The sequence below is a fragment of the Urocitellus parryii genome, chromosome 2 (genome assembly GCF_045843805.1).
Source record: "Urocitellus parryii isolate mUroPar1 chromosome 2, mUroPar1.hap1, whole genome shotgun sequence".
NCBI lineage: Eukaryota > Metazoa > Chordata > Mammalia > Rodentia > Sciuridae > Urocitellus > Urocitellus parryii.
In genome coordinates, this window is record NC_135532.1 from 69931974 (window position 1) to 70066915 (window position 134942).

General features: G+C 36.5%; 1 pseudogene; it reads right to left on the minus strand.

The window, feature by feature from the left end:
* Positions 1 to 45521: 45521 nt before the first annotated feature.
* On the minus strand, positions 45522 to 110880 carry LOC113201509 (bifunctional 3'-phosphoadenosine 5'-phosphosulfate synthase 1 pseudogene; annotated as a pseudogene).
* Positions 110881 to 134942: the final 24062 nt, after the last annotated feature.

Consider the following 134942-nt stretch of genomic DNA (forward strand, 5'->3'; position numbering starts at 1 on the left):
ACAATCTTCCACAGGTAGCTGGGATTACTGAGGTCATGGAGGGTTCAAAAAGAGTGTGCATAATGAAACTCCTATTCTTGGTGTCATTCTAATTAGGATCCCAGTGAGGGAGAAAGATGAGCATTTGATGTGACAGTACAGTTTGTGTCATTCTTTTCTGTCATCCTTCATCCCAGTTGGAAGTCATACAGATTGTGCCTGGTGTTTTCCTAAATTTTGGTTCCTGGACTTGTTCTCATGAGTAGTAGAAGATAAAGGACTAAAATCAGACAGAAAAAAATAAGCACGAGAGAATTTAGAACTTGATGAGAAATAATCAAGTGCCACTACTTCTGATTAAATAATTCATAACCTTCTCTTGCCTTGTCTTAGACTTCTCTGAGAATTCAGTGAGTGCTATTGGCCTTTCCTCAGAGAAACACACAAGTCTACATATACAAAAAAGGTTTGCATACCATTTTTTTTTTAACAGATCTTCTGGAGTCATCACTTGACAAGTCAGTATTACACAAACAGAAATAACTGGCTATGTCTTCCCAATGTCACTCTGCTATAGCTGTAGCTGTGTGAAGTGTCAAGAGTCAAGAATATTTCTATTTTTAATTTTTGTGAAATGTCAGCATGATAGATAAGTATGAATATTAGTTTAAAAATACACTTTTTTGGGGGGTATTCATTTAAATAAATCATTTCTTGAGGCAATTAGAGATGCCCAAGAATCCTGCCATTTTGGTATAGACAGAGTGATCAGAATTGAGAACAGGAGGAGAAAACAGTGAAATGTGAGAAGAAAGAGATGGGAATCATTAAAGAATGGTTGTAACGAAGGGAAGCAAGGATTGGGCAGGAATAGGAAAGACAGTGGATTGAATCTGACTTTACTTTCCTATGTACATATACAAATATACCACAGTGACTCTCCACATCATTTACAACCACAAGGGTGGGATCCTAATTAGAATAAGATGTACTCCATGTTTGTATAAAGATGTCAAAATATTCTGTCATGTATAACTAAAAACAACAACTAAAAAATGAAAATAAATAAATAAAGAAAGAACGGGTTATAGGCTTAGTAAGTGTAATTCTGTTATTGTCTGGAACTCTCGAGATTCTCTGATCATTTTTGTTCACGTTGGAGGTTCTGGCAATCTAAGTTACATTAGTAGGGCAAATCTGAATTAAAATTTCCCTTCTTAAGCATCTTCTGTCCCTTTAGATCCTTCTGTGAAAAGTAAGAACAATAAAGAATAGTCAATTTTTTTCTTTTAGTTCAATATTTATGTTTTTGAAAATAATGTGGCTGGAATTAGTACACATGTAAGAAAAACATGAGGGGGGAAATAGGAGTATTTAAATACTGAAAATATAACAAAAAAGAAAAGAAAGAAAGAAAGTAAGAAAGAAAAAGCCCCAACATCTATGGTCAAGCAAGTAATGGTATTTTTTGATTATTATGATTTTTCTACAGATCAGTAATAATCTACCCTTCAGGATATGGGATCATCCACTTTCCCCCAAGAGTCATTACAGTGTATGTTCCCCTGTTCCCAGCAACACATTTATTACACAAACTGTACTGTCACATCAAATGCTCATCTTTCTCCCTCACTACGTGTGAGCTTCTCTGTGCTTCTCCCAGTGCTCAGTAAATGCGTCTATTGAAGGAAATTGAATTTATCTGAACTAGATTTTAGAGGCAAATATGACGAGTTCTAAGAAGCATTTCTCAGAATGTTATTATTCATAATGTACGTAATGACTAAACTCGAGCAACAGAATGCTAATTTTAAATAAAAACGTGGGAGAAATGTCCCATGGATGTCCTTTTGAATACTTTTTCTCATAGTCTCCTAAAAATAAAACTCGGAACTTCTTTGACGCAATTGGTCTTTCTAGATAACCATGGATCTATCTGGGGTTGTTGTCAGAGTGAAATAATTTTTTTTCTCTCTCATATTTGTGTGTTCTCTAAGAACGTCTAAATGAAATGGTGACATTTGTGCAGTTTACTAGTTAGTAGTCGGCTACATATGTGTTGGAATAGTATTATGTAACCCTAAATAGTTTGAATTCCCAAAAGGACAGCAAGTATTTTTTTGGATGACATATCTTATTATTTAGGACTCTGAGGAAATCTTCTAAATAGTCTATTCACAAACAACTGTGACTTAAAAATCTTAGTTTATATTTTATTTTATTTTTCCTTTCCAACAAAGTAATAATTTAAAATTTTAACATCCAAAATACAAAACCACCTAAGTGGAAATCACTCATGACAACATTTGCTGAAGTCCCTGTTACTTTAGATAAGGGTCAATTGATGGATAAAAGAAACTAAATCTCTCTGTATAATCTCTTTTAGTGTCATTTTGGAGTCAGATACAATAAAAATACATGCAATCATGATGAAAAAAATGTGGTAGATACTATAGATTGATTTATCCAACTTCCTCTCCTCAACCCATTTAAAAAAAAATTTTTTTTTTATATCTCCTCTACAGAAGCTAAGTAAGTTTTCTTGTCTCTTGGGGCTAGAAGTGCGTGTGTTGGCCTATGAGCTGTAAGTAGAATCCTATGGCAGGTGGTGAACTTTCATTAGCATTATCCCTCTTCTTTCTTTAAACTTTGAATTCTCAAAAGAGGTGACACTTGTCTTATAAAACGCCAAGAGAAACAGCGATTGCCACCTGGGCATTTCCAGCCACTACATTTTTGCCTGCCATCAACTGCCAGTAGATTTCTTTCCACAAATATGTTTCCTTACCATTAAAATCCTGCATATTCAATATCTCTGCTTGAATTTCAAATGGCTTCTGGTCCTTTTTTTTTGTTTTTTTCAGTGTACGTTTACAATTCTTTGCTAAAAGCTCAGATTTTCTAGTTTTATGGTTTCTCAACCTTGCTTTGCTGTCCTCATTCAGGACATTCTGCCTGGATATTTACTCCTTCTCTGGAGTAAATGCAGATGCCCACTTAATATGGCAGTCTGTAGCATGTCATCCTTTAAGTGAGCTGTTTCTGCCTAAAGGCACCCTCTCCTCTCTGTTTCACCTCTGATACTTCCCCTCAGCCTCACTTGGGTGGTTCTTTCGGACTTTCCAACAACAAAGACAACCAAATTCATTTGTCATAAAATTGTGTAACCAAAAGAGTATACCATCCACAGGTTAAGTTCATTCCCTGAACTAATGAAGAATTGTGTCTGTACTCAGATAAAAGGTTGCCTGGTACGTAGTATTATAGTAAATTAATTATTATCCAATGAAAATATAACAATATAGATTTTTCTTCCATGTATTTGCATATATAAATAAATTATTGTTTTTTAAATGTGAAGATTAAGTTCATATGTTAGAAGCCTATGTCTGACAACTCTGTAGGATAAGTTAACATTGAGATTATTTGTCGCTTTGTTAAGAGGAAGAATTGCTATTTTCTCTGGAATTGGAAGGCTTTTATGTTGAATAAATAATAAAAACTCACCTTAATTCTCTTCTGTACTTACTTCATAAAATACTTAAAATATATGGTCTCGTTTGGCATTTAAGAAAAAACTTGTGAAGCAGATAGGATTTCTTGCAACTCATAGTTGAGGGAAATGAGTTTAAACATTCATTCATTCATTCAATAGACACTTGCTGAATTTTTATTTTATGTAAGCAGGAGGTCCTGTGAGATAGAAAACAGACACATTTTCTGTCTTTATATAATTTGTGTTTCCATGTACGTTGAACAAATAAATAAGAAAGTTAAATAGGTTTTTTAAAGTTCTGTGCAATAAGTAAAGGGAATACATGCTAGAGGATGAAGGGCATTAGAAAGTTTAAAATAGGCAATCAAGTCACATGGTGAACTAGTCACTGGTAAGTCAGACCATACCCATGTCTTCTGCCTTTTGATCTCATGCAGTGACACATCTCACTGGCCCCTAAAGTAGGAGAGTTTTGTTTCAGCCCTGTGGCGCCAGGATCTCTATCAGTTGTATAACAGCAACCCAATTAGGTCTTCTATGTCAGCATCTCTCTTTTTAAAATAAATATATCATTAAGCATTTTTCATATAACAAGAATATTTTTGAAGTGAGAATAAAAAAAGTATTTATTTCAAAGGTTAATTCCGTAGCAAGGTCTATGGTGGAACTGTAAAGTTTAAAAGCTAAATTTGCATGCCCAGAATTGCTGTTTGCAAAGTCTACTTTTTTTTTTTCCCAACAGATTAGGGAAAGCAGCTGAGCAAAATGAAATTCCAGTATTTCTAGAGGGTTGTTATAACTGCAGGAGTTTGGTACAATAATGTCTATTTACTGGTCCCGACACTTGGTTACCTCCCTCGTGACCCTGTGGAGCCTGAGGAAATGCATTCTGCATGGTAGTTCGGGTCTGAGAAGGTTCTAAGAACTTGCTGACAATTATGCATTGTGTTTCATTATTTATCACACTGCGGGTAACGTGAATCTCTCTGATGTCCACTGCAGTCTGATCTGAGGCCCTGTTCACAAGGAAAGTCATGAGGAACCTTTATACTGCTTTCAAAGCCTTCCCCGCCCTCTCTTTTCATTTGATTCAGTAGGGCTAATGTGCTTATGATGGGAAAGTTCCATCCTGTTTTCTAGAGCTCGACTCTGTTTTAACCTAGTGCCTTTGCTGTATATAACATAACTCATGTTATCACAGATTTGGGATATTTGCTCCAGAAAACTAACATCTTCAAAGTGTAACTGAGCAGCCAGAAATGTTTCTACAAGGTCAGCTGCATTCCACCAACACCAGAAGCCTGCACATATCTGGTGGTGTAAATAAATGAGGCACATGACGTTTGAAAAAAATATGGTTTTTCTTGACCTGTGCAAAATTGATTGGAATGTTTTTCTAATATTCCAACTTGTCTTTCCAAACTGTAGATAAATGCGAAATTCCAGGACTTTTCAGAAACTCTCGTCTTGATTTCCTAAGTGGTTTGTGTAGCTTGTTAAGTTTACTTGATCAGGAGGCTTAAGAAAGAATATTTACTTTATTTATAACATTTCTAAGATCAACACTAGAACAAAATTATATTTATATGCATACTTACAGAGCTCAGGTTCTTTCAACTATAGAGTTTAAATTCTAGATCCACTGAAAAACAATGTTAAATGTAAGAAGTAAGGAAAGATTGGGCCCTGATAGCATTTTCTGGGTAAAAGCGGAGCTATAGAGTGTGTTCCTGTAGGTGGCAGCTGTGGATGTGTGGTTGCTCCCTACTAGCAGGAACTGGCTGAGCAGTCCCCTGTTGAGTAGAGGGAGAGGTGATAATAGTCTTTGTCTTCTTGTGATTGAATTTTAGGAGTTCCTTTTGTTTCTGTATATTAACCCTTTATCAGATCTGTGGTTTGCAAATATCTTCTCCCATTCTCTAGGTTTCCTTTTCACCCTGCTGATGGCTTGCTTGCTGTGCAGAAACTTTTTAGTTTGAAAAGTCCCACACTTTCCATTGTTCCTTTTGTTGCCCATGCTTTGGGTGTCATTTCAAAGAAATCATTGCCAAGATTAATGTCAAGAAGCTTTTCCCCTGTGTTTTCTTAGAGGAGTTCCCTGTTTTAGTTCTTCTGTTCACATCTTCATTCATTTTGAGTTAATTTCTGTGTATGGTGAAAGAGAAGATTCCAATTCAATTTTTCTGCATTACAGTATGCAGTTCCCAGCACCCCTGTTGTGTATTCTTGGAGCCCTTGGGGAAGATCAGTTGACTTCATACGTGTGGGTTTACTTCTGGGCTCTTTATTCTGTTCTGTTGGCTTGTCTATCTGTTTTTATGCTGGTTACATACAGTTTGATTACAGTAGTCTTGTAATATGGATTGAAATACGGAGTGACGATGCCTCCAGCTTTGTTCTTGTTCAAGATTGCTTTGTCTATTTGGGTTCTCTTATAGCTCCCTATGAATTTTAGAATTGTTTTTCTCTAAAACAATATCTTTGGTATTTTTACAGGAATTAAACTGAATTCTGTACATTGTGCTGGGTGTTAGCAACATTAATCCTTTAAATTTTAAATCCTTTAAAACACAGAATGTCATTCTATTTGTTTCTGCTTTGATTATTTCATCAGTATTTTATAGCTTTCACTATGCCAGTCTTTTACTGTTACCGCTGTTGACCGGTGACGAGTTCTTGCTCCCCGATGTTGAAGAATAACACCAAAGAAGCATGCCGAGGCAAGGCCAGAGTAGAAATTAGAAATTTATTAAAGGACAGAAGAAAAGACTTCTCCCGGAGGAAGAAGGGGACCCAAAAGGTGGAATCCAGTTAGCCGACAATGTGTTCCCCTTTTATAGGTTTGGTGAGGGAATGTAGGTGAGAAGGGTTTGGGACAAAGGAGTAATCTGGTCATTTCCGAGTCAAGTTTGCTGTTCATTAACATTTCTTTGGGATGGGCTATCTCCAAATCTGTTGGGGGCTGTATCCTGGGCTTCATTAACACTTCTTTGGGATGGGCTGTCTTCAAATCTGTTGGGGGATGTTCATTAACATTTCTTCCAGGTGGACTTTGGCTTAGGGCCTTTATTAACATTCCATGAGTTGTCCTGTTTTCCCTGAGTCATTCCCAGCATGGCCTCCATTTTAGATTTCACTCGGTATTAGACCCGATTTACCTAACTACACTGACTACCTAACTTTAAATCTGGCTTCATTACTTCCTTGGTTAGATTTATCCCTAAGTTATTTATTTATTCATTCATTCATTCATTTTGGGGGTGCATAAGTGGGATTTTCCACCCTGTAGTTTTCTTTTCAGGGAGTATATTATTGGTAGTTAAATCACTTTCTGAAATTGTGTTATGTTTGTATTAATGACACTCTTTCATAACTGTTTTCTTCAAATCTGTAGCCCTGGTTCCTAAAACAATACCTAGTACATGGTAGGCTCTTGATAAATGTTTGGTGATTCATTAAGGGAAGAACATCTGCTGAGATAAATGATAAAGGGAAGCAATATGGTAAATTCATTCAGGATGTTTGTAGCAAAGAGAATCAAAAGAAATTAGATAAGCAATGAGATGTAGAACAGGAAGAACGGTTCAAGAAGTTAAATTTTGGAACTAAATCAGAATTCATTTTAGACTGGGCTAGAAATAGGAGATCAACAACGAATTGTAGTCCTTGTTGGTCAAGAGTAAGGAGATCCTGTCTGAGACTTGAACAATGCCTGGTCCAGCTGAATTTAATTTTTTTTTTCTAAAGTCTTTGCAATTTATCTACTTTTCCCACATGAAAATTCATTTGTTCTGTGCATTCTGAGGCAAAAATAAAAGGTACCTTTTATTTATAATTGTGATAAAATTTGGAAAAGATCATATCTTTGGGTCTTTCTAATTTCTTGTGCAATTGCTTTTCTAAAAGGGGGTGGAGAGGGAAACGGGTTTCACTTTCTTCTAGTTAGTAAGGTAACTTTTAGAGACAGAAACAAGAAGCTGTGCGTGCAAGGCTGAGAGAGGATATATGGAAATAAATAAATATATGGAAATAAATAAGAATGTAGTAGAGACGTGAATGTGTCCATGACAACAGAGGATCAGGAAAGAGGTAACAAAGAAGCACACAAATTGGCAGCAAATTCTGAGGTCTGAAATGTTTCTTTTGAACAGAGGCCTGATAAAATGGAGTGACATAATAATAGATAAGGAAAAAAGTGACCAATAAGTAAACTTTTACTTACCAAGAATTTTAAAAAAAATTTTTTTATTTGTTCTTTTTAGTTACACATGATGGTAGAATGTATTTTGACATATCATACCTACATAGAGTATAACTTCCCATTTTTGTGGTTGTACATGATGTGGAGTTACACTGGTCGTTTATTCACATATGAACATAAGAAAGTTATGTCCAGTTCATTCTACTGTCTTTCCCATTCCCATTCGTACCCCCCACCAAACTGGTGAGCCTCCTTTCCCCTCCTCTACTATTGTGAGGCAGCATCCGCATTTCAGAGAGAATATTCAGCCTTTGGTTTTTGGGGATTGGCTTATTTCACTCAGCATCATAAGTCTCCAATTTATATACCAGAAAATGCCACAATTTCATTCTTCTTCATGACTGAGTAATAGTTCATTGTGTATATGTATCACATTTTCTTTATCCATTCATCTGTTGAAGGGCACCTAGGTCAGTTCCATAGTTTAGCTATTGTGAATTCAGCTGCTCTATAGTATGCTGATTTTAAGTCCTTTGGGTATATGCTGGGGAATGGGATAACTGGGTCAGATGGTGGTTCCATTCCAAGTTTTCTGAGGAATCTCCATACTGCTTTCCAGAGTGTTTGTACCAATTTATAATCCCACCCGAAATGTACCTTTTCCCCCACGTGCTCTCCAACATTTACTGTGACTTGTATTCACTTACAAAGAATTTTAAACTATATTTTTCTTTAATTACATTTTCCTCAAAATGCAATGAAGTTTTTTTTTTTATAAGGTAATGTACATATAGAAATTGGTGAAAATACCAATTGAAACTGTTGAATGAAATTATATTAGAGTCTTTGGAACACTTTGGGGATTTAATTAATTTTAAATGAGTAGAATAACTGTAGACATGAGGGTTCTTCCTTTAGTTTGTGCCACAGTTGGGAAACATGTCTCAGATGACTTTATCAAGGGAAAAATTAATTGGTTAGCTCAAAATGAAAAACAGTAGTTGAAAGGATAAACACTTTGGAGATTTAAATGGCAAGTTATAAGTTAAAAGTCAGAAGAGGAAAATCCCATGTATTCTAGGTACTGGCGTATTTTAGAAGCCGAGTGTGATTGAGGAACTGGTGTTTAAATAGCTTCTGTGAACTTTTAAAGCTATGAGCTTTGGTACATTCCCGGGATGACTCAGCATGGGAAACTGAAGTCAGTGTAAGCATGCAATGTGTTGTCTCTGAGAAGTTGGCCCACGACTGAGCTTCATGGAAGAAAACGGGGATCATGGAAGACACTTAGTGTCTGAACCGGAGGAAATAAGAAGGATATGGAAGAGAACTTCAGAGAAGAGAACCCTGTCACAGGGAGCTAGTTAGCTATAGGAAAAGTTTTAGATCATCAATGACATACATTGTTGATATCAATTACTGAAGTAGAATGTACACAGGTATCTAGGACTACCTAATATGATCAGAATAGAAAACCAATTGTAAAATCAAGAGATTTGGGGGCAGGAAGCGCGAGTTCGAATCCCAGATCTACTTGCTTGTTTTTATTGAGGTATCCCTGCAAAAAGCTACATAAGGGACAGTGCAGTTCAGTGACGTTTCACAAGAGAGGTATATACATGTAAGCAGCACTCACTGAAATGAAGAATCAGAATACTAGCACCATCTCAGAAAGTCCCCTTATAATCTTCCTGTTACTGGCCCTCATTCTCCAAATTTCCAACACTTCCAATTCATTTTGCCTGCCTTATTGTTATCTTATATAAGTAGAATCAATCAATATATATATACTCTTTGGTATGTGGTTTCTTTTCCTCAAAATTATGTTTGTGTGATTCATATAAGTTGTTGTGTCTAGCCACAATTTGATGGTTTTCTTTACCTAATTATGTCCATTGGATGAAATACCACAGTTTATATAATCTAAACTTGATGGGCATCTGGCTGTTTCCAAGTTTGGGTTAGTCTCAATAGTGTTACTAGGGAACATTCTTGTAGATTTTTTTTTTTTAAACATCTGAGTATGTCTGCTAGGGAAGCCATAAGAAAATAGCCATGACAGACATGAACTATCCCAGAGTTCTGGAGGATGGAGTGGAGTCCCAGCTTAAGGAGTCAGCAGGTTTCTCCAGAGACCTCTCTCCATGGAATGCAGATGGCTGCCTCCTCACGGGGTCCTCAGACAGCCTCTGCATTCTGGAGTCTCTTCCTCCTTGTAAAATGACAGCAGTCATATTGAATTAGAACTCCATCATTATTATTTCACTTAATCTTGATTACCTCTTTGAAAGCCCTTATCTTCAAATAAATACATCCTTATTGGGCATTAAGATTTCAACATGTGAACTTGGTAGGTACGAAATTCAGCCTGTAATAGCATTTCTGTGGATTCTGAATTTAGGAATAAATGCTAGGCTATTAGATTGGGTATATTCAGCTTTAGTAGACCCTGGCTGGTTTCCAAATTGATTAAACTGATTTGTAATTCCTAATAGCAGATGAGGTTTCTAGTTGCTTTGTGATCGGGTAAATATAGTATTGTCTTTTTCATTTTAGTCATTCTGGTAGCTACAGAAATGGTATATAATTATGTTTTAATTAGCATTTTCCTGATGATTATTGAAATTTAATACCTTTCATCTGTTATTAGTTACTTGGATATCCTCATTTATGAAATATCTGTTCAAGACTTTGGACCATTTTTAAATTTAATTATTTGCCATTTTCTTATTGATTTGTAGATGTTCTCATGTGTCCTAGAAGTCAAATATTGTTTTGTTTTTTTAAAGTATTTTTGGAGGGCACTAGGGATTGAATCCAGGAGTGCTTAACCACTGAACGACATCCCCAGCCCTTTCTAAGTTTTTTTTTTTTTTTTTTTGAGACAATGTTTAGGGGCCTCACTAAATTGCTGAGGCTGGCTTTGAATTTGCCATCCTCCTGCCCCAGCCTCCAGAGCTGCTGAGATTACAGGCATGGGTCAACATACCTGGCTCAAATATTGTTTGTTGAATAGTGCATGTATTGCCTTTTTAGTCCTTAATTATGTCTGATTAATATATATTCTTCATTTTAACAGAGAAGGTTAATTTATAAACTTTTTTTTAGATGGATAGTGCATTTTGTACCATCTTCGTTAAAGTCACTTTTGCTTGTCTTAAGATCATGAGGAATTTTTTGTTTTTTAAAAGGTTTTGTTGTTTTACTTTCATATTTAGGTCTCTTAAATGTGATCAAGTAGTGCCTTCATTCATTCCTTATGTATTTTTTCATGAGTATTTATTGCATGCTTCTTGTTTGTCCATCAGGGCTAACTTCATGCTCACAAAAACTAGGCAGAGTTTACTCTAGAGCAGCTGACAGTGCTGGGTAAACAAGCAGGGTGACAAGCTGCAATAGAGGGAGTTGGGAAGTTCTACAGAAGCACTAAAGAAGTACATCTGCCCTGATTCCAAGAACCATGCTGAAGGATTATCAGGAGAAGTGCAGAAACCATACTGGGAAGTGGTAGCAGAAATAGGACAATCATTTCATGAGAGGCCATAAAAACAAATTGGGACAGGATAGTGTGAGAGAGAATTTGTTAAAAATATCTTTGAACTTTCAGTTGTAGCAAATAAAAACCCAAAAGCTCCTCACAGAATCCCATCACCCCAAGTTTGTGTTACTTTAAACTCAAGAAGATAGAGACTGGGAATACTGTGTGCTCTCCTTGGCCATGATTTAAGGAGTTTACAAGGACTAGGAGCCATAAACATGAGTAAACCATTGCTCTCCTGCAGGCTGGGGCCACAGAGGGGCCTGTTTAGGTCACCAACAGGAATTTGTCTGGAAGCACTGGGATAAGACCTGAGACCTAACCAACTCCATTATTTATTTACAAAGCTGCTGTTGCAAGTATGGATTCTTTTGTTTTCCAGAACTATAAACAAACTTCTGCTCTGTCTGTTGGCATAAAAGATAACACTGAATTTTTTTGTTTGTTTTTAGTAGACTGTTAGGAGTAAAATACAGTTTGATTTAGGATTTGTGTTCATATCATGCATTTTCTAAGGGGGTTGATGGTGACCATTTACATTGGGATAGTCAGGACATTTAAGCAAATGTTAAAAACTAAAGTAAGAAATCAAAACTACACAGAATTGAACAGTGAAGATGTTTATGTCTAATCCAAATGAGAGACAAATGGATATAGTAGAAGAAGTTTTAAGCAATGAGTCAGAATTGGGCTCAGTTCTCAAAGGTATTAGCAGCATTATCTTTTAGGCTCTCAGGTTCTGATACAAAGTGTTCTTATATAAAGTATTTTTAATTTATCTAGCAAATCATGTAACCATTTCATTCTTAAAATATGATATAAGTGAATGAATTCATAGGAAATAGTAAGTTTTAGGGTCTCTCTCTTGATAATTTTCTCACTCTATTTATTTTCCTTAAATAAACTTCAACTCTTCTGTGGGATAAATTTTATTACTGCTATTGACTCCCAAATCATAAGTGCATTCCAGATCATGCCGTTGAACTCTAGATATGGATATCTGTATTTCCACTAGACATCACCAATTGTATATTTCCGCATTTAAATCCGACATGCCTAATCTAAACTGATTGAATTTCTCTCTCTCTTAACTGCTTCTCCTCCTGCCTTCCTACTTGACTTAATGATGTTCAATGACTAACCCACTTACTCAACATCAAGTGGATCCCAGGTTCCTGGAGATGCTGTCTCCTAAAAACCTCTGAGAAGCATTCATTTCTTTCTCTGTTCATATTCCCATAGTCCTTGATTAGGAAGCCTAAAATGGCCTGAACAGCTCTAACAGCCTTTCAAATAGATGTCCCTGACTTCAGAATATTCCCTTTGACTCAAATGCATTGTTTCAGAAAAAAAAGATCTTTATAAAATCTAACTGAAATCCCACCACTCTCTGCCTAAGATTTCACATTGTCCCAAGTATCACACACAAACCATTTAAGAAGGTTTAACATCTCCTTGAAGTTTTGTTCTCCTTTCTAGACTCCTTTCTCCCAGCAATTCTATCCCAAATTCTACCTCTAGCCGGACTGAGCTACTGTCCTTATGCTGCATGCCCTATTTGTCTGACCTTGAACCTGATGTTCTCCTTACCTAAATGATTCCTTTTTCCAAGTAGCACCGAGCTCTGTTGTTCACATCTTTGCCTCTTTGCCTGACAATATCCTAATCACCTACACAGGTTCAACTTAGAAATCATCTATTTGAAGACATCTTTTCTTTCTCCTCTAGGTCCTCTGTATGACTCAGCCACTCCCCATCCTTATTCTCTTGTAGTACATTTCTCCCCGTGCTGTGGTGCCCATTAATTGTGTGATTCCCCCACTAGATCAGAACACTTGGGGAGTACATGAATATCTACCTTCCTCATTCACATTCATTCTGTGTCTATTTGCCTCGTTCAGAACCAGATTATTTATTGATAAACACATATAAAATAAAATTATCATGTCATAATATTAAAATGCTACAATAGAACTTTAAATGAAAAGTCATAGAGGCTGAGATGCTGTAGAATTTAACTATGACTGTGGGGTGGAGACAAAGGGACCCATGGAGACACTGAAGGAGGGGAGTTCTTGTAAGACTTCAAAACAAAAAAGCTGTTTTACTTTTGTATGGGATTTCAGGAATGAACCATAGCTCAGCCCTTTCACTACTGCTATGATACATACTCTAGGGACAATGATGAAAGTTGGGACGTGAAAAAGGAGACTTTTGGGAAAAAGTCTTAAAATTTGGTGTATTACACAAGAGGATATGACGTATCTCTCCCAGTGAATAAAGTTCTACAAAAAAACATCCAAAAAGAGACTGTATCTGCTTTAGCAATTGAAGAGGTAAGTTTGACTTACCAATATTGGTGTGCATATTTCATTAGTGCTGGTGATAAAGACAGTATTATTTTGGTTTCTACAAGGAGAGGGTGTTCTTATCTTTTTTCTCTTCATTTTTTACTCCCTACAGTGGAAATGTTCCTATAATGCATTAATTCCTTCACTGCCTTTTAGATGATATAAATTTAAAAAATTGTCTTGAGGATCTGGTATTATTTGAAAAATGAGCATGCACTGCTGTAGTGTATGGTAGTGAACTTGTATTGCTCTACAGCTCTGGATCTTTCTGTTTCTGCTTCATGTTGCCTCACATGATTCTCAGTTTTGTGTCTCACCACCTACCTCCATCTGTCTCCTAACACCATTTTTCCAGTTTCCTAGCTAATCTACTTTGGGTAAATAGATTAGATAAAGTAAACACATTATGAGTGATAATATAAATAAGTATTAGCAAATATATCTGTGTGACGACAGGATTTACCAGATTTGGGCAAATTACTTGACCACTCTGCCCCTTATTTTTTTTTTTTTTTTTTTTTACCAATAAAATAGATCTCATAGGAAAGAGTACCATGTCCTGTTGTAAAGAGAATTAAATAAGCCAAAGTAAATAATCTCTCAGAATTGGCCTGGTATACAGTGAATGCTAGGTAAGTGTCAAATTATTACTAATTTGACTCTGAAGTAAGAATTAGCAAAACAAGTGAGAAGTGTTATTGTGATGGGTCTGCCAAAGTATTTGGGGTTCTCAGAGGGCTTCCAGAGTTGCTTTTGGGGCTGCATGAGAGGCTTGGGGTTGAGTTGCTGTAGTGTAGTTGCAAGAGAGATGGCTCCTCAGCCCATAGTACCTCTGGACCTTCCTGTCTTTTGTGATCTTCTATATGAGACTGAGCTCATTAAATCTGAAGTGCTGAGTGTGAAACATGTTACCACCGCCTCAGGCTGCAATGGGAATTCTGTGCTTTGAGTAGAGGGACTGAGATGACTGCCTTCCTAGGGGATTTAGCAGAGGGAAAAATGGAGACATCTTGCTATGGGCAGCCATTAGACCCTGGCTGCTGGCCACCACAGTTCTTCAGTGTGACCTTAATTTGTTGTCCAGTTTTTATCAGCCTTCAGTTTCTATGCCATTGTGGGCAAACTGGACCCACAGTGACACCTGGTGAGCCAGTGCACTCTGCAGGTCACTACCAAGGTTGTGCGCTTTATGAGATGCTGCAGGACACAATACCTGGTCCAGGGTGCTCATGGGAAGAGGCATGCTTGGATCTGATCTGCATAAATACCAGTCAGAAGGCAACCAATCCTCCCACCCCTAATGCTTGGAGCACACGTGCTCACCCCACTTTCATAAAGACATTTATGGCCTTTTTGGGGAGCTTCTAGGGCAAGAGCTAAGGTGGTGGCAATGGTGGAGGCAGTCAACAACCTGGGAGGGAGGGAGTGATCATCTAGCTCTGACATCTCAAGGTCTTGCCAGAGACCCACACAGTAAGAAGTAAGTGTGTTTGTTTGTGCTGGGAGCAGAATCCCCCTTCTCACCCAGAGAAGCCATGAAAAGGAGTAGTTCTCCCTAATGCACTTCAGAAAATGAGATTGCATTACTTCTGAAAGTTTGCAGCATTTTAACTTTAAGCAGGTAAGCTTGAATATTATAAAATGCACTTTGACATTTTAATTAATTTAATTTTATCACGAAAAAAAACCCTACATACCCATAAAGAATGCTTAATGGATTAAAAGACTGTATTTTTAGGGCTGTCTGAAATTAGAATACTATAACTCTGAAATATTATCTAGTTAGAAAATAAAAACTAATGCTTCTGCAGTTGGCCTTTGACTTTATTTTGGTTCTGGATTAACGGTACTATATTCTTTGCTGCATTTGAAAAATTGCCTAAAACATATCCCTTAGCCAGGTTCTGTGATGCACGCTCACAATCTCAGGCAGGAAGATAGCAAGTTCAAAGGAACTTAGAAAGACCCTGTCTCAAAATAAAAAATAAAAATGTCTGGGAATGTGGCTCAGTGGTTAAGCACTGTAGGTCAATCTCTGGTACCAAAACCAGAACAAAACAGAATGAACAAAGCACCACCCTGCCCCCCGCCAAAAAAAACATATCCCTTTTTTTTGTTGTTGGGGGGGGGGTGAAGGGGTAATGGGAATTGAACTCTGGGGCATTCAATCATATTAGAGACAGGGTCTCCCTGAGTTGCTTATTGTCTTCCCATTGCTGAGGCTGGATTTGAATTCACAATCCTCCTGCCTCAGCCTCCCAAGCCACTGGGATTACAGGCATGCAGCACCTTGCCCTGCCATATCCCTTGATGATTAAATTCACTTGTATGTTATCACCATAGCTCCTGAATAAGAAATTTAATTTTCTCTCCTTATTTCAGTTTGGTGTTTTGACATATCCCTAGGTGGTCCTCTCCAGAGGCAGGCATTATTTGTCTATCTTTCCTATCCAGTGCTTATCACATACTTTTGCTTAATACATGTTTCTTAGTATTTACATATAATCAGATGCCTGGGTAGCATTCTCAAATATTGTTTCTCAATGTTAGTTTGGAACACTGGGAAAAATAATAGCATTGGGAAAATAAATTTTAAAGTAAAAAATCTTTAAAATGCGTATAAACATCCCCAAATAAGGTTCTCAAGTACTCCTACAACAGGATCTTTTTCCATCTCTATGGTTTGACTTTAGAGTCCACAGAAGCTACCACAATTGTGCACCCACCCCACCCCCCAGTGCCACACTTTTATTATACTCCTGAGAAGTTAATGAAGAATCTCTTCCTTTTAGAAACAGAAATAAGCATGCTACACATTTGTACTTTTAAAAGCCAGCAAACTCCAATAATGTGCCATAGGTAGATGTACATGAGAGTAGAATTAGCAGACCTTCCCTCTGTGTCTACTGCAGCCATGCTCCATCTTTGCTCAGTTATCACTAGTGTACTACAGCTCCTGCCAAGACAGGACAGGGGGAGGTGTGGGCTGACTGGGTGCCAGTTCATCCCCTAGACATGAATGAGAATTCTTTCCCATCAGGAATTGATTGGGTGTGTTTAAGGCCACAGCGGACAGTGACCTTTTCTGTTGTTATGGCTACATGGTGCACACCCCCTCTCCAGTACTCTTAAGGAGACTCAGAACACGAGCAGAACAATTACAACAATGGATGCACACGACTGTGTCAAAACAGGTACATTTGAGGATTTCTCCATTTATTCTCTTTTAAGGTTATTTCATGTGACATGACGTCAAAACTGGCATCAATAGTTTAGAACAAGAGGCATGGAAGAGGGAATGGTGGAATTGAATGTTTTCAAATCTACTAAATGGGAGAAATGCCAGAACATTTGTTTTGCAGTTGCTAAATAAAATGACTGCGGATTAGCTTGAAGGAAAAGAAAAACCTCTGAGACACACCTATTTTGCCTGAAAGGCCATTATCTATTTATATACTTGCAAAAGCTATTGTCTGCTAAATTTAAATAGCAAGAATGCCAGGAAAACTAGGTAGCATTCTAGCTATTGAAAATGGGAAATATTCGCAACATGTTCTTATGTTCATAACATTAGAGCACAAACATAGTCTCCCACTTCCCTTGTCTTCCTTGACTTTGCAGCCACAGGAAACAATAATAACATATAATTTTTACTGGAGTATATGCTAACTTCAATGACATTATGCACAATTTAATGAGTAGAAAGTAACCAAAATACTACTAAAGTCATCTCTATAATCAAGAAATTAAGAAAAAATCCAGTTCTGTCCTGTACTCATCTTCCATGGTGGTCCAACTAGGTACTTGCCCATGGTGATTGTTGACGGAAAGTCCTTTCATTTTTGGGGAAACCACAGTCACTTGCTAATTTTAGCTGTAAGAACTGCTTTTCCACCCCTCATCAGAAAGCTTAGGCAGAGCTCCACAAACTGTATTTTTTCCTGCTTGTCACAGGTTTTTTAATCTACTTAGGGAATAGGAAAAATGCAGGAGTCTACTTTGAGGATCAATCAAAAATCCTTTTGAAACTCTGATTTGTACAGAATGAGTGCTGTCAGAAGAGAGAAACAAAATGGAAATTACAAGGATTGGGGGTTTTCCTCTCCTTCTTCAGCACAAAGCTTCTGGGCTTACAACCTTCAAAATTCCATTATGAAAGTAAGATGACCACATTATTAAAAAATGAAAATAATGCAAATATTAATTCATGTTCCCAATAGATCACTCCATGACTTTGCTTTCAGGTTGAAAAATAGCAATTTAAAAAAATCATGTCCAATTGAGAAAAAACATAGAGTCATAAAATAAGAGCAACACAGGATATGAACTTCACTGAAGCATTTTGAAAAAGAAAATTAACAACCACTGCTTTATAGCAAATATCAGATCTCATCAGCAAGGTAGAAAAGTAGGGAATTATCTTTGAAGAAGTCACAGGCAGACTGGCACAGTTAGTAAGAGCATGGATTTTCTAATCAAATTATCTGTTTTTGAAACCTGACTGTATCACAGAATTCTGATAAAACTGCATAAGATGGCTCTGTTTCCTTATCCATTAAATAGTAAGATTCAAGGTACCTATTCCATCCATTATTTTTAGACCTTGATGAGGTAATATTGGGAAGCACTTAGAAAAGATTACAATAGTATTCAATACAATTAATTATTATTACTCTTCTCCACTAATATTTTTAAAGAAATTCTAACCACAAAGAATAGTAATTGTATTTCTAGTCTTTGAAAGGCTCATTAAGTAATAATGAATAATACATTCCTTTTTGAAGTGGGAAACCAGATTTAGTAAATCAATTAGAATCATTGTGAAAAAATGTGTTTCGGAATTAAAACTCTTTCAAAAAAAAACCCTGTGCTTTTCTATGTTCTACACTATCACTTGAAAGGGGGTCACTGTTGTACCAGGAGTTGAAAACCACAATCACCAGTTGATTTACACTGACTGAAGATGTTATTGGTGAGAGGAAAATCCAAGTATATCTAATTTCACCACTAATAAATTTATGAGTGCTAATGGATCTGCTTTGGGTTTCAGTATAAGGAATGCTCTTTATGCAAAATGTTTTTGCTTAATTTTATAATTTCCAGCTTGAGGGCCATTCCTTATTCTTTGGAATTGATAAGGCAGCCAATTTCCTGCCCTAGAGATTTAGTCTTATTTTATCAAATACAACTCAAGACTCCTTTCAATTTAAGTCATGATGATAATTCTCCCTCTGCAAATCATCTGTGATTATCTGTGGTAAAAAGTACAACTTGTTTCTCTGGCAAAATATTCCATTTTAGAATTATTTCCTCTTTCTTCCAGAAGAATATAAATAAACACTTCCTATGTGACTATTGGTTTTCTTCAAAATATACTAGCATTCATTTGTTACGGCTACAGTCTCTCTTCAAGGAGAGAAGATGCTGTGTACCTCTTAATTTAGCAGCACTTTTTGTTCAGATTTACAGATAAGGCACAATACAGGTTTAAATATAAAGAGAGGAGGCTGTTTCTCACAGAGCATGCTAGTTTTCATAGGATGAGAAACTGGCCCCGTGGTGTTTGATAAAAAAGGAATTCCTAGCATGGAGATATTTTTAGCACATCTGGTGAAACATCAGTTCCATCCACATTTCCTCAGCATGTTGCGCGATGTTCTCCTTCCAACATTCCAGGATTGGTTTGTTACCCAAAGTGACAGGGACAAATCACTTAGGGTTTTTCTCTCATCACAACCTGAAAATGAAAAGCCATTATTATTATTACATTCACATGTGTTTTTCTGTTTTTATAGAAGTCACAACAGTATTTGACCTCTGCTACAAATTATTGCACGTACAAAGAGATGAATCCACCCTTCTTGATTTTTTTTTGAAATTTGTTTCATGACAGTAACATCTGTATGTTTAAATCACATTTATTTCTCTCTATTTCAGATACGGCTACTAGTTTCTAAAAATCAGAAGCTTGTGTTTGCTTTACTAATTCTATTTCTTTTCCTAACAATAAGTTTTGGAATTTTTTATTCACTGAGATCTTGGTTAAAAGACTATGAATGTTTTCTCTTGTTTGTTTGTTTTTAAATCTGTCAAACAAAATCTTAGTCAAAATATAAACTGCATGCCTACGTATACAAAGTTTTATTATATTATAATTTTTCTCACACATGATTTGTAACATCTCAAGTTCTCCCAAACATTCCATTTTTATTCCATGGCAGGTTGATAATCTCTAGGCCAAAATTAAAATTCTTCTTCATATATAGGGAGATATCAAATTTGTAGGTGAATAATGTAAATTGGATAAAATTATTTTAGGTAATTTTCTTTTGACTAGAACCCTTCTGTCACTGTTCAATTAAGTGCTTAATAAACTCTTGTCAGATTTTATTTCAAAGGCATTATTAATAATAAGACACTTTCAGAAAGAAAATCTGGGTTATAGATATGAGTAGTTGGAATATAAATGTGTATGTTTATACATATGTTTCATGCATGGTTATACATTATATAATAGAACTTGGAGATATGTTTGCCTGTGTGTATATGTATGTGTAATAGCATTTATGGTCACACTGTAAAATACCTTTCTAAACTAAAAGTTGAATATCATACAAGAATACATCCTTTGAGTTACAAAAGAGTCCTTGAAGTTTGTAGATTTGAGATTTTAAGCTAAAAAATTTCAGTGACATATTTAGAAAATTTTACAACAATTGCGCATCAGCTTTTAAAAAGGAGTATCATAATATTGCAAAAGTGAAATGACTCAAAACAAAACCTAGACAAAATAGAAATAAATGGAAAAAAATTAAATTTAGGTTTATTTCAAAAGCACATATCTTTTGCATTAAGGAGAAGGTGTAGCCCTAACAACCATCTTTGCCTCTCAAATATTCAGAGTACATTTTTAGGACATTGTGGCAAAACTTAAATGTCAGTGTCTCATTATTTTTGAAAGATCACCTCTTTTAAAGACATGACTGATACTAAAGAACAGATGCTGTTTTTTTCCTAGGGACTCAGACACGAAGTCTGTTTTAGGTTCATAGACAAGTAAGATGTATAATGTTCTTCCATTGCTAGGAAGAGTTCAAATGTTCTTTTTGGAATTCTGGGAGCATAGAAAATCAACTGCTATTTTTTTTCCTGCTTAAGAAAAGTTACCTAAGAGCAAAGCACTTCTTCTATTATGACTCCTTTAAATATTTTTCTTTCCTTTTTTTTTTAGTAATACACCAGCTCTTTCATTTATATGAGCATTACTAAGTACTTCTCTTTCTGATTCATGGATAAAGAATTCATTTTGATATTAAAATGAGAACCGTGTTTTGTTCTCAATGAGGGTGAGCCCATCCCAGGCATATATTAACACCTTGTCAGATATGTTAAGCCAAAATGAGACACAGGGAGATAGTGTCCCTCCTTCTGAACAGCACTTTTATATGTGGGTTATTGCTGAGGGTCAGGAAACTGCCTTGGCATGTACTTTTGTACCTTGTTGGTTTCCTGAGCTAAGTAAGGGATTAGGATGAGAGGTGTGGTTGGAATCTCTTCCTGAAGTTCATGATTCTGGGCCACAGAGGAATCAAGACTGACGGTTCCCACAGTGTAGCCAGAAAAAAAAATTAATTAGGCCTGCATCTCTGACATTTAGGCATTCCCTTGGGTATTATATGTTGGGCCTGCTATATTTTATCTTCCTAGTTTAGGCTGTAGCTGTTTAGAGCGTTGAACAAATATTTTGTTCTTACTAAATACATACATATTTTCTGAACTCTAATGATAGAGAATAGGAAAATAACCACATCATTTTGATCCATAGTCTACTGAGAATGTGCTTCCTCTCTCCTTGCTAGGTAATCTCCAAAGCCACACTTTCATAAAACTACTTTTAAAGAGTGATAGATTTGTAGATTTTTTTTTTTCAAAATGAGGGTTTGTGCTAATGCTTTATTTAACCAAACCATTTGGGGGAATTTATTTATCATCATGGAAAGGTCAGAAAGAGCTTAAAATCAGGCAGAAGTTTATGTGTTCAATTCCACAAGATAAAGTGGCATCCATGATAAACAAGTCTGGATAGCAGCTGTTAGAAGTTTTAGAAATTTATTCTAATCTCTCATTTCTTCCTATAACTTGAATTTCAATGCATTTCAAAGTTTAAAATGCCATACCCTTGAGGAAAATATAATGGGGGCTTTGGAAGCAGATGAATCTGACCTGACTCTACTACTAACAGTTGTACAACCTGAAACCAACATCCAGCCAGAGCATAGGCACCTGTAAAAGAGTGTGGTCACCAGTGGGGCCTGCAGTGGGGCTGTGGTGAGAGTTATGGCAACATGCACTGGGCCCAGGAACCCATGTTGCTCCTAGAAACATGCAGCAAGTGATAACTGACCTTATTTTCAAGCATTAAACAAGGCCAGACCAATATGTGCCCTTCACAGTAGAAGGATCTCAAATTCTCTGTATAGTTAGAATAGCTAAAGAAGTCATCCTTCCTTGAAAATATAGTTAATACTCTAAGCAGAGCTGAATGTTGACTAAAATAAACAAGCCTAGTAGTTATAATAGAAATTCTGATTATATCACTTGGTATTCATCATACTCAAGAGCAAGATCAATCCCAGACAGAAGTGAGAACTTACTTCAATCTCCTTTGCCAAGTTCTCATCTCCCATTCAGGTGTCTCCAGGACTCACCCTAACTTGCCAGAGCCTCTTTTTCTGCCTTGACATGAGGGGTCTAATTTGGTAGGAAGCAAAGATTCCCTGATATTGTTTAGATCCTTGTCAGCTCATCAGCTTCTCTGCCTTTGAATAAGGGTTTTAAACCCAGCGGTGGTCAAACCCAGAATCACACTGTCTCCTGAGGAAGATGCTCCTCTGTAGCTACCTTCTCCCCTAGAGAGCTCGTCCATTCTTGTGACATTACCTTCCATTTCTTTCCTTATGATTCTTAAAACTATGGATCAAGGCTATAAGTGCTCCTCTCTCCCAGGCTCTGGTTCTGCACCTTCTTAGTGGAATTTTCACTTACTCAGCAGGTGCTGGGAAGGTATCCCTTATGGGCCAGGCTAGGATCAATACCTGAAATGTATTTAAAATAGTGCATGTTTCCTGTGCCTTCGGAGAGGTCCTTTTACTCTTCTCCGTGATCATTTTGTGCTCTGATTTTTTTTTACTACTGTGATCTGGATGTAGTTTGTCCACCAAAGGTTCATGTGCTGGAAGCTTAGGGCCAGAGTGTTAAGGTGGCAGAACCGCTAAGAGGTTGGACCTAATGGAAGGTAATTAAGTCATGGCGACCTTACTCTCATGAATAGACTGATGCCGGCCACTGGGGTTGTGGCTCAGCGGTAGAGTTCTTGCCTCACGCGTGCAAGACTCTGGGTTCGATCCTCAGCACCACATAAAAATGAATAGACTGATGCCCTCTGGAGGGACTGGGTCAGTTCTCCTGGGAAATGGGTTGTTCCCAGGCGAATTCGACTATCTCCCCAAGGTCTCTTGTACACTTGCCAGGTATCTCATATGCTTCCCCTTTCTGCACACAGCGGGTTCCCTTTCTATGTCTCTGCCACCTTGTGATGCAGCTGGGGATCCCTCACCAGGACATTTGTGCCATGCTATTTGCACCTTCCAGCCACCAGAATTGTGAGCCAAATAAACCTTTGTTTTATGCATTACTCAGCATCAGATACTCTGTCTTAGCAATGTAAAATGGACTACGGTGGTCACTAAGTCCTATCATTTGTTCCTTTCAATAATGGTCATCATCTTGTATTTGGGAGACACTCTAACTGGCTAACCCAGAAACAAGACTCTTCCAGCTCCAATGTGTTGCAAGGAGCACACACCTGCTGATCACCTTCCTCTTCACCTCCTCCCTCGCCCATAGGGGCTCTGGGCTTGGCCACTTTACAGCTCTTTGACTTTGAACAACTCATTCACTTTCCTCTTGGTTTATTCACCAGCAAAACACACAATTAACATCTGTTCTACCTTGTGGAATGGTTGTAATAATCAGTTGAAATGGTACCTAGGAAATCATGTTAGATACCATATAATATTTACATTTCACTAGCATGAATAGTTTTGTTTTCTTCCTCATTTTGTCTGGAGTCAGATTTGAGTTCAAATCTCAAATACTCTCTTCTTAGTCACATGAACATTAGGCAACTGAACTTCTAAGAATCATCATTTTATCATTTATAAAATGGTAATATGAACCTCCCTACAGCTTAGTATAAGTTTAAATTGTCAAAATAGCTGGGAAAGTCTCAAAGAATGTGCTCAGAGTCAACTTTCATGCCTTAATGTCAGCTTTCTTCCTGTTCTTATTGGCTCCATTTTAATTTTTATAAGTCTTTTTTTTTGATTCTCACTAAACAATTTTATTTGTTTTTTGGACTAGCCTTCTATTCCGTAGGCAGATTGATGAATGTATTTGTTTTCTGTGGCTGCCACACAAATAACTAAAAGCTTAAAGACATAAAACCATGCAAATTTATTTTCTTACAGTTCTAGAGGGCAAAGTCTAAGTTCAGTCTCCTTAGCTCAAGTGAATGTGCCTGACCCTCCTAGAAGCTCAGGAATAATCTATTTCCTTGCCTTCTTTGGTTGTCTTTGCATTTACTTCCAGATGCCTTTCTATGCATATATAGATTAAACTTTTTCTTAACAATTAATATCATGTTTTATGAGCATTATTGTGCTTGTTGGTTTCACCTTCCCAATTAAAGTCTTTTTAAAAGTCCTCAGTTAGGCTAATAAAATTTTAATGACTAAATGGTAAACCAATTCATACTATTTGGCATATGAAATGTATTCATAGAAAAATACAGACTATCTCAAGTAGATTTTTAAAGATCATTTTTATTAAGAAGTAGTTTATATGGGATAAAATTTATGTATTTTAAGTGAAAATTTGAGGACTTTTAATTTTGTACCAGGGATTTAAATGTAATTGTTTACCGTTTTCTTATTGATTTGTAGAAGTTCTCATGTGTCCTGGAAATCAAATATTGGAATTTATTATTATTATTTTTATTTATATATGACAGCAGAATGCATTACAATTCCTATTTCATATATAGAGCACAGCATATCTCTGGTTGTATACAAAGTATATTCACACCAATTTGTGTTTTCATACATGTACTTTGGATAACTATGTCCTTCACATTCCACCATCATTTCTAACCCCATGTCCCATCCCTTCCCCTCACATTCCTCTGCCCTATCTAGAGTTCATCTATTCATCCCATGCTCCCCTCCCTACTCCATTATGAATCACCCTCCTTATATCAAAGAAAACATTGAGCATTTGGTTTTTCAGGATTGGCTAATTTCACTTAGCAATATCTTCTCTAAATCCATCCATTTACCTGCAAATGCCATGATTTTATTCTCTTTTATTGCTGAATAATATTCCATTGTGTATATATGCCATATTTTTTTAAATCCATTCATCTACTGAATTGTGCTGCTATAAACATGATGTGGCTGTGTCCCTGTAGTATGCTGTTTTAAGTCCTTTGGGTATAGACTGAGGAGAGGAATAGCTGGGTCAAATGGTGGTTCCATTCCCAGTTTTCCAAGGAATCTCCATATTGCTTTCCATATTGGCTGCACCAATTTGTAGTCTCACCAGCAGTGTATGAGTGTACCTTTTCCCCCACATCCTCACCAACACTTACTGTTGTTTGTCTTCATAATAGCTGCCATTCTGAGTGGAGTGAGATGCAATCTTAGAGTAGTTTTGATTTTCATTTCTCTAATTGTTAGTGATAATGAACATTTTTTCATATATTTGTTGATTGATTGTATATACTCTTCTTAGAATTGTCTGTTCAGGTCCTTGGCCCATTTATTGATTGGGTTATTTGTTGTTTTTTTTTTTTTTTTGGTGTTTAAATTTTTTAGTTATTTATATACCCTAGAAATTAGTGCTATATCTGATGTGTGAAGAGTAAAAATTTGCTCCCAAGATGTAGGCTCTCTATTCACCTCACAGATTGTTTCTTTTGCTGAGAAGAAACTTTTTAGTTTGAATCCATCCCATTTATTGATTCTTGATTTTAATTCTTGTGCTATAGGAGTCTTATTAAGGAAGTTGGTGCCTAATCCCACATGATAGAGATTAGGGCCTACTTTTTCTTCTATTAGATGCAGGGTCTCTGGCTTTATTCCTAAATCCTCTATCCATTTTGAGTTGAGTTTTGTGCATGGTGAGAGATAGGGTTTTAATTTCATTCTGTTGCATATGGATTTCCAGTTTTCCCAGCACCATTTGTTGAAGGGGCTATCTTTTCTCCAATGCATGTTTTTGGCTCCTTTGTCTAATATAAGATAATTGTAATTTTGTGGATTAGTTTCTGTGTCCTCTATTCTTTACCATTGGTCTACCAGTCTGTTTTGGTGCCAATATCATGATTTTTTTGTTACTATTTCTCTGTAGTATAGTTTAAGGTCTCCTATAGTGATGCCACCTGCTTTAATCTTCCTGCTATTGAGTGCTTTAGCTATTCCGAGTCTCTTATTTTTCCAGATGAATTTCATGACTGCTTTATCTGTTTCTGTGAGGAACGTCATTGGGATTTTGACCAGAATTGCATTAAATCTGTATAGTGCTTTTGAAAGTGTGGTCATTTTGATAATATTATTTCTGCCTATCCAAGAACAAGGTAGATCTTTCCATCTTCTAAGGTCGTCTTTGATTTCTTTCTTTAGGGTTCTGTAGTTTTCATGATATAGATTTTTCACCTTTCTCTTTAAGTTGATTCCCTCCCAAAATTTTTGGAGAATACTAGGGATTGAATCCAAGGGTGATTAACCATTGAGCCACATTCCTAGCCCTTGTTATTATTATTATTTTTTTTTTTATTTAGAGACAGGGTCTCACTGAGTTGCTTAGGGCCTCATTAAGTTGCTGAGGCTGGCTTTGAACTTGCAATCCTCCTGTGTTACCCCCCTGAGCCGCTGGCATTACAGGAATGTGCCATCATTCCTGGTTCTCCAAAACTTTGAGGATTTTTAACAAATGGGCAGTCCTAGTGAGCAGAGGAATTGGTTAGTGCAGTCATGGAAGCTGAGGAGGACTATGATCCACAAGGTGGAGAACCAGCAAAGTTGGTGGTGTGATTCAGTGGGCCTGTAGGCCTGAGACAGAGTGGCAGGAGGGGAAGGGATGGTGGCATGAGCTCAGACTGTCTGAGAAGGAAGAGTGCTGAGATTTGAGGGTAAGAGATGCATATTTCAACAAGAGAGAATGATTTTACCCTTTCTGTTTCTTGGTTTAGTTCAAGCCTTTAATGGAGTAGATAATACCCCCCTTCCTCACATTGTGGAAAGTCTTCAACTTTACTCAGTTCACCAATTCATATGCTAATATCTTCTGAAAACACACTTACAGATGCATCCAGAAATACTGTTACCAGCCATCTGGGAATCTCTTAGCCAAGTCAAGTTGGCCCATAAAATTAACCATCACAGTATATTTAGATTTACTGAAATTAAGAATTAAATTAAAATTTAAAAATTAAATACTGCTTTAATTTCTTATTGAAGTATTCTGTTATGCATTTTAATAAGCCTTCATTGAAGCTTAAACTACATGAAGAACGGGGTAAATAGGAAGTATGCATTTAAAAAATTACCATAGATAGAAAACAACAATGTAATCTCTATCTGGGTCAAGAAATTGCTGCCATGTTTTTTTTTTTTTTTTCTATACACTTGACTTGTGAGGCACTGAACAAGGCATGCAATTATTATCACCTGACCATTGTTCAAAGATGAAGATTCCACTGGGCATTGTGGTGCATTCCTGTAATTACAGCTGCTTGGGAGGCTGAGGCAGGAGGATCACAAGTTCAAAGTCAGCCTCAGCAACTTAGCATGGCCCTAAGCAACTTAGTGAGACCTTGTCTCAAAATAAAAATTAAAAAGGGTTGGGGATGTGGTTCAATGGTTAAGCAGCCCTGGATTCAATCCCTGTTACCAAAAAAAAAAAAAGAAAGAAAGAAAGAAAGAAAAAGAAAATTCCCAGGTCCCTCCCAGAAACTACTAATCAGAATCTCCATGGTAGACCCCAGCACCTGGGAAACATTGGAAACATTCTATCAAGTCACAGAATTTGGGACAGATGCTTCTCTCCAAGTTTTAACCATTCTGAGTTCTCTCTATCAAACCTATTTTAGTGAAGTTGTGTTTCTTCAAATAATTTTCATCATTGCTTTTGCTGTCCTGAAATAAGATGTGTTATATCTTGACCATATTAAAATGCAAACTCTTCCCATTGTCCCCAAAGTTGTGATCCAAAAGGAGAGTTAAATCTAATAAATCCTCTCCTTGAATATTTAATGCCAACTGGTGCCCATAGAATATAGCTTAAATCCCTCAACATGATACCCAAACAATGTAATTATTTGGGCCTATTCTGCTTCCACCGAATCCTTCTCTCACCCTTTTCTTACTTGTCATTTTGCAAATACAGCGTCCTCAAATTCTTCAAAATGGTACATGAGGTCTTTGTCTCTTTGGGCCCATGTACTTCTATTCATCATTACTTTGCCCCAACCACATAATAAAGCTTGTCATTCCTTAACAACTCACCCTTTCATTACTTGTGGTAGTCATTCCACCTGGAATGCTCTTCTCTTCTCTGCTAAACTTAGCTTCACTATATTTTTGTGGGTGAGATACCTGGGATTGAACTCAGGGGGACTCAACCACTGAGCCATACCCCTAGCCCTATTTTGTATTTTATTTAGAGACAAGGTCTCACTGAGTTGCTTAGCACCTTGCTTTTGCTGAGGCTGACTTTGAACTCGCAATCCTTCTGCTTCAGCCTCCCAAGCCTAAGGGATGACAGGTATGTGCCACCAGGCCCGACTAATTTCACTTTTTTTTGAGTACTTCTCATTAAACACCACCTTTCCCATTTACCAATAGGGATTATAATTATACTTTCATCTGAGTTTCTGCTGTCAGACCTTGTTCACTTTCTAACATTGTATCTGCCTCTTACCATAGTTGTAGCTATATAATTGTCACTAGAAGTTTTTTGTCACTGAAGTTTCTAAGAGTGATGATCTGAATCTTGTTGAGGAAGAATGTCAGATAGTCTGTGGATTCGAGAACTCTTGTAATCCATTACCACCCAGTACTGGAAACTGGGTTTCAATCTTATTCTTAAACTTAGTTTTTGTTTGTGGAAATTAGATTCCAGTTTTGTTTCTAATATTCAAGGTCTTACTACCTGTCTCTACCTATGGGATCACTCCTTGATGTTGCCAGGCTCACCTTTACCTAAGAGAGCCATGGAGGCTCATTCCTAAATTCCATACCTCAGGCTGGTTCTCTCACTTGAAATCACCTCTGTGTTGCTTATGATTTCCTTACCTAAGCAGGGAATATATTTGCTTTCTGGGAATTGGATCTCCCAACTGTGGTCAGCTTTTGTAGTCCTGCAAATGCACCCTGGGTTCTACTTTGACTGAAAGCAGTAACCTTCCAGAACTCATATTGAGCATTGTGAGGTATTTAAGAGCACTCCATTTATTTTGATATTTTATAAAATGTAATTAATGTGACACAAAGTGGAAATCATGTGAATGTTTTATTTTGCTCCTGAGTCAAAGCTGCATGCTATCTGAAGGCATGCCACACAGTTAATGCCAATTCTGATTTTGAGTGCTTTACATCTATAATCTCCAAGACTACTGTCCCCATTTTATGTGTAGAGAAACAGAAGGATTAGTTATTCTCCAAGAGTCACAGACCTGGAGTTTAAACACAGAATCACCATCAGGAACAACATTTATGCCACCTCTTTGTGACCATCTTGTGACCATGGAAAAAGGACTATTTGAGGATGATTTGTATTTTTTATGAAGTGAACAAAAATAGGCCCTTTAATTAACACTATAAGGAAAGGAGACAGGAAAGAAAAATAGATTGGATTATATATTCATTGATTTTATCAGCAGTGGGCCGAGAGGCACAATCGAGGCAGTTTTATAGATTCCTATGTAACCACTTAAAATATAACTACTTAAAAATGTAAAAGGCATTCTTGGCTTGTGGGCCATACATAAATGGGAAATGGGCCAGATGTGTCCTATACTCTGAGTTTACAGACTTGTATTAAATGAACAAATTAGCTTGATGCCCAACGTATAATGAGTAGTAGCTTATATGATTACCATTTTTACTTCAGGATCTTGACACTTAGGTAAAGCAAATCTTAAAAGTTAATTCAGGGCTGGGGTTGTGGCTCCAGCGGTAGCGCGCTCGCCTGGCACGTGTGCGGCCCGGGTTCGATCCTCAGCACCACATACCAACAAAGATGTTGTGTCCGCCGAGAACTAGAAAATAAATATTAAAAAAATTTCTCTCTGTCTCTCTCTCTCCTCTCTCACTCTCTCTTTAAAAAAAAAAAGTTAATTCAGAGGCTGGTTAAATTATGTATATAAAAATGATAAAGAAATTTTTTAAAAAAATTTTTTACCAATAGAACATCTTCCTCTTCCCCGATTCCCTAAATCCTATGAAGGAATTTTCTTTGTTTTGAAGGAAGACTTTGATGAGGTCTGAGTCAGAAACCCCCAAGAGGCAGTCTTAAGAAACAATAGATGACATGCCTTTTAAAGTGGAAAGGAACAGCTAACTTCTGATTTCCTTTCCTTTCTTTTCCTTTCCTTTTTTAAACTTGTTGGAGTTTGCAAGCTCAGAGTCAAAGTCGAATTGCTCAGGACCACTGAAGAAATTACAGAGGTTGTGTGTGTTAGACAGACACAGAGCTAAGAAGTAGAGGAATTTGGATTGGAAAGGGGCCTTGAGGAAAGAAATGTGGTTTTAAAGGAAATTTTAAAAATACTTTCGTGAAAAAATTGTCCTGCTTTATCATAAATATGTTACATGCTGATATTTTATTAAACTAATCTCTTTTAGGATGAATCTTTAGGAAATATGAGAGGAGAGCATGATGGACACAGGACAAAGCCAAGGTCAACCAGGAAGGACACCTGTCTGGGTTTCAAGCAGGTTAGTTCATTGTTTGAGAGCACAGGTTAGGAGTCAGACAGAAGTGATTCTAACATAAAACTCGTTTTTAAAAAAATTAGCAGTAGAAGTTGGGGAAACTACTTGACTACAGTTTGAATAGTTTTATTTGTAATATAAATAAATGTAAAATAAATTATAAACTAAATAAATGTAAACCAGTGGGTCTGATTGCTCCAGATATATTGCACTGGTCTGTTGACACTTGGGGCCAGATAATTATTTGGGTAGGACTGGTTTTGTACATTAGAGAGTGTTCAGTGGTTTCAAGGGCTTCTATTCAGGGGGTGCTACTAGCACCCCTTTTCCCTCAGTTCTGAAACTGTTGTAAACAACATTGTCAATATCCCCAGGAGGCGAAAGCAAGCCTAGTTTTGAACTGTTGTTCTATGAGAGCAATTTTAATTCCTTCTGATGGCTTTCAAACCTGGACAAGGTGGAAAGATTGGACTTTGTGAAAAATCAGGTGGACAAACAAGCTGGGAAATGAGTCATGCCCAGAAGGATGAAATGCCAAAGGACACACATGCACTGGCCAATTGTCTATGGGGTTCCTTAGGGTGTGTGATTCCTGTTCTGTCTTAGCATACAATTGAAGATTCTGAACTGCAGACTTTGGCCCTAGAGCCTTCATATTGGATGTTCTTTTGCTTGAAGACTCCCTCCTGTAGCCAGTAGCCCACAGTTACCCTCTCTCGCTCCCCGATCTCCTTCCCCTTTCCTTGACCAACTTCTTTACAATGTTCTTATCTCAGCCAAACATTATCTCTTGAGTATCTTCCTTAGCTGGATACTGCTTCTTGGGTCCTGAGCCACTTAGTCATCGATTCCTTCCTCTAAACAAAAATTTCTTAAGAAATCTCGTCTTGTTCCTGCTTGTATTCCCAGGACCTAGCATGGTATTTATCCCATAGTTAATAATCACAAGGTATCTATTGAATAAACAATTGCTTAGCAGAAATAACCAGACCTTGAGTAATCATATTTATATTTTGTTTAAAAATCTCTATACTTCAGCTACTACTTGGGATCAAATACCACATTATATAGAGAGCACTCTTGAAGTCATGGCTGTTTCCTTATAACCAAAGAAAGTGATAACGGATTTGGAAGTAACCTGATTAGTGCGAAAGAATTGAGGAATGAAGCTAAAATCCACTATACAACGTGAAAATTAACAAGGGTAAACCTCACTTTGAGTTGAACATTGTTCTGTTGTGCAGTTTTTCAAGTTTGTGCTTGGAAACAGTTTTCTCCATTTTAGTCCCTGATATTTATTGTTCTGCTCTGTGGACTTTTTTGTTTGTTTGTTTATTTTTTGTTGTTAGATCTATGTGTGCCCAGTTTGCCCTGAGGGAAAGCATGATACAGAATTCTCATCTGTCTCTGTTACTATGTATTACTACTCAGGATACATCAAGACAAATGCCATATAAATAAATAAAACACTCCAGAAGCTTCAACTCTCACTGTGTTAAGCAGCAGAAAAGAAAAAGCAAATGTTTGAGTTTTAAGAGAGAGACTTCATAAAATGCTGCCATTGTCCACAGTATGGAAGAAAAGGAGTATTCTTCCCAAGCATATGTGAGTTGGCATTGAGGATAAATAAAACGTTATTGGGTCTTGCTTTGTTGTATGTCTGTAACAATGCTTATTTAGTTTTATTGTAGCTTGGAAGTCTCAGTTCTGTTGGGCTGAGTGCACACATTCAGCCGTCAAGCAATAAAATTAATCTACTGAAAGGAGAATAATCTTTATTAGGTGGGGGTAGGCAAAGCTGATTCGTTTTCTATTGCCTCAAGGACTCGTTTTGGTTAATCTCTTTCTGGTTTCTCCAATCATATGTAGCATAAGTAAAATCCAGTCAAATTTACCTTCTAAACTCCACAAGAGGAAACCCAGTCACTCTTACACACTAGATTTTGAATTTTAGATAATAGTCCTTTTGCCCCTCAAACCTCCAGTCTAGCTCTTCACTTGCCCTGGCTGTATCCCTATCCCTAAGGTTTCAGAGATTGCACTGAATATTTATAATAGTTTTCCATTATTCCTAATTTACTAAGAGCAAGACTCTGACTCTTAAAACCAAAAAGGCCTTATCTTAGCGATATTCTTTTTTCTTTCTTTCTTTTTCTTTTTTCTTTTGGTAACAGGGAATGAATTAAGGGCACTTAAACACAGAGTCACATCCCCAGCCCTTTTTATTTTTCATTTGAGACAAGGTCTTGCTGAGTTGCTTAGGGCCTTGCTAAGTTGCTGAGGCTGGCCTCAAACTTGTGATCCTCCTGCCTTAGCCTCTGAGACTTTCTAATTTGTAGCAAAGTGTAGATGCCAATTTTACCAGTAGCATTCCATTGGAGACATGAAGCTCTGATTAGATGAACACATTGAAAGATAGGGCTCTTATCATACTCTGTATTCATAGCTCATAGAGCAATGCATAATATAAAGTAAATATTCCATAAAATGTGTTTTAATTAAATGAACATGGAGGACTAAATGAAAATTTGGTATAACTGTGACATTCATTTGTGATTCCCCCAATTATTTATGTTAGTGAATCACTTTTACTTGTTTACTTATTTATTTACATCTTTAGATACACAATACTTTATCTTGGTCTTGAGAAGAAGCATGCATTTTGGCAGATAAATGGTAGATAAAGATACTTAAGTGAAAATTACTAAATACTCTCTTGACCTTTGTTTAGGGCATGGCCAAACAGCTGCTGGACGATTTTTAATGTTTTAAGAAAGTCTGGTTATCAATTCTTCTTTTTGTGCTTCCTTTTTGCTTTTCATTTCTGCAATTTTTTTTTTTCAGGTGACTGGATTGGAGGAACTTCAGTGATGCACAACTGACTCATTCCAACTGGACTATAATGTGTTGTTATGTAAATTAGACAGAAGGAGAGCTAGTGTTCTCATTAAACTTCTAACTTAAAGACAAGTGTGATATGATATGTCAAGAGCTTTGTAATGTTTTGAACAACTAATAATAATAAAAAAAGAATGTAAAAAAAAAAAAGACAAGTGTGGAGATGTTAAGAGCCACAGCCAAGTAATATGATGCATGGCATTTTTGGTTGTAAGGTGATGCCAGCTAGCCATTGAGATGATATGATTATGTTAAGATCTGCATTCATATGGATATTGGACTCCTGCTGTCCACCTTGGCCTGCTACTGGACTCCTGGAGAGTTCCCATTGGTTGGGGAAATGTGGTAGGAGGGGATTCAGGAGGAGGGACTTCCTGTTGGGGTCCGGGAGAACGCTGCATGGGTCGGTAGGCAATCTTCCTGGGAGCCTATGGGGCATTGGCGGCAGTTTCAAAAATAAAGTTTGTTCCTGCTTGAGTGGCTCGTGATTTTGTGCCCAGCCAGACTGCAGCATGGAGTTCTAAAAAAGAACATTATAAGCTACTGTCAAGTTCATGGTCTTTGAGTGTTTTCAGTTTCCATACACAGCTCAGTTGAAGTTTGATGTAAAATAAGCTGAATAGACTAGCTTTTCTTTCACCCAGATGAGAGGTCATATCTTCCACAGAGAATAGTCAGTAACAACCAGAGCTCCCCATGTCTGCAACAAAATTACCCCTTCTTTTAGCTCAATTGTCATGGTCCAGAGAATTGGTCCAATTTTCCTTTGATACAGATCCTCATTGAATAGTGCTATACTCATATAAATACTGACTTTTCTTTAGCTAGTTGTGGAAAAAATACTCCTTCCATAGGGAAGGAGTAGAAGGTAGAAAAGGTCAGGGTGGAAAGACAGAATTTAACTTTATTTCCTGAAGTGTAAAATGTCATGAGACATTGATATTATCATCTACCTTGGTGCATTTGTTTGCTTTGACAAGTACTCAAGAAATGATGCATTAACATACTTTACATTATGTAAAATTGTGGATGCGTAACCGACATGATTCTGCAATCTGCATTTGGGGTAAAATTGGGAGTTCATAACCCACTTCAATCTAATGTATGAAATATGATAAGTCAAGAGCTTTGTAATGTTGTGAACAACCAATAAAAAAAAAATAAAATTAAAAAAAAAACATACTTTACCAATCTTGGAAAAGGTGAAAGATATCTTATGAGTTTTGAGTCATTTTGTCCAAGAAATTCACAAAGACAAAAAAAATTTAGAGCTAGAAGAAACTTTAGTAGTTTTCAATAATTATTAATCTGTCATTAATATTAATATTTACTTCAATTCCCTCTTACCCAAACATCTCACTTCATTTAATATGTGAGAAATAATGACTTCAAGATGAGTTAATATTAAAGTTAATTGAAAGTTAGTGGCTCTACTCAAACTTTCTGAGTATGTGACACTAATATTTCCTAGGTTTCTTTGAGGTTTGTTGACAGATGACAAGTATACAAAATATATTCATATATTTACTTGAATTTGTAACATCAAATGTTCTTGAATCTTAGCATTTGCACCTTTGGGGATTAGTTCATTGCTCTGAGATCAGTACATGAATTAATTTTGTAATTGGCATATTCATCTATGTTAGACTCTTACTCTGGTCTCTAGAGATTTCTGTTGAAAAATAACTATGAAGGAGATTGTGAAAAAATTTCACTGGAAATTGAATAATGGATAAATAGACCATTCAGAATATGCTCTCCCTTTTAATATTTAATGTCATTAAAAATAAGTTTTAAAGATTTTTGGCTGAAGAAGTATACAAGGGGATATTTAGAAAAAAACATTTGGACTAAAACATTTTATAAGGACATTAATTTCAAACACATGAACTGAACATTTATCTCAGACAAAATCTAGAATGGATATTTAGTTATTGAATACTTAAGGAATAATTACTAGAATATCACATGGATTCCCCAGGATAATCAATTCAGACTAAACTTGTCCATCTTTCATGGGCTTACCTGACTGAAGAACCAGGAATGTATAGCATTTAAATGGCAAATGTGTATAGGCATTAGCAAAACATTTGATTCTTTTAAAGAAGTTTTAATAAAAGAGACTAGCAAATTATGGACCAGATTTAAAACACTAAATATATTTGATAAGAGTTGAATAACTTTATTCAGAGTCTTCATGTATAATAATCTAATATCTATCATATATTAAGCACTTACTATGTACCACCATTGTCCTAAATACATGCATTATCTTACTTCATTTTTAATGTAACCTATAAGAAATATGTTGTCATTTTACATAGAAGGAAATTACAGATTAGAGATTAAATAAACTTATCCAAAACACTCAAAAAGCAAAAAGAGATGCCAATATGTGAATAGAAGTTGTTTGACTCCAAGTTGTTTGACTCTCTGCACTGAATTAATATAATGGAAACAGAAGATTGACTAATATTGCCCTTGACTTTGCTTTAGTTCAGATGACCTTCTTTCTAGATTGAAATATGGAGGGCATGCTTTAATGACATATAATTATATAATTTTTACTTAACCTATTGGTATGAAACTATGGATCATATATGTTACTGATAGTTTTGCGAATTCTATTAAGAATATTTTATTGGGCACTTAGCTTTAAATACCAGAACCATGCTGTAGAATAACATAAAATGGTATTATTAACTTGAAATGAACAAGATAAAATTTAAGGACAATAAATGTAAGAACTAGCCTATGGAGCCAAGAAAACAAAGTAAAAACATGTGATAGAAACAATATATATGTCACAAATATTGAAAAAAACTTGGAAGCTTTCGCTCACAGTAAACTCCGAGATATATAACCTTTTGAAATTGGTGCTTAGGGAACGTCTGTGATCACAGGTTCATTCACAAAACCACAGAACAACAAAGGGCATGGTGCCTGCCTGTGCATAGATCAGAGCACTTGAATACTGTTTTAAGTTCTAGTTACCTTAAAGCAATCATAGCAGCAGATGTCCACTTGAGATTGCTAAAAGTGTTGAAATCATGTTATAGAAAAAAAAAAGAATGTTTGGTGGGTAGTGTGGAAGGAACTTTATAAATGGTTCTAATCACTAAAAATATTTTCAAGTTGAATACTTTCAAAGATTAGTATACAAAGTATAAAATTGGTGTGTATGAATGATTATTATAAAGTAAAGCATTTTGTTTTAAAATGGGAAAGATGCTTTTAATAGCCATAGCTGTTTCAAGATGTCAGGTGCCATGGCCACCTCATTATGAAATGAATGTTTAGCCCTACAGATATTTAAGCAGATGAAGAACAAGCAAATGTCAAACATTTGGTTAAAAAAAAAACAGGTTATCTCATCCTTGAGAAAACCATTAATTTTATGGTAATCTACAACTTTGGATAGGGTGAATGGTGCTATATAATTTTGTAGACAATCTCAAAAGCAGCAAGAACAGACCAACTTCTATGTGTCATTCTAAGCTGTTCAGCCTATTCAGTTTCTGGTGCAAAATATTTTGCATATTTAAAAATAGGGCTTTAGAAATAGTTGCCCAGAATAATAGTGCCCTACCCTAATGAAAAATTCCTAGACTTTATATAAATAGAGAAAACAGGTAACTTTGGAAAACATTTTGAAAAACATGGCCATGTCATATATCACCTAGTATCTTCTGATTTCCTTCTTTTTTACTTTATCTTTTTCCAATTTCTGTCTGAAATGAATCTGAACAACAACAACAACAACAAAAATCTGAAAGCGAATGTTGGGAACCATAGTTGTTTTCTTTCCATTTATATGTCAGATAGCCTTTCGTATATCAAGTCTATGAATATCCATGAGAGTGATGTCTTTATGGTATTCTGAATGAGTGGGTGCTCTCCAGTGTGATCCAATTCTTTCTCCTCTTTGGGGAGCACACAGTACAAGCAAGCATTGGAGAAAAGTATCAAAAAGCGGTTTGTCTTTTGACTTTTTGACTTTTCCTTATTCCCTTGCAGCAACAATCATCTTCCTCCTACCAGACTCTAGGACTTGAATATGCAATTACAGCCTGTTGTCTGCAGAGTAATTATAGTCCAATTTGACTTGTTGCACAGCCCCATGACAAGAGTGCTGACTGTCAGGCAGGGTCAGAGATCAGCCATTACACCATGGATGACAGGCCATGGCCTCTCTGGGAGTCTGTGGAAGGTTCTTCTCAGCTGTGGGGCCAGGCTGCAGCTGTCTGTGCATCGCTTCATATGACTTTGGATGAAAACGTGGACTGTTTCATGACACAAGTTCCCAGCATGCAGTTTGACTTCTTATTTTCTTATCAAAACCATGAAAATCATTCTGAAGTGAATGGAGCTATTTCTTTTGTTTTCCATAAAGAGGAATATATATATAAGCCAACATAAAAATATTATATTAATTTTCTTTATAAAATTAAAATACAAAAATGCTACTTGAAAAACATTAATATTTTTCATTAGGATGGAAATTGATGTCTGTAAGATATGAGGATAATTTGGATACAAACAAATGAATTATATTCACAGACAGAAAATCCTTATATATACTATAAAGAAAGAATCATGAAACATTAAGTAAAAAAGCTCATTGTATGTCAGTTAACCAAATCCTAAAAACAGGAATATTTCTTATATAATTTTTCTTCTTTTTGACTAGTCTAGATTTAAATCTCTGATAAGATATCAATTCAGATATATTTCTAGAGAAAGTTTTGCTGTTATGGGAAGATTCTTCATTCCCATTTTCAAGTATTTGAAATATTTAACATAATTTATCTTCTACAAACTTTTGGGGGAGACTGCTGATGTAACCATTGGTAATTTGTTTGTTTTTTTTTCCTGGTAATTTAAATGAATGACACTAGGAGAAAGTATAATTGAGAAGCAGCTCTTCAAATTTGTAGATGTTACTAACTTAAGTAAGAGTGCCAATATTCTGGAAACCAGATGGTCCTGAGAAAGCTTGTTAATCTAAAAAGGATGACATTTAGTAAGGGCCAATATAAAGTAGAAGGGAATAAAAGAAGCTTAAAGGCAAATATAGTAGGGAATAATGACCTAAGAAATTTAGTAGTAGTTCACTTAATAGGTATTGTGATTAAAATGATTTTATTAAATATGCTAGTGCAATATCATGATCTACCCAAGAAGACAGACACCAAGAAGTGTTTCTAACTGCTGTATTCTACAAAAGGAGACTGTTGTGCTTCATTTCTACCACTGTTTTGTTATTTCATTCATGTCAGAGAGCTGGAGTGCACTCAAAATTTAGGCCAGGATTTTAAACTCTAGAAAGCCAGGTGGTAATCAGAGAAAAGACCTTTTCAGGTTACCAGGCTGAGGGAAAGACACTGAAACCAGGATGTAGCTTAATACTGAGCAAGCAAACAGGAAGTGGACAGTAAGAAGCATAGGCAGGCTGAGTTATGTTGCCATGGCAGAGTTGAGAAAGAGGAAATGAGACTCAAACCGTCAAACCAGAAAGGTCAGCACCTGGAGTGTGTCGGAAGCCCATAATCCAGTGCTTCGCCTGCAACAAGGGAATTTGAGACAGGAATATTTCAGAGTTCTGGTTGCATGCCCACCTCCACCTGATCCTGTATGTTAATGCTACACCATTTCCATCATTTTAAAAGCGTACCTTTAATGAAGGTTTGCTATGTGCCAAGTCATGTTATAGGGTTTCATTCATTAATTTCTCCATTCATTCCTTTTTTAAATTGATTTTATTTTTTTAAACACTCTACAGTGGGATGCATTACAATTCTTGTTACACATATTTCAATCATTCTTTTAATCTATAAATATATATTGAGTTTCAAATTTGCCAGTTACTGTGATAATTACTTGGACACAACAGTGAGTTAAAACAAACATGGTCTTAGCTTTGAAGATATTAATGGTACATTGGTACAACTGAAATAAATATACATATAATTTAAAATGTGGCAAGTGCTATTAATAGAAAGGGGTGCAAAAATCATTAAGAATCATTGGGTACACAAAGGCTCCAAAATACAAACTAAAGGGAGGCACAGCCTTTTCAATGAAATATTAGAAAATGTTTCACATCTAAGGAATGAGAAGTTCAAACACAAGAGGCATATAGAACTCCACATATCAGAATCTCGATAGACGCTCTTCAAGACACATTAAAATGAAAATGTCTAACATACAGAATAAGAGTAGAATTTTAAAAGCTGCAAGAGAAAGGTAGCTAGTCCCATTTAAATGTAAACCAACATTTAGATTTCAACTGATTTCTCAACCCATATCTGAAAAGCCAGGAAAGCTTAAGATTAATACATACCAAGCTCTGAAAGAAAATTAGTGCCAACAAAGTTTACTATACCTAGCAAAATTACCCTTCACAACTGAAGATGAAATGAACACCTTCCATGACAAACAGAAACCAGAATTAATAATCACAAAACCTATACTACAAAACATACTCAATAAAATATTTCATGAAGAAGAATTGAAAACCAGCACAGAGATGAATTACACTAGAAAGAATAGTCAATTAAAGGAGGTCCAAATGTGAACCAAACATGAGTAATAAAATGGCAGGAAATGAAAATTATCTCTCTGTAATAACATACTGGAAAGCAGCATGGAGATTCATCAAGAACTAGGAATGGAACCACCATATGACTTAACTATCCCACACCTTGGTATATATCCCAAAGATTTAAAATCAGCACACTACAGTGATGCAGCCACATCATGTTGACAGCAGCACAATTCACAACAGCCAAGCCTTGGAACCAACCTAAGTGTCCTCATCAGATGAATGGATAAAGAATATGTCGTCCATATACATAAAGGAGAGTTACTCTGCCATAAAGAAGAATGAAATTATGACATTTGCCAGTAAATGGATGGAAGTGGAGACTATCATGCTAATGAAATAAACCAGATACAAAACGTCAAAGTTTGAATGTTTTCTCTGATAGCTAGTACAAAATAAAAAGAGAAAAAAAAAGAGAGAGAGAAAGCAGGTAAGGAGGTGGCAATTTCATCAAAATAGAAAAAAAATTGGTGAACAAGATGAGGGAGATTAAGGTAGAGGGAGGAGGGACAGGATAAGGGATGAACAGTGGAGTGAATCTGATCTAACGTTCCTGTGTACATATATGCATATACCATGGTGAATCTCATCATCGTGTATATCCCCAAGGCACTAATTTAAAAAATACTCTAAATAAATGACAGATCAGTAGAGCAGAGGGAAGAGAACAGATGGAGGGAGAAAAGGCGAGAATGGAGAAATACTGGAGGCTTAATTAAAGCAATTATATTCCATGTTTTTATAATTATGCAAAAATGTGTCCTAATGTAATACATAACTAAAACGAACCAATAAAAAAAGGGATGCTAGACACATAGGTTCCCCAACTTGGTCTAAAAAGTTCTGCAACAAGAAGGGTGAACTGGAAAGAACTGAGAGAAGAGGAGAAAATGGTACTCTGGACAGCGAACAGCTCTTGAAGGACCTGAGAGCTAGGGAGGTTTTAGAAAGAATCACACAAAAGGGGATGGAGATATGGAAAGAAGTCAGATGGCACAGGGCCTGGCAGGGTATCTTGAGGAGCGAACAGGAAGCTGTTGAGGGTTTTCAAACACTGATATAACATCACCTAGTCTTTCTGAAGATCCCTTTGGCCATCTTCTGAAGAATGGATTGGAATGAATGTGTGAACTAATTGAGAGACCAATTGCTTGGACTGTTTAATAGGCAAGGGATGGAATTTCATTTAAGGTTCACAATCTGGTAGGATCTTCATTTTACAGAGGAGTAGACTTGCAGAGGTAAATCCCCGAAGTCACATGCCTGCCACATGAAAGATAAAACTCTTGTGTTACATCTTCCTAGTCACACACTCAGTGAAGTAAGTCTCCTACAAATGTACTCCTGGGACAGAAGGTTAGTTTCCATGTAGATCGACTTATTGATTTATGCAAATAATATTTGTTGAGTGGCAGTTCTAGGCATAGGAGATATAATATTGGAGACATAAGACAATGGATCTTTTCAAATAAAGTTTACATTTTGGTGGATGAAAATAGCAACAGATTAACAAGCTAGCTACATAAATATCAAGGATAAAATGAGAGCAAACAAAACAAAACAAAACACAAAAACCCCAAAACAAACAAAAAACACACCCAGGCGTGTGATAGGCAATGACTTAAAGGGTTTGGTGGTACCCAGAAAAGCCTTCCTGAAACCAGAATAACATGAAGAAGCTGCTCTCCCAGGAGGCTGAGGGAAGAGTCTCTCAGGAAGAGGGGATCACTGGGACAAAAGCTCTGAGGTGGGGACCACATGGCAGGTTTGAGGGACAGAAGAACCTCAGAGTGGTTAAGTATCAGGGACAGCAGCACTGGATGCATTTGGGGAAATCATTAGGACTAAATTATGAGGGACCTCGCAGGTCAGGGGTTTAGATTTTGTTCTGGTTGAATGAGAGTCCCTGGGAAAGTTATTAAGATCAACAAGGTGAAGAAGGCAGGCCAGGGTTTCAGTTTTAGATGATCACTCTGACTGCTAGGAGGAGGGTGGGAGGGAAGGAATAAAGGGACCCCAGCAGAAGGCTCTCTCATCTGCCATCCAGGTAAGAGACGAAGGTGGCACTGAGGAGGTGGCAACAATGGAATTGGCAAAAAGTGAACGTTTTAAACAAGTTAATGTTTCTTAGCTGGGGATGTGGCTGAAGCAGTAGCGCGCTCGCCTGGCATGCATGCGGCCCGGGTTCGATCCTCAGCACCAACATACCAACAAAGATGTTGTGTCTGCCGAGAACTAAAAAATAAATATTAAAAATTCTCTCTCTCTCTCTCTCAAAAAAAAAAGTTAATGTTTCTTAGATTGGTCAGCTTTTCATCACTGTGACCAAATTACTTGACAACAATTTAGAGGAGGGAAGATTTATTTTGGCTCACAGGTTTGGAGGGTTTAGTCCATGGATGGCCAACTCTGAGGTAGTAACATTGTAGCATAAAGACATGACAGAAGAAAGATGCCGCGAGTAATTCAACCGTAACTAGAACCATATTGAACAGAAAGGTCAACCTGGCTCAGAAGACTTTTCCATATCTACCAGTATAAACTGGAGAGAAGGATGCCCCATATGCACCACAGAAGGAAAACATTTTGCTTACTTGGGGACAAGGAAAGCTAATACTCAGAAGGCCAAACAGGCACTTTGATGACTTGGACATTAGGAGGAATTGCTTATTTTCAGCAAGGTGCTAATCTCCAGAAAGTTCTATAGTGGAAGGAATTAAAAACCCATTTTCCTGTCATATGTAGAATTCTAACATGGCTCCCATGACCTTTGTCACCCAGTGTTACTCCTAGAATTATGTTGTGTGACAAAGGGAACTTTGCAAATATAAGTAAAGTACTGGATCTGTGGAGCTTCCTTAGAATAAGGAGCTCATCATTTGAGCTCTTGAAAAGCAGAGAGTTTTCTCCTGGTGGCTGAAGAGGAAGTCAGAGATATTCTAAGAATGAGAAACATTTGATGCAGTGTTTCTGGCTTAAAGAAGGAGGGGACCACAGGGTGAAGAAGTGAAGAAGTCAGTCCTACAAGCATAGGGAACTGAAGCTGACCAGTACTATGAATCCGTGTGGAAGTGTGTTCTTCTGAGTCTTCAGATAACAGAATGCCCTTGGTTTTGATCTTGTGACTCTCTAAGCAGAGAATCTGAACATACCTACCTGGACTTCATACCTATAAAACCAAGAGGCAATGAATGGGTAGTGATATAAGCCAACAAGTTTGTGGGAATTCTATAACTCATTGTTAGAGAACTATACTCCTATGACATGCCAGGCACTGTAATAGCTGTTAGAAAGCATACAAGGAGAATTATTCATGGACCTTGCTTACAGGGTGAGGCCTTGAATGGTTCAATCATTCATCTATGTACAGAGAAGAGGTAGAACTGGGACCTGTCTTGAAGTTCAGCCAGAACTTTTCTTTTATGTAGCAACAGCCTCACTTCCTTCTTCCTCACTTCTGTAATGAAGCAATACATACCTGGAAGCTACATGACTGACAGACATGCAACCCTTAAATTCAATGTCTGTATCAATACAGAATCATTGATGACTTCAGCTGGAATGTTGTATGATGAAAAATGTCTAACATTTGCTCAAGTTCATTAAAAAAATCCAAACTTTGCACAAATAAGTACAATATTATACAGATATAATAGCTCAGTATTGTGTTCTTCCTCAGTATCAGCTGAGCAGATAGACCTGCTAGGGTCTTATTTAGTGTTTAATGGAGCATGGTACACCTGAGTTGTGGTAATGTTCTTGTGTGCACTTATTTTAAATCAGTGAATATGTCTACTTCGAAATTATTTTTTAAAAGTGCCAACACAGAGCAATGAACTTTCTTATTAACAATATAATTTTGATAAGAAATATGTGCATATGGGAGTTAGAGAAGCTTTTGTTGAAGGATGGATTCAAAATGAGCAAACTTGGCGGTGCACATTGACTAACTCTTGTCTCTGATGTGTTAGTATTGGGTCTAACACACTGAGTGAGGGGACTACTTGAAATACTTTCAAACTCTCTGTCTGGAGGAAACACTATCATATGACCATCAAGAAGTGACATAGACTTTTAACTGGTAGAATCAAGCCCCATTTAAGGGAATGCATATGTTCATGTTCTCCCTCTCCTTCCAGCAGACATAGCAACTATCTGCCAAATTTTTGTGCCTTTTCTAAACTTGTCACAAAGAGGCAGCTCTCTAGTCAAAGATTACATTTCTTAGCCTTCCTTATATCCAACTGTGTCCATGTGACTTGTTCTCATCTGCACACAATGTACCTCTGTTTTTTTTTCTTCATCTCCTAACCATAAGTAGAGGATTCATATGCTTTAAGTGGACAGTGGAGCACAAGATAGAGTCTGCATCCCCAGAGTTCCCTGTGGAAGATGACAGGCTGACCAGAGGTACCTATGTGGGGCTACTGGGAAGTGTCAAGTAAATTCATAGTGTTAAACTAAGAGGTGTGTGTGTGTGTGTGTGTGTGTGTGTGTGTGGCATAAACTGCTAATAATTCTGAATATTTGACTATAATGATCTTTATAATCAGAAAGTTTTATACATATAATCAAAATTCTTTTCTAGAAGCATCAAGATGTCACTAGTACTTCAAACCGATGCTACAAACAGGTAGTCTAATCAAAATTATATCCAATTTAGCATTTTTTAAAAAGCCAAAAAATATATTTTAAATTATATTTTTTAGTTGTAGATGAACACAATACCTTTATTTATTTATTTATTTATTTATTTTTATGTGGTGCTGAGGATTGAACCCAGTGCCTCACACATTCTAGCTAAGTACTCTACCACTGAACCACAACCCCAGCTCAAATTAACTTTATTGAATAAAGAAGTCTGTTCTGATTTGACAATGATCATAAGAATACTTTAGTTTATAACAGCTGAAATATCAATAGCTGATTGGAAGGAAGAGAGGAGGCAGTTTACATTTTCAGTGTAGAAAAAAATTCTAATTGCTACACATGTCTTGAAAAATTTCCAAAACAAAGTCAAGCCATATTTACTGTTCAGTGATTTTTTTTTGAAGGGATGAAAAGTGAGATTCAATATATATACTGGTTACAACTAATACAACAGCTTGAAAAAAATCATGAGACAGAGCATAAATATAAAAAGACATGATTTTCAAATCATAAAATCATATTATAGGAATCTAACTGTTACAAGTGGAAAAATACATTAAAGCCAGCAGTGCGTTACACCAGTTCAAAACAGAACTCATGAGGCGAACAACACTGATGCAAGTTGAGAAAAACTGATTTTAGGAAGCACATCCAGACAGATACAACCACAAAGAAATGCCAAGAGTGACTATGTGGTCCACTCTGGGAGTTGGCAATGCAACAAAGGTGGAGTGATGACTAGGTTAATGCTTAGGTTTTCTCCAGGGATTCCGTCAGCATGGTCTAGGCCTTGAGTGCCATGAACCCTTCAGGAGGCTTCTGGCCTTTTTGGGCAAATTTCCGCATTTGAGTTCTTGAAATCAATTCAAAGTCTTCATGGCATTCAGAGTGATAGTAGTCCACGCGCTGCTTCTTGTTGCAAACTGCAAGGAGGTTAGGCCAGGGGCCATTGTCAGCACTTTGGTGCCCTGGGTTGGACCATAAAGATCCTTCCCTGTTTCCAGATGAGGCATGCCAGCGGGGTCTCCTCCAACAATGTGCAACTTTGCTCCTGCAACAATCTGTGCTCTGCAATGCCACTGCACCTCAGTCAGCCCAGCATACATCTGGGAGATGGGAAGATGGCTCCCACTGTGCTTTCAGGATTCAGGACTCCTTCCTCCAGCACCGCAGCATACTGCTTTATGCACCACATCAAAGGAACATCGTTGTCCTTTGTCTAGCCACCAAAGGGGTGAAGGAGGAGGATGGGGTGAATTTGCTTATGAGTGTCTTGCATTGACAGAGCATGTCCATTGTGAACTGGGTGACTGCACTGGTACAAATGCAAAGACGGCATCAGGATTCATATCCCTAAACTTCTGCTTGAGCTCAGTAGGAGTAATATTGACCAAGACCATCATTCCAATAAATTCAGTCCAGGTTTTGAAGATCTTCCCCAATCAGCCAATCTCCTGGCTCCATAAAAATCTTAATGGAGGGGTGGCTTTTGGGTGTTGCTCCCCCCTTTTGGCACAGCACTCCTGTTTCCTGTGTTCAAAACACTCTGGATTGGGAAGAATTGCCACACCATGGTTCTCATACATCAGAGCAAATGCTGTCCAGCTGTCCAGCCTCTCCTTCTATTCTTGAGTAGCTGTCAGAACTATAGGCACTGACAAGTTAATGACATCCCCACCCAGAAGACAAAGTGAAGGCACTGTAAGTACTCTCTCATGAAGCTGTTCAGTGGGGTTGTGAAACCTTCAGCCAGAACTTGCACCCACTGCATATCCACTTTATTAGTTTTCAATGCTGGTAATATTTCTGCATCTGTTTTCGCCAGATGAAGTTTATTTTCTGGTACATATAGTTCTTTTACTCCACAAGAGGCATCCACAGGAACAATATCCTGTTCCTGTAGAAGTTCCACAACTTGGTGGACAGTCGTTTACATCACAGGAGTCTGTTTTCAACACCAATTCAGGGGCTTCTGGTTTTTCATATTCAAAATCGATCCCAGTAAAACCTTTAATTTCTCCTACCTGTGCTTTTTTTTTTTTTTTTTTTTTTTTTGTAGAGACCTTTGACATCCCTCTGTTCATAGACATGCAGGAGAGCATCAACAAATACTTCAAAAAAGGGAAAAATTGCACCCTCATGGATTAGCCTTGCATTGTTTTAATCCTGTGTATACAGTGATATAAAACTTGTGATGCACACTAAGCCCGCATCTGCAAACAGCTTAGCAACTTCTGTACTGAGCTGAACATTCTCTTCTCTGGCTTTGAGAGTAAAGCCAAGATTTTTAAGACCTTGACGAATATTGTCACCATCCCAAGTATAGCATGGAATGCCATGGCAAACCAAGTACTCCTCCAAAGCCAGGCTCACCGTGGTCTTCCCTGCTTCAGACAGCCTGTTAATTTCCCACTCCAACTCAGGAACCAGAACAGCAGCCTATGTTTGCATTTTAATAGATCTGTTTGTTACAGTGTATGATTGTGCCTCATTCTTGTTAAGTACCAGGAGTTTAAAAGTTACTTAAAAATTTGTGCTAGCAGATCTCTTATCTGACTGATGAAATGTTTTGTGTCAATGTTTTTTCCTGCTCCTTTTTGCCTCACTGTGCTCCCCAAGATTCTACATAACGCCAACTGCATTTTAAAGCAATGACAGCAATGAAAAACACAAAACCATCAGTCATTGTCAAATACTCTATAAATGGAGACAGAGGAGGGGTTCAGATCTCTGTGCAACAAGGACAGAGGAGAAAGGTCAGTGATATATCATGTGGTGTAGGACTTCCCCCTTGAGCGATTTGCTAAGACTTGCTCCTATTGTATAAGCTTTTGTCTGATTAGAGACTTTTAATTCTAAGACTGAGCCTAAAGTTAAGATTGCAAATATTCAAGTCTCTCTAGAGCCCTGGAGAGAGGGAGGAATGCATTGCAAGTGGATTTGGAGGAAAATTAATTTTTGCCATTCATGAAGACCAGGAACTAATATTAACAATTGTTTAACTTATGAAAAATTAATTAGATGACTTATAAATTATGTATGTGGGAAAAAGAAAATCTGTCAATGGGTGGTTTGAGGATTCAGAAGAGCACTTTAGTTGATAACAAAAGGTATTTTGTGCAGCAGGTCACGTTAGGGTGGGCTTTTGCTCTTCCTTTGTGCCCGACCATGGTGAATACAGAATTGTTCTTATGTAACTCCCTGGGGGTGGGAGAACCAGTCATGTCCATAGACTGTTTATCATTATGTGTTTGTCTGCTGTTTAGAAACATAAAAAGCAGTAGGCAAAAATTTAATGGAAAGAGAACTGAAAAGATGTTGAAAGAAAGATATCTGAATACTGAACCCATGTGCTTAGCAACACAGTACAATCTCATAATGAACCCTTCTTCCAGATCACTTGAGTAAACAATAAATAGCAACCCTGGATGTCTACGCCACACAGGTAAGGTAAAGCAAATAGCTTAAATCCCAAATCAAGGTTAGAATTATTATTATTTTTTAATCTTGAAACAAACGCATGTTCTTACTGAGTCTGACTTTTAAAGAAATATTTAATTAATGATGAAGAGAAAAATAAGCTATAATTCAGGAAATAGTTTCTCTGAGTTAATGATGTACTTATTTTTCATTCCCATATTTTAAAGTATGATTGATAATCTTAGTATAAATTAAATCATATTCTCTAATTAATATACATGATTAAGTATCATATGAAATAAATAAAATTCCTGGTACTAACTGATTGCTACAGCTTTTTTCCCTTTATTTCTTTCCTTAACATCTCTTGAGAAAAAGATATATTATTTTCTGTACTTAAAGAAGATAGCTTAATCAACACTAAACTGTTGTGTCTCGAGTTAAATTTTAAAAAATTAACAAGTTTGACTGTAAATTGCAGAGACTTTTAAAAGAAAGTACAAATGTACCTAAAGGATAGTCTAAAATCCAAAGAATAATTTCCTTTATATATTTCAGTAATCAGGTAGGCATTTGTAATCTCAGCTGAGGGTGTTTCTTTTATACTAGGGAAGACTGACCAGAGTTTTGCTGCAATAAGGGGTGTAGATAGTATGCCAGTAATTTTTACATTAATGCTACCCTTGAGGTTTTATCTTATACTTATGTTCACACAGAAGGAAAAAAAGGCATAAAAAATTAATTTTAGCTTTATTACAAAGACACCAAATATTAACTCAAAACTAAGTGACTGAAATGTGTCCCTTATATCCTAGGCATCTTCCCTGTCAAATCTATAGAGACAAGTGCACCCAGAATAACGATCAGACTACTATCAAACTGAAGTTTAATTATGTTCACTCACATTTTCAAATTATTCCCAACAAATTACCTTGGGTAGGTGACACATCCATCAAGGCAAGTCTAATTTCATATTCACAGTAATGTACTTCTGTAAACTGCTCTAATAAGGTTTTAACTAAGTTTTGCTCTTGACCTCACTAAGCTGAAATATTGCAGGCTGTGTGTTTTGCAGTCTCTCCAATTAATTTCTGACCTTGGTGCTGCCTGGGCACAATGAGGCAAGTGAAGGGTGGAGATCAGATTTAATTTTGAATTTCCTGACTGCTACTGGTTTGTATCTCAACTCCAACAGTACTTAGACATGTTATTTTTGGTCAATGACTTTTTATGCAGCACACTGGGCAAATGTAATTAAGTAGGCTAAGTTTTGTTCTCAGCTGTCCTCCAAGTTCTTGCATGGGAACTTGGAGTTTCAACAGGAAACACCTGTATGGTAGTTGTATACCAAGCCTTCCCAGAGAATTAATATATAACATTGTTCCTGGGCCTCACTGCTCTTCCCCAAATAGAAAGGCTCAGCTGTATTTGCAGACTGTATTTTTAATTACTAGTGAAAATCCAAACTCTTAAAAGGGAGCCTTGTTTTTTAAAGTTTTTTTTTTTTAGGCTTAGCAATATCAAGGGTCAGATACATTTTTCATATATTTCATCATTCAATATTAGACATATTTTTATTCAACTGACCTTCATTGAATGTCTACTCTGTGTAAGGATGGTGGAGGTACATAAAGAAATCAGACTTAGATCCAACTCCTAACAGATATTAGCAAGAAACACATTATAGTCTTGAATAAAACGCAATTAATTCCTACTTAGAGATGACCCACAGACATTTGGATAAGATGTTGGATTTGTGAAAATAAATTGAAAGTGTGCTGTTAAAATCCTCTATGACCTTATCATTTTGGCAAAATAGTGAGACATTAAACATTAAAAAAAAACTCAACAAAAAAATCTGGAAATGAAAAACAAATGTAACAAAACTACACTTTGAATTTCATAGCTGAGCTCCTGGTGAAGTAGGAGAAATCCTCAGAGACAAACATACTCACAGGTTTGCTGCAACAGAAGTGGCAAGTCAAGCTGAACATGAGGCTGCAATTGCTCTGGTTAAAATCTGAACATTTATTTTACTCAGAGATTTGGCTTCTAATAGCCTAGTGGCCTCAGGAAGTGAGCTAAAGTAAGACATGACATTGGAACCAGTGTACTGGAGGGATCTATTGTGCCCCACGGAGTATAGCAGAAGCAAATGCAATTCTTATCTATAGAGACATGTTCAACCTAAACCTCACAGTATCCCCATGGATAAAACATCAAGGTATAATAGAAGATTAGGACTTGCATTCAAAATATACAAAGAACTGTTAAAACTCGACAATAAGAAAACAAACAATTAAATTTAAAATTGAAAAAAGGCATCTAAATACACACCTCAACAAAGAAGCTAGCAAAGAAGCTATGAAAAGATGCTTAATATTATCTATCTTTAGGAACTTGCAAATTATAACAATAGCAAACTGTTCATTCAAAGAAAGGTGAATGGATTAAAAAATCTATGTATGATGAAATATTATTGATAAAAAGAAATAATCCATAACTATGAAATGATATGAGAGAATCTTACATGCATATTACTAAATGGAGAAACCAACCTGAATCTATGATTCAAAATAAATGAGGTTTTGGAAAAGGCAAAAATAAAGAGATGGTTGTCAGAAGCTGGCATAGGAAGGGAAGAATAAGGGTGGAGCACAGGGGAGTTTTAGAGCAATGGAACTATAAGATACCATTATTATTTAGATATTAGGTGTTCCCCAGAAGCTCATGTGTGAGACAATGCAAGATCGTTCAGAGGTGAAATGATTGAGTTATGAGAGTCTTAACCCAATCAGTGAATTAATCTCCTCATAGGGATTAACTGAGTAGTAACTAAAGGCAGGTGGATGCAGTTGGAAGACCTCAGTCTTTGGGGCCATGCCATTGGGGTATATACATTGTATCTGATGTATAAAGTCTCTCTCTGCTTCCTGATCTTTGTGTCTTGATCCACTTCCCTCCACCACATTCTTCCACATTGATGTACAGCATCACCTCCATCCCTGAGCAATGGGGCTGGCTGTCTATGGACTGAGACCTCTGAAACTATGAGCCCCAAAATGAAATTTTCCTCCTCTAAAATTGTGATTGTCAGGACTTTTGGTCACAGCAGCAAAACACTGACTAAAAGAGATAATGTAATGTTGGAATATGATATAACACATTTATCAAAATCCACATAACTGGCTAACACAGAGAGAACCTAAAAGTCAATTACGGACTTTAGTTAATAATAATAATAATGTGTCAGCATTGGTTTATGGAGTGTAACAAATGTGTCACATTAATGTTCAATGTTAATAAGGAAAACGTTCAGGAGTGGAGGGAGATGCTCAACTTTTCTGTAAGTCTAAACTTTGATAAAAAATAAGTATCGATTTTAAAAGTTTATAAAATACATAAAAAATCAATTAAAAAGGAGGCTCAATTAGAGTCATTAAAAAGAAAATCACAGGTTAGAAATGTTAAATAATTGGTATATTGCATATTAACTATAAAATTGGAACATTTGAAATACTTGAAGAGCCCACCATTTTAAAGTGAGCAAGAAATAAGAAAAATAAAAACAATAAAGAAAGAAAACCGCAGAAATATTTGAAAATTAACCAAATAAATATTCTAGAAAAAAATAATTGAAATTAAAAACTAAATAGGAACAGGATTTCTAGTGGCAGCCAAGATGGAGAAACAGGGACTACATTTACCTCTCTCCTGAAACACTTTAAAACACACACACACACACACACACACACACACACATACACACAAACACACACACACACAGAAATGGTTTTTAAGACTCTAGATATCAGGTATCAAGGGACAATAATATCTGTGAGATGAGAAACAAGTATGGTGAGTTCTGTGATTTCCTGAGATCACTGTCTTGAGAGAGTTTATAAGCCTTGATGTGGGGAGGGAAACCCAGACAGAACTTAGCAGACTTCCTGAGTTAAGGACACAGAGCAGATAGCTGTGGGGAAAACAGGTGAAGAGAGATCACAGGACAGAGAACCTGAAAGGAAAGAGCTGCCCAATGAGAAAATTCTGGAGATCTGCAGGAGGTCACTGTTGAGTACTCTAGGTCACCCTGTGCTTTGTGGAAAATCAGTAGAGCCTGGAGCTCTTGACACTCAGAAATATTAGAAGTAATAGTGCCTGAAGCTCATGGAGGCCTGAGAATGGAGTCTGCTCATACTAAAGAGATTGGAAAATTTCAAGATTCCTAAGGCCTTTGGTAAAGAGAAGGGTCTCTTGCCTTAGAGTAGAGTAAATAGCTTTAGACCAAGTGCTGCTCCAGTCCTGCTCAACAAATCCTTAAGGCAAAACCGAAGTACTGGGCTATTTTCTAGTAATCTAACTACAGCTGAAATAAAACTAACAAATATTTATAGTAGTAAGAAACCCTAACACAACAAGGTTAGATAAAAAGTGCCTCAAATCCAACAAAACATTACCAGGCACACAAAGAAATAAAAAAAAGTCCAATCATCAATTGAAGCTAACTCAGATTGGACATAGAGATTAGAATGAGAAGACAATAATTTAAAATCAAATATTATGGCTGTATTCCATATGTTCAAAAAGTTAAGAGGTACAAAAACAAACAAAAAAAGACCTAAATCAGCTTCTAGTGATGAATCTCAATTTGCTAAATTAAATATATGTACATTGGATGCTATTAACAGGTGATTGGATGTTGCAGAAGAAAATACCCATAAACTTAAACACAGAGCAATAAAAACTATTAATAATAGGACCCAGAAAGGAGATAATTAAAAAAATAAATAAACAGTCTTAGGAGCCTCTGGTCAACTTGAAGTGACCTAGTATATTCTAGTATATAACTAGAATTCTTAAAGAAGAAGATAAAGTGGAATATGGAAAAAATATACATCGAAAACTATAAAACATTGCTGAGAGAATTTAGAGACCTAATAAATAAATGTAGAGCTATATTGTGTTCTTAATTATAACTCGATGAGATGCAAATTGATCTCTAGATTGAACAGAATCCAAATACAATTTCTTACACACTCTTTTGAAGAAATGGACAAAGTGATTCTAAATTTACTATGGAAATGCAAAAGATTTATAGTAGCTTGAGTGACTTTGAAAAAGAACAAAGTTGGAGTACTAAGACTACCTGATTTTTAGACTCCTTATAAAGCTAAATAAATCAATACAATGTTGCATTAAGATACTGCTGACCGGGGTGGGGATGTGGCTCAAGTGGTAGCGTGCTCGCCTGCCATGCTTGCGGCCCGGGTTCGATCCTCAGCACCACATACAAAGATGTTGTGTCTGCCGAGAACTAAAATAAATAAATAAATAAATATTAAAAAAAAAAAAAAGATACTGCTGACCAATGGAAACTAACATAGAGTCCAGAAATAAAGCCACATGTATATGGACAATTGATTTTAGCATAGGTGATTCAATGGAGAAAGAATGTTTTTTTTTTTCCAACAAGTGTTATTACACCAACTGGATATCTATATGCAAAAAAAAAAAAAAAAGGAAAGGAAAAGAAACTGGCTTTGTTCCATATCTCACACCATAAACAATACTTAAAATGGGTCTCAGATTAAATGTAAATGTAATTATAAAACTATTAGAAGAACACATAAGAAAAAGCCTTTATGACCCTGGCTTAATAAAAAAAATTCTTAATTAAAACACCTAAAGCACACTCTATAAAAAAAAATAAATTGAACTTAATTAATATTGAAAATGTCTAATAATTGAAGGTACTATGAAGAAAATGAAAAAAATAAGCTATCACCTGAAAAAAAAACTTTTGCAAATCATACCTTACAATAAATTTGTAACCAAAATATATCAAGAACTTTGAAAATTTATTTAAAAAATTATCCATTTAAAAATTCTACAAAACATTTGAAGGCACATTTCACCAAAGAATATGTACAAATGACAGATAAGCATGTATAAAGATGCCCACCATTAGTTCTCAGGTAAATGTAACTTAAACCACAGTAACATACTACTACATGTCTATTAAAAAGGCCAATTTTGTTTTAAAAACTAATCATATCAAAAGTATATGCAAGGATATATAGAAAAGAGAATATAACAATATTGAAAACATTTTGAGTCTCTTAAATACAGATCATATTATCTGTGTTAGTCTGCTTTTCCTCACTGTGCAGAAGTACTGACAAGGATGAATTATAGGAGAAAAGTTTATTTGGGGCTCAAGGTTTCAGTTCCTGGTTGGCCTTATTGCTCTAGGTCCAAGGTGAGGCAAAGCATCACCATGGAAGAGTGTGGCAGAGGAAAGTAGCTCAGGAGAGGGTGGTCTGGAAGCATCTTGGGGAAAGGGGCTATAGGGAAGATGCATCCATCTAGAATGTGCTCCCAGTGACCCACCTCCACCAGCCATGCCCCATCTGCCTACACTTACCATCCAGGCAGTCCAAACTAGGATGAACGGACTGGATGACAGCTCCCATAATCCAATCATTTCACATTTGAATATTCCCACATTAACACAGGAGATTTGGGGTGACTTCTCATATCCAAACCATAACATCATCTACCCTTTGAAAGCTTATGTTCATATAAAACTTGCAGGTTAATTTGCATGACAGCTTTGCTTGCAATAGTTAAAAATTGGAAATAACCCATCCCACTTTGTGAATGGAAGAACAAACTGTTGGAATGGAATACTACTCAGAAATAAAAAGAAATAAACTATTGATATATGCTGCCACAGGGATTACCTTAAAAGTAATTATGGCAGGTGGGGGAAGCCAGACTATAAGAGTACATATATTAAGATTCTATGGATATAGAAAAATTGGTTAACATGAGGATAATCATAAGTCATCATAGGCAATCATAAGTAATTCTCTGTTTTATAAAACAATATCAAGAACAATAATCCAGGTGCAATGGCACATTCCTGTAATCCCAGTGGCTCAGGAGGCTAAGGCAGGAGGATGGAGAGTTCAAAGCCAGCCTCACCAACTTAGTGAGGCCCTAAGCAACTTGGCAAGACCCTGTATCCAAATAAAATATACAAAGGGGCTGGGGATGTGGCTTAGTTGTAAGCACCTCTGGGTTCAATCCCTGGTAGGAAAAAAAATCCAAAACAAAAAACAAATAATAATACTAAAATGTCTAAATTGAAGAGTAAGAAATAAAATAGAGTTAAAATACTGGAAACAAATAACATACAAGAATGAATATAAGTTAAGACCAATATGGTCGAGTTCTTTTCCCCAGTATATTTAAAACAAGAAGACAAAGAATTGGATTGAACTAAGTTTGAAGTTTTTCAAGGAAAGTATGTCCAGGAGTGAGAGGCACAAGTGAGTGGGGGTGTATAATGGGAAGTTATAATTAGAGATCAAGAAACATAAGTTGAAAACATGGAAATTAAGATTTAAGGAAAATAAGTCTCATTGATCTTGTAGAGCATCTCAATGTAGTCAAAGAATAATTAAAACTTGGTGGTAGAGATAGTGAGGTGGGAAGATGGACAGTATGAGTCAAGGAGTTAACAGTCACTCCTGAGACCATGGAAGATATACAGTTGTTGAAAAGGCAAGCTTTAGGATCGAACTTTGGAGGAGAGAAGACAAAGAACTGAGAGCTTAGGTGTTTGAAAAACCATTCATATTGATATTGAAATCACTAAGAATGAACACAATCATTTAGGACAGAATGACAGTGATCTGCTAAAATAAACTTTTAACAAATGTCAGGAAGATCTCAGAGGCTTGTGTATATATGAGTAACCTTATTGTATCAAGAGCTTAAAAAATGAAGCTTTTGAAAAAATTTAATTTCTTCTAATTAGTTACACGTGATAGCAGAATGTATTTTGATCATTGTACATAAATGGAGCACAGCTTTTCATTTCTCTGATTGTGCATGGTGTAGAGTCACACCACATGTGTACTCATACATGTACCTAGGTAATGATGTTTCATCTCATTCCACCATCTTTCCTACCCCTGGTCCCCTCCTATCCCTCCCTCCACTTTTCCTAATCAAAGTCCTTCCATTCTCCCCATGCCCCCACACTTGATTATGGGTCAGCATCCACTTACAAGAGAGAACATTTGGCTTTTTTTTTTTTTTTTTTGGAATGGGCTTATTTCACTTAGCATGATATTCTCAACAACATCCATTTACCTGCAAATGCCATAATTTTATTCTCTTTTAATGCTGAGTAATATTCCATTGTGTATATGTACCACAGATTTTTTCTCCATTCATCTATTGAAGGGCATCTAGTTTGCGTCCATAGTTTAGCAATTGTAAATTGTTCTGCTATAAACATTGAAATAGCTGCATTCATGTAGTATGCTGTTTTTAAGTCTTTAGGGTGTAGACTGAGGAGTGGGATAGCTGGGTCAAACGGTGGGTCCATTCCAAGTTTTCTAAGGAATCTCCATACTGCTTTCCATAGTGGTTGCACAAATTTGCAGTCCCACCAGCAATGTATGAGTGTACCTTTTTCTTCACATCCTTGCCAACACTTATTGTTGTTTGTATTCTTGATTACTGCCATTCTGTCTGGAGTGAGGTGAGATCTCAGTGTAGTTTTGATTTGTATTTCTCTAATTGCTAGAGATATTGAACTTTTTTTCATATAGTTGTTGATTGATTGTGTTTCTTCTTCTGAGAAGTGTCTGTTCAGCTCCTTAGCCCATTTATTGATTGGATTTCTAGTTATTTTGGTGTTAAGTTTTCTGAGACCTTTACAATGAAGACTACAGAACACTAAAGAAATAAATTGAAGAAGACCTTAGAAGATGGAAAGACCTCCCATGCTCTTGGATAGGCAGAATAAATATTATCAAAATTGCCATTCTAACCAAAGCACTATACAGATTTAATAAATTCCAATTAAAATACCGACATCATTCCTTACAGAAATAGAAAAGGCAATCATGAAATTCATTTGGAAAACTAAGAGACCCAGAATAGCCAAAGCAATCCTTAGCAAGAAGAGTGAAGCAGGAAGCGTCACAATATCAGACCTTAAACTATAGTACAAGTTATAGTAACAAAAACGGCATGGTATTGGCACTGAAATAGACTTGTAGAGCAATGGTACAGAATAAAAGACATAGAGACAAACCCAAATAAATACGGTTATCTCATACTAGACAAAGGCACCAAAAACATACATTGGAGAAAAGATAGCCTCTTCAGGGCTGGGGCTGTAACTCAGTGGTAGAGCACTTGTCTAGCCCATGTGAGGTACTGGGTTCGATCTTCAGCACCACATAAAAATAAACAATTACAATAAAAAGATAGCCTCTTTAACAAATGGTGCTGGGAAAACTGGAAATCAATACACAGCAAAATAAAACTAAACCTCTATCTCTCACCCTGCACAAAACCCAAAGTGGATCAAGGACCTAGGAATTAGAACAGAGACCCTGCACCTAATAGAAGAAAAAGCAGGCCCAAATCTTCACCATGTTGGATTAGGCTCCAACTTTCTTAACAAGACTCCTAAAGTGCAAGAAATAAAATCAAGAATCAATAAGTGGGATGGATTCAAACTAAAAAGTTTCTTCTCTGCAAAAGAGACAATCAATGAGGTGAAGAAAAAAAAAACCTATGTTTTGGAAGCAAATTTTTGCTACACGCACATCAGATAGAGCACTCATCTCCAGGCCATATAAAAAATAAAATAAAGTTTTTAAGTAGTAAGGAAGGGCAAGCATTTGAAAATGGCAATGACCAGGAAGAGGTAATTCTCACCACTGGATCCAAAGGCAAGAGAATGATAGGAAGGAACAAAATTCCACTTGAGTGGGCTTCCAGGGAGGAGGATCTTGGGGGACAACCAGGTTTCCCCCAGAAAAGAAGGTGAAAGGAACATTCTGAAGAGAGGTTGACCACGTAGAGAATTTCAGTGGTGTCAGACTCTGAGTTCCAAGAAATGTTGACAAAATGCTTTAGGAAGAAATCTTGTTTATCTGTGGACTATGAATAGATTTTGTTTTGTAAACTGTGTACTAAGGCAGATGTTTATATGTAGATGGTGTTTGTAGTTGACTTCCTATTCAATAAAGACATTTCTTTGTGGTAATATCACTGACAACATCACAGATCTCATTTTCTTCTTCTAGTATAATGTCTATGTGTATTAATAAATAGCTAGTATCTTTAGTCTGGCTAAGTCATAGGTCAAAAATATACCACTGGGTAGAAAACAGAAGTCTCACAACATAATTAGCACACGTCAGTGGGGAACAGGCCTTCACTATAACTGGCCAGAACACTCATTTCCCCAGTTTCCTGCTGGCCTGGTTAAATAAGGATCTCTATATTGATATTTCTCAATCCTTGGAGTAGCCTAAGTTCATTAGGATTGGCTGCAAGGTGTAATTCTCTTTTCAGCAAATGCTGGTTCCCCATTGCCTCACTTGACACCATGCAGGGTGCCCTGCAGGTGCAGAGGAAGTGAAGGGGTGGCGTTAGGATTGAGTCCACTCTGCCAGGTCACTGCTTCCTCCTCTTTTCCGGAGATTTGGAAGACAAAGGGACCTGCCAGTGCCAGGAGCTAGCTCTCCCATCAACAGCCCACCATTCATACAGGTGGCCTCCGCAACGGAAGGCCGACTGAGCTCCAGCTGCAGCCCTGGCTGGGTCGCTCCTTCTCAGGCAGGCCGTGGAGGCAAACGTCTTCTGTGTTGTCTTTCCATGCAAGAATATTCATATGGGATGATTTTTCTAGTTATGAAGATAAGGATCACACTATCTTGTGTATGTGTGATCAGTAAACTCCTAAAATCTCTGCATTAAATAACTTAAACACTAGAGCTTATGCCATGTTCGAACTCAATATTATTTAGCCTTTGTCCAAATAAAGGATTTAAAAATCCCAGTTATGATACACCCAAAATTTTGATGTGACTAGGTTAAGACAGTATATGAAAAAGTTTTAAGAATTCTTATTTCAATTATGTCCTTATGAAACTTTTAAATTTATAAGCAATACAGTTAAATTTTCACAGTGCTTCTTTTCTGTTTTTACTAGGCCTATGTAATCAGTGCCTATCACTATGACCAGCTGTGTTATTCAAATTGATAAAACATGCTCATATTTTTCTTTTTCTAAGTATAATATTCATTTGTTGTTGTTTGTCAGCTTTCACCTTATGTCACTATGTGCTTCTTTTGGGAGGAAAAAAAAATTGGTAAATTTTAGGAGGCTGATTTCCCTAAATCAAAGTTTTGTTCAAAAAGTATATAGTTACAAAATTTACGTTAGTGTTGCAGAAAGACTTTACCTAGTTTTCATAGTCAATGAATACAGTTGTTTACATCCAAAGTACTCAATAAATATGTTACCCAAGAGTGCTCAAATATCCGACGCTCTGGTTTCCTCCTGATAATCCACATAGCATGGTCTAAATAATTGTGTCTGGATCACCAGTAGGTTACCACCTACTCAGTGAAAGAGGCAATGTTCTCCACAGTGCTGTATCAGGCCTTCCATGAGGGACAACCCCTGCCAGTCCACTTGCTACTGGATCTCATCTTCTGGCTTTTCACCTGCTCGCCCTAGTCACAAGGACTGTCTTGCTTTTCCCAAACATGCTACACACTCAAATCCTTTGCCAGTGCTGTCCTTGTGATCAGGGGTGCTCTTTCTCAGATATCCCAGGCTTCTCACTTCCTTTAAGCCTTTGTTTAAAGTCTCTCTTACACAGGAAACCTTCTTAAACCACTTGGTGTATACTACTTCTCTTAAAACTCTCTTTCCTTCTTATTCTGCCTCGGTTTCCTTCATTCACTTGCCCCCACCAGATACACTGCACAAGTATTTGTGTATTTGTCTGTCTCATAACACCAAGATGCAATATCCATTATGTCAATACTGCAATATAATATTCACTGACTTCAAATGGAAAAGAACATCTATTAATACATGAACAGCAGGGAATCCTTTTCTAAGTACACTGCTCATCCAAATTTGTTTAAAGTGGTTCAATATTCTTTTTCAATTGCTGTATCCTGGCAACATGGAAAGGACATTTAGTGTTATGAATAATCTATGAAGGGATAATTGCAAATATTCAAGGTTCAGTCAGTAAGGCATGGACTTAATTTTATTTAGTTTTTAATATACCATTCGATTTTTTTAAAGCAAAATGATGTCTTTTTGAAAAATAAAAACCATGTTAAATCTACAATATCTAAATAAAACATAAAGATATTTTAGGCTGTCATCAGGAAACTTCTCAGATTGTTATATATATATATATTGCCAGTATAATTTAAATACTGAGTTTGTTTTTATGGAAGTTAATGCATGCATCCAAAAAACCAAATTACCAATTGGTGGAGTAGGAGTGAGAGACAGAGTTAATTAAAGTTTCATCTAATGGTATACAGCATTCATTAACTGAAGTCTAGATTGAAAATTCAAGTAAAGATTGCTGGAAATAAAGGGATAGTTTGTTAGTTTTGAGAGGCTTTTTTTTGTTGGTGGTGGTAGTTGTCCAATAAGAGACAATCAGAGTTAGAAGAATGTTCACTGTATACAATCTTAAAAGTATATTCTGGAAAAAAATTAGAACAATCAGAATATAATATAGTCATTGAAAATACATGTATAAAAGTTAGTGAGGGTGTGTAACTTAAGATAGGTAAACAACATTTTTATAAATTCTTAAACTCACTGAATTGTTTTAATTCCCTATGGCAATTTTTCTATCAGTGAAGCTAGATGTGTTTATTTTATTAATTTCATCAAGCAACTAACTTCTAATTTTCATTAACATCACATGCAATTTTTCTTCTATTTCTTTGGTTTCTACTCTTCTTCTTTCATTGTTTTTTCCTTTGGGTTAATGTTGTTCTTTTTTCTGGTTTTTTCAGTTGAATATTATAGAAAAAGAAAAGTGTGTTAGATTGCTGTTACTATAACAAATACCTGAGACAATCAACTTTTAAAGAGAAAAAATATTTATTTTGATGCATAGTTGTGGAATTTTCAGTCCATGACTGGTTGGTCCTGTTGCTGTTGGTCCTGCAGCATTGGCAATGCATCATGGCAGAAGGTCCATGGTGGAGCAAAGCCACTTACACACTCATGGCCAGGATGCAAAAGAGAGAAAGAGGGGTTCCCCAATGTTTTTTATCCTTGGTCATGTGACACCTAGAAACACTCCATTGCAAGTCGCAAGACTGAACCTAATGTCTCTGGGTTGGAACACATTCTTAAGTCAGTACAAGATCTCTTGTCACAGGACATGGGTGTAGGGAGAGAAGAAGAGCCCACTGATTATACAGCAATCAATCAAAACCTCAGTACAACAACATGCAGATTGGTTGGGGAAAATAAAAGCTTGATGATACCAAGAAAATAAATCTAATATATGCTTAAATGAAGGACATTTTGTATCCAATTTAAAAAATCACTGGACTTTATATATTGCTGTCATCCTAAGTGTCTTTGCTTCTTTCTGTTTTAGAAGTCCCCTTGAAACACACATCAAAAGTTTAATTTTACCTCTTGTAAAATTAGATGTTCATCCCAAAGCCACATGTGTGAATTTGGTGGTGAAGAAAACACCATTAAATCACTATCTGTAATTGGATGTAGGGAACTAGTGGTTATTCCATTGTTAGAAAGAAATATCTTAGATTCTGTCTGATATTAATATTGATTATTTGGCTTTTGTTTCTTGATGCTTACCAGGTGGTAGGTACTCCTTTCTTTCTCCTTTTTTCTAACTTTTAAGGCATTTCATTTTAGAAGTGTATTCATTTTTATAATCTGCTTCTTAATCATAAAATTTAATATACCAATTTTTATCGTACCTACTCATTTATTTAGAATTCTATCTACATAATCATTTTTTTTTCATTTTCTTTCCCTTCTTTGTCCTTGTATGTAGATTCATTTGGTTTTTTCCTTTCTTCTTTCTTGTTTTCTGTTAGATTGGTAATATTTTTCTTCTCTAGTCCTTCTACAATTTTGGAATTCATATTCATATTCTATTTTATTTTCACATGCATGTATTTCACCATAATGTTCTCCAATTGAGAATTTATAATACATATTCCTGTTTTTCCTTGAATAAAATAAAACATTGCATTGAACTTCTCTCCTGTTTTGTATCCTCATTACCATCTGATTGGTGTGCCTTTAGATGTAATCTGCCTCTACTACTTTGGGGGATTTTTTTTTCTTTGTTCTTGATAGCCTGCATCTCCACCCTGGTATATCTAAATTTAACCCATTCATGGGCTAAGGGTGCATATCTTTCTTCAAAATCAAAACCTTTAGTTACTTCCCTCTTGATATTGTTTTCAAGCTATTCCCCATATTTTCTTTTTTTGGAGTGCCAATTATTATGTGGTGAGTCCTCTCAATCTATTAACTGTTTAACTCTTTTCCATGTTTAATCTCTTTATCCCTCAGCAATGTTCTGGCAGAATGTCTCAGTATTTTCTCCTTCTTCACTAATTATCTCTATTCCTGGAAACAATCTGGAGAGTTTCTGCTTTTATTTTTTTTTAAATTTCAATTACTGTATTATTTGTCATATTTTTGCTTCATCATTTTTGTTTTTACTGTTCATTTTGTTGTTGTTTTATATTTTCTTCTTTTTTTTCCCATGGTCTTGTTCCTTCATATGTGTTCTTGAGGATCCTTAACACACGTACTTGAAATTGATTTTCATATTGCTCTATTATGTTTTTATTTTATCTGTGCTAGATTCTTCTCATGGCAGTTAAATTGGAATTCTTCATAAATTTTGGAATACGGGTTTCCATATTCATCTTGACTAGAAACATGTCATGCTGTTTCTAGATCTCTTGTCACAGGACATGAGAGAGGCCCCCAGTCACACACGCTGGGGGCCTCTCTCCTGCACTGATAATATAAATACTGCAATTCTAGCTGCCAATAATTAATGGCATAATCATTGCTTTCATTTTTGAGTCTTATCTATTTCCTCTTGTCTTAGTGATGCAGTTTTATAAAAGCTCTAATTATTGGTTCACATAAATGGTGAGTGCTACTGTACTGTCAGTCCATTCATGTCAGGGAAAGTCATACTGTAACTACTCTTTCAGGCTTTGACTTCTAGCTTAGTCCCGTCTCCTTTGGGGCACTTTTAGATTTTAATCCCTAAACTGTGAACAGTCTCAATCTGCTTCTAGAACCAGGAAACCTTATCTACTTCTGTGTATTTCTTTTCCATTTTTGATCAAGAACATGCATATCTTATCATTGAGAGTGATTTTAGCTAATTTCTTTAATTTTGCTTCATTTAAAATTCCTATATGAGATCGGTGTGAGCTTATAATACACAGACTAGACATTGTTCATTTTGGGTAAAATGCAAATGACAGATATTAAGCTAGTTTAATTAAGCTAGTTTATCCTTTGTATATTACAGTATTATAGTTGTTGGTTATTTTTTTTTTCCATATTGCTCTTATTTAGGCAAGTGACTCAAGGGCGCTTGGATAAAGAATGAAATAGAGTTTGATGATATTTCTGTATATATATTTCAGGATATCGTTTTTTAAAAAATATTGAATTTATTGTACATGCTCTGTTTAACACCAATATTTGTTTGCTGAATTTAATTACATTTTATTTAATTTTATTCATTGGCAACCTGGGCTTAAAGTCTCATTGTCGCCTAAAGATCAGATGTTCTTAATATAACATTCAGGGCGATGGACAAAAATAAGCTTTGAATGCTTTAAACCCTGGTTCTAAAAGATTAAGAATTTTTCATTCAAGGAGTACTTTTCTTTCTTCAAATGTTCATGTGACAGATAGCTTATCAATGTGTATTGTATGTTACAAATGAACTTGTCAGTAAAGGAATTATAGATATCTGGGCACCAGAGATAACTTAACCTCGGGGCCCATTTCCCATGCCCCACCCCTGGATAATGTGCAGTTTTCTTAGAAAAAAAATTTTTTTTCATTATTATTAGAAAATGATTATAATAGTAATTAGTTCCAAAATTATTAAGATTTTACATATCTAAAGGTTGATTATGCTTTTCGCTAGAGAGATACAAATTTAACATGTACAATATAAGAGATTGCTCTTGTGCTTCTGCTGTGAGAATAACATGTTTGAGGACAGGATTGTCATGGAAATCTAAGGAGCATGACTTGGAAAGCCTTCTGAACAGACCTGAAGGTAAAATGTCTGACAAATTCTTAACTGCATTGGGCAGAAGCAAACATCGACCCAGAGCAACTTCATATATACTATTTTAAAACATTGCTTGTTTTTCTGAAGTTGACAGTTAACATTTTGCATAGCATGTGAACCAACTTTTTCTTTAAACAAGATTTCAAACTGTTAAACAGTTGTCATTATTGTACAGAAAAAATTTCAACAAAATCCTGGGAAAAAGTAATGCATGGAGATAAGGTAGAAGAAAATAATTTACCATGACTGAAATTAAATCAAATTAGGAAACTTTTATTTCATTCAATGAGCCCACGAGAAGAATAAAAGAGGACAGTCTCAAAATGCCCAAAGTTCTGTGCATGTCATGCTCATCGGGGAAAAACTGTGGGAAGAAAAGATATGAGAACCAGAAAAGGGAGCTTAGGATTTCAGACCTCCTAATCATAATGGCTGCTCCATAATTTCTGAGTGAAAGTGGGGGGAGGGAAGCTCAAAGCTATTTTGTATTACATTTTTCATATAATATAGAAAAGCATCAATTACCCATAGCCAAGATTGTGGAGAGGGAGGCAGAGGTTACATGCAGATGAATCCCCTACTTCCTTCCCTTATCCAACGTGATCAGATATTATGAGGTCTAGACACAATGAACTTGGGACAACTAAAATAGGTTCTTAGAAGGTTAAAACAGAATAATAGGTCAAGCCACAGACAGTGTGGGCCAGTATCAGTGAAAATTGAGTTGAGGAGGTGGTTGCTTCAGTCCTAAGTGGCTATGATCAATGAGTTTGGCTTAGAAAGCAATGAGCCCATTTTATGAACACTAAAATCATGTACCAGTCACAACCAAATATATGAAAGGAAAAATGGCCAACAGACTTGTTTTCTTTTGGAGGGGTGGGGAGAGCGTGGTACCGAGAATTAAACTCAGGGGCACTCGCCCACTGAGCCACATCCCAAGCCCTTTTTGTATTTTATTTAGAGACAGGATCTCACCAAGTTACTTGGTGCTTTGCCATTGCTGAGGCTGACTTTGAACTTGTGATACTTTTGCCTCAGCCTCCAGAGCTGCTGGGATTGCAGGCATGCACCACCGCACCTGGTAACATGCTTGTTTTTGAGAGGCAAAGGGGTTATTGTTTAAATCCAAACTAGATGAAAATCGAAATGTTCTTTCCCAAAAGGGAAAGAATTTAAAATAAAATTGATGATAAAAAATAAAGATTTTTATATCAGACATGAAATAACTCTCAGATAAATGAAATAATTTTCTAACAAATATAGATTTTAAAAAATTCTTCTGGTGCAATGGTGCACTCCTGCAATTCCAGCCACTTGAGAGACTGAGGCAGGGTGATCTCAAGTTTGAGACCAAACTCAGAAACTTAGGAAGACCCTAAGAAACTTACAGAGACTCTGTCTCAAAATAAAAAAATAAAAAAAGGCTGGGGATGTAGTTCAGTGATTGAGTGCCCCTGACTTCAATCTGTAGTACCAAAACAAATAAAAATCATAAACAATTCACAACCAATTGCATGAAATCTTTGACTACCTGAACGGCATGTATATAAAACATCCATGAAAAATTTGTAGACACCTGCCACTCATAAGTAATTTTGAAAATAATTATGTGTTTTAGTTTGTCTTCTTTGTTATAACAAAATACCAGAGATCGGATAATGTATGAAGAATAGAATTTTATCTGGCTCCTGTTTCTGGAGGCCAGGACTTTAAGGATCATAACTCTGGCATGAGCCAACACCTGGTTAGGGCCTTCTTCCCCCATCATAACCTGGAGGACACCACATGCTGAGCAGGAAGCAGGTGTCTGCTCTGAGCTCTCTTCCTTTTCTTTTCATTTTTTAAAAATTATTTTTATTTTTTTAGTTGTAGGTAGACACAGTATCTTTATCTATTTATTTTTATGTGGTGCTAAGGATCCAACCCAGTGCCTCACACATGCAAGGCAGGCGCTCTACCACTGAGCTACAGCCCCAGCCCTCTTCCTTTTCTCATAAAACCATCAGTGCCACCATGCGCCAGGGGAGACATCCTCATGACTTTTTCTAATCCTAATCACCTTTCAAAGACTCCTTTTCCTACTCCTCCAAATACTACCAACATATGAATTTAGAGATTAAATTTCCAATACATGAAATATGGGAGACACAGTTATACCATATCACTATAAAATAACTTAGATTCTGTTAATTAGAAAGTCAGTGAGCTTGTTTTAATAGCTAAGGATGTGGGGTTTGTCAGCTCACAGTATTACAATTTTTTTCCGGTGGTAGGGACCAGTCCTAAGGCCTCACACATGCTAGGCTGGTGCTCTACCACTAAGTGACATCCCCAGCTCAAAAAATTTTAAATAAGTATCTTTTATTATATACAAAACTTTCTTTGTTTAAATATTGCCTCCTTCTCCCTTTGAGGGCCTATTCTTACCAAGGCACTAGAGGTAAGGGAATACAGTATCATGGCCCAAAATCACAGGCTCTACAGACTGACCACTGCTGGTGGGACATGCAGCAAGGCCCTTAGCTGCTCTGTGTCTACTCTGTAAAATGAGGATAATGATACCAGATTCAATTTGTAAATATTTAAAGTTTTAATAGACTTTTAAATATAGTTAAGGTGATGAGTACACTTTAAATAAATAAGAGCTGCAAACAGAATTGAATGTTACCTGACATGATTTTTTAGTTTTTAAAGAATATTTTTGAGTATACCACTGGTTGCAATATTGCTGTGAAGTAGACATTGTTGCTTCTAGTTTTCAAATATGGGATCTGAGCAAAAGAGGTGGCTCAAGGCCCCAGAGAGTCCAGGATACAACCCACTGTGCTTCACTCACCCTTGTCAATTGACTTGAGCGGTGCCCAGGAAGAAGGCAATTCATCAGAAGAGACCATCAGCTTGTTTCATATTATTTTTCATCACTGATGCTCCTCAACTTACCCTGGGTTACATCCTGATAAACCCATTGTGAACTGGAAACGTCATAAGTTGAAAATGTACTTATTTAGTCTATTGAGCACCATCATAGCTTAGCTACACAGCCCGCTGCAGAGGGCCAGCTGCTCCCCTTGTGATGACAGGGCTGTCTGGGAGCTGAAGCTCACTGCCTCTGCCCACTAGGGTAGGATGCACAGATCACTAGCCTGGAAAAAGATCAAACTTCAAAATTCAGAATGTGATTTCTACTGAATGCATGTGGGTTTCGCACCATCATAAAGTGGAAAAATAAAATAAAAAGTCAGACCATCCTAAGTCAGGGACCATCTGTACATTGAACACAGCGTTAGTCAGTGGCTAAGGAAGAGACTCAGTCTCTGAGCCTGTGCCAAGAGGATCAGGGTAGCCTGGCCATTGCTGTGGGTAAGTGGAGCCCCAGACCTGACACCCACAGGGACCAGCAAAGGAGTGACTGTTGATAATTAAATCCTCTGTAACACTTTCTCTTGTTTGGGTTCTTAGAAACAAATCACAGACACTATGAACAGAATGTAAATCGGCCTTTGTGGTTTTGCTCTCTACTATAATTAGATGCTCGATCTTAATGCAGAATTCTGTTTATATGAGATGTGCCAATCTATACTCTGGAAACTGCTTCTTCAATTCTCTGTGCTCCTTTTGTTGGAAAGACTTGGAAAGGAGACACTTTACAATGCTGATAACTCCTGTGTTGAATCCCTAAATCCTGGAGTCCTCAAATTACAACAAGGATAAAAGCACATTGTAAGAACATTAGCAAATGGAACAGAAATTCAGTCAGTGGGGTTTTGTTGTTGTTGTTTTCTTACTAGGGATTGAACCTAGGGATGCTGTAATACTAAACTATAGTTTTAATACAGAGTCTCTTTAAGTTGCTGAGGTTCTCACTAAGTTGCTGAGGCTGGCCTCAAACTTATGATCCTCCTGCCTCAGCCTCATGAGTTGCTAGTATTACAGGTGTGTGCTTGCTTAGTAAGTGCTGTAAAATTTCCTAAAGGATAAGAATCCTAAGGAAGCTTTGCTTTGATTTACAGTCATGAAACATTGACAGCACAAATGAAAAAAAAATGTAACTTTCTTATTTAATAAATACAGTATCTTTTGAGGAAACAAATTGTTTCAAAATTTGAGGTATATAGAGGAGGGAGATAAAAAGAGATACACATGAAATGCTGGGAATCTTTCTCTAGGAGATAGACAAAGGAGGTCAGAGGGGTAGCTTTCAGAGGGAAGTGATAAAGAGATGAAGGTCCAGGGAAACATAAAGAAGGAAACAGTGGGAGAATAAACTGATAGCATTGTCACAGAGACTTATCAAAGCCTGGAAAGCAATGTTTTCAATGTGACTTGGAATTAGAAGAGAGAGATGCTAAATTTTGCTTGGCTGCCCAAATCTATTCTGGTTTCCTATGCCAGAATCTACTTCCTTGAAAAAGATGGAATGCATTTCCAGCAGGTGTTCTGAAAGGTTTCTTTGCAATACAAAGGTGCAGAAGTAGAACACATGTCTATTGTAAGCAACCTGCTGAATTGTAGAAATTTATGTATGTATTCATGCACAAATAGTAAAATTTAGAGAGCAATAATTTTAAAATGATAGCTTTAAAGATAGTATCACAGCCCACATGGTACTGCTAAAATATCAAGAGTAATATTGGCCCTGTGTTTTATTGTTTTATGCTCTTTTTTTTTCAGGGGTGGGAGGGAGCACCAGGAATTGAACTCAGGGGCACTCACCCTCTGAGCCACATCCTCAGCCCTAGTTTGTATTTTATTTAGAGACAGGGTCTCACTGAGTTGCTTAGCACCTCATAATTGCTGAGGATGGCTTTGAACTTAAGATCCTCGTGCCTTGATCTCCTGAGCCACTGGGATTACAGACATGTGCCACTGTCCCTGGCTTATTTTATGTGTTTACAATAAGATTTGTTTAAAAAGAAAAAAGAAAAGAAAAGAAAAGAAAGAAAGAAAGAAAGAGAGAGAAAGAAGAAAATTCAAACTTCAGGAAGATTGATTTTTAAATGTAGATAAAATGGATAATTTTACAAAAAAATAGTCCTTATTCAAATTGACTGGATGGTTTCACAGACTTCTTGCTTTATCCTCCAAAGAACATTTTACAAATTATTTAATCGCAAAGCTCCTTAATTATTCCAGTTCAGAGAAAAGGATGCAAACTCTTTTGCCCCCACAATTTGACAGATTCTTTAAAAAAAAGGAAGAAATGAAAACTGACTTCCAATATAATTTACTAATAACTGTGTAAAAATCTTACTATCAAATAACACATTTTTAAAATATATACACATCATGACCAAGTAAAATTTATTCTAAGAATTCAAGAGTGGTTAAATATTAGAAGATCCATTAATAAAATCTAACACATTAATAAAGTTAGAATAAAAAAAGTCTTAGGGTCATATCTTCTCTTCATACATGTAGAAAAGACATTTGGCAAAATATAAGACCTATCATGTTTTAGGAAAACAAAGGGCCCAATAAAGTTTTAATGATGCATAAATACTTAATATAGCAATATATTTTATATATACCCCATACCAATAGCCATCATCTTATTTCATGGGGGAGCACTTTTTGCAAAATCCAGAACAAGAGCAGGTGCACACGCTGATCAGAGATAAAAAGTTAATATCTGGAATATATAAAAGCTTCTAAAATACCAAGGTAAAAGGCCAATAACTCTACAAAAATTGAGCTAGAATTATCTATAGTTCTATGATAATTTGAGGTTACAATGGTATTAAATTAAAAGAATTTTCTATAATTTTAAAATGAGCTACGAAGATGAGAATCGAGAGCTGGCAGAGTAACAAGTTGTGTTTCAAAAGTTGTGAATCATGTAAAAAGATGCTGTATCTCACTCACAATGAGAAAAATAGAGCTTCAGAGCAAGACTGCTATTCCATTTCTCATGTGTTAGTTTGAAATTTTTTCCAAATTTGATAAGTCCTCTGTTTAAGAAATTATAAGTAAACATGCAATCTCATTTATAACTGGTGAGATTGCAAAACTACAAAAGGGACTTTAGCAATATCTAGAATCATTGTATATTAATTCATCCTCTGACCAAGTAACACTAACTCCAAGACTCAATCAAAAATATAAAAAGGCTTGTGTTAAAGCAATTTTATTTAGTGCTAGAGAGAAAAGCATATATACCTAGGAGTCTGATGGAATAAAATATGGTGGACCCAAACAAAAGAAGTATTATACAACCATAAAACAGAATGAGAATATCTCTATATACTATAATGAAGTACACACACACACACACACACATCCATATTAGGTTTAGAGACTGGCCAGTTTGGATTGGAGTAGGAGGATGAACAGATATATGAGAAGGTCCACAGAAGAAAAAGCATTTGCTATGGCAGATGGAGAATTCCGAATTAGCTTTATTTGATTAGTTTATATGGCAAGAACAACAAACCGAGCTACAAAAGCGAATAAAATCATAGTAACTTGCTGGCAGTTTAATCCATGGTGTTTGTATTTACATAAACATATTAATGTAAGGTTCAATTATGTAATGAAATGTGATATAACTAAAATGGGAAGACACAATGTAATGTAAGGAGGGCAAGTTCTTAATATGCTAAGTCAAAAGCCAACTAATCAAGAAATAATGCTGGAAACCTTTACTATGGGCACAGGGAAGCCGCTATGGAAGACTTTTGCCTCCACTGAGTTGGGCTGAGTTATGTAAGCTTCTCAGCACTATGTGAATTTATCAAAAAAAAAAAAATCAAGCCAATGCATTGCATGGATTTAACAAATAGAAAATGATTTTTAACAAGATGTTGAGAAGCAAACCCTTGAGGTCTTTTAAAATTGAAGTGCACTGGTATCCACACGGCCCCTGACCAGGCAAGACCTGGAGAATGAGACAAATGCCAAAGGACTTTAAGTGGCATCAATGAAGCCTGGAGACTTACCAGAGCTCATTCTAAAAGGTACGTTTGGAATGAAAGGGAGGAAGTGCTCTTTGCCACTTTGTGAAGATTTTCTATTAGTTGATATTTTTCCCTCTGGCTTTAATTCAATGTCTCCACAGTGACTTGTTACTTTTTTTTTTTTTGCAAGAACCAACTTAAGAAATGCAATGTAATGCAAAGCACATACATTATCAATTTTATTACCCTGTCAATAAGATCCCAGTTTGCTTTCCCCACCCTACTTAAAAAAAATCATTTTCCCAATTCCTCTATGTGACTTATATATACACTCTTTACTCTGAAACCCTTTTCTTTTTGAAATTCTTTGAGAAATTATAGCCTCTTGCCAATAACTTTTAAATTACACAACTGTTGTTTGCAATTGAGGAACTATACCAGTATTTGGAGAACTTAAAATCAATATATAAGAAAAATGCTTTTATAACTTTATTTCAATTCCACAAGTAATTTAGAGTAAAAAGCAATAAGGATGTTGGTAGTTTAGTACCCAAGTGTATTCCAGTTGCTAGGATTATGTAAAGGCACATAATCTATCACTTCATTTCTCTAATCTCTTTTGGAGAAATGAAGATGAACTATCCTCTGAACGTAAAGACTCGGAATAGTCTTTTCCTTTCACTGAAGAACCTTTTTCCCTACTTCTTTCACTGCTTTCCAGAGTGATTGCCCCAATTTGCAGTCCCTCCAACAATGTATGAGTCAGCCTTTTCCCTTACATCCTTACCAATATTTCCTTGTATTCTTGATAGTTTCCATTCTGACTGGAGCGAGGTAGAATCTCAGTGTAGTTTTATTTTGCATTTTTTCTAATTGCTAGAGATGTTGAACATTTTTTTTTTCATATATGAGTTGACTGTGAGAGAAAAGAAAAGAAAACTGCATAGTCACCCAAACAGTAATTGGCACCAGAGATGTCTCATTGGGTTGGCAGTGAGTTGGCTTGAAGGCCACTCTACAGGCTGGGGCATTCTTCCATCTGGGTGTTGGACTTTCAGCAATTTCGTGGCCCTGCTGGGCTCAGAACATAATACACCAAAGTATGACACTTGGACATGCTGGATGCTTTGAGCTGAAGGAAATAAGGGCCTCAGAAATAAGCTACTTCCCCCAGTTCTCCCTGGAAATGGGTCATAGAAACTAGAACTTCTCTTCCTGAAAGCAAACCATAAAACCCAGAAGTGTTTCTCTCTGGTGCTCCCCTTTGTCTTCTGAAGCCCCTCTGTGTCCCCAGGGGAAGGAGTGCTATGGGGAGAGGCTGAGGAGAATCTGATCAAACAGGCCTTGCTGAGTTTCTCCTGTTTGTTACTGTCAGATCACATCCTTTCTGTCCAATCATATTTCCACACAGCCTGCCATTATTCATGGAACTTAAGCATTAAAAATACAGTTTTCCTTTGGGTTTCTTGCTCTTCATTTCCAAAAGTGCTCATGTTAGTCAGTTTTTCGTTGCTATGAACAAAATATCTGCCAAGAACAACTTAGAGGAGGAAAGACTTATTTTTTATTTTTAATTCTTTTTAGTTATTCATGACGGTAGAGTCTATTTTGACATACTGATACAAACGTGGAGTACATCTTATTCTAATTAGGATCCCAGTGTGGTGGCTGTACACGATGTAGAAATTCACTGTGGTGTATTCATATAAGTACACAGGAAAGTTATGTCAGAGTCATTCCACTTTTTTTCCTATTCCTAATGCCCTCCCTTCCCTTCATTCTCTTTGTCTAATCCACTAAACTTTTACTCTTCCTCTCTCTCCCTCTTGTTGTGTGTTAGCATTCACACATCAGAAAGACCATTTGAACTTTGTTTTGGGGGGTTGGACTTATTTCACTTAGCATAATAGTCTTCAAATCCTTCTATTTACTGGCAAATGTCATAAAGTCATTCTTCTTTATGGCTGAGTAACATTCCATTGTGTACATATACCACATTTTCTTTATCCTTTCATCTGTTGAAAGGCATCTAGATTGACTATATAGCTTAGCAATAGTAAATTGTGCTACTTTAAACATTGTTGTGGCTGTGTCACTGTGGTATGCTATTTTTAACTCCTTTGTATACTGAGAAATGGTGTAACTGAGTCAAATGGTGGTTCCTTTCCTAGTTTTTTGAGGTTATCTCCATACTGCTTTCCAGAGTTGTTGCACAAATTTGCAGTGCCAACAGCAATGTATGAGTGAAACTTTTCCCCCCACATCCTCACCAACTTTTATTGTTACTTGTATTCTTGATAGTTACCATTCTGACTGGAGTCAGGTGAAATTGCAGTGTAGTTTTATTTTGCATTTCTCTAATTCCTAGAGATGTTGAACATTTTTCATATATGTGTTGACTGTTCATATTACAAATACCTCATACTAGACAAAGGTGCCAAAAATATATATTGGAGAAAAGATAGCCTCTTCAACAAAGTGTACTGGGAAAACTGGAATTCCATATGTAATAGAATGAAATTTAACCATTATTTTTCAAGGTGGATCAGAAACTCAACTCAAAGTGGATCAAAGACATAGCTATTAGTCTATTCAAATAAAATGTAGCCCCAACACTCCAACATGTCTGCTTAGGGAACCCACTTTCTCAACAAGACTCCTAATATACAAGAAGTAAAATAAAAAAAATAAGTGGGATGGTATCAAACTAAAAATCTTCTTCACAGAAGGAAACAATCAAGAGAATGAAGGGAGAGCCTACAGAATGGGAAAAATATCTTTATCACCAGCATCTCAGATAAGGTACTAATTTCCAGAATATATAAGTAATTCAAATAGCTTAACACCTACACACACAAAAATGACCCAATCAATAATTGGGCAAAGGAACTAGACAGACACTTCTCAAAAGAAAGGTTTATTTGACTCATGGTTTCAGAGGTCTCAGTCCATGGTTGGCTGGCTCCAAGACAGAAACATCATGGCAGAAGGGCATAGTAGAGGAAAGCTCAGCTCTTGGAAGCTGGGAAGTGGAGATAGTATTACCTCTTTACCTCTACAGTTCTGAGACTAACACCTGTCACATGTTGAATTAATTATGTCAGATGATTGAATAGATGTCACCTCAGTATTTGCCAATATCTTGACTACTTAAGTATATAACCTGTTCTTCTAAATATTCCCCGCCTACCACCCTGAAAGTCACAGAGTAGCATCCTTTTGGAGAAACACCTGTCAAGGCTAAATAAATAACAGGGACTGATGGAAATGTTTCTTATTCATGTAAGAGTGAACTTCACCAAGTTCAATGAACTTTAGCCTCACCAAAGTTAAAGCCAGACAAGAGGTTTTATTCCAAAGAAGTCAATGGATGTTGAAGGAACATTTTAGTTAATAAACTCAAGTAATGCGGTCAAAAGCTGAGCATCAACTGAAAATTGTAAACTTTTTGAACAAATGGAAGGACGTGGAGATAAAGTGATGTTTCTAATTAAATTCAACTAACTAAAATCTTTCACTTTCCTTACTAGTCTGGTGCTCACAGTCACTGTGATATTTGTGATAAGATACCCATGAGTTCATAGCCACAGACTTGGGAAGATTTTACATGCCCAGGGCATGGCCCAGAGGCAGGGGTGTTTACTTCAGCCAGTAACAGACATGACAAATGATGTGTCATCCTGACATCGTCACTATTGGTCACTGGAAATGCTGGCTGAGTATCAGCTCCAAACCCAATTCCCACAGGTCCCTTGCCAAATTATTTAAATTATTTAAATAAACTTGGGCAAGTTTATAACCTTAGCTTTGGCTGAAAATTATCTTTCTATTGGCCTTCGAAATACGTTTCAGGGCATTTGAGGGTGAACTGTCCTCTTCTATGTTTAAAATGTACTTTTGAGTCTTTTTGAAATATCTTTGTTGAAATATAATTCACATATTATACAATACACCCAAGGTTTTTAGCACTATAACAGTTGTGAAATCATGATCATAATGATTTTTAAAACATTTCATCATTCCCGAAAGAAGCCCTATACCCCACAATAATCACCCTCAATCATCTCACCTCCTCCAAACTTCAGCCAACTAATCATTTTTTCTAGCACCTTCTCTGGGACCTGTTTTGTTGTTATTTGTTGGCTATTTCTGCTTAATGACATACTAGATCATTGTACTGGCACCTATTTCTCTTGTAGTGTGAAAACTTCGGCTGCTTTACTCTTCTGAAAGGGTGCAGCGTGGACATAATTAGCTAGAGTGACATGGGTGTCACAGGGCTATTTTTTTTTCTTGTGTACAGTTGGGGATGGAGCCCAGAGTCATGCACATTCCAGGCAAGCACTTTACCATTGAGCTCCTCGTCTATTCTTGGGACAGCTCTCTTCCAGTGCCTCCTATTCCTGATCTTTTGCTTTTGGTATCATATTTACCTGTGAGGCTCCATCAATTACCAGCTGATTTCTCTACTGTTTTTGGCACTGCCTTGGGGCATAGATTCCTCTGTATAACCCTCCCTTAGTATCTGTCTATGAGGGACTGGTTCTAGGATCCCTGGCAGACTTTCAAGTCCCTATGTAAAATGGCATAATGTTTGCATATAACTTACATCATTCTAATACTTTAAGTTAATCTCTAGGTGTTATAATACCTAATACAATGTAAACACTATGCATAGAATTGTTGTACTGTATTGTTTTGGAATACTGACATATGTGCAGTACAGACACAGTATTTTTTTTCTGAATGTTTTTGGTTATATCCATGGGTGTGAAACCGATGGTTACAGAGGGCAGATTGTACTCTGATCAGGTGAGTGTAGTTCCAGAGAATAGTCTTTGAAGTTTGCTCTGACCTAGAAGGGCATTTCATAGCCATCTTTTTCTCTGTTTCTGTCTGATGAACTCTCTGGCCTGTGGTTAACTTTTTGCTCTCTATAAAGAAATACTATTCACAAACTCCCTTGGGCTTGAACTTCACCATACTCTGTTCAAATAAAGTTAATTCCTTTAGAGAGCTCTTCATATGTCTCTTTCCTTGTGGACCTCATCTCTACTTGAGCAAGGTGGCAGGATGAGTTAGCCTCTGGCTCTCTGGTCTTTTGAGCCTGACTCTCCTGGTGTAGAACTTCTACCCTGTGACCCAGCTGATGTGAGGGTAATCAAAATCCCAGTATTCTTGCCTGCCATATATGGAGTGGACGGTCCAGACTGAGTAACAGGTGAGCAACATTCACCCAGAATCGAGCCTTCTGTACTTGGGGTGAGGGTGGGGAGGATGGAGCATGGTGAGCACCCCCCACAATAAAGTACAGTAATCTTTAATTGGACCTGAAGGTAAAGGGATTGGAGCTTCTATCAGGCTGAAGAGGGGAAGGGTGGGAAGGATGAGGAAGGGGACAGGGGTGGGGGTTGGGGTTTTAAATGTCAGACACTGTTCTTATTGTGTTTTAGTCGATTTTCTTGAATAAATGTTTCCTCCTTCACCATTTGGATAATTTCTGGACACTTCCCCCCCCTTTTTTTTTTAAATTAAACTGCTATTCACTGTGTTTACTTGTTTGGCTGAAGAGGGTCAGCAGGGGCTGGAGAAGGTCAGCAGGGTCCTCAGGATGTCATCCCAGCAGTGGAATGCTGATCCCTGTCAAGTCTTTCCTTCCAGTGTTCCTTCTTGTTGTTGATTAGACTCCACGTGTGACTGATGCTGGACCCAGGGGCAAAAGAATTTGCGGTTTCTTTAAAGTCATTCAAGTGGTGCAAATGATTCTTTCTTTATTATTTTTTTAGTAGATGAAGAGAAACTACTATTAAAGGAATTTTGTGGATAGTAAATAAGAAAATTGCAAAGAAATGAATATAAATAATAATTTTTAGTGTACTAATTCTAGAACCACTTGGAACATTTAAAATTATTTTTAAAATTCTAAGGTGTTTAACTCTTTATGTATAAAAACAATGTTTGATTTCTATAGTTTCAGCCTCAAAGTTGGAGGAAAAATATCATAGCTGTCTATTGTTTCTCCTTCCAGCACAGTCCAAAGTATAAAATCCTAGAAGGGTTAGGATATGATTAACATCTTAAAGAGCCATTAAAATATAACTTTCAAAGCTTTGCATGTAAAATAATTATATTAGTTAATTTTATATTTCAGGTATGGTGAAAATTAAAAGCTGAATGAATTTCACATATTAAATTTCAAAAACCTGGTGCCTTGTTCATAACAGATATTCAGTAATTATTGGTTTACTTACTTTCCAGTGCTTTCTATAGAAACTCTCTGAAACATGAGATATACTTCTCTGTTGCCCTGAGATTATTCTAAAGCCATTAAGCTGAGTTCACGATGGAAGGCAACCAATCTCCTTGCCATTTTATACTGTACCTGTGCTGAAGTTTGTCTTGCCTTGATGAAGATAAGACAGAAAATTTATAACTCTGTCCCTTTCTCTTGAATCTGAATAAAATTTTTAGGGCAATCTTGCTTTAAATTTCAAGATGCCTGATTGTCTCTCATCAATGATATTCAATATGAATTTACAGTGGCACTTCTTGTTGGAATACTTACATATGCACAGATTCAACCAGTCAAGTATATGTCAGGTGATGAATCTAATGTGAATAAGACACAGAGCTTACTCTGAGGATCTCCCAGCCTATGGGGGAAGCTAAGTACTGTGGCCTGTGCTGTGGAAGAGACATTTGTCAAGAAAGAAGAGGGCTTAGGCCATATAAGAGATTGAGAAGTTAAAAAAAAAAAATCCTCCTTTTCTTATTTTAAGGATCAATTCCTAATTTACTGTTTATTTAAAGGAGAATGTAAGTTACATTTTCAAGAGCCCTTATAATCTAGAAGATCATACTGTTCAAAATGGAGAAAAAACTTACAATATGCATATTCATCCAATCACCAAGACTTCTAATCTATTTCTAAAATTGACCTATTTCTGCTTACCTCTGTGGTCGTTATGTTAATTCAATTGACTGTTATCTCTTACCTTGGCTACTTTAATAGCTTCCCTACTGGTCTCTTGCCTCTCTTCTAGGACTCCTTCAATACATTGACTTCATTGTGGAGAAAATAATCTTAACAATGAAATCTTGTACATGTAATTACTCTGTTTAAAATACTTTCATGGCTTCCTTTTTTTTAAAATCAAGATAAAATCCTAACATTCAACCCTTGACTATGGACCTCAAGATCTTGTATGATATGATATCTTCTATCTCACCAATCAATCATATCTAGAGCCATTCAGCCCTTCATTTCCTCTATTTTGGTCACATTGGTTTCCTTTTAGTTCTTTGACTATACTTGTCTCCCTGTCTTAGTGCCTTTGTCAACACTCTGTCAGGAAACACCTCTTGCCCAGTGGCCAGCTAATTCCCATTAGTTCACAAATTGCTTGCGTATGTATCACTAGTTCATTTGCAAATCCTCCAAAATAGCTGAGCTCCCCCAGAAGATGTTCTGTTAGTTCCACCATAGTACTTATCACAACTGTAGTTAGTTAGTGGTTTATTATTTGAATTCCTCATTCAAAAATATTCAAACAATAGTTGTTGGGTGAACGAGTCCAGCATCTGTATCGCTAGCTTTATCTCTTCCTTAGGGCTTCAGAGCTTTCCCTGCCTCCTTTCCTGAATACATTCTCCAAATGTTCCTAGTCTTATAGGCCCAATTTCAACTAACAGTCTCATCATCTGCACTGTCATCCAAACCAGAATCAAGGGAGTCATCCTCCAATCCTCTTTCCTCTTCATTTCCATAGCATAATAATCTGCACATCCTGGTATTTTTCAGTTGACAGGGCATCTATTGCATCTCTATCCTCCCAACCATGTTTAAGTTCTGCTTAACTGGTCCTCCTTTCTGCATATCAGTTTTAAAGGACTTGTTTGTTTGTTTTTCAGTGACTTATTTGGTTGAAAAATGACCTATCAAACCACGTATCCTTTTATAATTCCATTTTGAAATTGGATCAACAAAAACAGATACTATTTGGACAGCTTTTGTTTCCAGCTCATAATCAAAGAATTTTCCTCAATGGAAAATTTTGAGGCTATTTTGATGAAATCCATTTCAAGATAATGATTTCTTTGGGGCCAGAAAACCAAGGTTTTTCCTTTCAAATGCAAATGATTCTAGAGTTTATTTCCAGACACAAGGTTCTAGTCAGTTTCTACTCCCAATTTTCCTGGATATTATTTCATTTTAGAATGGTTTAAAATGAACAACCACAAAAACCTCACGAGAGACTGAACATAACACACAGACAGTGGCCAGACTATATATTAACTGGAACTCGGATCCACAAACTCTATAACCAAGCAGCAGCCTCTGTGGCAATCAGCAGGAGTCAGGGACTTGCACAATAATTATCAGCTTCTCTAATTTTTGCCCCAGCTTCCAGTTCAAGATCAACCAGAGAAAGCCAAATGTATTCCCCAAGAGATTTACATAGGATGCTCTGTTTTTAGTTTACTTGCCTCCAAAACTTGCAATCAGAGCACATACCTGAGACCCTCTTTTTTTTTTTCTTAGTTTTCCCACTCCCCCTCTTGCCCTGAGTCTCTGCAAAATGCAAGTGATGGTGGCTGACTGATTACCAGAGCAAGTTCCCAAAAATAGCTTTTATTTTTTTTTTCTAATATGGGGAGTCTTCCTGTATTTCCATGCCTGAAGGATACAGTAATCTTAAGTCTACCTGATCTACCTACATATATCTTATTTCAGCTGTAAAAAAAAAATCTTGATTTCAACAAGAAGAGGGAGGATTTTACCTGAAACAGTATGCTATGTTTGGAGTCTGGCTGGACAGGCTGGGGCCAGAGGGGCTCGTATCCTGAAGGTCTGGCCACTTCCTAGGAGATTTGTGAGGCCCAGAGTCCCTTGTGTAAATTTCCTCTGCCCTGGCATTCTCTAATGAACTGAAGGGAACACCCATCCTCAGATAAGGCAAGTAAATAGTCCATTGTTTGCTCTAAATTTAAAGTATCTTAAGAGCTTTTATAGGTACTCTTATCTTCTTAATATTTCTAAGATGGATCCTAGCCTTCCAGGGTGGGAAATATAAACATGGACATTGTGCTTCCAGAAGGTCTTAAGGAGGAGGAGTTAGAAGCAGGGCAAGCTTTATTGGGAGGTAAAATGTCCCAAGGCTTAAGCATAGGCCAGAATGCTTTTAATGACAGTTGGAATTTTCCCAAACTTCTAGCCATAGTACTGCTTTGGGTAGAAGTGAACTGAAAGAGAGGATTCAATTTCTGAATGGAAACTACAGTATCATTTTAAAAGTGACTCAAAACATAAAGATTCTAACAGATGGCAAGTGTCAGTCTAATTGCCACATGGATATTGATTATATGAGGACCACTTGAAATCTGCAAGGCCTCCCACATGCTGATAGGGCCTGACAGCATTAGGATAGTTGAGATTGGCTGGGTTTCCTCAGGAAACCAGGGCGGAGTAGGTGGTAAAAGTCAGCCTCAGAGGCTGCAGGCAACTGAAGGGTCCTGACAAAAATGCATTGTTTTCCCTATACTCATTAGTTGGGTGGAAAATTTGCAATATGTTTTTTAACTTGCAGGGAGTGGTTCTCATTAACCTCTGTAATGCTGTTAATTTTTTTTTGTCTTATTAGATTCCTTTGTCTTCTTATTTGATCTTAACGTTAGCCTCTCTTTGTCACTACAGATAGTATTTTCATGCTTGCTTAATCATTTGAGTTGGATATCTATCTTTCTTAGACTATCAGCCTTTAAACATGCCTATTTGCATACTGAAAACAGACACTGAGAAATTTCTGTTCTACTTAAGGAGAAATAATATTTGACCAAAATCTTTTATAATGTTAAGATAGCCTCAGAATTTTAGTTCTAAATTGTAGTAAATTAAATTCACGCAAAACCATTTAGAGCCTGCTATGGGTGACATACTCAGGTGAGTGGTTGTAGAGATTGCCATCTATTATGTATGCTGAAAATCACAAAATTGTTCAGTGTTTATCAGTGATGTCAGAGTTGTGAAGACCAACTGCTATGGAAGCCAAAACCCATTCCCAAACCCTCTGGGAAAAAGGGTTAAATTGGGCCTTAATGCATGGTCAGATTTTGAAAGGTAGTGATGGGCAGTAGTACATCCACGATAGGAAGTTAGAGAAATGGCGGGGAAAGGAATTATAAATCAAGAGGAAGAATTTGAGTCAAAGTAGAGGGATGGAAAGGACCTGGGCAAGTTTGGAAAATAAACAGTTGTCCAAATTCTCTAGGATACGTGAATGCTGGGAAGGGGACTCTTAGGCCAGGGAGGTAGGTTGGGCTCAGATTCTCACTGGAATGCCATGTTAGGATTTAATGTCACATTCTAGACATGAAAAAAAGTCAAGAAGATTTTTGTGCAGAGAAGCACAATGGGATTTATCCAGCATAAAAATACCTTTTTATGTTTTAGGAAGACAGTGCTGTATTCAGACTAAATTTTTGATAGATACACAGGAGAGATTTTGGTAGATATGCAGTAATTTATGACTAGTGACTAGAATATAGTCAGGAGAAAATAAGGTAAATCAACATAGATGCAAAGAACTCATAGACTTGTGAATACTCTGATTTTCTTTATTTGCTAGTTCACATCACAAGATTATGTATAATGCCTGATACCTGTGCTTTAAAAAAAAAAATACAGGGATTTTGAACTAAACTTCACTGGATTGCTCCATGAATGGTTTTAAGAGAGAAAAACTTGAAGCATAACATTTTACTTTTAGCATTTGTTCATATTTCTGAAGAATTGGTGAATATTGACTATATGAACATATAAAATACATAAATATAAAAATCTGAGGGCTTTTGGCACTCAAATTTCCCAGTGCTCATGCCATTTCACATGCCCCAGAAACTGAGTAAGAAAAAGGGAGAAGTTTTCTCTCACTCAAGTAAAATGAAGAGAAAAATTGGACTTGGAATGAGCCCTAGGTTAAATAATTTTAAAATCAAGTGTAAGGAAATGCTTTGAGATAGAATAATGGAAATATTGAAGAAAAAAAGTAATACAGTGTGGTTCATATAAATAACTGTGGTGCCATCAAAATACTGAGTTTCTCTGAGTCACTAGGCAAGATGGCAGTGCTGTGGGCTGTCCTTCTTCACTTTCTTTGTCCGGCCTTCCTCACTGGTCAAACTGGATTCTGTTGAAGTGTAAAGGGAGCTTTGGATCCTGTGAGTTTTTGAGCATTACTGAATAATCTGTTCTCCTGTTGAGTAATTAAAGGCATAAGGCCTTTCACAGATACACTTCATTCAGGTGTCTGGGAAGTCCTCTACTTGAAAGGAGGTTGGAATATCAAAAACCACAGAACAGTTTATAAAAGATCTATTTAAAACGTCCCTGGCTAGAGTGATATGGAGATGTTATGATTCTGATGTTGGGTTCTCACAGTTGCTAAGGACCTCCCTTTATTCTCTCCACTGAGCTTAGTTGTCTTTTCACTCATTTTCTCCCAGCTCCCAGCTCCCTGAGCCATATGGCAAAGCATAGGCTAGGCACTTGGTATATTTGAACTTTGAAACAGGGTTACCTCTCTCACTTGCTGCCTCCATTATATCTGCCTTTACTCTTTTGTTCATCCTTGAATAAATCTACTAAATGCAATGCAATTAAGAAAGCCACCTTTTATTTACATTTTTAGTCCCAGCCTCAATGGGTATTAAAAAAAATGATTGATGGGAGAATCTCTATACCATCCATGGTATAATTTTGCTATGAATCTAAAACTGCTCTTAAAAAAAGTCTATTACAATTGTTAACAAACATTGTAGCATTTTATTTATCTATGATATAGAGTTTTCATTTTATGACTTCGATGGAAATCATCCAGTAAACTAATATTCATAGCTATATATATATATCACCATCTGTCAGAGGATGTTCTGGGAACCAAATTTCATGATGAGCATTTGTCTTATGTGGTACTTAAAAGGCAAATGGACTCTTTCAATGATCTGCCAACATCATTTAACAATGATAGCAATTTAGTGTTTTTCTTCCCAGTAATGTATAGAACAATAGGCTAGGAAATAAAATGTAATTTATAAAAAATATGAGGTAGGGATTTCTTAAACTACTTGAAAAATAATAACAAAATTCAGCTATTGGCAAGAAAGGTCCACCTGAATTGGTCAAATTCTGTTATTTTTCTAATTATGTCACTGTAGTTAAAATTATAAATATCTTTGAAGAGATAAAGTGCTAAGTAGAATTAAATCCTGATAATGATAAAACACTGCATTATTCATGTAACTAGCAGAGCAAGTACAACTGAAGTATTGAAAAGAGACATCAGATGATTTACTGGTTTAGAGCTGATTTTAAATTGCATGAAAAGTTGTGGCAAAAAAATAAACACGATTGAGAGAAGGAAGAGCATTATTTTTGTTTTGTGTTTTTATTGTCTACATGAGAAAAACTCAGATAATTACAAAATTCGAAGACCTCACCAATTTCAATTCTACCTTGTGATGAAAAGATGGCAAGTCATTGAAAGATGTTCATCCACTTTCTATTTTTAATGTTAAGCTTAATCAGAGGCTATATTGTGTTTCAAATGCAAAGGGGATAAAGAGTCATATCATATATTCATTTCTTCATATAAAAGACTATTATACTGTAAAAAGATTTCATCCTGTCAGATAGCATAGACGTTAGGAACTGAAAAGACTCATGAGGTCATCTGCTGGTCTCCGCACTGAGGATGGCATTGTTTGGCACAATATACTCTTCAGTGTTTTCTAATTTCAAAATATTCTGAAAGACATAAATTCAAGCAAAAATATCTTGTAACCCTGGAGTTGTGAAGTAAATCAAAGTGATGGGAGATTGAATGACTTCTCAAAGCTCCAACTCTGCTCTAGAACTCTATTAATGTATGAAGAAATCACTGGAAAAGCAATTGTTAAATCAAGGACCATAAAACTCTGCTGCAGCAGAAAACTGAACCGGAGAAGGCAATGTGGAAATCACCTGGAGTCAGGAGAGACTCAAGATGTAGAAGACATGTCCTAGGGATAAACATTGCAGTTCCTTGGAGGAAATTAAAATAAGAAAGGAACAGTGAAATATGAAAGGAATTCTATAGGTATTATTGGGAGGGAGCAGGAGAGCAAAAGATACCCTCAAAAGGTTGAGAAGACAGGCTTAAATTTCCTTTTTAATTCCTTCATCTGCTCATGGGTGGGTGTTTAATTTCCAGATTGTGTTAGTTAGCTTTGTATTACTGTGACTAAAATATCCAGCAAGAACAACTGAACAGAGGAAAGATTTATTTTGGCTCACAGTTTCAGGGGTTTAGTCCATGGTTCACTGAGTCCATTTCTCTGGGCCCAAGGTGAGGCGGAACAGCATCATGGAAGGGCATGGCAGCAGGAAGCTACTAATCTACTTATGGTGGCCAGGAAGTCGGGTGGGGGGTTAGGGTGTAGGGAAGTTGAACCCTTCCAGGGCACAACCCTCCAGACCTGCCCCACCTGTGTACAGTTACCATCCAGATAGTCCATTTAAACTAAGAGAGACTGATTGGGTTATAACTCTCTCAAGCTAATCATCTCATCTCTCAACATTCCTGAGGGGCTTTTGGGAGACACATCATATCCAAATTATAACATATGCATTTGTGGATTCTCCTAAATTCCTCCTGTTATTGTTTTTCAGGTTTTTACCATTGTGATTGGAAAGAATAGTTGATGTGATTTCAATCATCGTAAATATTTTAAGACTTTTTGTGGACTTACATATCATCTATCTTAGAGAATGTTCTATTGTGTGCTTGAGAAGAATGTGTATTCTGCTGCTTTTGGAGGAACTGTTCTATAAATGTCTATTAGGGCTGAAGTGCTATATTTTTATTCTTGGCATTTACCATAAACAGACATTATATTTCTTAAATGTCTTTCTTTTCTTTGTGTTTGTTAAGCTCCAAAGGAGCAGGAAATTTGTCTTTTTATTTCTCTTCTGTATAGCCTAGAACAGTGGTTAGAACATATGAAGCATTCAGTGAGCAAATTAATTAATAAACAAAGAACTAGAACTAAAAGACCAGCCTAAATTCGCAAAATTTAATCTCTAATACTTTAATTTAAACTCAGTGTTCTTTCTATCATGTCAAAGATGTCACAGTATTTATTTATGTACTTTATTTAAACCTTCCTTGGGGCATGGGAAAAACCCATAATCAGTAGTATTATTGAGAATTGAAACTCAAACCTGATATGGCCTCAAGTGACTGTGTTCCATTTGCAGTGCCTAGATCCTAAGCATCTACTAAAAAATGAGGTTGAAGGGGTCTATGGAATGTATTGTTTGCATCTGAGTAATTCTAGCACATATCATTTTGGAACTGAAGCTATGGGAGCAATATATATGGATGTCAAGGTAACCTAAAAAAGTTGTTAGATAGTAATATCATTAGCAGATGTCACCTGTAACCTAGTGATAGACTTAGTGCAAAGGTAGGGATTTTACCTTCAAACTCCAGTCCTAAATATAGTAGATTTTTTTTTTACTGATGATATACAATAAGTTATCTGGATTTATAATTCATCTACATTGTTTGAATTGTAATCAAACAATTCCCTTATATCTGGCTTTTCACCATGAAAATATGCTGTTAGGATTGAAACAGTTGATGCTTTGCTCACATAAAATATGAAATCAGGAGAATAAAAAACCAGCAACATTCAGCTAAATATCCCATTTCCTGAAAATGGTGATTAACTCTCTTGGGTGCAGAGTTGTGACTTAAGTACCTTTCCTGGTTCTCACAAGGCACTAAAATACATAGTCAACTAATGCATTGTGCACAAATCCAACTTTGCTCATCCCAAGGGTAACCTTTCTCCCTCCCTGAATAATTTTACTATGGTTGATTTTTCCCCTTTTTGGAAAATTCATTTCTCCCCTTTCCAAGCATTAATGTCAATGAGCTCATTTCTCGAATCCTGAAGTCCAGAGTCTAAGATTTGGCAGAAAAAAAGATGATCCTTTTTGAGTCATTAGGTTAAATACAAGGATTTTTGCACATTCTAATGGAATCAATATATAAGCTTACATACATGTATTTCAATCTTTCATTTTACCATTTAAAGAGAGAAGTTTTTGTCAGATGTAAGAGGCAGGGACGTTATATTACACGGGTTTATGACTAAGTCAAATCCATATCCTCCCTTTAAATAAAATATATCATCATTTGACAAGATGTGAAGACAGAAGGATATGTATCAAGTGAGTTTGTTAGCATATTATAGTAAAGTACACTGGCACATAAATAATTTATAAGAGAAAATTTACAGAACTCATACTGAGAAAACTCAACTGATCTTCTTTGGATACTATATGGAAAACAGAGTCAAAAGACAAAATGTAAATTGCAAAAGTTGTTAAGCTTCTGTATAATTCTACTACAGTTTATAGTTCTCTGCACACAAAGAGAAATACAAGCCATTTGGAATAGGCATATTAAAAATATATATACACAGACATATCCATATTTGCATATACATATAATATGCATACACAAATATATACATATATGTGTATATACAATTTGGCTTATGTATTTTATGTTCTACAATAAAATGCATATGATAATCACAAATAGTTGCATTTTATTGAGAAATTGCTAGGCTACATATACACAAAAATTTTAAACTTAGAGACTTAATTCATATAACTAGTAAATGGATCCCAGAGGACATCAAGTTTACTCCAAAGAGCAGAATAGCTAGTATTCCATTTATTGTTCACTAAGTATATAACAAGAAGCTCTTAGTCTTGAAAACAAGTCCATGAGGTAGGCACTATTAATGTTAGCAGCCTTGATTTACGTACGGATTAACAGACCAAGGCTTAATATGAGCAGTTGTGCCAAAGGTTGCACAACTGGCCTGTGGTTCATTTCAAATTTGAGTCCCATTCTGTCAGAATTCCAGCCCTTTTAGAACATTTTTGTGTAGAGATTCTTCTATTTCCTTCCAATGACCAGGATGGCGGCAAAGATTAAGAGATGAGGTTGCGGGTGTGAGGATGGGGATGGGGCATTGCAGCCCCAGGGAGACTTCTATGCTGGCCTTACTGTTCCATGCACTCCCGCTGCGGCACCTTCCTGAAATTACCGCTGATGCTGCCCAGGGAAGCAGCTTAGAAGCTGGGAATGAACATTTCTGTGAATCATCATTTCTTTTCCCAAAGGCCAGTGTCAAACAGGATTAAACAATTAATTAGAGAAAACAGAATGCATGAAATTACCCTTTTAATTCCACATGCATTGGCCACTGAAAGCTAACCGACTCACCTTCATTGTGCTTTTTTTTTTTTATATTTGCTTAAAGATTGTCTTACAAAAGTTATTGCTCCAATCACTTAGCCAAGTTTGTGGGAGTGCCAACCATCATATTCCATGAGGAAATTCTTATCTCTGATGCCATCTTTGGGAGAGTTTATATGAAAATCAGTGTCAGGCTCTGCAACTTTCCTTTTCTCCATGCTTAAAAAATAGAGCACTCTCTGCTTTGCATGAAGGTCTATTAGTATGTTTTTGCATAAGGAAGAAAAAATTTGCTATAGTGTTTTCTTTCCTCACTCTTTGACATTATTTTTAATGTGTTCTCATCAAAGTCATGACAGAGTGCCAACTGCCAATCTACTTACTCTTCACTCTTTCCTTACTAACTAAATGCTGGTTTTTAACTGATGGTGGGACTACTTGGAATAGAGCTGAAAACTTGGGTAACTTAGGGCTGCTGTGCCCATCTACTTAAGACTGCCAAGAGTAGATGTGTTGAGAAAGACTTCCAGGAAAAATCTTTAAAGAAACTGTACAGTTCAGCATCGCATTACTATAATGAATTTCCTGACATGCACTATGAAGAAGAGATTTATTTAGCTCACAGTTTGGGGGATGCAAGAGCAGGGTGCCTGCTGTTCTCAGCTACATCACATCATGATGGGATCACAAACAGGAGCAAGCAAGTAATTGCATCCTGAACTAGGAGCAGACAGAGAAGAGAAATTGGTGTCTCACAATCTCTTCTGAGGTCAAGCCTTCAATGACCTAAGGAACTCCCTCTAGGCTCCACCTCTTAAAGGTCCATACCACATCCCAATACCCACACTGGGGACCAAGTCTTTAATCACAATGAACCATTGAGGGCACAAACCATAGTCAAACCACATCAGGGACTGAGAAACAATTTCATTTTGCCTTCTTTTATTTTTCTTTCTGCTCTTTGAAATGTGGGTGAATGGATGGAGCTTCATTATCTGTCCGAGATCATGTGGCTACCTTGAGTATGGAAGGAATACACCAAAAATGGCAGAGCAGAAAAACAGGAGAGCCTGGGCATTCCATGACTTCATGGAGCTGCTATAATAAGCTAGGACATTCTAGCCATGGTTTTCTTGTGCATGAGAAAATAAATCCTTGAGTATTTGAACCACCGTTATTCCTAACTGCTTTAAGATCTTAAAAATAAAAATAACTATAACTTTTAGAGGGAGGACCCTAGTACACTATACTGGTTTTGTTTCAAATAACCAACTGCATAAGCCCCATAATAGCCTTATGCAATAGCTAATGTAATCTCCATTTCATAATTATAGACAAAAGCCCCAGGAAAATCATGGTGAGTATTTAGTTAAACTAAGGTTACACAGCAAGTAAAACAAACAAACAACAACAACAATGAAAAAACAGAGCCATAATTTAAACTCAAATCTGTACAATCAGATTCTATTTTCCATTCTTTTTTCCTCTTACTCTACTTACTACACAAGGTAATTTGTTCATATGTCTACTCTCCCATTCTTCATTTGAATCTGCCCTGACTTTTCTGAGGTTGGGTCATTTAACTCTAAGCCTCAGTGTGCCTGGCTATAAAACAGGACTATTCATAGTGCCTATGGTTAGGAGATGGAACACATTGATTTTTGAGAAACACTTATCAAAGTGACTTATGCATATAATGTTCTCAGTGAATATTTTTATTGTGTGACTTCATCACAGTAGCATTGTATTTATTTATATGCCTGTCTGTCTTACTTTACAGATGTAAGGGTCTTGGTAGCAGGAAATATACTTGTGTGATCTCTTTGTCCTCCAGAGATTAGAACAGTGCTTTGCAACTTTGTGAATGCTCTATAAATTTTAGTTAATTTACTTGAAACATGTTTTTTTTGGGGGGGAGAGGGGGAAGACACATACTTTACTTGATGGTTATTTAAACTTTATGGCTATTTAGGTATATTTATTATCATTTTCATGATCCAGATGAATAACTAAGCCTGAAGAATATAGTTTGCCTGAGTGAAAAAGAGGTTCATTGTCAGTCATTCTCTAATTTTAAATTATTCATTAATGGGATTTAGCCATAAAAGCAGTAACTTACAATATTTTTGAGATATAAAAACTGTTTCCTGGCTAATATTAACCATTTTGAAATATTTATTCCAAATTTTATTTTAATTTCATCATTTACTTATAAGAAATAAAGAAATATGCTGTTTTTTATATTTAACAATAAAATACAAGAAAATCTTTGTTTGTCCATGCAAAGCCATTTTAAAACTAACAAACTCATCCATTATATTCAAAGCTCAAAGTTGATGCCAAAGTGCGTCAAACTAGTTCTTTCTTCAAGAGCATGTTTCATAAGTGTATCTATCACAAAACATAAATAACTCAACAAAATTTGCAGAAATATTTATTTTTATTTTAGACATACTTCAATAGGACAATCTTAGAACCAAATGTGAAATATTTTTTTAAGAACTTAAAAGCAAAATGTAGTTCAATGTCCCTTGGGATCTCACATTTCAGGGAAGAATCCTCCAGAGTTATCTTCTGTTATTTGTAAAAGTAACATGTGAACTTTGAAAGAGGTGATATCTTTTAGCCACAGAAATTTCAACACTGAGAGAATGAACTTGAATTCAAACCAATTAAAACATAATTAAATTTATTTGGCAAGATAAATGTATTTTGGGGAAGTAAACAAACAAAATGTTATTTTATATCATTCTTTGTAACTATCAGAGATTGTGACAATTTGATCATCAACAACAGAATTTTTCCCAAAGACTCATTTTTTTTTAATAGTCAGAATAAAAGAGAGAATACTCTATAGTGCTCCATAGGAATTGGTGCTTTTATGTGTGATATTTACAAAATATTGTCTTGGTATGCCCCTCAATCAGACTTATTTATGGAGGCTTTTTGTAGTTAAATTATTCCATGATTGGCACAACATTTTGAAAATAATAATTTGATGTTTTGCATTCTTTTCTCCTTCAAATCATCTTCCTTGGAGTCTGTTATATTATATGTTAAGAAAAGCAAAGAAAAACTGCTTCCAACAGAAGGAGATGCCAGGATAATAAACAGTGACCATGAAAACCAGACACTACCGCTTCAGAGGCCATAGAACCCGTCTCAACCATGAGGGTCCCCAGTGCTCATCCACAGAGACCTCACACCTTCCTTTTGACAGATGAGGTTTAAAGGACTTCCAAAACAATTTCTTTTGGGAGGAGAGAGGGTAGTAGGAAAATGGTAGAACAAAAAGAATAAAATCGGTCTTTGCAAATACTTTGGCTCAACTATTTTAAGGACATCTTTTAAACCGATCAATCCTTTATGCATAAGGCCAAGAAATACCTAAGATGATTTCCCTATGTTTTCTCCCCTGACTTAGTTTCATTCTAGAATTTCAATTCAGATCTTTTTATATCTTTCCTATCTTCTTAAGTGTGCTATGTTTTCCTCTGCTTTCTTGAACATGTGAAATAAAGTTGTAATGACATATAGTAATTCTCATAATGCCTTTGTCTACAAAGTCTGTCATCTGTTTCTATCAATAATTTTTCTACTTACACTGGGACATGCTTTCCTGTGTTTGCATATTTGGTGATCTTCTATTAGGTTATAGACATTGTATATTTCATCTGACGTGGTACTGGATATTTACCTGTGTTTGCATGCACACCCACGTGAGTGTTAGCTGATATTGTCAACCTGTAATTGGGGGCACAGTTAAGTGACTTGGAAAGAATGATTGTTATAGTCTAAAATAAGCAATATAGTTTTATAAGAGATAAGTCATAGATTATTAATAAGTTATATTGATGAGTCATAGGCTATAGATTAATAGACATAAATCAATAAATAGAAAATAATATAAATAAAAGTTAATGTTCAGATACTTAAATATGTTTTAGACTTTAAGATAAAAATAACAACACAGTAGTAGAAACATATAGCCTTATATAATACATAGACATAAGACTTAAAGATGTTAGTGATAAGGTATAGATAATAAAAGTTATAAGTATGTGTGTGTGTGTATGGACCCATAGATTAACTATAGTCACCAGGCAAATGTTGAGATGATATAGGTTAAGTGACAAGATAGAAATAATTAAGACATAGTCCTATTAAGGCAAACATTGTTGTAGGCCAACATAAGTAAGCATGGCTAATGACTCCATCCTGTAGGTAAGAGCCATTTCTGGGAAATCAGTATCTGACCTGTCTTCCCCAAAAGAGTTGTGTTTCTGTACTTTGTACCCTGCAAATGTACTGAAACCCAAACTGTACACCCACCTTAGGGGGTTTTTAGTTGTGCTTAGGGGCTCTTAAGTTCCACTAACTGCTGCTGTTTTAGCATCTGTGATTGGCTAGCTTGCATGCTAGGGACTTCCCAAGACTTGTGGTTTTTGTCCTTAAATTTCCAAGACACAGGCCAGGAAATGGCTGTTCTCCCACAGAGATTCATTCTCGAGAGTGGGTGACAGTCCCTGGCCAGGTAAATAAAGCTCTCTTTGATTTGAATTAGGACATAGAGTGTTTTCTGAAGAAACTCCTCATAACATGATTCTTTGGAGGATGACTTTGAAGCATTGTATGGCAGGGCTGGAGGAGTGCCGATCCCTCACCTCTATTACTAAGGCAATACCTGAGCCTACATTCTGTCCTCTGTAAATAGTGAGCGTTTCCGCTCTAGCTGCTGAAAACACAATCTGTTCCTGGTCTGCGGGAGGACAGGTGGTTCCTCTTTCTTTTCTCTTGTTTTTTTTTGCCTGAAACGTGATCAGTCCTCTGGTGACAACTGGTGGAAACTTCTGTGGGTCTCCAGGGCTCTCCTTGAGCTCCAGTCGCCTTGGACTTCTAGTCTTTCCTGGACTTCCATTCTGTTTCCTACACTCAGGAAGACCAGAGAGCTCCAACTGCTTCTGCCTTCGCTGCCCCAAGTCCTGGAAACATTTTCAAGAAGGAGCTTGCTACAATCACCTTTGATTTTCCTTTTTTTTTTTTTTTTTTTTTTTGATGATCACTGTCTCACCTTGCATAATGTCGACCATTTGAAAATCCCTGCTTCATATTATTTTGCCTTTGTTTTTCTAGTTACCTAAAAAAGCAGAAAGGTAAATCTGGTTCTTTTGACTCCATCTTAGCCAGAAATGGAAATCTCTTTTTTATCAATATAAAAAGTATATAAATATTTTATCTGGGTAATTTTGAAAATTATCATATAAAACTACATATAATAGAATTACTCATAGTCTCCAATTATTTGTTAATACCCACCAATATTCATTTATCCAACATTTGTTAAATCCTTACTTACTGTCTGATATTATGCTGGGAACTGAATGTTATTGAGATAAAAAGGGAATTCTAACTGTATTCACTCTCTTATAAGATTCTAGTATTTTAACTACTATTTCTCAAAAATAAATTCTTACTTTATTTTTATATAATTAGAGATTTCATCATTAGTATGAATTAATCTACATAACATCATAGGTCAGAATTTATCTTGCTCAAAGTTATTTTCTCTTCAGTTATAGTTGGTCCTGCCTATGCTAATGAAACATTTAATTTTTCCAAATTTTTATCGGATAATCACTCATTATTGTTGAAAATGCAGGGATAAGGGAATAATATGTTTAAGTATTTGCAGAAAAATGTAAAAAATAAGAGAAAAACTAATAAGAATAAAACTTATATGTTAATTTTCAAAACTTGTTTAAAACATGGATCAGTTGGGAAGAGTGGAAAAATTGTACCTATTAAATTAAGTTTGGGCATTAATAGAGGGATCTCCATGTTGGAATGGGCTTTCCTACCAATACCAGGACCTCTACCTACTCAGTGTCTCTCAATTATTTTACCTCCTAAAATATTTTCTTTCTAAAGTTATCTGTCTTTTTGGTTTGGTTATATGGACAGCATATCTTTGTTTTGTTTTGTTTAAACAAATAAATTTAGAAGATCATATACATTTTTTAAAAAAATCATCCATAATCTCATACTCTGAAGTCATCACCATGACTTCTTTTTTAAATAATAGGATTTATATAGAACGGTTTTAGGTTAACACACAAATTGAACAGAGAGTATATAAAAGTTCTCACCCATCCCCTCTGTTTCCTTTTGAAAATGTTTTTATTTGTGCATTATAGTTATGCCTAATAGTTGGGTTCAGTTTCCTTTTTTAAACAACCACTTACTTGTCTATTTATTTGCAAGGATTGAACCAGGCTCCTCATGTCATGAAATTCCTTACACAAGCCAAAAATGATTCTGATATTTTTGCCTGTTTGATGGCATGGGAGGTTTTGCCATTAATCAGAGTGGTTTGGGGGGTACGTTGGGGAGGGTTTCCGAGAGAATGGATTTAATTTTGGATGTCCTGAATTTAAGTGCCTTTGAATAATCCAGAAAGGTGTGAAGGTGACAGGGGAGGTATGAATCTGGGCCCCAGAAGCAAGATGTGGGATATAAATATAAAGTAGCAAGGCACCTGTGTGCAATAATGTAAACTGTGGCTGAGAAAGAGATTATCTCAGGAGAACTGGAACAATGGTCCCTTCTTATGACATATTTGCATTAAAAAATAGCATGTAGAATGTCATGATCAAAGCTAGTTACAGTACTAAGTAATATAAACATTTGTAAGTACTCTATATTCTAGAATATATAAGTGCTGTATATTCCTGTAAGTACTTACTATATGTTTATGTAATGGTGATATGTAAGTACAGTATGTGTCTATGTCATACTATACTGTATACAAATACTATAATTACTACAAACATTACTTAATAGCTACCTTACCCCATTTTAACAGTTCCTGATTAATTTATTGACTATTACTTCATAGGCCAGTTTTTCATTGTTTTCAACATATTGATGTCATTCTAGTTTTGTAAAATAATGCAATAATATTACATTCCTTTTATAGTCTAAATATCCTGTAGATAATCCTTTCTTATGGATTTTTGAAAATTTGTAACTTGAGAGATTTACACTGAACTCAGTTACTGATATACTTTAAGAAAGGAATTCTTAATGTCCTTAACTTGCATTCTTTTGTATTGGTGTCTATAGTACAGAGTCTTTGCTGTGTTTTTGTTTTCCCTTTTTGACCAGCTTAAGGTGATTTATAATTTACTGTTTCTTTTCCTTTTGTCTTCTTGTATACATCTTGTATATTTCAGTTCATATATGAATATTCCTTCAAACATACAAATTTGTAGATCTAGTAGCATTGACTTTAATTCTTAAAATATTGTTATTTACCCTTTTTTTTTTTTTTGCAAAAATGGACTTTATTGGCTATGGACAACATCCAACAATGTTGTCTATAACTTTTCAGTTAAGTCAAAAGCAAAATGAGTAAAACAGATCCTATAAAGGAGGATCTCACATATCTGAATTGTGCAAATCAATTTATCATGACTTGCAAAAGTTTCTGATAAAACTATGGAGCAGGTTGGGTAATGTATATGTTGATGAATTAGTTGATTACATCAAACTCCCATAGTGCTTAAAGACACACTGGCCATTTTAAGAACTGTTATCTGGTAATTTAGTCTTTAGACACAGTGCCTAGCAGATAAAATATCAATAAATAAATGAATGAAGAGTATGTTTCTTGTGTGCAATGCCTGCTTTCTGGAATGATTTCTGACCCGCTTTTGAAATGGTTGCTAACACATGGACTTCTTTTGAATAGTCTCAAAGGTAAGAATAATACTTGACCCATCATGTTTCTTTTATGAAGTGCCTGTTCAGTTCCTTTGCCCATTTAGTAATTGGGTTGCTTGGCTTTTCTGGTGTTAGTTTTTTGAGTTCTTTATCCTTGAGACTAATGCTATATCTGAGGTACAGGTAGCAAAGATTTTCTCCCCTTCTGTAGGCTATCTCTTTATGTTCTTCGTGTTTCCTTTGCTGTGAAGAAGCTTTCTAGCCTGATTCCATCCCATTTGTTGATTCTTGATTTTCCTTCTGGTGTTTCAGGAGTCTTGTTGAAGAAGTCAGTTCCTCGGCTGACATGATGTATATCTGACCCTACTTATTCTTCTGTTAGGTACAGTGTCTATGGTCTAATGTCTAAGTCCTTCATCTACTTTGAGTTGAGTTTTGTGCAGGGTAAGAAGTAGGGGTTTAATTTCATTTTGCTACATATGGATTTCTAAGCAGTTAGAGAAATGCAATTTAAAATTACACTGAGATTTTATCTCCAATCAGAATGACAATTATGAATACAAGCAATGATAAATGTTGGCAAGGATGTTGGGACAAAGGTACACTCATATATTGCTGGTGGGATTGCAAATTTGTGCAACCACTCTGAAAAGCAGTATGGAGGTTCCTCAGAAAATCTGGAATAGAACCATCATTTGACCCAATTATCCCACTTCTTAGCATATACCCAGAGGACTTAAAAATCAACATATTACAGTGACATAGTCACATCAATGTTTATAGAAGATCAATTCAGAATTGTTAAACTATGGAACCAAACTAGGTATCCTTCAACAGATGAATGAATAAAGAAAATGTGGTATATATACAAAATGAAATATTACTCAGCCATAAAGAAGAATGAAATTATGGCATTTGCTGGGAAATGGATGGAACCGGAGAATATCATGCTAAGTAAAATAAACCAGTCCCCCAAATTAAAAGGCTGTATATTCTTTCTGATATGTGGATGCTAACTCACAATAAGGGTGAGCTGGTAGGGAAGAATAGAAATACTTTTGATTAGACAAAGTGGAATGAAGAAAAGGAAGGGGTGTGGGAATAGGAAAGACAGTAGAGTGAATTGGACATTACTTTCCTATATGCATATATGAATACATGACCAATGTAATTCCACAGTATGTACAACCAGAAGAATGGGAAGTTGTACTACATATATGTATGATATGTCAAAATACATTCTACTATCAAACATAACTAATAAGAAGAAATAAAAAAAGAAAAAAATAATGCTTGAAACTTCAAATATATTTCATAAATCCTCAGAGCATATTAATATAGTAGCATAGAATATAATTACTGGGTGCTAGGGGGAAAATTGTATTTAGATAGTAGAAAATATTCAGCCAAATTTCTAATTTAATTTTATTTTTCTTTTGAAAAGGTTGAGATACAGCCTTTCAGATAGGGCCATGATTTCCAAGTAAATAAACTTAATTCCCAAACATATGCTTCCAATTTTTTTTCATGAATATTACTAAGTGCAGGCATTATTTTGGAAGCTGTCCTCTATGACTTTTTTCTTAATTACTCTTTTTATTTTTTATTCTATCTTTCATTGTGTATTATCTTTAAAAATTAATGCAGTTTTTAAGTGGTTACGAATTTTCAATGACAGGATTCTAAACATTTTAATTATCTTTTTAATGTCTAAAAGAAGGTACTTCCTAACTTTAAATATAGTTTTAAATTAAGGCAGAGGAAACAAAGTTTGAACTAAATATCTTTTATTGTTAATTTTGGTTTGACAGCCTGCAGCTATTATCTAATTATAGAATGCTTCCTAAAAGAGAAACTCATTAGTATGTGACATATTAAGGTACATTCTTCATGTTCAGCAGCGCTCCTGTGAAAGGAATCTTTCCAGTAAAGATATACACAGTGTTTTGAACTCACAAGTGCTTTAAATACACTCAGCTTGCATGTTTGACTACAGAAGTGTTTCCTTCAAAGTAAACTGGCAAATCTACCTTTTCAATTTTTTCTTCCTTCCTTCCTTCTTTCCTTCCTTCCATATTTTTTTTAAACTTGGGATTGAACACAGAGGCATTTTGCCACTAATCTACATCCCCAGTCCTTTTTATTTATTACTTTGATACAGAATCTTGCTCAATTGCAGAGGGTCTGGTTAAATTGCTGTCCTGGTTTAAATATGAGGTTTCTCCCAAAAGCTCATGTGTAAGACAATGAAAGGAAGTTTAGAGGTTAAATGACTGGGTTATGAGAGCCTTAACCTAATCCCTAATTGTGGTATGTTAATCCACTTAGATGGATTAAGTAGGTGATGACTGTTGGCAGGTAGGATGGGGCTGGAGGAGGTGTGTCCCTGGGGGTATGGCTTTGGGGTTATATTTTATTCCTGGTGAGCAACTCTATCTGCTTTCTGATTGTTCTGTTCTGAGCTACTTGTCTCCTCCGCACCCTTCTGCCATGATATTCTTCTGCCTCACCTTGAGCCCCAAACAATGAAGTCAGCCATCTGTGGACTGAGACCTCTGAAACCATGAGACCCACATAAACTTTCCCTCCTTTAAAATTGTTCTTGTCAGGTGCCCTAAACATACATCAGAGAAAAGATGGCCTCTTCAACAAATGGTGCAGGGGAAACTGGAAATCCATATGTAGCAAAATGAAATTAAACCCCTCTCTCTCTCACCCTTGCACAAACCTTAACTCAAAGTGGATCAAGGACCTAGGCAGGAGATCAGAGACCCTACTCCTAATAGAAGAAAAAGCAGGCCTGACTTTTCACCATGTCAGCCTAGGAACTGTCTTCCTGAACAAGACTCCTAAAACACAAGAAGTAAAATCAAGAATCAACCAATGGGATGGAATCAGACTAAAAAGCTTCTTCACAGCAAAGGAAACAATCAAGAACATGAGGAGAGAACCTACAGAATTGGAGAACATCTTTGCTAACTGCACCTCAGATAGAGGATTAATGTCCAGATTATAAATATATAAAGAACTCAAAAAACACCAAAACCCAAACAATCTTGTTAATAAAGGGCAAAGGACCTCAACAGGCACTTCATAGAAGAAGAAATAGGATCAATCTACAAATATATAAAAAATATTCAACATCTCTAGCAATTAGAGAAATGCAAATTAAAATCACTTTTTATTCTCTTACCTTATCTTAATTTTAAATGACTTTTTAATTTTATAAATATCAAAATCAAGTGTATACTACCTTAAAATTCCTTTAAAAGGGAGTCAAATAGAAAAGCCAAAACAATCTAAAATAAATTCTATATAAATGCCATGGTCACCAAAAATAAAAAATAAGTAATAAATAAATTTTTAAAAAATTGTTTTTAGTTCCTTTGGTCACAGCAATGAAAAATCTGGCTAAAAAAGTTGCTGAGGCTAATCTCAAACTCCTGCCTCAGCCTCCCAAGTCACTGAGATTATAGTGATGCACCACAGCACCCAGTTCCAAAGCTTCACTTAAATATAAATTTTAAACTTCAAACAAATGTATCACCAATAGGTTAGTCATATAGTTGAGGCTTCCATGGGATTTAGAAATACATGAAATATCTTAAAAGTAAAAAGTATACATTATATTCACATATGTTTTAATAGGCTATGAAGCAGATTAAAATGATAATGTTTTAAGCCTCTATGATTTTATAGGAGATATTAATTTATGTTTAAAATTATGCCAAGCTGGGCATGGTGGCACATGCCTGTAATCCCAGAAACTTGGGAAGCTGAGGCACGAGGATTGAGAGTTCAAAGCCAGCCTCAACAATTTAGTGAGGCACTTAGTAACTCAGTGAGACCCTGTCTCTAAATAAAATACAAAAAAAGGATGAGGATGTGGCTCAGTGGTTAAGTGCCCCTGGATTCAATCCTCAGTATCAAAAAAAAAAAAAAAAGTATGCCAAGATACTTCTACTTCCAGGAAAATGAAGACTTATTTTTCTTATTCCTTCCATTAAGTATGATTGAAAATCTTGAACATGTATAAAACAAACACAAGAGAACTTTGAAAGGCAGAAAGGTCTATTTGGACTCCAGGACCTGAGGCCTGATACAGTCTTGTTTCTATGATGTTCTTTCTGCCTCCTGTTTTCCAGACTTGGAACTGAAACAGACAATTCCAAAAGGTTATGCACCGTGTGGTTCCACCTAAAACTTTCTTGAAGTGACAGAGGTACTCATTAGTGGTTGCCAGGATCTAAGGAGGGTTTGGAAGGGGACAGAGGAGCTAGTGTGGCTATGAGAGAGATTGTAGTTATTTTTTAATGAACCAGTTTGACTGGGTTAAGGGATGTTCAAGTGGTGAAGCCTTTTATCTTGGTGTGTCTGTGAGGATGCTTCTGAAATAGATTAGCGTTTGAATCAGTAGATAGTAACAACAATCCATCCTCCTCACTGTGGACAGACACCACCCAATTCATTGATAGCTCTGACTCTGATAGCACCCATAGAACAAAACGGTGGACAAAGGATGAATTCTTTCTGTTTTGGAGCTGCAACATTCTTCTTCATTTGCCCTTGATCATCTGAATTCTTGGTTCTCTGACCTTTGGCTTCCCACTAAATTAGTGATCTCCTGGTTTCCAGCTTCCAGATAGCATATTGTGGAACTTCTGGAGCTCTGGAATTTGGAATCTCATGATCAATTCCTATAATTTGTCTCCTCCCCCTCCCCTCCACATACACACACACACACACACACACACACACACACACATACACACACACATACACGCGCACACACACACTATTGGTTCTATTTCTCTGGAAATAATGGAAATGTTCTACAATTTGTTACTATTGGGAGAAACTAGGTAGTAAGTACAGGATACCTCACTGTGTTATTTCCTACAATTGCACATGAGTCTGTATTTAAATTAAAATTAAATAGTGTAATATGCCCAAAGTTAAAATATTTCTTGAATGGAATCAGATACCAAAATTTCTAGAACAAAGAAAAATTTCCCATTTCTACTGATTCCTTTACGTTTTTCTTTTATGAACTTTCAAACAAATACCTCCAAGGTTTTCCCTATATTTGAAATGCATGGGAGATAGGCAGAGATTTGGGGGTCTTAGAAACTAGGAAGACTATATTTTAAGATCCCTCATTCAATTTTATTTAAGATTTAGGACGCACTATCTGGCCAAATTCTTTAGGACATTTTTCAAATCCTAAGTCTCAGTTGTTCATCTTTCCTTCCAGAATTAGTTTGGAGCAGTCTGTGAAAGGCACACACAGAGTCAGCTATTACAATAAGGATGGAGGAGAAGGTAATGCAGTAAAAAAATCCAAGCTGTTTTATTTTTGTCTGTTTGTTTTTGAGCCAGAGCAGTGAGTAAAATTGAAGAAGAATTTACTCTCAGTTTTCTTGTATCTTGGGACACTACAAGGAATTACATAGCTTTTATTATGAAATAAAATTGATGATAAGTGAGTATGTTAGGTTATAGAGAGACAGAAACTTTATACTAGGAATGAATTTTGAGAGTCATTTATTAGGCAACTCTAATTTAGTGAACCTTAATCATAAAGTTGATCTTTTTTTAAAACCAAGAAACAAACAAAGAAACATAAACAAAATAAAATGCTGAAAATGTTCCTAGAGAGTGGATTTGAGGTGTTCTTCCCACAGACACATGAAAGGTCACTGTGAGGTCATGGAAATGTTAGTGCTCTTGACGATAGCAGCATTAAGTTTTATACCTTAAATGTATACAATAAAAATAAATTAACAAATGAACTAGGAAAAATGTTAAAAAAAACATAAATAAGTGACAAGGCTATAACATTAATTCTGGCCCATGGGATTCTTCTCATTGTGGATAGAGTAGAGAAGGTCCAGACTGAGTTCCAGATTCAGGGAATCAGTTTTCTGGTTGTAACCTGGACTCACATCTCAGATCATATGCTGGGCTCTGTAGTCAGGCCTCTGTCCCTCCTGTCACCTCCCACAGCACAGTGTTTCCCCTAAATATGAGGTCCTCTTCATAGATCTCCTTCTTTCATACATCCCTCATACCAGTTCTTTTTAACACTGGGTCCTTCTGGAATCATCATTGTCTGTACGAATTTCCAGATACCCAGGTTATGTCCACCTCCATAATTCCAACTCGTAGAGTTTCTATAGTACCAGTGCATGAGACTTAAAAATATATTGTATCATTTTTTCCATGCATATAAATTTTATATTCACAATTAAATCCTATATGTGTTGGGAGAAGGATATATACACTAGTATTAGTCCACTTTCTATTACTATAATGAAATACCTGAGATTGAATACTTTATAAGGAAAAGTAGCTTACCATTTTGGAGGCTATAAGTCCATACAGCATGGTGCTAGCTCTTAGAAAGGCTCCCTGTCATTGTGCACACACAGAGGGAGAAACTCCATTGTGAAACAGAAAGCCAGAGATAAAAGAGATTCACTATTTTATCACAATTTTTAAAACGGAACTAACCAGGATCCCATACAAGCATATCAATTCCTTCTGAGGGTAGTGCCCAATGATCCAATCACCTTGCACTAGGACCCGTGTCATAAAGATTGAACCTCCTAACTTTGCCACCCTGTGTACCAAGCCTCCAATAGAGGAAACCTTGGGGACAAACTCAACCCAAGTCAAGTCACAGGAACACTTGTCTACTGAACTACCTCTGCTTATAGATATAGACTCTGGAGTAAGTCTAAATGAATTCCTTGCTCTGCCATTTACTAATTATGCAAATGGAAAACTGTTCTTGGAAAAATTGCTAATTTTTCAATGTCTTTGTGCCTTATCTGTGTGGATGGATGTAGGAATAATTGTGTCCTATACCTCAATATTGAATCAACCTAAACATGCACAGTTCAGCACAGCACCTAGTCCATTGTGAAGTCTCAGTGAGGATTACCTATTATCATCTCTTCTCAGAATTAGTCAGCAGGATGTGGGAGAATCTTTATTAAGCTTTATGTAATTAAAGGTATATCATAGATATGGAGGCTGTTCACCCAAACATATGTTCTTTTTTTCTTTCTGGGTCTTCAGCTGAACCCTATTTTTCTATTTTTTTTCCTGGGATTGAGCATTTACCAATAGAATGTAGAGGGGGTGACTAGTGCCATTTCAGGCCTGACTCATTCAAAATTTCCCAATTGTCATTTATGCTTCAGAAATGACTGGAACTGAGATGATATGAGACATGCCTAGAAGCTACGTAGTACAGGTGGCAGAAACATTATCATCTTAGTTACCACAACAAAGTGATTATTTTAGTCAGTTTTTTCACTGCTGTGACTTAAAAGAACTGACAAAAACAATTTTAGGAGGAAAAGTGTATTCTGGGACTCATGGTTTCAGAAGTCTCAGTCCATAGATAGCCAGCTCCATACCTTGGGGCTTAAGATGAGTACATCAAGGTGGAAGGGTGTGACTGAGAGAAATGGCTCACATGATGGTCAGGAAGCAGAGAGACTAAGCCCAGATCATCAAATATAGACCCCAAAGGCATGCCCTTAATGACCCACTTTCTCCAACCACACCCTAACTGCCTTCATTTACCACCCAGTTAATCTCTATAAGGGGATTGGTTTACCAATTGGGTTAAGGCTCTCATAACCCAATAATTTCACCTATAAACATTCTTGCATGGTCTCACACATTAATTTTTAAGGGACACCTAATGTCTAAACCCTAAGAGTTACTGTTCACCTGGTTACCTATATCATGTTTAAAAAATAAACTGCCATGTAGTAAATCCATAATGCACATCTTGGGTCTGTTTGTTATAGCAGTTGAAGAAGCAGCTTGGCATAACTAGATGCCTCTCTCTTGGGATCTCCATCTATTTGTCCTCTTATTTGGGCCTTGTATTTAAACAACTGCTTGTACTCTCTATCCATGACATTTCTCTATGCAAGGCAGATCTCATGGTATTCTAGTTGTATTTGAGTTTAACTCTATTAAATATGATCACCTCATTTGTATTTTTTGTTGTACAACCTCTGTTTTAAGTCAAAGCAACTCAAAGCCCAAACACTACCTCCAAAATTTGTTTAGCATTTCTCAAATTACTTGATGGTAAGAGAAACGGATGTATATGTATATGTACTTGTATGTTTGTGATTTGGTCATGAGGTTTTTTTAATACAAAGTAGTAGAGAAGTGTGTGTGTGTGTGTGTGTGTGTGTGTATAATACAAAGTAGTAGAGAAGTGTGTGTGTGTGTGTGTGTATAATACAAAGTAGTAGAGAAGTGTGTGTGTGTGTGTGCTGGAGAGAAAGAGAGAGAGAGAGAGAGAGAGAGAGAGAGAGAGAGAGAGAGAGAGAAAATATAAGTCTCCTAGCACAGAGTTGGATGAATTCAATAAAATGTAAATTTGCAGATGAATTGAATAAAAACTATGCTCTCTTCCCTCATCTCCCCTAGCTGAAGTGTTCTCTGAGATAACAGAAGATTGTAGGTTGGACGACGCAGGTGCTCCCGAATGTTCTCTGTTCTTGAAAGCAAACTTACTTGCTTATTTATTTCTCTTGATACCCTACTTTGTTCCTTCAATAGGCTTGGGTTTATTTGAGGTGGTGGGAATATAAAGAAGCATCAGTGCATGTGATATTCTCAGGGAAGTTGTGGGTACATCTACTCATTTTGGGATTTCACTGAAGGAACTGCCTAAAGGTCAATTTATGGAGCATTTCTATCTGATTTTGAAATTTCGAAATAAGAAAGAAGCGAAGAAAAAGCCCTCGGAATCATGCACAGTGAACAAAAGTAAGTTCTTCTCAGAAAAAAGGAAACAAAATCTTGGGTTAGCACCAGAAGTGGATCTTTCCTTAAGAGAGAGAAATTTGGGATCCCATCCAGCCCCACTGTGGTTTGGGAACTGAACTCGCTGTCCCTTAGAAGTGGAGTTACATGAGTTGTTTCTGTGAGCACCTGGAGTATAATGAAGTGGCCCTAGGACTGCTGCCAATGACTCAGTCCTACCATGTTGGGGTAAACCATGCACTCTGTGGCTGCAGGTTCTGGGATGACTGCTGTGGTGTGAGCAGGACAGTATCTTGGTCCAAAGGTGTGTTCTGTTGCTTGTGCTTTTTGGAAGATGAACCATCAGCAGCCACCAAAGCAAAGGTTGAGCAACAGCTTCCCTATTTTTCCCAACTTCCCTTCAGAGCATCTCCACCCAAATTTTGCAGATGGTAGTATTTGTGGGATGACTTTGCAGATGGCCACATCAGGGCAAATTTGTGCATTTATGAGTTCCTGTTTGGTAGCTGACAGTGCTGAGGAGAAAGAGAAGTGTCCTGATAGTAAGGACAAATCTAGAAACAAAGCATGACTTTGCTAATTTTTTGAGGGTTGACCGCAGTTTCACAGTTTGTCCTTCATTTGGTTAGTATTCTCCATATGACACAGCAATTTTCAACCATCTAAACATTGTTTTAGAATTTCTAATGCCACTTAAAGTTGCTAAAATCATAAGACTAAAGCTTGATGTCTCCTGATCTGGAGACAAGTCAAGTACCAGCTGCAGAGGAACTTTTTAAAAAATTCAGCAACTTGGTCATGAGGTTTTTATAATACAAAGTAGTAGAGAAGTGTGTGTGTGTGTGTGTGTGTGTGTGTGTAGAGAGAGAGAGACAGAGAGAGAGAGAGAGAGAGAGAGAGAGAGAGAGAGAGAGAGAGAGAGAGAGAAAGAGTGGCAATCTTGTTTACAACCTAAGTTTGGATGTGCATTTCTTCTTTAATAATCCTTTCAATTTTCTCCTTGGTAATTGTCTGAAGGAAATAAAAACAATCCCACAAAATATGATGTATAAGCATGTGCATCTCAACACTTTTTATAAGAGTTCTCAAGGGGTAAAAATCTAAGATGCCTACAATACAATACTGGTTAAAATAATCATATTAGATTTATGAAATAGGTTTAGGATCAATGTAGCCTAATAGCTCTTTGCAAAAATCAATTTTTAGAAGCATTTTAAATGGAGAAAATGGTAGCAAACCAAAACTATATATGAAATGGTAAAATGTTATAAACACATAATAGAATGTTTATAAAAATATAATTGTATAAAGGTTCTTTATTTTATCAAAGAAAATGTTATCCCAGTGGTAGCAATGCTTAACACTTCATGGTAGGATTATAGATTTTCTTCCTTGTATACAGTGTGTGTGTTCATGAACATGGTACTTCTGCCATAATGATAAAGTTAAATTAAAATATTATAGATTTCAGGGTAAGGGGGAAGCCTTAAGCTATAGAACACAAGCTCTTCCACCCAGTAAGTAACAAAGTGAATCAAATATCAATGAACAAAAGCATAAAGTTTACCCAACAACCAAACAAGAAAAGGGGAACAACCACATGCCATCAAGTTTAGAGTATGGTAGTGGAGTCAAAATCACAGTCTTGCCTGGAGCTGAGTGCAGTGACTCCTCTCTTCACCCCAATCCAGAAGCATACAACAGTTGAATCAACAGAATGCTCAGCATTCTCATTGAATCTGTCTCTATGACCACCAGACTAGATAGAAACAAGTGAACTAAAGATTCTCGGATGAGAAAATTATTTTGGGAGGAGTCAAGGACAAATCCGATAGAGATTTGTCAGCAACAGAGCCAACGGAAATGAACCAAAAAAAAAAAAAACCTCTGGAGAGGCTTGAGATTTTCCAGGACTTCTCGATGAATTTTGGAAAAAATTTAAAGCCCCAATGGACTTCCTTTCAGTACTCAGATCTTTTTCCAATGATGTAAAATGATACATACACGACATTTAAGAAAATCCCCAAAGAGAGAGCCAGGCTGGTGACCTACCTCTTCATTTCCACTTTGCTCCTGCAATGCTTGCCAGTAACTTCAGGCTACAGAAAAGCAAAGTAATGATTCAGCTCAGACTTCAAGGTGGCCAGGTAGTTTAGAAGGAAAAACAAGGTTCTAAATTCAGGAGGGTGGGTATCAAGAAAGAAACTAACATAAAACCTAGATATAGATTTGGATAGAGTTACTCATATCAGCCAGAAAACAGATGCAGATTACACTACATTAAAAAAAAAGAAGAAGAATTATTAGAAGAAGGAAGAAGGAAGGAAGGAGGGCTGGGGATGTGGCTCAAGCGGTAGCGCTCCCCTGGCATGCGTACGGCCGGGGTTCGATCCTCAGCGCCACATACCAACAAAGATGTTGTATCCACCGAAAACTAAAAAAAAAAAAAAAAATTAAAAAAATTCTCTCTCTCTCTCTCTCTCTCTCTCTCTCTCTCTCTCTCTCTCTCTCTCTCTTTAAAAAAAAAAAAAAAAAGGAAGGAAGGAAGGAAGGAAATCCCATAGGACATATTCTGGAAAAATATGTACTCTGACGATCAAATACAATTTCCTTTCAAGAAAATTTTAGTAATAGTTTAAATAATTTAGTCATAGTTTAAGTTGAAAAATAAAAGGTATTTTTGGTGAACTGAGTATATAACAACAGTATTACAGAAATATTATATGAAAAACACCATGAAACAGAATAGTGGTTGAATACCAAATTGCTGTTCTAGAAAGACTTAAAATAAACAGAGAGATTGTTAAGGAAAAAGACAAAAGTTAGGAAGAGGATGATTTATTTAAAGTCAAAGATAATTCAAATTTTCAGTAAATGAAATATAAACAACATTCAAAGGAACTATAGAATAAGATTTTTTTTCTCCCTGAAATGCACAGAGAACTAAATCTGTAAGATTCAAATAAAGATAGTATATTTTAGGAAACTTACATAATCATTGTTATCATCATCAGGCAACTTACACTGAACAAAATTTTATTTAATTTGTTGAACTTCAAGGATAGAGCAACTTTCAGGCATTAGACAAATAAATCAAGTCATTTAAGAGTAAAAGTAAAAAATAGGCAGTGGTTTGGTTTCTTAATGATAACAATCAATTCCAGAAGACAATGGAAATTTCCATCCCACTTTCTCTGGCCAGGGACTTCTTAACAGTGAAATGAAGATATCTGACAGAGATTTTACTTTTGTGTAGCATTTAGAGAGTGTATGAACCAATGGTACCAACATGGATTGTTGAGTAGAGATAGACTTAAAGAAACAACTAAGTTTTTCTATGAAGCCATCACATACGTTTCATGTTCTTATATTAATTTGATTATTCTTTTCCCTCCATAATCTACGGCTGTATTCATAATAAGCTTGAGCAGAACTATTTAACACAGAAATCAGCAGATTGTTGGCAAGATCCAATTCTTCCTCAGGTCAACCATTTTCCATAAAATGTGAATGGTAATATAATATATAGGTTTTATGTTCTCAGGTGACTCTCACTCAGTTTTCCAGTACTGATATTTGATCATCAATATCAGTATTGTAATAAGACTTACTTACATGGAGTAGTTGAATCTTACCAACAATATCAGTATTCAACTATATAACAGTATGACCACTGTACAATTTAGTTACATTACAGGATAAAATCATTAAGAAAAAGAGGCATTTTCTCTGCCTTCTGAACAGAATCTACATAATAGAGGACAGCATATTATATAATAGGTAGTTATAAAATAGAGGCTATTTGTCTCATAAGCTTACACTGAGACTGATTTTCACTGTAAGCTGTACTATAGATGGGCCCATCTCTTTCCTAGGGAAAACACAAGCAGTATTTAGCAAACTATTCTAGAGATTCAGGCAGTGATAGTATATTGATGTAAATTACAAGTGCCTTCAGAAAATTTCCACAATCTCAGAGGGCTATAGGTTCCTATAGTTTCATATGCATATTGGCCATTTGTACATACTATTTTGAAAATGCCTATTCAAGTTTTTACTATTTTAAAATCATATTAGTTTGCTTTTGCTCTTGAGTTGTTTTGAGGTCCTTATATATTCTGGATGTTAATCCCTCATCAGATGCAGGTTGGTCATCTCTTCAACACTGTTGATTATTTTCTTTGCTGTGCGGAAGCCTTTTACCTGGATGTAATACCATTTGGATGTGACACCATTTGTCTTTTTTCATTTTGTTGCCGGTATATATGAAAAAATGTTCATAATCACTAATCATCAGAGAAATGTAAATCAAAACCACAGAAGTTACTACCTCACTTCAGTTAGAATCGTTACGATCAAAAAGACAAAAGATCACAATGCTTTCCACAAGCATGTGGAAAAAAAGGAAACCCTTGTCTACTAGTGTAAATTGCTATAACCATCATGGAAAGCAGTATGGAATTTCCTCCAAAATTAAAAATGGAATTACAGTGTGATACATCAATCTCTCCATTGAATATATAGCCACAGGAAATAAAATCAGAATATTAAAGAGACCTACACTCCCATGCAGCAATATTCACACTAGCCAAGATATGGAATCAGCCTAGGTACTCATCAATAGATGAATGGAAAAATAAAATGTGATATATTCAGGAATTAAAAAGAATAAACTCCTGTCATTTGTGACATCATTAATAAACCTGGAGGACATTATATAAGTGAAATAAGCCAGACACAAGAAGACAAATGCTTCCTAATCTCACTCACAGTGGAATTTGAGAGCTGATCCCATAGAAGTAGAGTTGGCCGAGGCAACGGGGAGAGGTTGGTCAACAGGTAAGGTGGTACAGTTAAACAGGAAGAATAAATTCTGGTTTTCTATCACAGAGAAAGATGATTATAGTTAACAACAGTGTATTATGAATTTCAAATACAAGATTTTGAATATTCTTACCACAAAGAAATAATGAATGTATAAGGCGATGGATACTGTAATTACCCTGATTCAGTCATTACACAATATTTACACCGTCCCTCACAAATATGTACAATTACTATGTGCAAATTAAAAATAAAATAAAACTTAAGAAAATTAAATATAGGGCTGAGGGTGTAGTTACGTGCTAGAATGCTAGATACTTAGCATGGGTGAGGCCTAAATTCAGTCTTCAAAACTCCAACTCCCACACAAATAGAAACTATAAATATAAACATAAACGAAGGTTACCATAGGAGTTGCACATTAGCCCACAGACAGGCAGAGGGCCATCGCCCCGTTGCCACTTCAGCCTCCATCTGTATTAACGTACTCAAGATTCAACTGGGTGAGAGCACAGGCCCTTTCTTAATGTTCAGTGTTAACCTTATCCAGCATTATTTGCTACATCTTCTTGACTCACTTTCCTAAAGCCTCCTTACTTTCCAGGCTGACTCCTGTTATTCTTCACCTTCCTCCTGGAAAAGTACTTTCTTTTTTTTTTTTTTTTTTTTTTATTGCTGGTAGTTCAAAACATTACACAGTTCTTAATGTATATTTCACAGTTTGATTCAAGTGGGTTATGAACTCCCATTTTTACCCCGTATACAGATTGCTGTATCACATCAGTTACCCTTCCATTGATTTACATATTGCCATTCTAGTGTCTGATGTATTCTGCTGTCTATCCTATTCTCTACTATCCCCCCTCCCCTCCCCTCCCCTCCCCTCCCCTCGAAAAGTACTTTCTTTAATCTACTTATTCTGCTTAAAATTTTTTCTTTGTGAATTCTACTACTCAATAAAAGCAAACCCAGCTTGTTCCAGGATACCCACATTGGTACTTACTTACCCCTCTTCTGGCCATTTTCTGCCTTATGGGCCAGTGTTGTGTATTTACCAAACACGTTGTTACCATTGTGTCTGAGTGCAGTTAGAATACATGCTTCACACCCACACTAGAGTGAGATGTGTGGTCATCACACCTTGATGTAATTGAGTTTGAGTTTGCCAGGAAGTCAATCACAAACCTTCCTTATCTCAGAGTGGGATATGCCTTAAGGGTTCCGCCACGTGAAGCTCACTGCTTTAATCCCAGGAGGAACCCTGGCTGGATGATGTATTAACCGGCCTCAGTTTGTCATGTGAATCATCTTAGCACTCAAGCAGTCATTCATTGTTTGCTTTTTGATTTCTGACATTTATCTGATACTATTGTCATAGACATAGTGTATGGTAGCACTCAAGACCTGCACCGAGTCCAAATCCCTTCTGACAAATTATGACAGTAAGCCAGGGAATTTAGATAACCTTGTAGCAGTACAGTAAATGTCAGTTGAGATCCTTCTCATTTGAAGGTAAACCATATTTGGCTCGTTTTTGAGATGATGGTAAAGAAGAAAGCATTTGCAAGATTAGTCACTGAGCACCAGTCTCCTTTATCCTGTTGTATTTCTTGTGTGATTGAAACCATGTCCAGAATTGCTGAGGCTACAAGAGGGATAACTTATCAAAGCCTTGATAAGCTACTGTTAGGTTCCCTGAGCCCTCTACCTCTTTCACAGGCTGTTCAGGACTATTGTTCCGAGAATTCCTTGGTTTCAGGGCTGTAGCTTGTAGCATGTCATTAATTAAAGTGGATATCTCTTTTTGCCTACCAGGTATCCTATATTGTTTTAAATTAATCACCTGTGTGGGCTCAGGGAGTTTTAGTGGTTCCCATTTAGCATGTCCAATTAAGACTCGCCCAAGGGCAGCCTGACATGCCTTCTGCTTCACCATATTAGGTAGGGGAAACAATTCCCAATTAGGCGTAATATCATCTCAGTAACATATTCAGGTAAAGGAGACCACCTCACATAAAGTTTGTTCAAAAATCCCAATTTTTAAACTTTCCCCTTAATCCTGTCAACTGGTGTATGATAAAGGACACAGGTGAATAGAGATGGAGAGGTACAATTTCAGACGGGGGGGGGTGGTTCAGTTCAGGGGCTTCTTTCCTGTGGAATTGGGGCATGGTATCCTCCTAGCCTGCCGCCCCACACTTTGGGAATTTTCATGGAGACTTCATTTCCTACAGATGATCAGTTATTAACTAAATTTCTAGATCCACTTTGCCTCTGAAGGATGGACAAAAGAGGATCAAAAATTCCATGTTTCTAACCAGAGTAGAGCCTGTTTGGTGACCAGCCCTGAACCAGGAGACCACCAAGAACCTCCTTCTTAGACCAAAATACTATCCTATTACCCAGGAAATTCCAAGGGATTTAGAAGCTCTAGGTCAGGAACTGGGGTCAAAGAACAAATATTAGCAGAAAGATGGTTCTAGCAACCCTACCACTCAGGAGATTATAAGGGTGTTTTAGTCAGCTTTTTTTTTTTTTTTTTTTTTTTTTTTTTGCTGCTGAGACTAAATGACCAACCAGAACAGTTTTAGAGGAGAAAAAAATTTATTTGAGGGCTCACATTTTCAGAGGTCCCAGTCCATAGACAGCTGTCTCTATTCCTCAGGGCGCGAGATGAGGCAGAACATAATGGCAGAAGAGTGTGGTAAAGGGAAGTGGCTCACATGATGATCAGAAGTAGAGACTCCACTCTCCAGATACAAAATATATACCCCAAAGGAACGTCCCCAATGACCCATCTCCTTTAGCCACACCTTACTATTCACCTTCAGTTACCACTCAGTTAATCCCATCAGGGGATTAATTCACCGATTGGGTTAAGACTCTCATAACCCAATCATTTCTCCTCTAAACCTTCTTGAATTGTCTCACACATGAGTTTTGGGGGGACACTTCAGATACAAACCACAACAGGATATTAGGAGTTCTATGTCAGAAATGGGGAGCAGAGACCAATATTTCACGTTTGATTTCTTAATGCTAACTATTAATTCTGGAAAACAATGGAAAATTTTCCACCAAATTTGGAGGAAGAATATGTGACTTCAAAATAGATGTTTGACATGAGGAAAGCAACTTACTTTATTGACACTTTACTTTCCAATGTAATTGATTAAGATTTCAAACCTTAAAGAATTGACAAAATAAGAGGCTGAATGAGATTATTTTTTTTTTTGTTGCCGTAGAATTAAGACAGGAATGCAAAATGAAAAACAAGAATTGCTAGAGATCCCACTGTCAAGAGAGAAAGCAATTCCTTGCTCCAGCCAGCAGTGACCAAGTGGCAGCAAAACCAACACAGTCTCTAGCAGACAACCTTTCTCGACTTCTCAAGAAGAGGAATCGGAAAAGAGAATGACCCTGGGACCATGGGCCTTGAGGGTAGTTTAGTATTAGAAATGAAAAATTTTATTCACCATCTTATGAAGCCCAAGAAGGGTTCTCCTATTGTGTGATAGGAAGTCGTCCTTCCAAATTGTAGAAATCAGGCTGTCTACAAAGAGGTTGAAACTGGTTTCTGCTCTCTAGCTGGAAGCTTGCTGAGCCATGAAATCTTCAAGGCCATCATGTCACCCTGGTCGAGTGGAATAGAGAAGGTGAAGAAGGTTAGCCTTATTTGGAGTTGCAGATGTTTGCATCAAAGTCCCGGTGACTGTTGTTTTGGCAGAGATTTTAGGAGATTCAGTGCTTATCCCCCATACTAGCATTGGCAGTACCCTTTCTTGGGTAGGAAAGGATTCCCACCCCTGCCACTCCATAACACTAATAAATACCAGTAGTTCTTATGGTGCCATAGAAAAGACAACCGACTGACTTCAGAGGAGAAAGCTGAACCTCAGAGTTAACGGAGAGGTCATCACACAGCAAAGACAATGCTTACTAAGAGAAAAGAACCAAAGCAAGATGGGTGGTGTTACAGACAGACAGGAAGCAGTGAACTTGGGGTCATCTCTGAAAAACCCAGTGGTTAAGCAACCCTCCATTCAATCTCTGGTATCGGAAGAGAAAAAAAAAAAGGAGAAGAAAAAAAGAAAAAAAGAAATGAAAACCACATCCATGATCTCTATTGAGACAGCACACCACCAGAGGCCACCAGCACCCACGGAACCACAGCACATCAGACAATACCAGAGATGCTGCCACAGCACTGAAGACTGTTGCCCCCTCTTTCTTCTTTCTTCTTCCCCCACCAGCCTCAGCTTCTCTGCTCACCTCCTCCTCCACCACTACCACTACCATTCAGGGTCCTCCTCCCCCTCCCTTTTCTTTTACTGCTCCTCTTCCTTCTTCTCTTTGATATGGGTATACTAGAAAGAAAGAACGTCAAAAAGGCTGTGTGAGATGTTGAACAGAGGTTTGCAAGTGGAGGGCATGGGGGAAGATGGTAAAAAGGCAGGACAGATCCTTGGGGTGCTGGGCGAGAGTCTTGTGGTGGAAGGCTGCCAAGCTAGGCTGAATGTTTAGACTCCAGCTGTATGAGCAGGTGTTCCCACATTGGATGCTGTTTACATCTAACGGAGGACCATTTAATCCTTAAAGAGATTCGGGCCTAAGATTCTCTTTTAAAAGTTAATATACCTATCATTAGTCTCCATTCCTTAGTAAAAGGATTTAAAGCAACCCTTTTTAAAGAAAAGAGGAAAATTGTGGGAAATTCCAATGAAAAATGCTAATTTCTGAGCAAACATGGTAGTACACAAATATTTTCCCTAAAATTATACATGACAGGATATAGCACTGTTTAGATGGCTTCATTTTTTAATTTGTTTTTTGAAAAATTCTGCATATTCTAGCATAATTTTTTTGTAATTAGACGAACAGAACAAGAGGAAAGGGTTTGAGCTCCCTAGTGCAACCTAGGTTCTTACAGGTTCAGATAAAGGCGATATGTGTATCTATATTCTTATCTCAGAAACATAGAAGAGATAGTCTGCCAATCATGTCTGTCTATAACCACAGATTTTATTTAGGAAAAATAAAGCAAAACCAGAAAAACCAAACCCCAAAATAAATATAAAAATAAGATAACTTAGAGGCATCCTGATACAACAAAGCCTTTTTTTTTAAGTTCTCTTTGTTACTCTAATTACATAATGTAGACAGCTCTCCCAGAGACTCGATAGCCCTCAGCCATAAACCCTGCTGGTTTTAGGGAAGTGATTAATTTAAATCTGTAACTTTCCTCATTCCCTTTTAAATGGCCTTTGAAGCACTTTCCTGAGGAAGCTTAAGAGCTCTTACAACTCCCCTTGCTGGCAGCAAATAGGAACTGCAGCTTTCATTTGGGAGACAGGTCTGTTTATCTTGAAGGTAGCAGCTGAACACAACATCAACTTCTTATTTTCAAAACGTGACACCTTCCTTTTCTGATTTCTAAAAAAGTTTGAACCACAGATTAAAAAACATGAAAAATAATAATAAAATCTCCTGGAAATACTATTCCCCACAAGTTAGACCAACAATGAATCTTGTGTTAATGTGTTTGATACATTAGTTAAAGCTTGGAAAATTTACATTTCTGAAATCTGACCCCAGAGATGACTGATGCTCTTTTAGACTTTTTTTTTTTCAGGCCGTATCTCTGCTTGCTGCTGTTCTCTCTACAGACCCTATCTTTGTGGCATAGACGGGAGGTTTGCCTTCAATTGGACTTCTCCCATGCACTTCCCAGCCTTCTCACTGTTCTTGCACATGGGCAGCTGTGATGTGTCACTTAAAGTCCACACACAGAGGAGCCTGCCCATGACCCCCAGCTGCCTCCTCTGCCACTGGAGGCATGCAGATGGTCCAGATGATAGTGTTCCTCAGCCTCACGAGACCTAAGCTGAGGAGAGTGTCTCAGTGTCTATTTTAGTATTGGGTGACAATTACTTTCATAACCTAAATGCTAGTTCTTCTACCACTATTTCTTAACTAAAATAATAATAATAATAATTCTAAAATCTTTCTTGCCTGTATCATTCAAAATCTGAATAAATGAAAATTCTATTTCATTTTATTCAATTTGAAGTTTTATAGTTCCTTTCGTTATTTTTAGAAACAAATATTTTTTCAACTTCACATAATCTTCTTAATATCCCTTTACTTTTTCATCAACTTCTGGCAATACTTCTTATCTATCTCCCACTTTAAAGATGAGGGAATGAGTACTTTGGTCTTTCTCTGCAAGGGATCTCTTCCTCCTCAAAGTCCAACTTGCAGTACACCTTTACAGATGATTAACACTGACAACCTTTCCAGTAATACTTGCCAAATCTTCCATACCCTGTCTGCTGAGAGCCATAGCCAAGTAGGAATGACGCATGGCAATTTCCTTGTCAGCCTACCCAATGTTGCTTAGAGGGAGGACTCTCCATTGTGGAAATGGGCTTGCCTTGGACCCAGGTCATTTGCAATGACATTGCATGAATGTTTGAGAGTTTTGATTTGAAAGGTGACCTTGCTCATGGATTAGGGTGGCTCCAGGTTTAGGGTGGATCCTGCTGGATTAGGGTGGCTCCAGGTTTAGGGTGGATCCTGCTGGGAATAGGGCATATCCTGCTGCCTCAGGCGCCTGCTCCTGGAGTTCCCATGGAGTTCTCATGGGGTTCTGAGAGTATTTGGTATGCAGAGCCCGTGGAGGGTGTGGATTTTCCCAGAAAGTTGCCTGTAGAGTGCCGGTGAGAGTTTGGGAATAAAGAGTTGCTGTTTGAATCTACAAGGCTGTGAGTGGCTCCTGATTTTGTGCCCAGCCAGACTGTGGCACCTGTCAATACCCAATGATAAGATTTTAGAATCAACAGTTAATATTTACACTGGTCTGCTCATACTCACATTATTAAGTGATGGGTCCAGTTGTTCATTCAAATCACTTTGTGCTCCCTAAGCCTGTTGTCTTCGATTCTTGGTCACTTTAAGAAAACTCTTTTAAAGTCAGCTCAGTTCTTTTTTAAAATCCTGCATCAATTATTAAGTTCATGTCACATTTAATTTGCTTTTTATCTAGACAATGAATTTCATGACCAAGATTTTCTATTTGTTTTCTTTAAGATTTTTAATTGCCTTTTTTTTCTTAAAACTTGTGCTGGCCCTATTCATTATATCCTGTTTCTCCCCCCTTGTTTTTCTTATGCATGTTCTAATCACACTATGAAAATATTAGAGTCCTTCTGAATATCTTTATTTTCTTCAGGGTCTGTGTTCTGGTTGTTATTTCTTTCTTGCCACTGGCTTGCCTCCCATGCTAGGTGATACTTGGCTATCCATTCCAGGCTCTTATAGAAGAAAGGTACCTGAAGTGAATATTCCCTGCTCTCGGGTTTTCAACTGAAGTTCCAGCCTTCCAAGGCAGTGATGTGTGGGGGCTGAGCCAACCTCAGTGGATGGCTGTGATCCCTGCTCAACTCTGTGCATATAAGTACAGTCCCACCCTTTCTGTGAGAGGAGGGAACAATGACCACAATTTATTTTTCCCACCTGAACAAGCCTGTTTTTCTAACTCTAGGGTTAAGAGGCTTCACTTCAGGGGAAGGGAGTAGAGAACCAGCTCTCTAAATTTCAGGATGAGAAATATTTTCAGTGGTTGGGGAAGTAACAACAACAACAACAGAAAAGCCATCCTTAGAGGGAGTGCTAATTCCCCAGGCTCATCTTGGGGTGTGCACACAGACTATCCATAAAAATCTATTGACTCCCTGTTTCAACTTCATTTCCCTTTCTTAACCTCAGTCATCTGCTAATTCTGAACTCAGGGTCTCTTGTGGGTTCTGCTAGACAGACATTCCTCCTGCTATCTTATTCTAGGCTGGCGTTTTTCATTTTAAAGATTCACTTCCATCCTCTCTTTCTGAAAATTTTTGAAATGTCTGTACATTGATAACAACTTTTCCAGCTATCACCTTGCTCTCTGAGCTCTTTGGGGGCACATCCTTTTCAAACGTTATACCTACTGTGTCTCAGTCCCACTCGCATTGGTGTTTCACAGAAGTGAAACAGAGGTGTCAATCATGTTGTCTTTCATTTCTCAGAGATATCGCATATCTTAGAATACCTAAGAATTTCTAGGCTCCAGTAGGAGTATCCATGTGAGGGTAAGAAGTAGAGGTTGCTATTGGAGGAGCCCAGTGATACAAAGGCAATGAACTCTTAGTGGCAATAGGTACTGATCATATTTTCAGCCTCATGAAAAGAAGTGAACCAAGCTAATTTGGGACCAAAGGAACTTTTTTTGTGTGTGGCATTTTTATTTATTCCTAGTCTTTTAACTGCATCTGTTTCAGTGTTTCTTTGTTTCTTTTATTTAAACCTTGCTTCTAAACACTAGGTTTTCTGACTTGGTGTCTCAAGAACATTGTTTCTTTTCCCCACATCTTTCTTTGTGGTGTTTCCACAAGAGAATTTAACTACAATTTTTGTCTTTTCACCACCATCATCATCATTGTTATGGTTACTTAAAGGATTGGATTTTTGGCCGGTTCCTATTTCTAACCTCTGAAAATCCCTTTGGATTTTTAATCTGCGATTCCCAGTGTTTGCCAATTTAGGACCATCTGCAAATTAGTTAATGTGCAGTTTAGCCTTTCTTTGAAATCCGTAATTAAGATGTAAAGTAAAACTGAGCCCAAGACTAATTCCCTGGGCTTCCCACTGGGACCTCTCCTGGGCACCATCACTCTTCATCGCCACCTCTGGTTTATCGTCTTCCAGCCAAATCTCAAGCTATTTCACTGGGTATATAATTAAGTTGATTTATGACAGTCACCAGATTAATGTCTATTTTGTAAAATGTTGTCTGAGATATATATTTATTTGACTTAGCTTTGTATTTACATATGTTGAAACATTTCATCCAAAGAACAGAATATTTTCAGGCTGGTTAACCCTGACATTTTCTGTTAGATGATTGCTTAATCTGGAGACATACTCGGAGAACCTTTTAATATTAATTCTACATTTAACTGCAGCCAAAGTTCAGCATCTAGAATATAATTACAATTCAGTGATCCTTTTCTTCTTTCTTCTTTATGACTTTAAAATAATTTTCTGGTACCTTTCTACCTCTTTAAAATAACAACAACAACAACATCTTCTATTTTAGTAAATTTATTCACTTATTCCCTGTCTAGCATTAGAAGAATCTTTCATTTTCAAGTCTTAGGCATTTTCTATTAGCTGCCAATTATCTGGGTTTCAGACTGACATTCTGATAATTAAATATTCAGGTGCACTGATCTTGCCACCAAGGGTTTTATGAGCATTTGAGAAATTTGTTTAAGTTTAATTGGGAAATTAAGCCATGGGGCAATGTTACTGCAAAGCTATACTGCTGTGCTCTGAGTACCTAGACTAATCTAGGTCAGAAAAGCACAATAGGACATGCAAACACCCCAAAGAACGCAAAATTGTGCTTTCAATGACCGCAAAATTACGAGAGTCTGTAATTTTCCCATTCTGGGACTTTGTCTTCCTTTGGTGTTTAAACCAGGCTCTTGTTCATAACCTAAATCTTCTTAATGATTTCTACCCCTGCCTCTGCCCTCTGGTTCTTTTCTCCCTTCAGAACTTACAAAGTATTTTATTACTTGTGTGTTTGCAAAACATAATGCTCTTTTCTCTGTAGTATCAGATAACATTCCTAGCACTCTGAATTAGACTCTGGTTTCTCTGTTTCTGGGAAATGCATCCAGACAGCAGTAAACACTTTTATTTCACTATAAATACACAACGTTTATGATGTATATGGGACGGTAGAATGATTGATTGTTTCTTCCCAGATGATCCCTAGCTACCTTCTGGCAGAGAAGACTAAATGAATGGGCCTTTATCACCTTGTATTTTTTTTACTAACTTTGCCTTGTTTGTTCCTTAGTGTGATTGAAAATTAGCAAAAGGTAAAGGAAAAGAAAGATAAAGGGTAGGAGTAGAAAGGAGAGGACAGAGGAATAGAAAGAGGGAGAGAGGAAGAGAGAGAGAAAAAGAGAGTATCTGAACACATTTCTCATCTTGAATTCAAACTTTAAAAAAAAAAACAGAACCTCCCGGATTCTTCTCAAGGAAAAATTTCAAAGCTACATAGTCACAGTTCCTCTGCTTTACTTTTTTGTAAGTAGAGCCATTAATGAAGACTCGTAAAATGCCTTAATAGGCAATTTTTGTGTCTAAGACTCTTGCGATCATGACCTTATAAGAGGATACAGAAGTATTGGCTTCACTTTTTAAGTATAAACCTTTGAACCAGGAGTTTGACTAAAAAAGAATTCTGTCAATGATGTTCCAAGTTGAGCTCTTTGTTGTCAATTGGGCAGCTACTTGTCTCCCACAGATTGCATGAGCTTCTGTTGTCTTGACTTTTGTTTATTATTGTATTCTTGTCTCTGAGTCTATGCTAGCCTTTTCTTCTAACTGCTATTTTGCATCAATAGTGACTTAGAGTAAAGTGTTTGTAGACCTAAAATAGAATGTGTAAGAATACTTAGACTGCTTTTTTGTTTCCCCATACAAATCATATACATCCAGGTGCATATATATCCATTAAGACATGAAATACATAATCTTGATATTATTTGTGTCTTATCAGGATCATTTTTGTTCTGTGTACATCCTCTCACTTCTTGGTTAAACCTTTTTATAATTTCTCATTTTTTTAGACAAAATGATAGACTGATTAGCGATGTTAGCAGTGGAGATAGCATTGGGGAAAGCAGAGTTAATAGCTAGATAGAATTGATTTACCTAATAAAGAGCCATTATTATCCATCAGATGGTTTGGGGCACAGAACTATGACTTTAAAGACTTTTGGACCAATGACATCAAAACAAACTACGATCTCACATTCATCTCAGTTTGATACACTATTAAGAAGACATACTTTTGAAACTATATGAAAATTTGGGAATCAACTGTTCCACCCTTTCAATCAAGAATAAGATAACTGAAGTTTGGAGAAGTAAATTTCTTAGCTAAAGCAGTACAGAGTGCTAGTAGCAGCTGCAGGGCTAAAATTGGGGTTAGACAGATTCTTTTGTTTTCCCTCAATGAGACTGTGACTTTATACCTGGGTAACTGAAGTGCTAAAGAAGATACAGCTTTGCCTTTTGAGAGGAAATACCTATAGGTCAGGGCCAGCCACAATACAAACCTCAGGAAACACAAAAATGGGAAAAAAAGCATTTGTTTTATACTTATGAATTACAAAGTAATAGGTAGATTGACAATTATTGGAAGTCTCTAGCTCAGAGATAAATTATCAGGATATAAGCACAAAAAATATACAACTGATGTTTGCTATTAAAATTAGCTATACAGAATCCACTATTTTAAAAGGGAAACAACTTAAAACATTAAAACAGTTTCCAAATATTCTCATCCTTTGCACTGCATACAGTTTGTTTAACGACCTTAAAATCTGAAAATTATGTTTTAAGAAATATCTGTTCTTCCACTGAAGAGGATATTTAAGTATAGAAGTCAACCATCATGGATGCCATTAGATGGCAGCATTGCACAAAACTATTGTTTCCATTTAAAGAAGAAAAAGATTATTTTTAAATAACAAAAAAAAAGTTAGTTTACAATACAGGTTGTATATATACAATAAAGATTTATTTATTGGTAGTAAGTTTTTAAAGTTAAAAAATAAAATGCAAATTGGAGATTCTGATACATGCAAAAGAGAACCTAGAATTGAAAGATTGAGAAAAAGCAATAAGAACATGAACATATATCACAAATAAAAGATCTATCTCAGGAGAATGATAAGGACTTTTGTCTGCCATGCAGAGTCTGTTACTACAAGTTGGTACAGGTTACACTGCAAAGTTTGATAAAAAAATTTTTTTTGGGGGGGGGATCAAGATTGTTTTACAGAAACAAATAATCCTGAAAGTCAAATTTAATATCATTCTATGATGTGTTTTCTGAATTAAAAATATATATATATATATACCAGCTATCATCAGATGAATGGAGGTTGATAAATTTGAGTTCTTAAGAGCTGTGCATTTACCTAAGTATTATTTTGTGTGATAATGACTTACCATGTAAAAATACCTCTTTAAAGAAAAGATTGAAGTTTAATAAATCTATTTTCATAATAATGCAGTTTATTTTTCAAGACATATGTTACCCTATACAAAATTTGAATATAATATATGGAATATAATTAGCATTTTTTACTTCCTCCTGTATGATATTAGTAAGAAGACAAAATTAAGGCTACCTTCAGACTTTTTACATTACAAAACCTTTGTATAAAATATGACAGCCTGCACACCTAAGTAGTATTCTACGCTGACAGAAGAATACAGAAGTTTTCTAAGTAGGACTGTAGAAGCTAGGAAGACTGCAAGACTCTACTTTTATTTTAAATTGACCCATGGCACATGTAAGGTTTGAAGAACACAACATACTTCTCCATCTTAACACTTTTCACTCCCCCATTCCTTCTTTTGTGTGACTAGCTTCTCATATAATGAGAGAAAAGTAGCCTATGGGGACCAGCTCAGTTCCGTGACATGTTTTAACAAGGTGAGATCCTCATTTATGCCAAGGACTTTTTGGCGCCTCAGTCATATCCTTTTAGAAACCTGGTTTGTCCAATATCCAGATCGACAGTAGTGCAGACACTGCTGCCAAATTGTAGCCACTGTAGTTGTCTAGATGAGTCCATCGAGTATTTTAGTTCACACCCATCGACTTTGTTATATTGAAAGTATTTGCTATCACTTGTGTATATGGAGATTTTTGAAGCTAAAAGCCTTCCTCACTCTTCCAGAAGAAACACACCAAGAAGTTGCCCTGTGTCCAGGATGCCTGATTCTTTCATGCTCCAGGGCATATTGTTATCACCAGCTGCAGTCAGGGGGAAAAAAGCATCCCCACCCCTGTGATGTAATACTGTACAATTAGGCACATAATGTGGATTTTATGCTTTTCTCTGAAACATCTGGCATGTACTACTCTCTAAAAGCAAAGCTTGGAAAGCCAGACCTCCTGTAGCATTTTAATATCAATGTGCCTTTTCACATATTAGTTGTCTAATGTTTGTGCCAGTTTTTGAAAACACCACATCCTAAATATCACCTCTTGAACGAGTGTCAATTCGAAATGCCTGCCAGGGGGTGATGTGTTTGTGGTGGTGGTGGGGGGAACTAATATCTTCCCTAATCTAAATACCAAATGAATTTTAGATTGTCATTCTAGCCCCGAATTAGCATTGGCCCTTGGGAAAATCATTGTTTATGTATTCATTTCAGATTCTCAGAATTAAGAATCGATCTATTTAAACCTTGTTGCTAACATTACATCTGCATTTCTGACATATTAGGAAAATATGTATAGTGATTACATTTGTCCACAGAGGAAAAAAAAAGTTAGCCATAAAAAAGTTTTAAATAAATTATCTCTTAAGATCTCAGGGAAAAAAATGAAGTCACTTGGGGAAAAGGCAAAATATTATTTAGAAATCCTTGTGCACAAAACCCGTTTCACTGAAACCCATGATCTCCTCCAGGCAGGGTAAGATGAGTTAAAGAAACTACTCTAGCAAAATAGGCTGGTCTTACTTGTTAAGCCATCTTTATAGGATTCCTCTTTTCTCATATAATCCATCTGGGAACAAAAAACTGATTAAAAGAAAAAGCGAAAAAGAAACACAAGTGACACATAATTAAAACTAAATAAAAGGAGAGAAGAAAAAATATATGTGATTCACATTCAGAGATTTTAATAAAATAGTAAAATGTTCGTAAAACACAAGTGTAGATGCCAAATGACTTGTATTCATTTATAAAAATGGTTAGTTGCATTAGACGTTTCTTTTAGTTATGTTTTTAAATTTTAAAAAAAAGCATTTATGAAATTCTTTTAACTAACTGTAACACTAGTGGACTCTAACATTAAAGATTGTAACAAAAAATATCATGTTGCATAGGCAATTGTCCACACTCCTAATTTCCTTAATTAATACATTTAATAAAGATTATCAGGATACTAATTTCAACATGGAAATGTTAAGTTGATTCTGAGCATGAGTCTTAGTGCCTTGGAGCCATTTTGGTAGTAATATCAGAGACCCCACCATTGCTCTTAAACTCACAGGGCCTTGGTTTCCTCATTTATGAGGTTACAAAGAGATGGTTTCTAAGGGAATATCCAGATCTGAAATATTGAGTCCGTGGATTTTAATATCACATTCTATAATTGCACAGTAAATGCCTTACTATACAAGAATGTTAAATTTGTTATTTGTACATTTTTTTTGTGATTGTACACACCATAATGGGTCTTGATAAATATCAAAAAGCAATGGCCACAACATCATAATATGAAACATGTTAGAAACAGATGGCACTGTGGATATCTTTAAGTAGAAAGACAGATGGAGCAGGACTTAGACTCTAACCCTGGAAGCTTTGAAGGGGTTGAATGACAGGACTTATTTTTTCCTCTCATTTAAAGAGCAATTTGGTACAAGAATGAGGAGGACTGTTTCAACTCTATGAAGCAGTATATGGACAGAAAAATAACTGAGTTCCGGCAAGATGGTGGACTGGCCTACAGTGAAGCAGTGCTACTACATTTTGTGAAATGCTGTCTAATATATAACAGTATTGTTTCTTAAAACATAAAAATGAATTATAAAAACAGTAAAATCCCTAGACACAGAGTCAATGGGGGTAACTATAGATAAAACATCAGCATAGGAACTAGGATTTTGGTCCCAGGGATATGAGTTCAGGAGGAAAAGAGTGAGTCTCTGGCTCCCATCAAGCATGGAGTACAGAGTCAGAAGCCTGGAAGGAATGAGCTGTCAGGTTAAAGTCGTCACAAATGCATACATTTCCCATTGAATTCTGGATTTGGGAATCCTATGAAGACTGCCCCTTTCTTAAAGAACAGCTCTGGGAAGAATTAAGAAAGCTTATTTATAGATGAATAAATAAATCTCTCAGGAGAAATAAAAAAACTCAAGTCCAAATCCATACACCCATGTTGTGTGTGATTCCCAGACAGAGAAATTAATGGAAAGCACCAGTGAAATCTCTGGGGCATTTTGCAAAAGCAAATATGGAACTTTTTGTAATGTAGAGAATACAAGAACCCCGTGGGTGGTGACCATAAACAACAACAACAACAACAATAAAATACCAACTGGAGATAAGTTCACAAGAGTCTGGCAGGGATATTGGCCAAAGAACACAACACTTAGGTAGGAGGAATCAATTCAAGATATGTATTGTAAAATATGGTGACTGTAGTTAATAACAAAGTATTACATACTTGAAAATCACAGAGAGGAGATTTTAATTCTTCTCACCAAAAAGACAAAAACATGATAAAGATATAAGGTGATGCATATGCTAATTAGCACATTTAGCTATTCTGCAATGTAGATATATTTCAAAACATTATGTTGTATATCATAAGTATATACATTTTTTTTTAATTTGTCAGTTAAATAACAATAAAAGATGAGCTCACAATAACATTTTTAGCCACATAAGGAAATGACAATCATAAGAAAAACTCATCAGAAGAACAATTGCCTTCAGAAATGGAAAATCAAACTGTTAGTATAAAATAAGTATGTATGAACAATATGGAAATCAGGAGGATGGGAATACAGATTATTATTTTCTATTTAATACTTTCCTCTGGTCTATAAAATGTTTGACAAATAACTGATTTATTTTGGACAAGAAAACTGTCATGAAGGATTCCATTTTGCTGCATTCAATATACTGATAATTGGAAAAAATTCAGGTTGTTGAAGGTCAAAGGTAATACAAATGGATAAATTTCCCATTGAATTCTAGGTTTTGGAATGCTGTGGGCAATTCTCTATTTTGGTTTGTAAAACACTAATTTTTAATACTTGAATAAGCCTTCTATTACTTTTTCCCCTCCCTGATCAATACTCTGGAAACACTTAAGTAACAATAGAAATAATTATTTTCCTAACTCAGTGTCACGAGCCACTAAAATTTCTATCCCTTTTTCCTGACCTCAATATAAAGGGTGTGGCAGTCTCAATTGTGAGATATTTTTATTACTGTAATATATTATCTTAATTTGATGATTAAGGTATATGGTAATTCATTAGTATCTGAGGTTGAAGGCATAAGACAGGCAAATTACATTAGAAAGCATAATTTTGAGCTAAAAGTAATCATATATCTTCCTTGTATGTCTGCAGGAGTACAAATAACCTTTCTTATTCTTTAAAAAAGTCAGCTTGGAGCCCGGGGAGAGGGGGCACACTCATCTCTCATCAAGGGGAGGGGGCAGGGCTAACAAGGAGCTGCCTTCAAAGATGGTTGAAAACCCAGAGGGAGTTTCATCACAGGTTTTTGGCATTGGAAGATCTTTGAAGATTTTGGGATTTTCGCTTAACAGGTGGTCTCCGCGCCTGCTGTTCTCTCTGCTGATCTGAAGCCACATAGCCCAGCATGAAGCCTACCTGCTTGGATTTCTGGAGGTAAGACCCCAGGAACCTTTATTTATTTATTTATTTATTTATTTATTTATTTATTTATTTATTTATTTATTTATTTATTTATTTATTTATTTATTTATTTATTTATTTAACATCCAATGATTGCTTTTCTTATAGGAGGGTTACAATTTCCCTTCCCTTCTTCCCCACCCACTACCAACTAGCACCCCAGGCTTTGAGCATCAATACCTGCCCCTCAATTATATCAGATAGGGAAAGGCCCAAAGGAAAAGTAGTAGGAAGGAAAGTGTCCACTAGATGGCAGACTTGATTAAGAAGAATCGAGCGTTGAGGCGGTGAACTCCGGGTACCAAATCCGATGGGAGCAGAGAAGGTGCCTTAAGAATTGGCGCCTCTTCATTTTGTCTGGTAGCTCTTCTGACCTGCCCCCGCCCCGGCCCCCCAGGTGTTCTGCGCCGAGGGTGGCAGCGCTGTTTTTACATTCCGCAAGGAAGTGGCACTTTAGGGAGTGACATCTGCCACTTAGCCTGTTAAGCACTTTGTAATGCTGTCACTGGAGGCCAGGGATGCCTCTGAAGGTTTAGTTTGGGAGGTGGCAACCTCCAAAAGAAAGAACGTCCCACCCACACAGAAAGCCAGACGCCTGTTGTTTAATGTCCCAAACGGAATACTGGTATTGTTCCTGATTTTGAGAGAATGTGCTGTCCACAAACTCCAAATCCTCTGGCATGATAAACTGGCCCAGTTATAAACTCCCAATTTTACCCCAAATGCAGATTGCAGAATCAAGTCGGTTACACATCCACAATTTTACATAATGCCCAATTAGTAATACCCACTTCAATCTAATGTATGAAATATGATATGCCAAGAGCTTTGTAATGTTGTGAACAACCAATAAAAATTAAAAAAAGAAAAAAAAATAAACTGGCCCAACCCAAGAAATAGAAATTGGACAGATTACCAATTCTATCTTCAATTAGTACTGGCAAGTTATTTATGGTGTCATCAGCATCTGTCAGATTTACAGACTACCTCAAGATTGAAACAAATATTATGAAAACTTTACTTAGTATGCAGAATGGACCCTATGTTTTGTTCAGCTCTGACATGTTCTCTAACATGCACCCTTTAAATTTGCTTGCTTCATGCAACCAATGCAATTTATCAGCAGTTTGGGGCTATTTAGGAAACACTCATATACTTTTTTTCTTTTGTAGATAGCCTTTGTATGACAAGCATTGGGATTCCAAGTGATCACTGAAGAAGTTACAGAATGTCCACCATCAGGAATGAAGCTACAGGACTTAGGTTCATTTTTTCACAACACCTAATAGTCAGCTGTTCCCGGTTTCATTTTTTCAGCACAGAAATTGAAGCATAGAGGAGGTAAGAATCTGGTAAAAATCACGTAGCTGGTAACTAAAAAGTAGAATTTGGACAGAATGACTCAGGACAATTTCAATTTCCCATTAGAAGTTTCTTTATTGAACAATAAGTTTCATTATTTTCTCAGTTGAATTTGAACATTATAAACACTACAATTCTATTCTACTTAATGCTTGCATATAGGATTTTATATCTTACACTTTATAAGAAATGCCACATCTTATATCTTGTTTTCCTTGATTTATAAGTAAGTAGACATCAAATCTACACATATTCTGATAGCAGCTAATCTTACACTAGGGACTCTCAATTGATTAAATCAATTGTGATCTAGAACATATACTTATCTTTTCCAGACAAACATGGAATGATGGGTCAGTCTATTAGATATACAAAACTTAAGGATGAAAATGAAACTGACATAGTGGTTATGTGACCACAGCCTAATAATAGTCAATTGTCTTTTACTTTTGCAGTTATATAAATCATTGATATTATAATTTTTGTATGTGCTGGTGGGATATGCTGTGTGATAACCTTATTTTAGATCTTATCTTTCTCCTATACTAACTACTGAAGTGGAATCAAGAACTGCCATTCTTGCCCACCTTTTGTTATCTTTTTATTTTGCAAAAATTTCAGATTTGGAGAAAAGTTGCAGAACTTAGGAGTTTTCATGAACCCTCCAACCAGCTTCCTTTCATGTCCACCTGCCACTTAGATGGTACATTTATCAAAACTGAGATATTTGCTGGTGAAATGCTATTTACTGAAGACTTTATGCAGATTTTGCTAATTTTTCCACCAATGTCTTTTCTTGTTCCAGTCCAGTCTAGGAGACCTCGATACAGATCCCACCCTTCTCGTTTTATGTAGTTAATGCTGAAATGTGATGACGGTGGATTAATTCCTCCAGTTCTGCTTCTTGTTTGCTTGGAGATGAACCACTCTACAGCCCAGAATCGAATGCAAATATTTCTCATTGCTGTTGTGCCAAGTGGGAACCCTGTTTGTGCGGACGTAGGCCAGGATGTTTCAGGTGGGTTAGTACTATGAAAAAAAATGAAATAATTAAGTCTACAGTTTTCTAAAGTGGAGCTGGGAAACTAGGACATGTGCTAACACTTACGCCACAGAATATTCCAATAGACTTGGATAAGCAACTGAAGTCAGTATCCCCACTGGCCTTCAACATCATTCAGCTGGTAGTTAACTAACCAGTCAGAATGGGCTTGCAATTTAGGATTTCTGCCCATCCAATTAACTGCCTGTGAAAACAATTGTTGTGGAAATCTTCTATAAAAATCCTCTCTTGCTTGGGCATGGTGGCTCATGCCTGTAATCCCAGGGACTCAGGAGTCTGAAGCAGGAGGATCTCAAGTTGGAGGCTGGACTCAGCAATTTAGTGAGATCCTGTCTCAAAATAAAAAATAAAGGGGCATGGGAGAATAGCATAGGGGAGTATGCTCCTGGGTCCAATCCTCAGTTATTCCCTTCTCACTGCCCCCCCCCCCAAAAAAAACTCTAAACAAAAAGCACTCCTGTAAATTGCCTTAAATAACACTATTCAGGGCTGCTGTGATTCAGTGTACCTGTCCTCCCCTGCCCATTTTGTTTTCCAACTAAATGCTATTTCCTTTGACCTCCATGTCAATCTTTTTTTTTTTAAGTTAACAGTACCTCAAGCTCATTCCCAACTTTTCTGTTCCTTACTTCACTGAGCTATTTTAAAAAGAGGCTTTTTTTTCATTCCTCCTGTTTAAAAAAAAAAAAAATCTCCAAGCAATGCTTTGTCATTGCAGAGATACAAATGGATTTTTAAAGACTCATTTTCGAGACTTTTCCTTTTCTTAGTTGATTTATTTTTTCATTTCTTAGTTTATCCAATGAGCCAGTCAATGTTTCTTTGGGAAGATTCCTGGGGAGGTCGCCCCACCATCAGGAGTCTGTGATAGATGAAATCCGGGTACCCCTGATCAGGTCATTGCATTTTCTTTCCTCACTAATTTCCCAGCATCATGAGTCATTCAGTATCAACACAAAAACATTTTGCAATTCTCTATCGTTCATACAAAATAATTGTTAGCTTTCCTAGAAAAAGAATTTTAATGTAAATTTTTAAACAGGCGTTTTAATGTAAGTTTCCAAAAGGGATCAAAAGACAATCCCTTTTAACTCCATATTTAACAGGAGAGATCTTTACGCACTGACAACCACTTATAAACAATACACTCAAGACCGTCACTGGGGTGATATGAAGAGGTTACATTTTTTATTATTATAATTTTCGGTGGAACTAATGAGGCTGCCTATACGTGATTGAAAAATAACTTTCTGGTTTCTCAGCTGCCAGCTCTGTGCTTGGGTTATGCCCATGACAGTCACACAGATAGGAAGCGTATATTAAAACCAGAATCAAAGGCAGCAGGAGTGGGAATCAGCCTACATTAATGAACCGTTGAAGCCTCTCTCTGGCTCGGATGAACACTAAATCACCGGTTAGATCTCTGGTGATTTCCCACTTGAGAGATGTGAAGGGAAAGGCACATTCGGAGTAACACCAAAGCCACAGCGACTTGTCAAAATACTTTCTAACATACAGGTTTAAAAATTACTCAAAAAAAATGATCTCAATAGAGCTACTGGAAATATTCCCATGAAGCATTTGATTTGGCAGTGGCCCTTAAAAGGGCCAGCCACTGCATGTGAGGCATCGGGATTCACCCGATTCGCCTTCCCTGACAGTATCAACCACTTTGGTCACAGTTAGCAAGAGTTCTTTCATGACTCAATGTGAAGAGGAGAACTAAGTGACATGGAATTCTTGGTCCTTTCTCCAATTGACAAGATAATTACGTTAACTATTCTCTCTCTCACTTGTGAATACCTGCACTGCAGTTAACCCATCCATTATATCATTATTAAATAAACTAGACATGCCAAGTGTTGGGCTCATTTCTGGCTCCAAGGAAGAGACTTGGAGCAGACCTTGATGCTAATGTTTTTTTCTTATACTTGGAGTTTGCATTATGGAAACAAAGTTTGCCTTCTTTCTTTTGTCCCTTGTAAAGAAGTTGTACCTTATTTTAAATTAAGTTGATAATGCAGAGTGAGCGGCTATTCTCTTTTGTTTAGGAGATGCATGGTTGTTGCAATGTAATTAAGTGTTTTCTTGGACATGTGTTTCTGTGCATTACGTGGTATAGGAGCAGGAGATTAGTGAAACTCATAATCCTTACATTTTTTAGGAAATACTTGAGGCCAGAAGGACATGGATAAGAGGGAGAAAAACAAATAAAATAGGGCAGGATGAAAAAGTATTATATTAGCCAGCACTGTGGCACATGCCTGTAATACCCGTGCTTGGGAAGCTGAGACAGGAGGATCATGAGTTCAAAGCCAGCCTCAGCAAAAGCAAGGTGCTAAGCAACTCAGTGAGACCCTGTCTCTAAGTAAAATATAGAATAGAGCTGGGAATGTGGTTCAGTGGTTGAGTGCTCATGAATTAACTCCCTGGTACCCTTCCCTCCAAAAAATATTATATTAGTTTTTATTTTGCTAAAATAAATTTTGGTTTATTTAGTGCATTTTCCCATATTCACTAGCTATGCTTTGGGATCAATCACATTTATGTTTAGAAGATATGTAACACTTGGAGTAGATGATAACTACCTTCCCTAGCAGCTGTAAAAATTCAGTGTAGGGTCAATAAGGGCTTAGTATGTTAGTTAAGACTTCATGGCAAATGTGAAATCTGGACAGGATTTTGAAGAGTAGGTTTGTTTTAGAAAGTATGGGAGAAACAGCAAAATAATTCTAAGAGGATAAATTATGAGAATAAAATTCTGGAGTTAGAGAGCTGAAGATGTGTGTTGGGAATAATGGTGGACCTACTTTATGTGGGAATGTGGGGAGACTTCGTCTTAGATGCAATGGGAAGATCCAGAGGCCTAGAGTGCAGAAAAGGCATGATTAAAGTTCTAGTTCAAGAGATAGATCTAGAATAAATATGATGAGGTAAATATGGGGAGTAATTACCTTCAGGATGACAAGTTGGAAAGTTTTGCAGTGGTGTGTTTGTGTAACCAAAGGGTCTGAAATACAGTGAGGAAGGCGGAGATTGTAAGGGAAGAGAAGAATATGAGAGGAGATTCAAAGCCGAAATTGTCAGGATAAGACTTTATGCCTAATTAGATTTGGGTAATCAGATAGAGAGGTGAGTTGATAATAACATGAATGCTGAGACTCTAAGATGAAGTAATAGTGATCAAATAGTTCAAAATGAAACCAGGAATATGTGCATTGCAGAGCTGTAGTGAGAAATGAATAAAAATACATGGAAGGTGCTTCAAAACTATAGAGTCATATAAAGATATAACCTCATTAGAGAAAAGGAACTCTGAATAGCACTCAACAGAGTGAGCAGGAGATGAACTCTGTGTAAGGAGTAGTGCATTCATAGTGATCCAAGTGGAGGTGGTCAAGAGTGCAGTTCTCACTGGTGGCACATGCCTGCAATCCTAGTAGCTCAGGAGACTGTAGCAGGAGGATCATGAGTTCAAAGCCAGCCTTAGCAATTTAGCAAAGCCCTTAGCAACTTAGCTAGACCCTGTCTCTAAATAAAATACCAAAAGGGCTGGGGATGTGGCTCAGTGGTTAAGTGCCCCTGGGGTTCAATCCTTGGTAGAAAAAAACAAAACGCCATTTCCAAGTACCTCCATGGCATAAACATGAAAATCTAATCAAACTAAAAGAAACTGAGGCCAGTATAGAAGCATCAGCTGGGTGCATGTACAACACACATATGCTTTTAAACACACATTTCATTTAACACAATCATTGTGCTGGGTAGTAGAACCTTCGCTTTAGAGATGAGAAACATGGCAATAAGAGATTTTTAGTGAAATAAGATCTCGAAATTAATAAACAGTGAAGTTAGCTTTCTAATTTCAAGACTGATAATCTTTTAACTAAGCCATCTGTACCTTACTCTTAGTATAGCCACAGACTTGAGAAACTCAACTTTGGGCATCTCAGCTTTTCTGAACCTTGGTTCCTATACTATAAAGTGGAAATGATAATATTTAACTTACACAGTTGTTATGAGGATAAAGAAATGTGAAAGGACTGTGAAACCCCATAGGTATTGCACAATATTAATTTTTAGTGTATGATGATCGACACCAATTTAAATTTTTCATGGAAAAGGCCGCAGAGAAATGGTTGAAGTATGGCAGGCATTCTTGAATTATCTGACTTAAAATTTCCAAAACTAATTTTTATTGGACAAATCAATCTCAAATATTTCCTCCATTTGGTTTATTTATGCCAAGTAATACAACAGAGTTGTTGTCTTTTCTGGCTAGATGAAAACTTGAGAATCATTTAAAATTTACTACAATACTCCTTTATCTCCAATCTTAAAATTTCTTGAATATATTACACCAACATAGGTCTTTTGTAACGACCATATATCCATGTGGAACTAATGGTGAAACTTATTTTAAAGCTTTGCAAATAATTAAAAACATTTCTATGCTTTCAAAATTAAGGTTATCTTTTTGTTCCATAATATCATATTTGTCTTCTGTGAGAACCAGCCACATTCAATAGCCATCTGTATATTAATGCAAGAATGATAATGACAACTGATAGAACATAAGAGCTGAGTCCATGCACACCTATCAGAGCAAAATCAAAACAAACTGCATAGTGACACAAATCCAGATCTGAAGTTTCCTACTCCTTATACTAGGTTTATGTTAATGAAACAATTATTAGAACACACAAAACTCTTCCTTTTTAATTTGACAAATTCAGTGGTGATGTGAGTTAATTGAACCATTGGTGTGATAATAAGATGCAGTTGGTGTGATTTATCAGATAATGACATGGTTATAGGCAAGGCTTCCATTGAAAACAATGGCTATTACCTTTCCCAAAGAGAGCAGGTAAATATAAACTGCCCCAGTCAGAAAAGATGAGGGGTCCATTGTGTGTTTTATCCAAGTGCACCTTTCAGGACAGTCACTGAAGAGGTACACCCACTAATATTGCTCCTTATTTTTCCATATTCCACTAACAATATCAGTATTGAGCTTTGTAGGCTTTTCCATAATCTTAGCCTATTTAGCTAAATATTGAAGTGAAAAACTCATATGTCTCCAAGAGCTTTGTGTTCTAATGCTGGTAATTACAGGGTCATCTTGGGTTTTTCTTTTCATGTTGCATTATCTTGCAGAGATATTTTCACAAATTGTTATTCTAGCAGAATAATCCTCTAGGGTTCTGCAGCTTGAGAAGCAAAGCCTACGCTTTTTCTTATGCGATTCAGAGAGAATATTACATGCTACCCACCTTCTAGTGGGGGAGAAAGAAATACATGATCACAAAGTTCCTTGAATTGAAAGAAAAAACAAAAGAAGAATGGCATTTACATTGTTATATTTCTTTATAGCTTCCATGACTCTAAGATAAATCAATCAATGTCATGGATTCCTGAGGTATAGTTATATGGACTTATGATTTGTTTCTGCTACATAGGGACACTAGGATATACTTCTATATATTCATACCATAAAAATTACATCCAGGCTCCAGAATGAGCTTGTGCCCATGCTGAGAAGTTCATATCTTTAAATACCAAAGAAATAACTATTTTTCACTAATCTTATATTAATCTATTGGACTTATTATTTTTAAAATTAAATTTCTATACATTTTGGCAAGTTTTTAAATATATACATATATCTGTTAATTTAATTTAATTCTGAAGGAGACATGATCAATCCCAGTTTTAAAGATAAAGTAAGATGTGGGGTAATCATACAAATTATTATACAAAAAGAAACACTTCTGAGAGAGAAAGAGAATGTTGTTGTTGCCCTAATACCTGAGTAAGTTCATCTTTCAAATAAAGACTCTCAAACATTCATGTAATGTCACTGCAAATGACCTGGGTCCAAGGCAAGCCCATTTCCACAATGGAGAGTCCTCCCTCTAAGCAACATTGGGTGGGCTGACAAGGAAATTGCCATGCGTCATTCCTACTTGGCTATGGCTCTCAGCAGTTGTTAATTAATCCAAGACAAGTATAAGTCAGGACTGTCCTGGAATTGGAAAATATGGCCAACCTGGGAGAGAGGCTACCAAGGAAATATAATAGGAAAGTGTCAGAGCCAGAATACTGTTCCTGGCCTTTAGGACTTAACTTCTTCCAATGATTCTTCCCAATAGATTTGTGAATTTTTCTCATCTACTAATTAGATATGATTAGAAGGGAAAATTTCAGGGATCCCTGCCTGTAAAACATCAGTTCCAAATCAGGTACCATATCTTGTTTATCTAACTTGAAACTTCAGGTCTTCAATAAATTCTTGTGTATCTGAACCAAATCATACTACTGACAGGTCCCCAATTTAGATACATTCTTTAGATGATAAGGAGTTTTCCAGAGTCAGTGACTACTATTACTATTACTACTACTACTACTACTACTACTACTACTACTACTACTACTACACACACACACACACACACACACACACACAGGGATACTCAGTCAACTATTCCTTCCTTCTTTCTTAATCTTAGTTTACAACAATCCACACAGGAAGTTTAATGATTTCTTCAAATTGTCAGTCCTGCCAGCTTTTACTTTGTTCGTTTTCATGTCTTTACTGGTAGCACAGATGGGAAACACTTTATTTTTGTAGGATCTTTGGTACAGGAAAAATTTTTAATTTAGTTTAACCACATTTAATTATGAAATATATCATCTGAATATGAGGAGCTGCTAAGAGAAGTCACCTAATAAGAGGATATGGGAAATATTAAGGAAAAGAAATCAGATATTGTAATCATGATACTCTGAATAAAACCCAAGGTCTACCATTAAATACCTTTGTGACCTTAGTCAAGTAATTTCATTCTCTGGGCTTCAGATTGCCCATCTGTAAATCAGATAAGTTAGAGTAGATGATAATAATATTTTAAAATTGTTTTAATATTCTGTCATTTTATAAACCAGATACACTTGTTGCTGTGATATAGTTGAAGTTATATTCTACACTGAAAAGATCAAAGGAAATTTCCATTGCTTCCATTCTTTTGT